This window comes from Numenius arquata, chromosome Z (genome assembly GCF_964106895.1).
Source record: "Numenius arquata chromosome Z, bNumArq3.hap1.1, whole genome shotgun sequence".
Lineage (NCBI taxonomy): Eukaryota > Metazoa > Chordata > Aves > Charadriiformes > Scolopacidae > Numenius > Numenius arquata.
This window is the reverse complement of record NC_133616.1, coordinates 54,057,509-54,179,404: the sequence shown is the minus strand read 5'-3', so window position 1 is coordinate 54,179,404 and position 121,896 is coordinate 54,057,509. Positions and strand designations below refer to the sequence as shown.

General features: G+C 40.4%; 1 protein-coding gene across 1 annotated transcript; it reads right to left on the bottom strand.

Moving 5' to 3' along the window:
* Nucleotides 1-1,973: 1,973 nt before the first annotated feature.
* Nucleotides 1,974-47,576, bottom strand: SLC44A1 (solute carrier family 44 member 1). Its single transcript, XM_074166402.1, has 16 exons — nt 47,529-47,576; nt 45,030-45,119; nt 42,427-42,569; nt 35,503-35,639; nt 23,670-23,763; nt 19,200-19,369; nt 17,216-17,305; nt 15,097-15,224; nt 14,024-14,210; nt 12,122-12,287; nt 9,162-9,318; nt 8,833-8,916; nt 7,399-7,536; nt 5,824-6,060; nt 4,225-4,305; nt 1,974-1,997 (listed from the first exon to the last, which is right to left on the bottom strand). Exons 1-16 carry the CDS (start codon nt 47,574-47,576, stop codon nt 1,974-1,976), a joined length of 1,974 nt encoding a protein of 657 aa, XP_074022503.1.
* Between the last annotated feature and the right edge of the window lie 74,320 nt (nt 47,577-121,896).

The window sequence follows — 121,896 nt, the reverse complement described above, 5'->3', positions numbered from 1 at the left end:
ATAGTCTGACCTCTAACTTGCACTAGGAGCCCTCGCCAGCACTCCAGTTTGAACCCCTAAGTTGAAGCTCTACTGCAGTTAGCACTTACACTGTAAGATGTGTAACTTAGAACTCCCACAGAGAGTCCTCCTGATGCCACTGACATGGTTCCCTTAAGTGAGAATCTAAGTGCTTGCAGGATTGGATAGTCCTGTCTCCCTGCCACCCCAGCAGCTATAATTGCTAAATGTATTTTATTTTCTTATGTTTCATGCGATTTGGGCTGTGTGATATGAGAAGAGTAGATCCTTTTAATTGGCTTCCGAAAGAAAACTAAACAAATTTAAGTTATCAAACAACTTCTAGAAGCAAAAGTGAAGTATTTCACTACTGCCAAAAAGTAAGAGCACTGGTTAGCTACATGATACTACTTTTTTTTTCTTTTTTAAAACTTTCAACAGCAATTTAAAAGCCCGATCCTCTGAAAGGAAGCACAGAGAACTGTTTACTTATTAAGCCTTGGTAACACGAGTTGTGCATGTCTCTACCTAGACATACCTCTCCACTCCATCGCAAAGCTTCTGTAGAAGGACTTCTCTCTTTCAAAACATTTTCTTGAATGGAGTGATCGAACAATTGAGGCATTATTTATTTGTACAGAGCTTATATTTAGTGCAATAAGTTTAAAAATTCTGCTCTGAAATATTTACTTTACATTAACAAAAATAGTTTTCTTAAAAAAATTGTAACAAAAGGAGTATATAGCATAGACAGATCATGAATTCTTAGCAAATACACTTTTAAGCATTTACCATTACAATATGCTGAAGGATTGAATATTAGTATTCATATCTAGTGAACTTCCAGACTGAAAAGAAATGTAAATATCTAACAATAAAAACACACGTTCTTTTGTTGTTATTTGATAACTTCAGATAACTATCCTGGCAGTTACACTTCCAAAGAAATGTTTCTCTGCCCTTTCCTGTTTTAGCCACCCACTACAGTACATACAAATATGGATGAAACAACAAGCAAGGAATGGTCCCTTTCACCTCCCAAAGCTCTCCAGCATTAAATGAAATGAAGCATACAGTACTTTTTTTGTACACCAGTACAGTTCATTTCTCTTCCCATCCTCAGCATCGTTACATCTAGTCATGAATTAATCATGAGTATGGCTAAGACTGAGCTTTAACAATCTGTTATTTCAATTGCTCAGATGGAGAGTCCACACCCTTCGAAGGAGCACTGCTGAAGTGTGAAGGAGGCTACCGAACTCCGGAGGCTACCGGAGGATAGCGGGCAACGGGTGAGAGGGGTAAGTGGGGTAAAACAGGAAGCTAATTGCATATAAAAATTATCTGTCCCCATTTTCTAGTCTCTAATAGGAGATGCAAGGGCTCCCACACACCTGAATACCTGAGGAGTTGGTTATTGTGATATCTGATACTGATAAACAAAACTGTGCCCCACCAGGGCTGTAAAGTAAAATGACTGCTTCATTCAAACTGAATAAATTCTCACTGAAACTGCCTTTTGAAAAATTAAATTTGAGACTTTTCTTGATTTGAAGGTTTTCCTGACATGTACCTGTCCTGAATTTAATGCAAATTTAAACAAACTAAACAAGTAAAACTCTCAGCAGATTAGCAGTGTCATGGGAAATCTGTGTCTAAACCCAGTCACCATGTCAAATTATCTTTACAATGATACCTCCTCCAGATTGTAAAGTATCAAGCAGATAAGAATCAACTTTTCCATGACCACAATGAATAATTAAAAAAAATGGAACAATGATAAAGCTGCTTGTAAAAGCCACCCGTATGAAAAGAGTACATGTTTCACAAAAATAATTGTTAAAAAAAGTATTAAATCCCTGTTCCTTTTCTCTGATTTTGGCTGTTTATTTATATATATATATATATGTATGTATATATGTATATATATACTGTTTTGGAATGTCAATGGGTTCCAATATGGCTGGCTAGTTTCAAGATGAACTTGCTCCAGAGGCCTAGAAAACAAAGTCATACAGCACAGTCTTAGACAAATGCCAAAAGACAAGGAGAAACTGAGTCAAAGGGGTCACTGGAAACCATAAAGAAAAAAGCGTGAAAAGGTGTTGGTGTTTGGGTTTTTTTGTGCCTTGATACAAGAACAGGTGGTGCTAAATGTTTCCTCATCTCTGCTATTAATACCTAAAATACAACTGCACTTAGGGAAATTTAACCTCCAGAACTAATTGTCATGTCTAAGAAATGTCTGCATTTCAAGGAGACTGAAACAAAACAGTAAAGACTCAATTTTTTAAAAAAGGAAGGAAAAAAAGAAGAAAAATTAATCTAATTTTCAAATACCCAATTTTGGGACTACAGGAGGTACTACTACAGAATAGACTTATGAATGATCTTATTCCAGATGTAACTGAGGCCTTTATGAATGCTTTGGGGAAAGGTACCAGCAATTTCACAGCGCTAACTGCTGTACCCTGTCCTTGTCAGGAAGTGAGATCCTAGCATTTCAGAACCTATTCCACAGGAGCTGAACGCCCCAAAACAAAAGACCACTTGAGAAAACAAGGCCCAGTCAGTTCCAAACAAGACCATCACATGAGCAGCAGAACTGGGAGTAATTCAGCAGGTGACACTCAGGCTGCGCATCAAGTGCTCCACACCTCCAGCAGCCCTAGGAGGACTTTCAGACAGTGCTAGGCTTGAGTGCCTAGAGTCAAAGTTCTGAAAAGAACTAGACCACCCTTGACTTGCAAGTACTTGGTTTGCCCTTTTACAAGGAGGAATGAATAAAGGTTTTAACATCCAAGCTGCAGGCAGTCAAGTACAAAAGTCTGAGTAGCCGTCTGTGCTAGCACTGATGAGAGCATAAGTGGAAAAACACTTAAGGTAAACCTGCTGTTTGAATTAGAGATTAACATAACACATTTTCTGACTGAGATTTTTTTTTAGTGCGTGTGACTAGAGGTTTTGCAAACCAAATTCTCAATCATTTTAAAGGCAGCTTTACATTTGCAGTGTTTAGACTACTCTGAAAATCCCAACATTAGTGTTTGTTTGAACAGCTAGAATTACTCCCAGAAGAAAACAGTAAATGAGCATAGAATTAGTTTTTTAGATGTATAAACACAGCAGCATTTAGGCGTAAGCAGACCTAGAAACACACAAAGCTACACATCCATCCATTCTACAGCAGGAACCCATTCCAGCTAGGTCAAAAAATGCTCATGCAACATGGCTTCACGTACATCGTTTGAAAAAAAAAATAATTCTACTGTTAACATACACTCATTTGGGTTCCATTACGTTAAAAAAATTGTCCCCATGGTAAGGAACTGCGTCAGGCCCAAGTACTCTTGAGAAAGTAATGGTGGAAAAATATCTATTTCACAAAGTCATATTGCACGATGACAAGTCATACCTTGCTGAGCCTGGGTCTCCATCATACGCTCTCAGTTCTCCACCTTCCAAACTCATCCTCCTATCTGTTATTTGTACCATGTATAGCTGTTCCTTATTCCAGGCTACTCAGACATGCAATGCCTTCCTAACAGGCACACCATAAGTAAAACAGGCTGCAGAAGCATAAATGATGCATTGTTCACTGTCTGTATATCTGACAGTGTGAGATGGAAAGAGCACACAAGAGACAAGCAACATAAGTAGTTGGCAATAAAAACAAACAACTGGGAAAAATGTCATTTGAGCAGGTTGAAAGGAATCACTGTATCCAATTCCTTGGCACCATATAAAATAATTTGGTGAGAGCTTTAAATGCCTGGTCCTACTTTGCAACAATGGATGTGCTCAGTAGTGTTCTTCAGGCTTTTATGGTGAACATAAGATGAACAAAAATTGTTCAGTTCAGGACTGAAGACAGTATTAAAGTCAGAATAGCCCAATGAATTCCAGAGTCATCTTATTTTGGGAGTACTCAGCAGTTGGGGCTGTCTGTGTACCACATAGCATGCATACTAATCCTAATGAAATGATCCTGCATTTGTTTCATGACAGTTCCTTTCATCTTACTTTTACAGGAGATGGTCTCAGCTGTGACAAAAACTCTGCCATCCAGGTGATAGGCAAGCTCACAAACAGAAAAAGCAGAACATCTTGAGTGATACAGAGAACAAAAACTTCTCCTGAAGAAGTGCAGTCAGTAAAGACAAAGAGGGAGAAGAAGTAAAAGTGAAACTCTTGGAGGACCGCCACCTCCTCATCTGCACCTACCATTGGTTTTAGCTCTCTGCCCTCAGCTCCACCTCCCCGGCCAGCTTCTTTCATAGATTTCCTACTATTCTCCACAAACTCCTGAAAAATAGTAATAAAGTGAAGAGTGCTTTCTTAGAGCAGACTCCAAACATTGAATTTCAATACAAAATGTTAAGATGTAACTCTCAACACAACTTGCTCCTCCCACTGCTCCGGGTCAGACTTGTCCACAAAGTACCAAAAGAGCCTGCCAAATAGCCATGAGGGTCTCCCTCATTTCATTCTGGAAGACAGACAGGTATTTGCCTGTGTGCTGGTACAACTTTCACATTTACCACACAGTGCTTTCCTTTACAGGGAAGGAAGGTAGGAGGATGGCTGTCAAAAAAACCCAGGGATCCTAATTATTACATCCTCTCCCGCGTACTATGTGTAACGTTGGAACTCCATCAAACAGAGGCACTTGGAGACAATTACTTGCAAGGTCTTGTTGATTTCCCTAACTTCCCTCAATTCAAACTCTTAAATTTTTCACTGGATAAGAATCACCTACTCCAAGACCGGCAAAGGTGCTAACTCAATTTTATGTGATTTTTTTTCTCTTGAAGGAAAGCCTTCTGTAGTAAATTCCAGTAAACTTTAGCTGCTAGTGTTTTCTGATATTGACTGTTCACTGAAGAAACCCAAATGCTTTTATGATTCATCTGTGCTGTCTTCTGAGACAGCATGCTGCATTTTACTCTTATTCTGCGCTAAAAAGCAACGGATCAGCTACTGTTTTATTTATTATATACTCTAGATTCTGTAGTGTTTTACTGAAAATTTAACTTTAAAATCTTGACATGTTTTTCCAACAAGTAATCAGAAAAAAAAATATGCTAAGAAGTCATGAGAGTCTTCCTCTAGCCTACACATGGGGGTATATTTTGCAGGGATATATTCTGTGGTTCCCACTTAAAAATACTACCAAGAAAATTACCTACTCAACAACAGAGTGGCTTAAGGAGCAGAATTTTTACATCTTAGTCTCTAGCTAGAGAGAACAGGGAGTAAGATGGGACAAACAAATAAGTTAATTATGCAAAGGGCCTTGATCTAGGCTCCAGGGCAGAACATAATTTCTGTTTTCTGTGCATGACAGGCTGAGAAGCAAGTTCTGGCTCCTGTCTATCTGAAAGAAGAGAGTAACCACACTGGAGTTTTCCTGTGTGTGAGGTAGAATACTCTGATATTTTTTTGTCTTCCATGTCCCAAGAGAGGTCCTTCTTAGAAAAGCACAAAAAACAAGTCTTTACCACCTGTTTTGCTTCTCTCCATTCTGCAGTGTATCATTTAGAATAAAGGATACTCAAAGGTATGATTCTGCAAGACAACTGGTCATCTCACAGCCAGCATATAGAAGCCAATACCAGTGATGTCAAGGGAGGGAAGAATCATGACTTATCTGACGCTCATCAGAACGCACTCTTTGTTGATCAAGCCATGAACAACATAGCAAGGTAACCCAGGTAAAAAAAAAATTACAGTATTAAACTCAGCTACTGAGTTCACTCCACTCTCAAATTACTCATCTTATGAAACCATATCCTTAGCCTTAGAGAGCAAGGGGAAACTTACCATGAGAACTTTATCCATGTAGAATTCCCGCCCAGGGCTCCCATCATTGTATTTTGTATCGATGGCAAAACATAAGAAAAGGACATCAACAACCATTTCATAAATGGAAAGGAAGCAGTGAGCAACCAGGAATGCAAAGAGGCAGACAATGACGAGCGGCAGCACCCAGATGGTGTAATCTCGTTGGTAATTCAGCAACATAATCCCGGCCAAACCTGTACTGCAGACTATCAGGACCTGAGGAAGAAAACAGAAGAGAACTCTCATGGCAGAAGCCTTTTGATTTTTTTTCTTGTTTGGTTTTGTTTTTTAACCTACGTGCTTCTTGCTCTGCCAGGGCTAGAACCGGGAGCTACAGATCCTAGTGGCAATGACATCTTAACCTCCTGGATTCCCCATATCCCTGCGTGTAAATGACATGGGAAGAGAGAAGGGGGAAGACAGGTCTTGAGGGGATGGTACGTTTTTCATTTTGCTGGCAGAAACAACTTCAAAGCTCGTCTTATCTTTGTCCCATCTCCATACAGGAAAGGTAGATCAGAATTCATGCAAGGCATTTCATGTAACAGTCTCCACAGAACTACGCTATATGTGAGGCCCTAACAGATATTTCACTGGGTACCAGTTTAGTCTTTGGGTATAACAAAAGGACTAAAACAATTGTTGTGGCCACTCAACATTTCTAACATTACCAAATCTATTATTATGAACTGCAGCTAAACATGAAATTGTAAAATAGGTCAGCTTTACTGTATTGTGAAAAAAACAGGTTGCACTGATAAAGGAGACAGGCTGGGATCCTAGCACTGTTTCAGCTGACAATATTTTTTTATATTGTGCACTGTTCATTTCAACATTTCTGTCACCTGTACATTTCTCTAATAATTTGAAACACATCTTTTCAGGGAGATGTTTCCTAATACCTTCAGACACCTCCATAAAACCATATTACATGGAGAGCACTTCATGGTCTCCCAGGCACCTATATCTTCATTACGTGTTTATTTCTTTTCACACCTTATTGACTTAATTACTGGATTACAAGTCCAGCCCACTGTACTCTGACTTAATAAAAGCAGAGAAATGTAGTAACAAAGACAGTTCAGTCCAAGCTGGCAGTTCTTCACAACAGGCTCCTACACTACCTTCCAGTCCAATATTGTTGGTAATCAATAACAAGCCAGTTTTCAACTTAAACCCGGAGAGCCCTTACTAAAAATAATTTAGAGGAAAAGCTTCCTTTCATTAAGGTTCTAGGTTTTAACCACAAAAGCAATCAAAAACTCAGAACTTCTAATATTTTTATGGAGTCAAGAGAAAAATCATGCAATAGGTGTCACCATCTTCAGCTATTCCCTTCTGATCTTTTTTACTTAATGTAAGCGGGTCATCTGCTTATCCTCTCTGTCCTGGACAATCCCCTTCCTGACATGACGGAGCTCGATGTAATAAAGTGCATTCTAAGAAACAGGAATTTGAAGGCATTTTATATCTGGGGTGCCAGCCATTGCTAAGGAAAGCTTATTACTACATAGGTCAGTAATAACTGCATACAGTTATTTACAGTATACATACCTTTCCTAGGAACAGCATAAAGTCCCCAACTGTGTTTATGGCAGCCACTCGCAAAGCATTTTCCACTAGAATAACAAAGGCATCCTTTGCTGAGGTGCAGAAGTTGGTGCTGTTGATAGCTGTGGCTGTATATGCGTTCTGGGAAAAGCAGATTGAAGATTTACTCATGGAATGATCAGATACTTCAGGTGGTGGGGTAGGGGGTGAGGAAGAAGAGGAAGAAGATGCAGCTTCTGAATAAATCACATAAGTTATATGATGTTAATGAACAAAGATTCCCCTTGAGAATTTTTGAATCAAGCAGTACATACCAGCTGACAAAAGACTATACGAGGTAGAGAATTACCATTCTTCTCCTCCCTTGCTCATCATTTATGCACTAATAAGTTTATTCCAAAAAATTAATTAAATAGAATTTGCAATTTGTGTGCAGGAGGAGGTGAGCAATGGCATAACTACAGCAATTAAGTAGTTAGAAAAAAATATTCAGGAAATATAATTGAGTTTGAGAGTCATACAAGTCCACCAAGATAATTCATAGATACACCATCAGACTGCATTCAAAGTTAGCCGAGACAATTTGCAAGGATATGCTGGGGGTTTTCTTAAACGCCTCCTTCTGCTTTTATTTCTGTATTCACCGAATCACAGAATTGTCAGAGTTGGAAGGGACCTCTATAGACCATCTAGTCCAACTCCCCTGCTAAAGCAGGGTTGCCTAGAGCACATTACTCAGGACTGCATCAAGGTGGGTCTTGAAAATCTCCAGAGTAAGGGACTCCACGACCTCCCTGGGCAGCCTGTTCCAGTGCTCTGTCACCCTCACTGTAAAGAAGTTCTTCCTCATATTTAAATGGAACTTCCTATGTTCCAGCTTGTATTTCCACAAGCAAAAAACTGAACAACAGTGAAAGGGATATTAGAGAGATATTTAGAGGTGTACTTAACAGAGGTGGAACCACAGGCCAATAAAATCTTTTACAAAGGTGTCTGACTAGCCAGTGTGTCACAATTCCTTCCACTTCATAGATGATGATGACAATTTGATGTTATGTACAGTTTTTCAATTGTGTGAACCTTAAAAATTACACCTGGAAAAGCTTCATTTTCTTTTCACAACAAACATATTTTGAAATTCAGATGTAGTTTGATAGAGTTCACATAAGGAGGAACACCTCCAATGACTAAACAAATTGCTCTAAAGTTGAGTTACCGTGTTCAGAAAGATGAATACCAGCTATTTTTCACCTTTACGAGGTAAACAAAGACTAATGTAGTGATCTGTAGGGTAATTTCAGTGATGGAGAAAAGACTGAAGTACCTTCATTGAAGTTCAGTTCCAAAGTACGATACCTTATGTGTCAGCCTCAGAATGCACTCTGGGAATCATATATTATCAGCCCTTACATAAAACTTGCATATTGAAAATCTTACCTGATTTAAGTAGGTCAGGCACTTTTCTAGACACCAAAGGCAGCAGATGCAGGCTTTCAGCATACAGCGAGCACAAGCATTTTCCTAGGAAAGCACAGAATGTAGGAAAACAGGTAAAGATTAAAATCAACAGACTTAAGAAAACAATATTCCTTTGTGTTTCAGTAACTGATACTTAGCCTCATAACTTAAGCAGTCCCTCTCAGTCCCATGGTCCTTTAAAGACCAAATATTCCAAAACAAGACTTCCAGCCCCCACACAAATTAAATTAGCTGTAAACACATCAGACATTGAGTTTCAGTAAGAAAATGGAATCTACTTCTCTTACTTTTCCTTTGAGTTGTGTATGAATATACATAAGAATCATTCGTGGTATCTTCACCAGTGTGATAATGAAAGACCCCTTTGCCACCGTTCCTAGGTGGTAACAAACAAGGCGATTAACAGATGCCAGAATAGGCGTAAATGGCAGATTCCTTTTCTCCCTGTTGAAAAGAGAAAAATAATAAAGTAGAATGATCAACATACATTTAGTAACATCTAGAAGTACTACAAATTCTCAATAAACTAACGTGCAAAAGGAATATCTATCCTTATACTAGCTTTCAGTCTATATTTTTCACTCCACACTGACAGTCTGTGCAAGTCATGGTTTTGGCTCTAATGCTGTAATAGGAATAGGATAAGGAATCAGTATGTCTTAAGGTAGCAGTCGGCTGCATTACTACTATCGTCAACTGGCAGTTTCTACAAAACTACATTTGATGGTGTGCTATTCAAAACCCTCCAGAAAAGTGTGAAACAAAGCTAACGCTTTTTCAGTCAGACTACTGATAAAACTTGCCTTCCCCATCTCTCCTGAAGGTCTTCGTGGAGACTTTGGAGAGAGTACTACTGCTTTTTTTCATTAAGTAAATTCTTTTCTCAGATGTTTTGCATTTCTGATTTAGCTATTATATCCTGAAGGAACCAAATATCAAGCCTTACAACAAGCTATTTCACTGCAATGTGGCTAGAATATTATTAATTTATGAGATAAATACTCAATTTCACAGTTCTGAAGCAATCCCCTTTTACAATTTTTATTTATATTTCCTACCAATGAAGTCATTTTTATTTCTCTCTCAAAGAATAGCTTTATTCAACATTTAAAGAATGGCTCTTCCTTATTAGAATTATGAATGTAATACTAAGCACATTAAAGGAACAAGCGCTAACATTCCAAACATAAAATATCTCCTCAGCTTGGGAGAAAGTAATTTTCATATGACTTTCATTCAAAAGGATAAAAAGTAGAGTCTTCATTCCACGAAACTAACATCTGTGTAACCTAATCCTGAGACGCGAACTATTAAAATAGGTTTACCCTGGATTTTCTTCCAATTAACTTTTACAGCTTAGGTGGGGGAAGCCAAATTCTATTCCATTTTGGGCACAATCACATAAAAGGTCTGAGCCTTACACCCAGGCAACCCAACCACTTCCTCCTTTTGTGGTAAATTTAATAGAGGGCAGAGTCTGTAATGCAGAACACCTTGAGATCTGTTATTGCCTGAGTTGAAAGGAATCTATCTGGCTAAGTTAAATGAACAGTGAACATTTCTCCATAGATAACTTCACGTCATTTGCTTTGGAAAGCTGCCAATATGCAACACAATGGGTAAGTCTAAATTCATGCCCTTTCCTTTCTTACTAAGTCACTTTTCAGATTAGAATTGTATCTTAAAACGCAGAAAAGGATAACAGTAGGGAGAAATGGGTACTTACTAACTTAAAATAAAATTCCTGTTATGGAATGATAGGGTACAGTTAAAGAAAAATCATTCACCCTCAAGCGACAGAAAATACATAAAACTTCCAGATTAAGCATACACATTGCTAAGTGATCTATTTCAATGTGAAGTTATCCTCTGTCCTCTGGAATTTTCTAGTTTGTTACTCAACCCAGTTTAATTATTCACAAGATTACATCCCTGTAACATCTTGTAATAACTTCACAGATGTATTTCACTGGTATATTGGAGGGCTTCATCATTAATAAAATAACAATTTTTGTCAGCACAGTAAATTAGTTCATTGCCTTTGATATTGTTTTAAAGACTAGGGCAGATAAGAAGTTCAATGTAATTCAGATAACACTCTCAATTAAAAAGACAAACCAATTAAACATTTGTGATCTGAATCATGCACTTGAAAAATTTCTGCATACATTATTTAAAAACCCATTTTTTTAAAAAACCAGACTCTTAAAAGCACACAGCAAGAACAGAGTGTGGCTGCTGGATATCATTTGTAATTTTTTTATATAATAGTCCTCACATGAAAGACTAAAAAAACATACCAAAACCCACTAGCTGAACTACATGTGTATTTAGGATAGTTCTTGGGAATAGCACCACTCCAATGTCTTGGTTTTCCTTTCTTAAGTAAATTACCGTTTCTAAGTACCTTGCCAATATCCTCTACTCATTCTGCTCTTTATCTAGAGGAGTTGGATTTATATTGTTTGGAAAAGACTCTGAGAATGTCTGAAATAAAATTACTCATCTAGCTCTTGAACAATGATGTGGTGGCTTTTTCTGGGAGAGGCAGGGTTTGAAAAAATTTATTATGAACTACTAGATCTACGAAGACGTGCAGAGAAGCTTCATTAAACTATACTTTTATAAAACAGGTATTAGTGTACTTGCTGCTTTTCCTTAGCAAAAATACTGCCATAGAGCTGCTCTACATACCAACAATGTAATACTTCAGATCACTGAAGTACCGTTTACCCTCATTCTCATGAAATACTAACAAAGCACCTGATACCATTTTTTAAAATTAAAAACCTGGGTCCTAAATGGCTAAAAACAGAACTTCAATTTTCACTTATTTAAGGTAAATTTTAAGCAACTGGAATTTCATAAAAGTTTCAAAATACTATACATTAAAACCCCAGAGCTAAGTTTGTGATTCTGAAATTAGTTTCTTATCTCTGTGAAGCAAAACTCTTGTGCCTGAAGGTTGGTAAAACCATTGCCTAATAATTAGTATTGGCTTCTTGAATAGCTAGCAGATACACTCAAGGCAAACCGGACCTCATGTCTAAAATATCAAGAATACTGTCTATAATCAGCAAACCACATTATTTTAGGACTTGACATGACTTAAAGAGTCAATACAATTCAACTGCTCTCCAGCTTTCAGGACAGAAGCAAGTATTCTCCCCAAAAGCTGTGTCCCTCATTAGTTCAGTTAATTCCATTTCTAGGCTGCTTCCAGCAGAGCTGTCTGAGTTGCCCATACCTTGTGAAATAGTAGGTCACAACAGCCCCTGCTACTGTCATCTGCTGACAAGCTAGGATAAACTCGCTGATCCAGATCAGTCCCACTACATGGTACCACCACATGTATTTCAAGGGGCCTACCATCCGAAATTCAACAAATCCTTCTTCGTTTGGGACAGGACTACCTAGAAATAAATGAAGATAAAAAAGGAAATACTGCTTAAATCAAGTCAGAAAGAGGGATGCGCACAGTCTACAGCAGAACCCCTGAGATTCCAAACATATGATTTCATACATTCAGAAATCCATTGACTCTGTCTCCGCTGAATAGCAGCATCACATGCTGAGGCTGACAGCACATGTCAGGAGCCCCCTAGGATAAGCTCTTTTTCAATGCGTTAACCCACGCCGAGATGAAACATCTTATACACCAGTAATCTGAACATCAGATGAGATTCAGAAAAATACTGAAAGTAACGTCACGTGTATAAAATGCTTACTTTAGAAACCACGGTTCAGACTTAGCGCTGATAGCACCTTCTCCACCTTCTTAGCTATGCTTTTATGCTTATATAAACAATTAGTATTTTCTTGTGAATAAACCAAACTAGTGAAATAATTTTGGTTTTAATGAACAAGCTCTTATGAAGAGTAGGCTTCTTCTCTTACACAGATAATGTAGACTTTTTAAAGTTCTCCTGGTTTGGACTGAAAAGATCTGGCCCTGTTTGTACACAGATTTTGTTTAACTGGTATCAGTGAAGATATCAAGTGAGCATAAAGCTAAAAGCATAAATTAGTCTTTGCAGAATCAAGGCCAATCAATGAGTTCTGTCAGAAAAAAAAAAAACATCAGCCTAAATTCTGCTATAAATTGAGTCTCTGTGCAGTGGTCTTTAACTCACAGAGTGAACCATGGGACTTACACTTAACTCACTTTCAGAGGCCAACATTTTCTGCACATAGTAGAGCATATAATGAAAAGTAAAAATTTCAACAGTAATGAGAACATGTGAATTCTATTACCCTTGCTAAAGGTTCAGGCTATGAAATAAAAAAATATTTCTCTTGTATGATCCTGAAATAGCTCTGTGATCTGAAACACTGCTACTTTTCAATCAGCAGAAAACAATAAATCTCAGAATTCTAAGATCTTAATAATGAATGATGGTCTCTATTGTCTACAACTTACTACAAAATAACACAGACATCTCCCATTTTAAAAAGCAGTTGCTAGGATTCTCTACTGAGGTAACTAAGATTTGAACCTATAAGATCAACTAATTCTAGAAGCTCTTGTCAGACCCTGAACACAAACAAAGCTCTCCTATGTGCTTCACAGCAAGCATAAACTGAGAATACACTGGCTGCTCCCAAAATATGGTGTACAAACAGCAGAAAAATCTCCCTAATAATCCTGGTAAATGCTGAAATAATACTAGACACCTAAGTTACGAACAACTGAACACTACTTTGAGTATATTTACATTTTGGGAGAGAGTAAATGGCCCTTTCATTACTATGTCTTCATCTGTGCAAGTACTGGCTACAATACAATACAACACCTTATGAGATAAGCTGTAAGATTAGCTGGTTTTGACCTGCTTATGTAAAATCAGTGGTAATTATTGGGAAAATTGTTATAGCAGTCATTAATGGAGTCTTGTGGCTTGCAACATGCCAACTTGCATCAAATCAAAAAGCTGGCCTAAGGCACAAAATAGTATACCGGTAACGCAGACTCAAATGCACAACAACTTCCTTCAAACAAGTATTTTGAAGTCACTGAAGTAGACAACAACAGAAGCATAGTATGTGGGGTTTTTTTCCAGAGGTTCCCACATGCACTTTAACCAACTCTGCCTGAAATCATATTAAAATGAAGTGGAATTTATTTAAAATAAGCCTAGTAGCTGCTTACCTGTAGTACCAAGGAAGAGCAGGACTGTGATCCAGTATGTCCAGAAGAGGATAAGCACAAAGAATGTCCAAAATGGCTGGAAGACTAGCAGCGGAAGGTGAATGAAGACCTTGCCGGCCACGTGGAACAAGGCAATGGTGAGAGCTACTCGTTTGCGCATAATCAACATTATCAAGAACAAGATAACCTAGAGGAAGGAGTTTCCAAATCACATTTTAGGGAACTGAAAAATAAGCAAGCTTTCTTTTTGCACAGCTAGGATATTCAACTCAGCAAATTAACACGTGCTCTATCTAGAAAATCACAAGATCAAAATGTAAAACCTCTATCAGCTTCAGTGACAAATTATTTTAAAAATTATGCTTTTGGGGAATTTCAACCTCATAATTACGTGTTTGGAATCATCACCAGCCTCAGGCTTATGAAATCAGACCAGATCCTATCCTCAATTATGTTTTACAAACCAATGAAATCAGCAGAATTTAACAAAGAATACAATTTAACGCCTACATATGGACATGGTGTGGTGAACTTGTGATATAAGTTAGTCAAACGTTGTCAATTTCTAGTAGTAAAGTCGGTAACTCTGAAACAAAGAGCAAGGCCTGATGAAGACAAATTGGTTCAGCAATAATTTTTAGTATTTTTTTTTCACAATGATCCTTCCGTAAATGGAAAAAAGTTTGGGACAACCGATTTTGGAAATAGGAATGGTCTGAGGACTTCCAAATAAACTGAAAATATGAAGTACCTCTGAAACGGGAACCTAAGAAAAATCTCGTAAGTGAAACTACATTGGGAGTCCAATATTGTACCAATTCACAAAGTCCCTGTGGACATTTTACAGTAGAGGAAAGTAGCTGCAAGGTCAGGAACTCTCTCCTAACTCAAAACAGATATTACAGAACAATGCCTACAAGCAAAAATAAAACCAAAAAAAATCACAACAACAGAGCTTGCGGTAGCAATAAACTCTTCAAAAATGTGCACAATATGGAACTTTCACCAGAAAAAAAATAGACACAACCAGGAAGACAGAAAAAGAAAATAATATAGTCATTAGCAAAACATACCGTGAAGACTGTAGCTGAAATAGCATAGATCAGAAGAGCCTGAAGATTGTCTTTGGCTATTTGAGTCTCAACAGCACTAGCAGACATTCGTTGCTTAGCATAAAGCCACCACAGGACTCCTGTACCACCTATGTTTTAGAGAGAAAAAAAAGAATAACTGAAAGAGGCTCCGTCTATGTGACACAGTTATAATACCTAGTACTAAAACTAAACAGTTTCCTCTTCTAAGCATAGTCTGGTATAGAAGGCTCAAAGGCACTGACAGCTAAACCAACAGAAGCTTTTGAGGATGGAGAAGTGCCCTCTTCTCAAGTGGATTTTCACAGTCTCACCCCACTATGACCATTCAAAGAGACTTGCAGCTCTCTGACTTTCTGGTCTAAGGTGAAGTGCATGAGAGGACTAGTTCATGAGGAGCCCTAACAAGGAAGATCACAGCTCCCATTAGACAGGCAATAGAGTAACAAAAAGAAGAATAAAGAGTTACATGGTAGGATGTATGAACATATGTGTATAATATGTTAGAGAGTAAGAATTTAGGAGGGGGAACAGAGACTGACCTTTGGATTAGGATGCAAAACAACAAGAGGAACAAAAGGAGGAGTCTGCAACTCCTGGGAAGACTAATTGAGATGAGAAGAAACAGCCCTGATGCTGAGAACAGCAACTCAGGTTAATGACATATAGCTACACCTTCATCAGACAATGTCTTTTGGGCACTGGAAAAAACATCAGTGACAGACTCAGGAGGCCAATATAGTGTGAAGTACCTTCTTCTAACTCCTGTTAAGAAACCCTAGCCTTATGCTCAGAATTTTGTTCTTATATTCTAGCTATGTTTCCAAGGTAGAACTTTTCTTAAACACAAGATTCCAGCCTCTCAGGGAGGGCTTTGAGTATCGCTTTTGAGTACCCTCCTCTGTTCTGTTATTATTTCTGAATCAGCTGCACAAGTCACAAGTCTTTGCTGAAGGTACTCCTTTCAGGTCTAAAATGGAGGATGCTCTTTTGGTGTACCCTGAATAGTGAACAAGCAGTATGTCTCACAAACGATATGCTTATTTCAGTCTGTGTAATGGATGCGATTTTTTTTACAATATTATAACAGATAGCAATAAGTCATTCAACTCTTTCACTCATCATAGTTGCTCAGTGTCTTAAGGGAATATAAATGAAAAAAAAAAATACATCCCTTTTTTGTGGTCAGAGATCCTCTGAACAGTAAGCAGAAAAAACAAGTGATCCTGAAAAGCCATAGATGGTCTGCTGATTTTTTTCCATCCCTTGCAGTCATGCATTGCAAGAATTAAATTGCTAGTACTTCCTAATTTAATTATTCTATTTTTGTTCCTTCCCTCTAGTGATCTGCCCATACATTTGGGCTTTGCTACTGAGTATCAGTAATAGAAAACTTAAGTTTTATAAATATAAAAGTTTATGTCATAAAGCAAGGCTATCTTCATGCAAGAGAAATCATTTTGCACAACACAATCTTTGGCCATTCCCAAGATGGCATGGCTGGCTGCATTTCATACGTGACCTAGGTCATGCAGGACTTTCTGAGTCATATAGGAATACAAGGATTTGATTAGAAATGCCAGAAAAGCACCTTTGCTTCCTCTGCTCAAGAACAGATCTTAGAGACACCTAGAGAGCTACTCAGAGGACTGAAGGGGCTGATGAACCTGCAGGGTTCTACGGATATATTCTACATCCTAAAGGTCCCCTGAGGCTGCATAAACAATAGCTGCCCTTTGATTCCTGCATGCTTGCTCACATGTTTTGAAGGCACATTAAGAAGTAGGAAATGTTAAGGGCTGTGCTACAAGTGGTGTGAGGAATACCCCATATTGCCTACGTGGGCTCTAGTGAGACAGGCTGACAGGAAGCTGGCTAGCCAAGCAGGGAGCGCATCAAATCTCTAAGGAGCAACATAATATCTGGACAAGGACTACAATTACAAAGGCAGCACTTTTGACATGTGTCTTGCAAGGGACTCTAAGGAAAGCTGAAGGGAAATGCATGGTCCAAGATCTGTGCAGGATGTAGCTGGCCTGAAGACATGGAGCACAAAGATTAGAACTGGACACTCAGAAACTGGGAGACAAACAAGACTTACCGAGTGATCCCAGAATGACAAGAATTGTCAAAATCCAGACAAGTACTCTTGAAATGTACCTGATTATAACCATCAAAATCATGGACAACACTGCAAAAAAGACAAATAAAATATGTAGAGCAATTATTTCAAGTTGAAATAGCCTTTCTAATTCTCCCACTGCACTAAGATAACTGCCTTCTAACAGAATTTTTAGACAGAGATTTATTTTCTGAGGCTTACAAACTCACTGTACAGATAGTTAAGGAAATTAGGGACCTCTACACCTTCTGCTTTGATACTGTTGATTAAAACAAAGAGAGCATAAATACATTTACATGGTACATTAAATACAAGACACAATGCGTACATACGGACAGAGATGCATTTAGACAATGACAAAACAGACAGCAAGACATGATAGTAGTTTGAGTCTGACAACAAAAGCACACCTCCTGAGGAGTAGAGCAGAATTTGCACTCAAATGCACTTGTCAAACAAGTGCAGATAATGTGCCACCTGTGTACTCCAAAATGTCATGCCAGTAAAAAGTTAAAAAAATTACTACTTTATTTTCAATATTCAAAATTAGTTCTTTAAGAAGCTTTGTTCATATAGTTCCACTGCCATTCAGGAACTGGATGTTAAAAAACCCTCTACTATCTCAGACAACTAAGATTTAGCTTGTTATAAGTGTGCGCACATATTTTTGCATATACTACTTTGTGGACAGCAGTTACATGAAAACCACTGGAACCTGGCTTTCGGAATCACACAGTCTCACCCATTGTTTAAAAAGAAATAAATTCTGTTTAACTCTGAATATATGAAAAATATTTTCCTAATTAACTGTATTTAAAACTCTGTACTAATTTCTGACTCTAACCCAAAAGTAGCACTGCTAATCAGCAACTAGCTTTCAGATTCAGAACAGTCTTTCTTCCATTACTATAAAATACTGCAGCTGTCTGTCATGATTGAGGAATAAACAGCTTTCCAGTTTTAGTTGAAAAGATACTCAATGGTCTTTTGTGTTTTTTGAGGGGGTTTTTTAGTGGTATCTAGCATCTTTTTTTTTTTTTTTTTTTTTAAAAAACCACAAGGGCAGGCTGAAAACAAAGGAGTTCTTTCTCTTGTACATCTTCACAGTGTTTTTTCTAAACCACACACTGCTTATATACATGGATAGTATCTGGAGCTTCCCATTTTAGGATTTCAGATTGTATGCTTGGAAGAAGTAAAATAAATTCGCTATGAAAATATTTTATGTGGGTGAGTAGCATTCCATCTTAATTCACAAGAATTCATTAAAAAAACACTTCAGTCTAGTGCTATGTGTCACTCTATAGGGACACATGGCATGTCATAACTATAGAAACAATTCAGCACCTCTATACTGCTGGGAATTTCCACCTTTCAGAGAAGGCTGATATTTTCAAAGGCCTGAAGGTTTTAACTTTGGAGCAAGGGGAAGAACGGGATAATATACAATACAACAAATGGGCACCCAACTTCCTTTTTTTCCCTCTGAAAGTTCTCATATCCCTGCACAAGTATGTTAAATGAAGCAAACTAAACCCCCTACATTTTAGAAGAGAGTGCTATCGCGCACTTCTCACCCAGTCCTTTTCATTTGGAAAGGGTTTGTTTGGACTTGGGTTAGCAGAAGGTGAACATTAGAAAAGGGAAAGGTGAATATTATAATAAAAATTTGGATAATGGGGACATTCTGTTAACTACACCAAAACTAATGTGGGCTAACCAATTGCCATACATCCTCTGTATCTCATTATCAGTGGAGGAGCAGAAAAGACCAGGAATGCGTATATATATTGCTTCTGAGTAAGTTATTCAGCTGTCAAATAACATTTTAAAAAAGCATTCTCAACCATTTTCTACGGGCTCATTGCTATCATACATTTTTTTGCTCACATTGTGGTTAGAGGGTGTTAACAATCTCCTAATGCAATACTAAGAAATAGCTAGTAATGAGAAAAACAATTACCTAGTGATAACAAGCAAAGTCCCATTATAATCTCTTTGCTGGTCATAACTCCACTAATCAGCCTGTGTAAGACACTACTGTCACTGACAAAGGTGATCAGGGCCTCTGCAAACTTGGCATAGCAGGAAATGTTCACAGGAGCACAGCGATGGAAGAATGGAATAGGTGCACTGGTGACACAAGAAAAAAAAAATCAGAAAAAAAAATTACTCCTACTTAATATAAATGCCACATCAACACACAAATGAAAGGTGAATAGATGCAACCACTCCACCCTCATAACATCATAACCAGAAACCATGTGTTGAATGCACAAGTGCTGCTGGAATGAGGATGACCATAATGGGAAGTGATGCAATTCTTACAAGTTAACTCTCTGAGGCTGGAGTGCAGAGTCCCGTAGGAAATTATTACCCTCCCCCCCTTAAATGGCAAGGCCCAGAAAATACACGTTCCTATTTCCACTTAAACATCCCTCATTCAAGTGTCAGGTGGTGAACCAGCAGCTGAAACAATGCCTTTCACTTGTGTTAGAATGGAATACTGGCCCATATTCACAGCAAAAGAAATCCCAGAATGACAACACTCATCTTGAAATCATACGTTATGCTAAAAGACATCAGCACTTACAACTGCTGCAAAGCAAAATCAATGTACTTGCTCTTCGGTTTTCCCCATACTAAGCTTATTATTGTATTGAAGATTACAATCACCGTGTTCACTTTCATTAACTTTACTAAAATTATGCACAACATTCTTTGCAAAGTATGCAAAAATGCCTCTATTGTTTCATTATTCCTGAACTCTTTTGGAAGCATCCTCCCTCAAAACACTGATGACATGCATTAAACTTTGCCGAATGCTCAGCAGAACCTGTTATCAAGTCCATTGCAGGAAGATATGAGAGCAAAAACTTCACTTTAAAGTGGGTAATTTTGTTTTCTAAATGTTTCCCATTAAGTACCTGCCTTTCTTGCTCATAAACTATGTCAGATCTCGAAGTGGCCTATTACGTCTTTTGATCAATCTTCCCAGTTACACCTCAGACACATGTTCCATGAATTACATGTTCCTTCCTGTAATTGATGCAATTAAAGAAATGTCTTCGGCATTAAGTCAGTCTCCTCTTCTAACCTCTTAAATTTGTTTCACCCTCTCCGATCTTCCTTACTTAAAAGATTTTAGTGGACTGCAGCAGCAATGCCCATAATCTTTTGCAGTTTCCCCATTTCAGCAATCACCTACAAACCAGCAATTTTCTGTTCTCAATAACTACTTGTTAAGCCCAAGCATTTCCAAAATTCTGTCATTTTAAACACATAGTGAGTAAACCAGCTGCCTCAGGCACATCTTTTCTATGCATTGTTTTTTTGAGAAAAAAGACGGGATTATGAAAACCATTAGTGTGCAACTATTCTGTACAGAATTCAGGAAAAATTATGATTACCTGCCATACCTAGGTAATTAATAGATGGTAGAGTTTTGTTTGAAGTGACTGACCATTGTAAATGACACGGTTTTACACTTACTGTGCTGTGAAGGTAAATGCATTTGGAGCTGCTCATACTGATGGTCTACTTTTAGGTAATGATGAAGACAGCAGTTAAGTACAGCAAAGAAATTGTGAATTAGTCACAGTTACTAAAAACCAAACTAAAAACGTAATGATGGCTGCCCTATTTAAAAGGCAGCCCATGTATCCTTTCGGCCTCTTACAACATAGCCTGTTTTGGAATATGCAGCATACTGCAGTTCATTATGTGCAACAATACTGGAAAAAACTGAAATCTGAGAGGTTTATTTAATTGTTAACTGCTCCAACTTTGCAGAAAGCCTAGAGCATTTAGAAGTTGTCAATATCAAAGTGCAAAATCTGAGCTGGGAATAGGCAAAAGACTGTCATTGCTGCATCCAAATGTGAAAAATAACCATTTTGAAAAGGGAAGCTAATGGGATTAAAATACTATTTCAAAATACATCTCAACAGAGGAAAAAAATGCTTTTTGCTTAGCAGAGTTTACATTACCACCTATCATCCCTTAAGATATAGCAATTTGACTACACATTTTAAGTTACCTATTTTTGTGTGCAGTAATTAATTTCTAACTTTGTTGTAATTAATTAAAAAAAATAAAAATTAGGTTAGTGGTTCTTACAAAATTTCTTGAGTAAATAGGACTCCTGAGAATCTACCTTTTGAGATCTGCTGCTATTTCAGTGGTTCTGACTGAATGAGAAGGCGAGGTAAGGTATTTTGTTTAATAAAAAAATACAATAATAGATCTCTTCTCAGTGACCTGTACTATTTTAGATAGCCTCTTGATTATAACTTGGTATATTATATACCAAAATGGAATTACACATTTCTGAGAATAACATGATACTTAACCATGAACAAGAGCAGATTATGTTAAAAATTGTATTTTTAAAGCAATATTCAAATGAAGTTGAGACCCATCTGACTAACATGTTCAAGTACTAGATTTCAGAGGAGGGCTTTCTCCCCTCACTTTTACACTTGGGCATACATAGCAACCTGTGTGTGTGCCTGGTTGGAGTGCCACTGCTACCTGCTCCTTACAACCTCTAGAGAGCAGCCCCTTGGCACAGCTCAGCACAACTGTTTGATAAACACTGCGAGGGAAAAAGCTGGATAGGTTTTCCTCTAGGGTCCTCTATTTCAAAACCAAACAGCAAAGTCATGCTCTACTGAGGCTGAGATGTGCTATGCACAGTTTCTGGAAGACACACATATTGCTGGCTGCATTGCTAGACTGCAGTGCTGTGTCAAAGCTGGGCATAGTGCCTTGAAGCTAGAGTATCAGAGTGCAGTAGGAGGTGGACCCTCGACTAAAGGGCATGAAGATGCCTGGCCCTCAAACAGAAAACATCAAGGGACAGTCTTCACAGCATATGCTGTCTCCATCCAATGGACCTAATGGGAGTCAGATGGTCGTTCATACCTCTGACAGATCTAATCCAAAACCAGAAGTGTTAGGTAAGCTCTCCCTGAATGCCTCAGCCTACAGGGTGCTGGGTTTTCATTTGTTTGTCTCCACAGGATTCCACTTACCCTCCAAATTACACTAATTTACTCAAATAATTTAACTATAAAAATCTGAAAAACAGAGTAGTTTACAGATACAATACTGGCCTTTTTTGCTTTAGGGCATTAAGTTCAGACTTTTCAATCTCAGAAAATATTCAATCATATTGAACATTTTATTCATATGAAATAAAAAAGGGAAAATACTCCACCTACAAAACAGCTTTTCAAAAATAACTTGAGGTAGTTTTTGTGAGGAATTTACATAGTGTCATTAGAGCTCTGACACATTGTTCTATCCTCCTGTTTTCTTATTAAGCTGTATTCATTCAGACTGAATGACATGGGAACACACAGTGAGAAAAGTCAATATAATTCTGGCAAAAATTAAGACTGACAAGCCTTTTCAGTATGCAAGCTGGCACTGAAGTTTTCATTTGTTTTTGTATTACAGCTGTAACAGCTGGTTAGCTGCATGCAATATTAATCTGCTGTGGGGAAAAGTTAAAAAAAAAAGTTAATATTCCAGCTGCTACTTATTGTCACTACAATATATTAAAAAAAAATTGACTGGAGAGGTTACCATGCAGACAAGAGAGTTCCAAAATCAAGGTTTTTAGAAAAGACATAATTATAGCATTTAATAAAACCATAACAGAAAATTATGCAGAGGGAAAGACTGAAGTTACAACCCAATACTGAAAATGTATCAAACTAAACTTTGAGAAAACACAACCTGATTCTTTTTGAGTGAGTGGAATTACTGACAGAAGGGTGTGCACACAGCAATGCTCATCTCCACAGTTCCAGCCAGCATACCTAAGCAGAGTTTCTGGAGCTACAAACTTTCCTCTCCTACTTCACAAAAAGCAGTCTAGTAAAATATTTTAAACAATAAAATTCAAATCGATCTGTTTATAAAGTACAGCCCTCTTTTTGGTATTTGACCATCCTCATGTTGGTCATTTGGGGACTGGAAGAGTGATAAAAGAAGCTATTTACTAAATCTGACTTTAGTAAGGTGTAAGAAGTGGACACTGCAGAGAACTGTGTGTGAATATACCCTTTTTCTTCCTGAAGATCCAAAGTGTACCATAATTGTCTCTGATCTGCATTGCTGACAGGCAGCTGGCTTTAAGGTGAAAGGCAGTAAAATAGCTGATACTCAGCCCAGCATTAGTTACATGAGAGAGGAGAACTTGAAGATACCAGTTCAATATTGTCAGTAACATATACGTGAATAGTTTGGGTATTTCTTTAAGAGTTGCTTTCAAAATGTCTTTTAAAAACATGTGGCAATAATGCACTAAAACATCCACCTGTAAGACAGAATAAATTAGTGCTACATATTTTCTAAAGAACTGTCATAAACAAAACAAGTCTCTGCTCCCTCCACCCCCAATCAAACAAGATGTCAATATTACCTCTCTGGAACAGGATATTTAGGACATAACTTGGCAGCCCTTGGGTCTGTAGTGTATTCAGATGGCTGTAGTTCATAGCTACATAGACTGGATCCTGTTGAGAGAAAAAAAAAAAAAACCACCAATGGAGAAAAAAACAACCACAAATATTCCTATTATTTACAAACAGTACTCAAGCTGAGATAAGTCCCAATTCTGCAGCTCCTCATGCTACTGCCACAAAGTTATGCTACAGTTCCTCCTGTAATGCAACAGTGGATCAAGCCCAACACAGGCTTCAGTGTAGCAGAATGGGACTCTTCATTCAGCTTTGGGTCTTCCAACATTTCTGTATCTAATTTGAAAAGGCTACTTCACAATGCAGTGTAAAAGAGAAGGACACAAAGCACTTTGAAGTCACCCTCCTCTGCTACTCCACCACGCTTTTTCTTTATTGTTTTTAGTGCATGAATATTGCATAAGACAATATTCTTTATAGAAAAAAACCAAAACATTCAAGGGTTTTTTTCTGGGATTGCTTTGGCATTTTCAAAACACAACACAAGCTCTGACCGCATTAGATGTCCAAAGCTTTTAACAAAGCTGAACGAACTCTATAAACAAATTGGTACAGCACAATAAAGATCAAGTTGCCTGCAACCAAATTCAAACATAATTTAAACTTTCCTCAGTATGTGACACTTGCCTAATGGAAGTACGTTACCCAGACAGATCTCTTCCCATTTGTCTCTAATCAAGATACTGAACATCTGAGCCAATGCTTCTAGGAATACAGCAACTGCCAAATCAGATTGGAGCAGTGGTCTCTCAGAAACTGGAAGAAGAGGTAAGAAAGCCTCCAACGGTATAAGCTGCCTACGCAAAAATGAGTTTCTTCCCAAGTTTGTGTGCTAACAAATTGCTGAGTCCCCAGTGCAAGGGCTCTGGATACATAGCCCTTAGTGTTCGTTTTCCCTATGTAATAAACTAAGGACGTCTTGATCACCCCTAAAATATTCAGTTCTTTCCATTATGAAAGTCTCCTCTCCAGAAATACTTTGTAGCAGAGAGTTCTACAAGCCTCATCTGGACAATACATACACACTTTCACCCAAATTAAACCCAGACTTCTGACAAACAGCCGTATCTTGGTCTGCATGACATGAAACAGAAGTATTATTTGTAGAAATTGTAGAATATTACTTGCAGAAATCTTGTTTACCATTGCCACATTGCTACCTCTATGAAGAGACATCATCTATTTACAGACTGAAAGAGAAGACAGAGAATAGCAGAGCAGGCTATCCCATGCAGTCTGTGGAACAATACTTAAATACCACTTCTACAAATCATTTTTTTGTGGGCAGGTCGAAAACACTAAGTACACCATTGAAGAAAGTTAGATTTCCTGCAATGAGAAGGTATCAGGTAAAATACCTGAACTCCATTTTCAATTATAATGTTTATGTCAATCCTTACGCCTCTACTTGCTTATGTGGTAAACATGGCATCAGGTAAACAGACATCAGACAAAACCACCTACCTTACCTCATATTTGTAAATGTAATATCTAAAAGTAATTATTATTCTTTTTAGACAAAAAGGCTCTATATTGCTGCAAAATTTTTAATCTCTTCTTGTAGACGTGAAAACTTCTAGATCAAGTGTGTTTACAAACAACTCCAGAATTTGATGGAGGGGCAGCAGTAGAGAGTGTCACACGTTTATCTTAAAAACAGAAGGAAAAAGAAGATTGCATTTACATTTATTTTGAGTATAGGCTAAAAGCTAAGTTATAAAGACAGCTAGAGTAAGAGGTCCTATAGGAAGAAGTGGGGGGGCTGTATATGAACAACTGTATACAGATTCATGACACAGAAGGTTCAGTGCCAGCTCGGTACTTTTGCCATTCAAGACTACCAGTGTCAAACTACAGTTTAAGTACCTTATGCAGAAGCCTCCACTAAGTCTAAGGGACACAGCTGATCTGTGAATGCCCACGCCTGCCTCCTTGTGACTTCCACCAGTTCACGCAGAAGGGAAAAAGGGCAGGATTTGCTACAGCCAGGGAAGGAGAATCTAGGTTCTTTGCACCAATGTGTATCTGAAGATCTTCTGTTTGTATCACAAATGTAAGCCAAGCAAAACTGAATGCCAGCTCCTGATCTGCAACACAGGTCACAAGCCATTCAAGTAGGACTTGTAGACCAGGGTGACCCAACAAACCCCTGGCTGTGGAGGAAACTGAAGGCACCTTGCGAGGTCCCTCTGAACCAGTGGACAACTCTAGCTGCCACTGTCATCTCTTCTAGGAACTGCTCTTTGGATCTCTTTCCTTCAGCTGTCCACCTCATGTAGCATGCTTCTTTAGACTCACAGGCAAGCAGAAAAATATTTTCATGGAGCTTGTCAGACAAGGGACATTAACCACCCTGCATTTAAACAAACTACTAGTCCAACGGCAGAAATAATGGCCATGAGATTTATTTGTTCTTTTTTTCCTATATAATTAGGCAGAATAATTTTTTACTATTCCCATAAGTATTTATTTATATTTTGAAAACCCTCCGACTTCTTTAATATCACATTGGGAGAGTTCCACATCAAACTTAAACTGATTTCTTAACAAAAAAGCTCCTGTGCCCTGGTGAAGGGCCTGGAGCATAAGTCGTATGAATAACGATTGAGGGAGCTGGGACTGTTTAGTTTGAGGAAGAGGAGACTGAGGGGTGACCTCATCACTCTCTATAACTACTTGAAAGGATATTGTAGAGAGGTTGGTGCTGCTCTCTTCTCACAAGCAAACAGCGATAGAACAAGAGGGAATGGCTTCAAGTTGCAACAGGGTAGGTTGAGACTAGACATTAGGAAGAAGTTCTTCACAGTAAGAGTGATCAGACACTGGAACAGGCTGCCCAGGGAGGTGGTTGAGTCACCATCTCTGAATGTTTAAGAGTCATTTAGATGTGGTGTTGGGGGATATGGTGTAGGGAAAAATCTTTGTAGAGTAGGGTAGATGGTTGGACTCAATGATCCCAAGGGTCTTTTCCAACCTGAATGATTCTATGATTCTATTCTATGATCAATAAATAAAAGTTTGAATTTTGTGTGAAAGCAGGAGGAATGGACTGTTTTGCCAAACCCTCCACTAGTTATTCTGGGTTAGTAGAGACTGTCTTAGCATTTCCAGTCTTACTATTGCTGTTTGAGTTTGCAAGGCCTGCAAAAGCTTAAAGAAGAACTTGTATCATCTACTTTGCTGAGATAATTAGTTTACCAAAGACACTACTATTATTCTTAAATTATTGTAACTCGTAAATGTTTCAAAAGAATTACGGGTAGAATTCAGAGAACAAACTAAAAAAAATCATTAAAGCAATACATCCTTTGCTTCCTACAGCAGCGCACATATTTCTTCTGGAGAAATCATTAGGTGAACAACATCAAACTGACCTATAGGGATTGGATTAGAGATCCCAACATGCTGTAACCTTAAAGAAAAATGCTTCTCAATAACGCAGACCAACAGTTGCTGTGCTACTGGTAAGCACACTGAGTTTACTCGTCCTACAGTGCTGTATTTGGTGCTTTCATCTACAAAGTTATATTCTGGAGACACAACACAGCTTCTGTTCCATGAATAGAGTTGCTCCAGCCATTAGAATACTTTGGGGGCATGACTGGAGCAAAGCATCTCAAAAGACAAACTTTCCTTTCAAGCTTAACCTAGCCGTAGAAGTGAAACCCTCCACTTCCTCTAAAGGCCTTCTTTCTCTTTTGGCTAGGCTTGGATTAGTAAGGAGCTGAACAGCCATTATCTCCGGCTTTCTGAGGAACAACTACAATTAGCACAAATTACGTAAAGATGCCGTAGAAAGCCAGGATGAAGGCTGGGGACAAAACTCTTATTTCAAAGATTCTTCCCCACTGAGAAGACAAATTAAAGGTCTTGTGCATTCAGAGGAAACAGCGCACAAAACAACAAGACATACCCCCCCAGTTCCCACAGCAGGACAGTAATAGGGAAGTTCCATACTAAACTGAGTTGGTCAGATAAAACTAGTTTTAGAGACCAGAACTCCAGTCCAGCTTTCCTTCCTGTATGTGCTGTGCTGCAAACAAACACACAAAACCTCTGCTAGTAGCATCACTATCTATACAAAAGTTTACAGCTTGAGAAATGGTAAGACTTCTGAAGCCATCTGCTAAGAGGACCAGCCCACAGAGGAAACCACTGACATTAATGCTGGCCGAATGACAGTGGTGGAAATCACACCAGGGGCTCTGGATCCCATTCTCAACAGTGTTAGCAGGAACTAAAACAAGGACTTCCAGATTTAAAAACACGGACGCATATTCATAGTCAAGGATTTAAGCAGAAAAATACAGAACTATATAGAGATACTTGGAATAGGATCAGCACCAGGAGCAGAACAGTCACCTTAGAAGCACATTCCGCTTAAGTTAGGCACAGCTCCACATACCCCTTTTCACAGGCACATGGCAAAGCACAGACCGAGAGACTAGGAACCACAGCTTTGGTAAGGTAATTTGCAGGATCTTCCATGTATGGTCTCACTGTTCCGAATCTCACTGACAGTATGCATGTATTGTGCACATACATGACATAACTAACTTCTAAAAGATCGCATGAAGCAGACATTATAGCTAAAATACTCAATATCTTATTCCATTTCAAGCATTCTCTCTCCTTCTCAAGCAACATCCTATTAATCTATCAGTAACACAAGTCCTCTAACACAAGAATCAGACTCCAGGTAATCACAGACACAGAAATGTGCAGAACTGTTAGCAGGAGTGAGACTGTTTAAATCACAACTATTGGCCTCTGTACTTTCAGCCCAATGCTAATTCCTCTTGGGTTCCAGATGTTTTATGAGCAAGTGTCACCAATAAAAACAAAGCTAACATTGTAAATATATGACTCACAGATGATTATGCTTGACCAACTCACACAATGCAAACTATGAGTTATTGACAGCCAGGTATCGACAGGGGTTGAGTTCACTGGTATCCAGGAAGGACAAAGCTCCTAGACTCTCACAGGGATGAAATTCTTAACACTTCTCTACTTTCCTCACTCCAGAGCCTGACTCAAATCTACCTGTCAAACTCTATCAGCTCCGAGCTGCTAATCTGAACCACGTTACCAGTCCAAAGCTTCATGCAATGAGACAACTTGGTATACTGCCAACCATTGCCTATTATCTTACCGTATGACAGACTAGCAGCATGGCATAGAAAAGTGGAAGCTTAAGACACTGGCTCATGTATCTGTAGGGAGTTTTGCTGCAAATTCCACAGCCAAAAACCACAGAAGAGGTAGGATGCCAAGTGCTACTTCCACAGAAGGTGGTACGTTCCTATCCATTGCTGGCTTCTGCCAGTAAGAGGATAATGTTGCATGACCTCAGAAAAAGCATGCCTACGGGGAATAATAACAAGACTCTCTCTTCACGAACTCCTGCCAAGTGGAAAAAGGCTCAGGCCATCATTAAAGGAAATAGAATGAAGAAAATACCAATGTTGACCAGACTTTTTTCATTCTTTGTCTGCTAGGTCTGACAATGGTAATTATACCCTGTCTACAACTATAGGAAATAATTCTACTCAGAACTTAAGCACTAAGAACACAAAGTTTTGGCTTACGTAAGTTTCCTATTTGTCTACAGGTTTTTAGGGTAAAAATACTCCATAAACAGACAAGTTCACATTTGATGCTTCTTTTAGGAATAAAGCAGCATTGATCTGTGCACAGATTAGCATTAGAGGTGGAAATGAATGAAAAAACAAGAACTCCACTTCTTGGCCATTGATTTGAATATGGTCTGAAGTAGCACTTAATGTGGAAGCATCAGAGGACTGCACAGACATACCTAAATATTGCAGCTAGCCCTTTTGCAAATGGTTCAGGAATACAGGCAGAAAGCCGAACAACGACAGAACTGAACTTTTAACATGGAAACCTACTTTCTCACACCTAGTGGAGTCTAGAAAAATAGTCATGCCTTGAGATGAGCAACATGGCACAGGACAGACCACTTTGCAGTCAGGACTTTTCAGATTAATATGACAGATTTGTTCTCAGTGAAGAAAGCAAGCTTCGTTCTCTAGATCTTTCCACTGGCACTTTCCAGAAGCAGAGAGAGTGTTTTAGAGGAAAGAAAGTAAGGGTTGTATATATCTAAACTCCAAGTTGTTCCAGAAAGACATATCATCACTCCTTTAAAAGAATGAGAATTAGAGGGCAGGAGAAATTACAGCCTGCTTTTACAAATAAATGTGGGACTCAAGTGAAAGTAAGCATCCTGCAGTGCATGCAAGAACGTTCTGAGGAAAAAACAACACAAAGCCTGCTACTTAGATCTTTAAATGTCTCTGGAATTTAAGATCATAAAGACAACTACTAAGATAACTAAGTGCAGTTACTGTTCTAACCAACTGCACATAAATATATATATATAAAAAATTATATCTTAGAGTCAGAACTCATTATAGATACATTTTCAGTTGGAATTAAAAAGCCCAGACTATCTTCTTCTCTATCCTCCCAATTCCTACCAACAGCACAGAAAGTTGAAAACAATTGTTCATTTACTCATTCCTCCATCCATATTTCTTCCAGTGCTAAATAAAATCAGCTATTCTGGAAAGAAATTAAAAATCTATCTAGTGCAGTAGTAGATGTTTCCCCTACTGCATGTTTAGCTCTCCATCACTTGCAGCTCAAGGATATCCTTAAGTACTAACCTATTAAATATTCACACACTATTATTCTAACAGTTTATCCTTTGATATCTAAAATACCCTCATGCCAATGAGTTTCATAAATTAACTGTAACTTGTATGGAAAAGTATCTGGCCCTTTGATGCCTAGTAATTTCTTTTCTGACCTCTAGTTTCATATTACTCAAGTTATGAGATCAAGGAATACAAATTCTTTAAACTTCTCTAAGCTATTCCTGCTTCTAAAGACCTTATTTGTCCTGACAGTTTTCTCTTTTGCAAGCAAAAGAATCCTTGGTCTTTCCTTCTGATCATGTTGTTTGCCTTCTCAGTATGTGTACACATAATATGAAAAAAAAGTTAAGAAAATGCTTTGCAAAGGAAGGACCAGAACACAGCCTTTATGATCCCAACACAGCATGAGCTGAGACAAAATACAATGCCTGTTTTTTCTCTTCACAACTAATAAACATTACACATTCGCACAGTGCTGTGCCTCCACCTAATCCTGTCGCTATCCTCAGCAGCTTCATTATCTCTTTCCCAACTAGCAATAACCATTTTAAAGTACAATGCTAAACGCGCATTGGTTTTTTTCCCCACCACTTCCTTCTGCAGGCATTCCTTTGCATTTGACATTTTATTCCACTGTAACTGATACCAGATTTTTTTTCATGTAATTCTAATTCAGTAGCTGCAGCAAGATTTCCCTGTTCCTCCCCCTTTCCAAATGGTTTATTAATATAATCAATAACACAATATTACTGGAGGACTCCATGTGCAGCCACTTTCTGTTGTGAAAATTATTTCATTCTGACTAGAGGGTTCGTTTCCAACACAAGACAACCTTGACAGGCAGTTCTGGTAACAAGGCAGAGTAGCAGTGGATGACTCCATATCTCAGAAAGAGTCATACTGTACTTTTATTCCAGCCGTTCAAAAAAATGACACTCACTAGATTAACATGTCAAGGTTCCCAAAGACCCAGTAGTGCAGAATCTCCTTAATCATAATATACCCACAACTAATAGGGTACACCAGAGTTCAGGAAAACCATGAGTAAAGCATTAAGCCTTAACCAGCACACTTCCACTAAAAACAAAGTCAAGGAGGAAGTGGGGTGGGGAGAACACACAACACTGGAGCAGAAGAAAACCATCAGAAGTTGGCAGCAACTAATGTGACAAGTATTTCTAAGGCAAGTACCAACAGTATTCTGCAAAGATGTACTTTGATTACTACATATGAAGATGTCATTTTCTTCAGACAAAATTAAAATCCTTTTTGTTTCCCCTATGGTTCCTTCCCATAGCTCAGAGAGATGACCTGCTTTGACTCAGACAGCTTGATTTCCTTTACTGATTTCTTTCAGGTCAGTCTCCATAGCAGACTTAATCTAGCTTTACCTCCAGCTCTAAGTCCACCCAGACCTCAACTAGCCTGGCCTAGCTACAGAATTCTGACAACCGAGATGCCTGCCAACACGTTGTAAAATATGGCTTTAATTTTTGGTTCCTAAATCTGCATGCAGTCATTTAGACAACAGATACAAATATTACTTTCCATAATGATCAGTCAGTACAGTTATCACTGAACTAAACATGAAAGAAATTGTGGCCATCCGTTTAGTGTTTCTTTTTAATAACGAAATTTCATTATTAATTTGGTCAGTCATTTATGAATTATATCTTCAAGGATATTGGAGTTGGATTGGAGTTGGACTAGATGATCTTTATGGTCCCTTCCAACTCTAAAAATTCAGTGAAATTCAGTGATATTTCAAAATGCCTTGGCAAGACCTTGAAGAGAGCATTGGAGTATTTCCTGGACATTATGTTTTGAAGCAGCAATCAGCTTTCTTAAAAAAAAAAACAACAAAAAAACCCCAGCTTTCAGTCACATTACTCAGAATACATCCTTTTTGTTGGCCAAGACCAACAAAAACATTGAATCCCAAGTACTCCCTGTCTGAGGTGTTCCACTGGATGAGAAAATCCTGGGGACACTAGCAGCAGCCAGTTCACAATGTATAACATACTCAGTTGTGTCCAATCCATAGCTCTACAAACTGAAGTATGGGCATGGCTGTGTGAGAACATGAGAAAATGTTCCCAGCCAACGCTGCATGTTTCTGTGTCACCTCCAGGAGTTGCTCCAGAGCATTCCTGTGCTTTACAACTTGCACCTTTATATAGAACGAAGATCTGAGCGGCCAGTTGCTCAGCTTTTTCCTTCCCTTTCTTCTCCTCTTGCAAAAGGTGCCAACCAGCTCCCAGTGTTCCGAATGTCAATCATTCCAAACAGATTAAAGGCACACACCTTCTTGTTTCCCAAAATCAGACGGGCTTTGCGAGGGGCAGACCTCTCCTTTTCTTAGATTGACAGGTACTGGAAATGCAGGACCTGACTGTGGGGGAGCATGTGGGGTGGGGCTGGGAGTGAAGTTACTGTCTTGAAATGGTGCAGCATTACTCACCAAATCAGCTTTTTTCCCAAATTACAGCAGAATAGCAAGTGCATCATTACTGATTCAGGAAGCCAAAAGGCTGCTTTGTTATGAAATGATCTTCAAGCCTCAAGCAAGCATTTTCCCTGCCCCAAATGCTTATTTATAATCTTGCTTACAGAAAAATACAAGCTGTACTGCACAATAAAAGCAAGCTCTGCCATAATTGCTCTGAACCATGCGGGTTGGCAGTTCTGTCATTTTGTGTACAGGCAATTAAGTACCTGTCCCACTTTGGGGAAGGTACCATAAATGCTATGCTAGTTGGAAGATTATACCTGGTATTGGTAAGACCATTAATCAATATAAGGATGTTGTACTTTGTTTTACTATGTCACATCTTTTCATAAAGATGTTTAGATAAAAAAAACTGTATTTGAACTTACCATACCACCTCTTGACAGGCTGAGGCACAATAGAGTATTTCTCTGGGATGGGAGGGTGCTTAAAAGAATTGAGGGTGCTTCATGAAAGAATTCCAAGATGCATGTACAAGTAAAGTGATTTCAGGAAATCAGTGGTTTCAGGCAGAAATGGCTAACTCTTCAAATGCGCATGCAGCTATCTACGCAGAGCCTACCTACAGCACAATTGCTATTATCAGGTTGCAGGAAGGGTTAAAGCTTTCACAAAGGCTCAGCAGAGCATAATTAAGAGTTGACTGCATTCTCTACCCATGTATTTAAAATATTAAGGTGGTTTTCTTCTTGAGCAAGCCTGGAGAATTCAGCATTGAAACTAAGCATGTATGTCTTGTCCTCCTTCTTCAGAACTTGACAGCTGAACTCAAAATTCTAACTAGGTATCATCACAAACAAATTGCAATTAAGCTCTGTGCAGTCATATTCAAAAGGCTCAGATTTCCTTATTATTCGTTTTACAGCTGGGTTTATGATCACTTGAAACAGACTGCCAAACATAATGCTAGTACTAATTAATTTAAAACAGTATCATAGTTACAAAGTGGCTCTCGGAAAAATTATTCTGTTTACTGAGTACTATAGTTTTGGTATTAATTCACTGTTCTTGCTTTATTGTAAGACTGAATTGTGCTTTAACTTTTACTATACATATGCAACATTTAAGGTGATCAATACTTAAGCTGTTCATTTGCTGCAAACCATCGCTTTTTGGAACCTGCACAGGTTATTGAACATTTAAACAGAAACATAACTCTGATGATTACAGTATTTTTCAGAACCGTGTGACTCCAGCCTTCGTCTACAAAAGGAAAGCTCAGTTTAGTACCTATTTTTGACAAGCCAAATATCATATAATGAAAATTGGGACTTGAACTAACTAATTGTTCTGCTTTAATACTAGGTCTCATACTTTTCACCAAGCTTCCTGTAAAGTGAAACAATTCACTCTGATATTCATTTAAAAAATTAGTTTTTTAAAAACCTAAAACAGTAAGGGAAATAAAGATAGAATGAAGAATCATGAGAACAAGGCATAGCATGTTTTAGGAAGAGTGAGTTTTCGTGTACTTTAAAGGATGGTTATGCTGAACGTATTTCAGGCACAGTTAATAAGAGACTTGACTTATAAACATAGAAACAATGTTGGTGGTACCATAAGGCATGGCTGCATTTCACTATTTCAAGAGGTACTTAAACTCCCCTACTGATGACCTTGACTTCACAACAAAAAATAACTGGCCTGCTCAGCTAAGAAAAACTCGGCATACTCGATTAAGGGGTGAAGAGTAAACAGTATTATGATACTGGCTGTCTTCACTGTGGGCTCGTACTTGCCAGCAGTGCACAGATCACCAGAGAAAGCTCCCGCTTCTCAGCCCACCCGCTGCATTTCCTCTGGTCCTGCCATTATTCACTTGGGAGAAGAGGCCAACACCCACCTCTCTACAACCTCCTTTCTCGTAGTTCTAGAGGGCAATGAGGTCCCCCCTCAGCCTCCTCTTCTCCAAACTAAACATGCCCAGTTCCCTCAGCCTCTCCTCATATGACTTGCTTTCTATATGGTTACCTCTTGAGCATTTTATTCCATACAGTGTTAAAATACAGATTGAGCATACAATATCAATATTATTACTACATAGAAAAAATACTGCTCTTGGGGGGATGGGGTACAATATTTCATTTGTTAATATAGTTTCCCGCACATTTCTTTAAAAAATAAAAGTGTAAGAGAACAAAAAACCCCAGGAATTGCACTGTAGCACTGAATATTTTCACATCCACAGCCATACTCCACGCTGCAAGCACAGATGAATAGCAGCATTGCTCTCACTAGCCCCAAACACGAGGACATTTCAATAGCGTTATTATTTAGCGGCAACATCAGAACAGTTCCATAGGAGTTGAGAACATACTCTACAGTTAGACATTCCCTCAAATTCTCGTTACACTTCGTACTCCTGTTTTAACAATGAGCTTTCCAAGCTGACCAGGACATGACAGAACAGAAGCATTTTAATATTGTGAGATTTAATAAAGTTTTAGCTTAATAAAAATGTCACATTATTTCTATTGATATTTCTTAACACATTTTATTTTTAGTTCAGCTAATGCACAAGTCTGTTTTTAATCCTACGAAAATATCTAGTACCTGAACAAAACAAACATGCTTTTTGCATACCATTAGTTTCTGCAAATTTCTGAATATCAGCCAGAGTTTTCAGTTCTTTCCTTGGGCAAGCTGATACACACAAAGCAAGGGACTTGATCCTCTGATGTACTAGATCGATGTTGCATGGATCCAAGAAGAACACATACCTATGAAAGAAAAGAGGTAAATTACTTCTATTTCAATTAAAAACTACACTGAACAAAATAAAGATGGGAGTTGGACTTGATGATCCTTATGGGTCCCTTCTGACTTGAGATACCCTATGACTTTCATTTCAAACTAAAGGATTCAGCAAAAATTAACCTTCAGTCTACCCAGAAACACAGGAAATCTGATATTATCATAATTGCGTGGGTCAAAAGAATTCAGGTATTCACATGCACAACAAATATATGGATATTTATATACTTCTGGATCACAAAGAAAGCATGTTTAACTCTACCAGATTCAAGTCCATTCAAATGGTACTGTTCATAAAAATAGCAGCACTTCAACCTTGCCTCTTCACAGATACAGGTCTAAACATTCACAGCCAAAGCTGCACTCTGACCTTAGACTTGACTTCAGGATTTCTCATTTTCTCCAAAAAGACCCAACAAATCCCATAAGGTTATACTTATGCTGCAAAAAAGACAGAGTCCGTGGCTATTTTAATCAATACACATAATACCAGTAATTAAGAACAGTGTTTTGGTTTAGACTGATTTTCCACACCACAGGTCCATATGACTGAGCAGATTACTATAGTATTTATTTTGAAATAAATATTGTTCAGACATTTCAAGTAGACCTATCTAATGTTAAAGCACAGTATTTTAAAGAGATTCTGTATGATGAGTCACTGGCATTTAAAAAGCCAGTTCATATATGTGTTATAGCTTCCGAGCCAACGTCATCTTCCGGCTATTCACATTTCATCACAAATGCTAACCATATAGCATTGGTATTCATAGCATTGGTCCATTCATGGTATAATAGAGAGGCAGAATATTTTTTTTATTCTGAAGTTAAAGAAGTCTTTCAAATTCCTACAGTTCTGGTGATATGCTATGCATTGAAATACTCCCTTCATGTTATCCAACATCATCACAGGAAAACAACACCAAACCACCATATAAAATGCCATTTCTATTTTTGCAGTTCTCATGATAGGATTTCTTTCTGTAATCAGTAAAAATTCCTTCTGCTCCCAGAAAGCATTTAGGTGCTGCCTGAATGCTTTCAGTCTACATGCCAATTGCTGACTAACTTTCCCCCATACAAAGATGGTTCTATTACCTAGTCTCAGTATACAAGAATTATTACTTCTTAGTAACATTTTGTGGGGGACCTGTGGGATGAGTGTGCGCATGCCCACTAGCAAGCACCACACTGAAACAGCTGCCAAGTAGAGGGACCCATGGGGCAGGAAAGGGGGCCCAGGATTGGGGCGGGGATGGTGGGTGGGCAGAGGGCTGTGCTGCTACATGGGGCATCCACAAATGTGGGGGTGACTGTGAAGCCGGAGTGTCACATGTGTGCCTGCACTAGTGACCTTCTGTCTCTGCCAGCCCACAAGGAGGAGGAGATGTGGCTGCCTGAGCTCGTGTGTGATGTGTGTCCTGAATGTGGGCGCTGTTGAAGGCCAGTCCGTGTAACCAGCCACGTCAGCATCCTGTTTGTGTCTGTCCATCCACGTCCCTCAGCCCGGCCAGAGACCCTGAGTCCTGAGGCGTATGGGGCTTGGCTCCAGTGGCCAGGCAAGAAGTTCCTCCAAACATCCCTTAACACATATAACTGAGGGAAGCCTATGGAAACCAAGTCAGGAACACCAGCATTAACAACCTAGAATCCAACCCACTCCCTATAGTCATTTAAACTCAAGGACCAAGCTGTCATTTAAGGGACAGAAGAAATCAGAATATTTTATAAAATAAATACGACAGTTTTAATTCAAGCCTGGAAATTTAGAGACACAATGCAACTATATTGCCATATGCAGTTTTAACAGAAGTGTACTGTGTTGGCATACCCCTAAACAGACACATGTAACTCAAATACAGCACTGCATAGAGACATGGTTTAGTGATGGGTTTTATCAGAGTTAGGTTGATGGTTGGACTAGATGATCTTAAAGGTCCCTTCCAACCTAGACGATTCTATGATTCTATGGTTCAAAGACAGTTCTGACAGCAATGAGGCAGCTGCAAAGCAAACTTCAAGCTATCAAATCTGTGGCTTCAATCTATGGTCTAGGAAGATAGAAGATTTTTTTTTTTTTTAATTTCTGGGAGCTAAAACAAGAATCAAAATGCTAGGCACCAGTATTACAGAGGAAAAGGTATTTTGGTTTTTGTTTCCAAAGCTACAATTTATTGAAAGTAAGTTATTTTACTGTAGAAAATTCCATACTGTGTTACCACAACAAGTTTTGTTTCTCACTAGAAGAACGTACTTACATGCTTTCTGCTGCAATTTCAGTTATTCAGAATCCACAATAGACTAATTTATTCTTAAGAAAGTAACTTAGATTGGCAATACAAAGACTGAAGTAAACAAAATAGTCATATTGTTAGAGATGCTTCAACACTGCAAATAAAAATTTGTTTGCTACTGGAAGTTCAGTGTATCAGATCCACAACCTAGGAAGCATCTTTAGTCATCTCTATGAAGTATCAGTCCTGCTGAGAAGGACTTGGGGGTACTGGTGGATGAAAAGCTGGACATGAGCCGGCAATGAGCGCTGGCAGCCCAGAAAGCCAACCATATCCTGGGCTGCATCAAGAGAAGCATGGCCAGCTAGTTGAGGGAGGTGATTCTGCAGGTTATTCTCTACTCTGCTCTGGTGAGACCCCACCTGGAGTTCTGTGTCCAGCTCTGGAGTCCTCAGCACAGGAAGGACATGGACCTGTTGGAATGGGTCCAGACGAGGGCCACAAAAATGATCAGAGGGCTGGAGCACCTCTCCTATGAGGACAGGCTGAGAGTGTTGGGGTTGTTCAGCCTGGAGAAGGGATGGTTGGGGAGACCTTACTATGGCCTTTCAATAGTTAAAGGGGGCTTGTAAGAAAGATGGGGACAGACTTTTTAGTAGGGCCTATTGCAACAGAACAAGGAGTAATGGTTTTAAACTAAAAGAGGGTAGATTCAGACTAGACATAAGGAAGAAATTCTTTACTGTGAGGGTGGTGAGATATTGGAACAGGTTGCCCAGAGAAGTTGTAGACGCCCCATCCCTGGAAGCCTGTCAAGGATGGGACTTTGGGCAACCTGATCTAGTTAAAGATGTCCCTGGCCATGGCAGGGGGTTTGGATTAGATCATCTTCAAGGGTCCCTTCTAACTCAAGTCCATCCTATGCTTCTGTGATTCTTTGATCTTAAAAATCCACTTTCTGAAAAATCAAAAAGAAACTTTGAAATAGGGGTGATGAAAAAGTTACGAGTAAAAATAACTGCATGTGATTTTTAATATGTCTACCTTTTGTAACTATAATAAAAATTGGAAATTTAAAGCTCATCTTTAATTTTAAGCTGATTCACATACATAGAGGAAAATAAGGAAAGAGTTTATTTAACTTTTCAAAAGCCACTGCATCTGAAAATAAGGTCAACAGGAAGTTATCTATCCTGAGGCATCTAATTCAAAATAAACTTCAGCTTTTCAAAATGCATCATAGGATTTTTCATGTATGTATAGGATAACCTTCCTTATGCTTTAATATTCAAGCTTATATTTCAATGTGTTTCTTTTTTCACTTCTGAAAGAAAAATACGGATTTCTAGGCAAGTAATTCAAAGTATAATTTCAAAATGACAGGAGGTTAAAAAAGAAAAAAGCATCAGCAATTTTGGCTTCTGACTGGTAGCTTACTAGACAAGTGTCCTCTTACCTATACATGCCCATGGGAAATGAAGCAGTCTCCTCTTCCTTTGCAAAACAGGGAAGACCAAGCATCACCATTGCATACACTACACCTTGATTCTAGAAGCACGGTGGCAAATCATTCCAACAAGTGCATCTTACCTTCAAGTATTTTATACACTCACACATTTGCCTGTGTCATTGACTTTCTGTCAGCCCTCAACACATCTCTTTATAGGCAAAAGGGTACTTTACAGAAAAACCATTTGCTGTGATCTGCAAGCATCTTATGACAATAATGGAGAAGTGAATTAAGTGATCACATGCATTCTAAACAAATTACGGGTAGGGCATGTACAGTTTCACTCAAATTCTTCACATGCCTGCTGCAAACTCTCCCTGGGTTTTTGCAAAACCTAAATCCCAAGAATTTTCCTGAGTCAAAGGCATTTATTAAGATGGAATGTCACCCTAACTCTCCCCTAGAGCAGCACATACATATCTTCTTATACTTGAGTACACAAATTCTGTCCAAGCACCAAAGTACTGGTGATGAAAAAAAAAAGACTGAACTAGCACTTCAGAGACTTATATTTGGCTGCCATAGCCATCACTTATTTGCAAATAAAAGGTCATTTTTTAACCCACTTATAACTGCCAAAACTTGAAACGGAAAGACCTTATTTGAAACAGATACATTTAATGAGAGTTCACTGCCAAGACTAGACTATAATCTCATGTCTGACTCCAGAGCACAGCCTATTAAAGCTGTACTGCTTTTTATTTGTAAAAATAAAAGATTCTGTCTTTGTTGATGAGACTAGGCTGTAAAATCCTCCTTCCCAACGTTAAATCTCACTGGTTTCAGCATAACTGATGCACACAGATCAAACCTTACCCCTGTGAGGACTGTGCTCCCCACCTTTACCACTCAGATTTTCATATCCACACAGACCACATCCATTTCACTTCCTCTTTGCAGTGCCCATGGGTTGCTGTTATTTACAAGGAACAAAGTGTTATTTTTACAGATGATTTAGCTTTTCTGCCTTGGACTGGGAAATGATGACAGAATTACCCTGCAAGCAGAATGAAACAAGAACTTCTTGTTTCCAGAACCACATATGTAGAGCTTAAAGTCCTTTCTTTCTCTACACAAACTGAAATGTACAGGCAGTAAGAAAAGTTTATTTTTACAGTCTGCCTGAGAACTACTCCTATAAAATAGCATTAAATACTCCTGTGAACTGCACCTCAGACACTGCAGAAACTCCATCTGCTAGAGACAGATGCAAAGCAGATAGTTTCTTCTGAAAAACTGCCAAACAAATTTAAAAAGCCATAGGGTGCAAGAGTGGGAAGGGTCACTCGCTTATGTAAGAACTGGCCTCTTCCAAAGCTAGGTACCCTGGACTGTACTTCACTGTGAACAGTTGTAGGATAATCTGTCTTGGCAGGTTTTCTCTCAGTCTCAACCAGAGACGATCATATCCCATATTAGTTCATCCATTCATTTGCTTAGCTCATGCCTCAAGGCAGAATACCTTTACTAAGAAAACAATCTTTTTGAACCATATTAGAACTTTGACAAGCAACAGGCTCTGTGTTAAAAAGCCTGTATTAAAAATAGCTTCTATTTTTATTTGCTGTCTTTCAATCTTGCCTTTACAAAGGGAAATCACTTAGTAGTGGTAGATGTTTCTCCTCATGATGGCCTGGTTTCTGTCACATGTAGGAGACTATTACACTATTAATCGTTACATTTCAATAAGGTGTCTGAGTTTCTCTGCCTTCACACAAACTTAGACACCATTTCTTTCTAAAGGTGAGCAAGTATAAAATAATATTTTTAAATATTGTATTTTCTCTCACAACACTAGAAAGACAATTTTGTATAGAACACACATGATTCTAGAAAGCACTAAAAAGATTTATATAAAATCTAGGAAAATTATGCTGCATAAATTTTAAGCCCTTCAACTCTCCTGGAAGCTGTAATTAGATCAAGAAATTATTCTTTTGACAGAAGACAAAGACAAGCTATTTTATTTAATAGTCAAATTTAAGTCAAATTTAAGTCAAATTTATTTTAAGTCAAATTCTTCTGATAATGCACCAGTTACCAAGCCACATTAAATCTTAAATCAGTTATTTAGAAATCTTTACCATAGCAACTCAAAGTAAGGAGATCTTAGGAAAGCATCCTTCCAAAATAATTCATGCAAATTACAGATTTTCTGTTAGTCTGAAAGTCAACTGTGAAGTAAAAGGCTATCATACTCTAAATTATAGACATCTTAGTTCTTTGAAGCAATCAACAGTGAAACAATCATCCTTTTTAAAATTAATATCACTGTTCTAAGGTTAGACTAAGTAGTTTACTTTCTAAAGTCATCCATGTTGTACAGATGCACTCTGAGCACTGACTGGTAGACAGTCCTCAGCAGATATTCACAGGTTTTCAATCCTTCAGTCCAGAATTCTTGTCATTCAGCTCCAGTACTACTACTGCAGTATGCTTTTTTTCTGCATGATAGGAAATACCTGAGCTGGTTCCGACCTGTAAGTATGTGTTTTCACATGACACTGCTTAAAAGTTTTGTGCATTTTCTCCACAAGCAACTTCTATATATCCCGCTTACAGTTTAAATTTCAAAGTCTCATTTTAATTTGTCAGATATGTCCCACCTCCCCCTAGACTCAGAAACTGAGAATACAACATAAAAGCAAACCATTTCCACATAGATATCAAAGGCCGGCTCCCAAATCTGAAAATACTTGTCATACCTAAAATTCTAACTAACGAGACTTCTTCGGTGGTCTCATACAATCTCCTGCATGAAGTGGATGCTAAGAAAGGGAAATTCTTCAATGACTTAGCTGTACCCATATTGCACATCTGTCAACATACACTCTCCAAGTACTGTTGCTGGTTGTTACAAAAGATTGTTGTTCTGTAGAAGACTGGAGAAGAACAAGTAGCAATGAGGCAGCCTATCCCTTTTCCCATTTTATTGCAAACCACTCTCAAAGGAAAAAATGTTTTGCGTTTCCTGGTTTACAGAATGAAGCATTTGAATCACATACTCACTTCTTGTGTGTGAGGTCCAGACCACTGTTGCTTATTCCCTCCACCTTGACATTTTTCTGTCCACAAATATTTCCGTAACTGTCATATCCTGACAGCAGTCTTGCAGCTGCTCCTGTAGCTATTGAAAAGCCACAGATAAAACCCTGGAGGAAAAAAAAAAATCCCACAGTTAAGTAATACTCTGTTTGACAGCTGGGAAAAGTCAGTTTAATTCATTTGTTTCTTAGAGTTTTTTTAAAAATTCTTTCAGACCAAAGAAGGTGAGACAAGAACCCTCCATAGAGAATCATTGTGCAATTATAAAATTAAATGTAAGACATAAAGAGGCTTCAGACATCTAACACTGCACATTACAAGGTGTGTTAAGAATCTTGTAGGTGTGTTTTTAGAGTCATACTGGCAGCAAGTCGTGGATGAAGCCAAAGGGAGGCCAAAGACACGCAAGTGAAGGGGAGCTACAAGCAGAGCTGGAGTCGTCAGGTGTTAGTATGCATCTTAGAAGATTCCAGAGAGTCCAGATTTTCTTGCTTTAAGATTTTATTTTCTTCCTTCAAATTACGCACTTTCAAAGACGAGATAGAATGAAGAGGCCTATCTGACATAAATTTCTTTCAAGGAAACCCTCTAAAGCAAGTGACCATGTCAAGATCGCTATGGTTCCAGGTGCTGGGTTCAAACACAGGAAGAAAACAGATATAGAGCAAGAGAATGCAAAATGACTCAGAGTAATGTGGAAAAATATCCAACATCAGGCAGGTCTTGCTGTGAACTTTGAGAGATACTTCACTATCAAAGGTACGATCAAGGCAGTGATGATATCAATAGGAGACTGGCCCAAAAGAGTCATTATCTCTCTAGCAGCACCACTGACGGGGAGAAGTGAACCATGGACTCGCTCTGCTACCACCAATGAACTGTTTTTTACACGAGACAAGTTAAGATTTGAGAAGGAGAAGCAGAGTAAACAGCTGAGACGAATGCATGGAGCAACAGATGGCAGGGAGAGGAGCAGATGAGATGATAACAGGTAATGAAGTCAGCACAGAACAGTTAAAATGCAGGTTGTTTCAAGGGGCCAAAGATCCAGGACCATGACCTCCTCTGACAAACAGGCTATCACTATAGAGAAGTTCCAGACAGCAAGCTGGTCATTATCTTTCTCTGCCCAATGCACTAATGCACTTATAGACTTAATACTCAAAGTGAAAAACAAGGACAAAGTGAGCAAAAGGCTATCACAAGCAATAATTAAAGCTGATTTCCAGCACTCGCCTTCCATTTCTCAGATCCCTTACTATTCTGTAAAGGACATACTAGCATGCATTTTACATACAATAGTACTCAGGTTCTTGGCTGGTTCAATATTTTTTTTTCCCTACACTCTGGGTAAGGGAAATCATGTAATTCCTCCCCCATCTAATCTCATCTACAACAGTGTAGGGATACCCTCCTGACCCATCATGGTACTTCAAGTGAAGTAGTAACTGAGTACTTGACCCAACGGGATAATTGCTCTGTATATTATGTTGCTTAGATAGAAAAATCTGGGACACTAACCCACAGCAGACTAATTTATAATTGAGGGAACAGGTAGGTATAGACTGAGTAAGCAGGGAACACGAACAAAGGCAGGAAAAAATAACCACAAAAAAAAAAAAACCCTGCTTGCTTCAGGAAGTACTACGATTTTTAAGTTTTTAAGATATTCACGTTACAGTGAGAATATAATTTGTACAATTTAAACAAAAAATTGTCGTATTTACATTTGAAGTGCAGCCAGTGACACTTTGGGGCAAGAAAAAGAAATTTTTCAATGGAATAATTCCAAAGACCAGAGACCAAGGGACAGTAGAAAAGAAAGCTGACAGCACAGAACTCCTGAAGTCCTGTGGGCTACTGCTTGCAACACAGAAGTACAAGACAGTGGCAGACATTCTCTGCTTAGGAAGAACATCATACATAGGTCCACAAAACAACACAAGATGAAAAGAAGCATACTTCTAGTTTTTCACTAATCTGCATGTCTTGGAGGTTTGTTTGTTTTTTAATATAAAGTGCACGGTGTCATGAGGTTATTTTGAGCAAGGGCACGGTTTCATCACATGGGACAAAGCTGGGATAACTCAGAAAGAAAGATTTTACTATTAGTAATATGGTTGTTATCAATAGGTTCTTTTACTAAGCATCCAAGAAGAAAAGTCAACTGTTTGATATTCAGAATCTTTATTTCTCAGCAAAATGTTGGCTGATTCACAGAACTGTTTACCAGACTCAAAACTATAATTTCTGGGACTTCCACAGTCACACAAGGAACACAAGTCTAGGAGTACCTCAACATAGTGAAAATCACTCACAAATGAAACCGGAGTTTCAGAGGAAGAGGATCTGGAGCAGGAATTGATACAAACAATAAATTATGGATCCCTACCAAAGGCCTTTGATGTGTACATACCACCCATTTCTGTTCCACAGATGACAGATCCCACGCCAGTATATCCAGGATACCCAGTGACTAAGTGAATAAAGAGCTGTAAAACTTTTTTCTAATGAATGGGAACTCTTCAACAATATACCATTCACAGAATCCTTTGAGGTTTACTCACCATTCCTATGCAGAAGAGGATGAATAAGAGCAGCCATGGTACATCTGTGCAGCTATGGTCCTCCAGAGGCTTCCACTCTCGCTTGGAGCTCTTGTGTTGAGAAAAGAGAGATGAGGTTAACAACACTTATTTAATTGTCTCTGCTTATAACAGAAAAAGGCAGAAAACTATTCTCCAGGGCATTAACATCCAGCAAGAATTCTCTTTAATCTCTGATATGGCTGAAGTAACGTGGCAAAAAAACTTCAAGAGTAAGGCTTATGAAAGGCACTTCAAAAGTAGCTCCACTGGAGGCTAGACCGACAGTTTATCTAGGAATTAACACGTATTTATCCACAAAATAGGATACTATTTTTCCTGTTAACAGGAAAGAGAAGATAATGGCACGGAATCAGCAGTATCTGCTATTGCCGTCTTTCACAGCTACCTTCCAGTAATCTGCTTTCCAAGAAGGATAAAAGGTTAAACTTTTCAAAAGCTCCTAAGTTTTAAAACGCTACTAGCAGGTTTAACAAATAGTGGAGGTAGAGAGGAAGTGATAAATTGCTGTTAAAGGAACAGTTCTCTACCTGCCAATAGGCAGCTGAGCTTAATATTTCAGCAAAGAAATCACTAGTCAGTGATTCAGCCCAGGTGCCACAAAGGAAAATCCTGTAGGATTGAAACACTCAATGATGGAGGCTCTATTGCAAAGTACAAAGAGGCAGTTGTAAGCAATTCAAATAGTTTGCTGCTCATGAGGTAAAATTGCTCAAGTGTGTAAACACTGCTAAGATAATTAAAGTCTGTTAAAAACACTCATTTTGCCATCTAGGCAAAATGCTTTTAAGAAAAGAATGTTTTTAAGACAAGAATGAACATCAGCTGTAGGCGCAAAACTAACCAAGCTACTGGAATTTGGTTATTTTAACAAAAATATTGATTATAGCTACTTTTAAAGATACACAGTTGCACAGACAAGCTTTTTCAATTAGTTCCTGAATACTAACTGTTCACATATGCCTACTAAGACCCAAAAACCACACACATTGTTTTCATACTTGAGGAAGAAAACGAGATTGATATACGGAATAATACAGAACAGCTCTCAGAGACAGAGCAGAAGGGGTAACCTATTCAAATTTCGAATTTCTTTTCTGTCTGAAGACTTTGAAGCATGTTCAAGACTTTGTTGACAAGGTAGCAAATGTCAGTACTGAATTAAAACAGAATGGTTGGGAAAATGTCAACAGCTTTTATCTCCAGCATGTATTTTTGCAGATTTTTATCAAAAAAGCTACAGCATGTAAGTCATGTGATACTAGTAAGGTATTCATGACATTGTGCTTGTGAATTAACAAAAAACAAAGGAACAAATAATAGAATTAGAAAACTACAAACTGGATATAATATAAATGAAATCCTATATGCACCATGCTTCAAAATGCACAGTTTTCTGTGTCTTTCCATTGGGGAATCCTGTGCTATTTTTGCAATCTTGTATTAAGGAAGTTCCACTTGAAGATGTTATATTTATATTGTTAATCAAACTGTCCAAATTCACTCTGAGTTCTGAACAGCCAAACTTCTTTTTATTTTACTCAATAATCAGTAGTGAGAGGTGATACAAGGTCACATTATGTAGTCTACTACACTAATTCAACAAAACTGTTTTCCAATTCCAGCAGTTCACGCTTAAAACTAACACACTACTCAAACTTAACATTTACAACAAGATTGTGAGACTTATATTGTTATAATTAGAATAATTGTAATTCATAAGATACGTAAAGCTTAACGCGTCCTATTCCTAAATTCACTCTACAAACTCTCGACTCTTTAGAGATTTACTTTCATTTACAAATAGCAGAGACAAATTTCAGCTGTAGCTGCACCTTAAGAGTAAGCAAGGGCAGCAGTAAAATACACCGTGTGGTATGGTTTATTTGTTTTGTTGGGATTTTTATCCTCTCTGTATCATCTGCAAATAAAATCTTTTAATAGGATTTTCAAAAGCCGCTGGACATCCTCTGGAATAGTTCTGGCAAAGATTCAAGTTGTCTAACTAGTCATAGTTACCGTAAGTAATCTAGTTTATTTACTAAGTGGACTGCAATTTATACTTCAAAAAGAAACTTGAGATACCATGGTGTAACGCACAGAGGAATTCATTCTGTGTCCATAGCCTCTACTCTGCTCCAAAACATAATAAAAAGTAAAGGAGGAAGGTATTTTAAACAAAAGGTACCCTTGGAGGCAATTCAAAAGGCACTAGATACTTACCAAACCTCAATTTAATCACTCAGCATACTAACATGGTATGAAATTATCATCTCTTCGATGATCTCAAGGGTCCCTTCCAACGATGAAGATTCTGTGATTCTGTGACTATACATCTTTAGAACAATGTCCTTCTCTAGAAGGCTCTCCGATCTTTCTTCTCTCCAGATCATGCTACAACCAAAGAGAGCTCCCAGTATGTATCTGCTCTTTTCTTTTCAGTTCCTTCCCTGTACTCACAATTCCCACTGTATCTTCTTCCATAGCTTCACAGCCCTTCATACTCATCTTTGATGCTGGTGTCCATATCTCTCTAGCAACTACACCCCACCCACTCCACACCCTTAGATGTTAACTGAAACCTTGATATTCATGCTTGGGCAACACAAATTGTTAATCAATGGTCAACATAAGGTGTAACAAACATTGTTTGTTCTGCAGTCTGGAAACTATGCTTTGTCTCCGTTGTAACTGAAATGCCATAAAATTTTAGCAGACATGCTTTGCCTGCAAATCTAAATCAGCACTTCTACTGATTTCAGCTTTTCCTCCAGACAGATGAAGTGCCTTCAATATTTGCTGAGGCAAGAAAGCTAGAGGAAAAATAAAAATTTTGGAAACTTTAAGTTTTCTCTTACAACAGAGCTGTTATAATTTATACTATGCTATCTATGGATATTCTTGCCATTAGCAAAGTATAGGATTGCCTGTGCACTTTTATGACAGCATAGAGAATCAGGAGCTCTATCAGTTGGTTATTACAACCAGAGTGGAAAGCAAGCAAAAGAGCCTGCATCTCCAAGATAAACTTGCAGGTTGGGAATCTGCCCATTACAGTTCCTCTGTGCTGATTTTAAGAGTTAAGAGTTATTTACGCAGGAATCCAAATGGGTGTGTTCAGAAGTTTACATCTTTTCCAAAACACTTTTGGAAAACACTTTTTTTCCATTTTTCAAAACACTTGGCAAACTCAACGTTCTAAAAAACAAATCAGAACTGCTGGGTGCAGCACAATGTTACAATTGGGTCTTAATTCCACACCTGGAAAGCTGGACGTCAAGTTAGGCTTTCTCTTGAAGAAGAGAAGTGTGAGGCATTCACTGCACATTCACAGTTGGTTTTTTTTTTTAAGTCGAATTCAGAGCTAGGTGGTCTCAAGAGAGATAAGTACTTGTATGCAAACGCAAAACAAAAAGGGGCTATTTTCTTGGTATTCATTGCATCTAGTCACTTCAAAACAAACACAGAACCCCAAGTCCAGATTTCTTTCTCCCTGCCACTTCCAAAGTACACCTTTCCAGCACCACATAGCAGGTCTGAATTTACATCTCTTCTGCATACTGTAATATACCTTTATAGATATCAGCATAGCACAGAATCAATGGCTACCACTTTCACTGTTAACTGTAATAGCTGTACTGGATGCTACCATACAAGCACTTTCCATCCCCAACCAGAGTGCATCAAACAAATAAGCACAGAAAAAAAAGCATAAAAATATGGCATGTCAGCAGAAGACTACAGATGCAAGGAATTCGAGATTTTTTTTAAAACACAGAATGTCTTATGCAATGTACAATTCGAGAGTGATGTGACTGAAGCAAGAATCCAAGTAAAGAACATCTGCAGTATTACATAGATATATCTATATGGATAATCAACCTGTGGGTAAGTAGCAAAGATGTGAGCAAGATCAGGATAAAGATGGAATTTGCCATCAACAGGGGATGTTGCAACACCATGAAAAAAGCAGCAGAAAGAAATCCTAAAGCCTTGCGGTGATCAGATCATGTATTTCAGGAGGAAGAAAATGAAGCTACTGCTGAGTCAGTCAGGGCTGAATTAAGGACAACCCAGTGAATAACCGGCCTGAGTAACATCCACTGGATGAAAAGGAGACACAGGGAGAGGTTAGACTTGAGGCTTCCCTTTGGCTAGTGAGTTTAAGCTAGCAACTGAAGAGTACAGAACTATGCTGATTTGCATATGAACACACAGGTTGTAACAGACATAGCTTCATTCAGGTACTTAAGGAGAAAAAATAAAACCAACACAGAACAACAAATACAGCCCTCACATTTTTCAGCCCAAAACAAGTCTCAGAAGAGACACAGGGTGAAGGATGTCCCATCAAAATCCCATAGGAAGATTTACTAGTCACAAGGAAGAGCAACCTTCCAAGCTACTAATCTAACTCCAGGTCTACCATACAGAGTGTTAAGAAAGCCAAGAGGAGTCAATGTTTAAAGGCAACGTCCACAGCCTTCAAAGCCAAACTGAGTTAAAAATTCATGAGATAACAGTTACATGAGCTCATGTTCTGGCTCCAGAGAAGGCCTCCAAACTCCTGAAGGTCCACCCCAGGACAAATTGTTCATTACCCCTACTTGTAAGTAACACTAGATGAAACCTTACATGCAGGTGAAACATAGTGCTCCAATATTCTTCTACTTTAGCATTGGGTTTAAATCAGTTCCGCTTCAACTCAAAAATAAGTGAAAATCAGTCAGAAAAGTTGAAATAGTTTTTATACAGAGATACACACAAGTAATTTTGACATCTCCTCTTAGAAAGCAAGCAATTATTTTGTTTCAGTTTCCTTTTTCTTTCAACCTGGTTCTACCATAAGATCCTGCTGCAGAACATCCAGTTTCCCATTTGCAGACATTAACAATAAGCTTTCTTAACTTCCATGCTTACAACTGTCTACTTTTTTCTGGGGTGCACTAAAAAGAGCATGGCCAGCAGGTCAAGGGAGCTCATCCTCCCCCTCTACTCTGCCCTGTTGAGGCCACATCTGGAGTACTGTGTCCAGTTCTGGACAGTTCAAGAAAGACAGGGAACTACTGGAGAGAGTCCAGTAGAGGGCTACAAAGATGATCAAGGGAATGGAGCACCTCTCTTATGAGGAAAGGCTGAGAGACCTGGGTCTGCTTAGCCTGGAGAAAAGAAGACCGAGAGGGGACTTCATCAATGCTTATAGATATCTAAAGGCCGGGTGTCAAGAGGATAGGGGTCAAACTCTTCTCAGTGGTGCCCACTGACTGGACAACCATACAAGCTGGAACACAGGAAATTCCATCTAAACTTGAGGAAAAACTTCTTTACTTTGAGGGTAACAGAACACTGGAACAGGCTGCCCAGAGAGGCTGTGAAGTCTCATTCTCCGGAGATACTCAAAACCAGCCTGGATGTATTCCTGTCCAGCCTGCTCTGGGTGAACCTGCTTTGGCAGGGGGGTTGGACTAGATGATCTCCAAAGATCACTGCAGTCCTGTGATTCTGTGCTATTGAATACAAGACATGGCATTTTGACTCACCAATCTAAACAATCAGGCCTAGATTTACAAAGATTTACAAATCCTAGCATCCTTGGGCACTTCAGCATTTGGCCCACACCCCCCTTAAGAGTTCATACCATGCTTTAAGGATGTGACTTTTCAGACCACTTCCAATTTCTGACATTTCTATTGCTTCAGCTGGTGGGTTACAGTACTGCCAGACACAGACCTAGTGTATGGAAACTTCACCACAGCTTTCAGCATTTACATTCATTAATTGCTTGACCTTTCCTTAAAGACTGGGTAAGTTCTTAAAATAAATCCATCAGAAACACACTGAATTTTTTTACCTCTTCTGACCCTCAGTCTCTCCTCTATATTATATCCACCTCCCAAGTTTCTAATATCTCAATCACCACAGCAACAGCACGCCCTTTACAAACATTTCCTCCCCATGAGCAGTTACAAAATTTAAGAAAATTTAAGTTGCATCTTCATTCCACAGAACTGTTGCTTTAGGATGTCAATTCCTATTCTTTTCAGTGGGACATATGTTTATTTTGCTTTTTAAGCACAAAACCCAGCTAAAAAAAATAATAAAATCAATAGTTCTAGAAGCCATGGAACTAGTTAAGATTGATTTTCTTTGGACTTTCTGCACAGTACAATCAGATCCTCTGATACTTAACAAAGGGAAAGTTCTGATCATAGTTCTTCATGCAGTGCAAACAATTCCTAATCTTTTTTTTTTTCCCTTCTCATTCAGGTTCTCTGATATGTAAGAATAAGTCAGCTTTTGTTACGGCCCCTTTCTCTGCGGCAACAGTTTGACCTCAATCTTTCATTAAGCTCACAGGAAAGCAATAGCTTTGAATCAACTATCATGCTGAATTAGCTATCGTTGCCAAGTTAGCTGAAGTCAGATCAATGATTTTTTTAAAGAGTTATTTGGGGGAGAACAAGTAGTTTCCTAAGGGAATGAAACGTGTGTAATCTGTGCAAAAGATTTATTTTAAAACGTAAGTTACCAGCAGTTTAAATTAGTCCAAAAGGATTACATAAATGAACTTTTCAAATAGCTTTAATTTATTTATTTTTGCTCTGCAGAGAGTCACTATAGAAATACTTGGAATATCCATTGTTATAATTTCTAATCAGTTTCAATAATGAAGGTATGGAGAAATTTAGTTCACAAGTATTTCAGTTTTTTTTCTTTTTAAATGAAAGGGTAGGTTTTTATTGTACTTTTAAAATTCCTCAGGGATATTATTACTGATGTGGCAGTTTAAGATCATTTGTTACAAAACCTCATCCTAAGAATCACATTCATCTAACTACAACTCCTTTAAAATCCCTGTTGTTTTATCACCTTGACGTAACACCTGGATTCAGAGTACATGTCACTGTAGCTCATCGTGGGGGAGTTAATAGAAATGACTGCTGTTCATATGCATAAATCAAGGAATTCGAAATGACTCTGTAGCTAGCTATCTACACAGGAGTCAAACAGCCACAGTGTACACATAGGATTAATAAACAGCGCTCAGAGGCAAAAAAAAGGATACTCCTCTTGACCGGGACCTTTAGTGGGAAGCTGCCATTGAGTCCTGCAGAATGTAGCTTTCCAAGGAGGACAGCTGGTTCTGATAAAGTACTAGAGATTCAACTGACTATGAATAGCACTTAGTTCATTCCAATAGCACAATGAGTACACAATACAGTCATTTTACACCTACAATGCAAGTTCAATGCTTCAGAACCGCTGGGTCCATTGCAACATTGCACACAACACAAAATGACATGTAAGGCATGGTCTGCTCCTGAGTTGTCCTTGGGAAACGGGCAATCCAGCTTAAAGAGGTTGCTACCAAAAAGTCACCCAGTCCAGAAGAAGCTCTTGAAGTTTAAAACTACAGCTTCACACACTGTTGATACCTCCTTACACTGCCAATATGACAGTTCTTGAACCATTTGTCAGAATTTCCTAATGACCATTTAAGGAGCTGATTCATTACTCATTTAATGTATCTTTACAATCTGAAGAACAGCCCCAATCACATGCTGGCCTTCACTATGAAGCATGCCACCTGTGAAAAAAGGGAAGCACATTTTACTAGTTTACCAATACATTTCCACTGCAAGAATGTAATTCTCCAGTTTACCAAAGAGCATGGCATTTTTCTGTCCGACACATGGCACACCTTTCTACACTATTCAGCTGTTTAAGAGAAGAAATAGCAGCAACTGTATATTCTCCTGAAGGAAAATTCTTCCATCTCTGAACAGGTCCTAATTCAAGAGCCTAGAGAGGAACGGGAGACAAGTCCTGGCCCTGAGCATTAATAGTTTAGGATGTTTCTAGGTCACTCTAACCTGGAGCCTCAAATCAAAAATGTTTTATTTTCCAATTTACTGCAAAACAGATGTTAGTCATGAATTTAGATTTTACTCAGAGCCACATGCCAGTACTTCACATATAAGCAGCCATGTCCTTACTTGTCCAAGAACATCACCAATTGTTCTCCGAGGCTTTGTATAGTGAAAAGATGCATCTGCTCTTTATTAGTATGAAACTCAGAGTTCCAGAAAACTTTCAGAGCAGGAGGTGTAATACTGCTTTAAAGTTATCCAAAGGGTAATGAATTTATGCTTTGCTTCTCTTCAGAGACTAAGCATACCACCAATTCAACGTGCACACAGTATTTATGAGTTTTCAACATAATGTAAACAAAATTGAGAGCATGTAAGACAGCACTTCCAACATTATTGATTGTGTAATATAAAGATGTTTACCCTGAAAACTCGCACTGAAAATCTTCAGTTATGAATTTGACATATGCTGTGTTGTATATCATCTTCCACTCATCTTTTCAGTCAACTCATATTAAACATTACTTCTAAAACTCCTTTATTACATGCTTCCATCTCAGCCTACAACTTAAATATTTATCTTGAAACATAACACAGCTGGCTAAATAAAAAGCTGACATGATCAGCACACCTGCTGAGATTTTAAAGTTTAGGAAGAAGGCCATCCGCAGACAAAAGCCCAGGTTTTAGCATCTAAAGTATTTAGTTCTTGTTTCTTTTCCTCATGATATGTTGCTCAGTACTTATTTGAAAGCAGCGATAAATAAGGACACTTTACAAATATGACAGTAATATTTTTCAGGGGTTTAAAATATCCCTTTAAATGCTTGCTTGGTACTTCAATGGTTCTTAGTCTTTTAATAAAAAGTAGTCATAAAAAACCCCACAAAACCAAAACCAAACAAAAAGCAAACAGTTCACTTCTGAAGATATTTTGCACCTACCAAGTTACATCATCACACTGAATTCTCTATTTGTACATCAACCTGTTTAACAGATTCTCAGATTTTATTCTTACTGTGAGACTGAAAGTCCTAAATTACAAAATATTTTCAAACTTTGGACTAGTAAAACGTTGTCCAACTACAATTTTTCTTCTAAATGTGTTAGCTTTATCACAACACGACATCAGCAGAAGAAGAAAAACCACAGCAAAACTCTGCAACTAATGGTCTCCACAGAAGATGAAGGACATTCCATAGAAAACACTGCCCGTTCTCTGCACTCTCTTCGTGTGTGACGAGCAATTTCCCCTACAAGAATTTTTTCACCCTTTTAGAGTATCTAAAGCCAGAATTCAAGACAAAACCATCACAGCTGTTCATGAGCTCATGACCTGCACAGTACTGCTGTGAAAAATGATGTTGCCACTTACTAGAGCCATTCATCGCAGTTTGCTACGTATTCTTTCCAATTGCATACTACATTCAAACAGGTATGTCAATTGAAAATCACAAAATCAGTGGTTTTGTTATTATATTTACAATCCTTGCAGAAGAGTTTCCTACCTTTCAAAGGCGAAGGCCTATTTGGTGGAGGATTCTGCGAGGTTAGAGACTTGTATTTGCATGTATCAACACAAACATGGTCCTTGTGGCACTACACTGAACACTGTGAACTAACTGCTGCATACATTGGCCTTGTGCATTCTTCCATATCACTGTATATAAAACCCAAATTCCCCAAATTTTCCAAAATGTTGGAAATGTAGAAGCCAACAGCCATATTCAGCTACATTTAAAGGATGTCATCAGCACAATAAAAGCTGCTCAGAACATTTCCACGCACACACACCCCACTTCCTCAAATGATGATCAGAAAACCTGAAAGCTTACTTTTTTTGGAGAGGGGGGAAAAAAAGCTTACATAGGTTCTTAAATACAAAATCTTGACTTCCAGGTCCAAAATTCTGGAATAACAAGAAAGAAAACCACTCAGGATTACAATAAGATGGCAGTGCTTAAGGACACTGAAAGCGTATTAGATTAATACGAACCAACACTAAGAAGGCGCTATCTGATTTACAGAAGAAAGGGTGGGAGGAGAGTGGAAAGGGAAATAATGCGTCAAGCCCTTAGCTTATTACATAAGCATACTTCCTTAGAACTAGGCAATTATTCTGCAGTTTTTCATAGCAAACTAGGGAGAGTCTGAAAAAGCATTCCCAGGACATGACTATCATGACCTTGAACAAAATACTTTAATGGGTTTCCTGTATTGTTTCTATGGATCTACATACAACATTCTCAAATAATGTACCTGGAGAGCAGCAAGACTGGTTTCAATTTAAAAAAAAAAACAAAAAACAAACCCACACCAAACAAAAAAACCACCCCACCCACAAACAACACAGGGCAGAGTTCATTTCTGCTGTAAACAGCTCCTTAACGACATCACATTTATTAAGAAAGGGTATCAGGCACGAGTCACCGTGTTCTGCTTGCCCTGAGTCCTCATCGTACTTTAGCACTACCAGTGGTTAAAACAGCAATAGCTAGAAACTAGCATGTGAAATGCAGTATGGAATCAAAACTTCCCTATACACTGCAATCATCTCTTATTCTTGCAGCGCATTGCACACTGGGTGCTGAAACCATATCAAAGCAGAGAAAATTAATCTAAGGACTGTAAAGCTGAACTTCAAAATCAAGTTGACTCTTCTTTCATCTTAAACATGTGTACAGATGTTCTTGAGGTTGTTGTCATACAACTGCACACTTTTATTCCATAATAGATATTTGCTTACCTAGAAGATTAAAAAAAGAAAAAAAAAAGAAAAAAAATAGAGGGGGCCTAGTGACAGGAGGCCAAACAATAAAATGAAATTTATTTACTTCATACATCTGTGAAACTTTACAGTGGCTGCAAGACCTAAAAGAACCCTATTATATATTCATCAACACGGACTTGGTCTCTAAAATTTATACACAAAAAATTGCTCAGAATAGTTTCATCAAATAGAAGTAAAAATTAGCAATCAGTTTAGTCAGCAGGCAGAAGTCATGTGGCAACGCTCTGCATGACTGTTTAGAAGCAAAGCATAAGACATACAATTTTCCAACAGCTCCTTCAAGTGAGAAAGATTCAAATGCAAAATGACAAAGACACAGTTTCTGTTAAGTTGGTTTGCAAGTTTTGATTTTCCCAAAATAAACCACTGGGGTAAGTTCAAAGGAACAAAAGTTATAGTCAGCCCAACGGAGAAAAAGGCATGCACAGTTAGTGCCCTTAGAGTAAATAGCATAAAGACAGTTGACATCCTCACTACATAACAAACACCATCATTTCTTCATAATGAAAAATAAAAGTGGTCAGTTGAATAATACTTACAATGACAAATCTAAAAGTCTGAAGGTTGACAGCATTCTAGATGCCAATTAGATTAGTAACATAAGATCTGGATTTAGCACTCACTATCAACAATGCAAGTTAATCAATCTTTTCCAAAACTGTTCTCACTTTACAGAAAATTTGTCTTCTAAGGATACAATGTCCCATACTTGTTCTTAACCCAAACTATAATTTCTTGAAGCACTAAAAGAAAAAATTTAAAAAAAAAAAAAAAATCAATATTCGAGTCACCTGACAAAGTAAAGGAAATAATGTGCTATTTAAAACTTTTAAGATGTGACACAACTGAAACAGTCTGAATTTGAGAAGAAGCTAGTCCTCACTGTGAAAAAAAATCAATGAATTTGAGGAAGCACAAGTAGCTCCATAGTAGCTGCAAGATCAAAAGGGACTGTTTGCACGGGTTGTGCAGTTGCTTGTGACCACATTTGTAAACGGACACCTGGGAGACTGCACAGGAACTGAATAGAGCACACAGACCAGAAATACAGAAAAGTAGTCAACAAGTTCATGAGAAGTCTGACTCATTAGCACTGTTCTTGGATCCTGCTTGTACGCTTCATCCTTCATACTGTGTCTACTTGCCAGAGGCTAGAACAGAAGCTTCACCTACTGTCAATGTGTTGAAAGAGAAATCTAGCTTCCAAGCTCCTGGAAGTAGAATTCACAACTCATTCTGTTTCTGCCCATCAACACTATTATTCAGTTGGTTGTCTTCTTCCATGATACTACCCATGCCCACAATGAAATGGGTTTGGTTTGATGCGCATTATATTCAGACATTTGACTGCAAGAACCTCTGACAAATGAAGATATGGCTGAAGTACAATTAATGATCTGTATTGTCCACACCAGCTCAGAAGATACACTTCACCAGAACTACTTTTTTTTTTCCAAGTTAGGAACTCCAGGATTTTGACAGCAGGTGCTTAAGGGAAAGTTAATGGATGATCTGTCTTCATCTTGTTTTATAATAGGAAGTTCTTTTAGTCTTGTAAAAACTAAGGCCACCACTAAAACCACCAAGAATAATATGTGCTTTGTTTATCCCAGTCATGCCTCCAATTTCCAGCAAGATTTCGATCTCCTCTCACACATATCTTTTATTAAGCCGGTAGCATACAAAGCTGTAAGGATAGAATAAACAAACAAACACAGTATTTTCCAGACCCAACACAAACACTAAGACCTCAATACTTTGTCTTGTTTCCTGTAACATCGTGCTAAAGCAAATGCCTTTTAACTACAGTCACTTCAATTGCAGAAGAGCAGGAAGGGAGAATGGATTCTCTATTGCAGCTAACGCAAGTGAAAGCAGTTTAAGGTCCACTTCTTCCACAGTTTGTTCCCTTTCATGAACTATGAACTTCTGTTCCCCCAGATATAACAATGCAAACTTTGTGCAGCTGTGCTATAAACCAGACCAGTGGAGCAACAAGCTACACTGTGAATTAAATTTGCTTGCTCAAAACAACCCACACCAAAACCACCAAAAACCTGTAAGGATTACTTCAATCAAACAGACCCTACAGCACAGCCTAACAGCTCCTATGTCCCTATAACTGTAACTATGAACTTCAACACTATCTCCTGCAGATCCAGTTTTACAATAGACTAATACTGTGAGACAGCAGAAAATAGCACTGATGAAGGAGAACGAAGAGAAAGGAAAGATAGTATTGCTGCTGGACTGCAAAATCCATTTTTCTTCTCTAATGAAACTCAAGATTTGAAAGTAATTGGATTATTCTATCAACTCGGAGCTTCAGCACCATTTACTCAAAAGACCAACATTTAAGAAGAGAAGATCACTTCCAAACCAGCAAAAGAAAACCATCTGTATCAAAAAATAGGTAAAAACTGCAAGTTGTGTTGCACAGTACATCCATGCTGGAAGAGATGCACCTCGACAGGCCCATCTTGAGAGGCTCATGATAAAAATATGGCAAGGGAGGACAGAGGGCTGAAATTGCATGAACCAGCAGCACTGCAAGAAAGGAGATAGGCAGGGTTGGTTTAGGATTTTTTCCCTCATTTCCTTTATGAGTTTTTCATATTGTCTATGTCACCACACTTTGCCCAAACAACTGCAGTTCAAAGAAGTGTTAGGAGGCTATGGTCACGATAACTAATCAAGAGGACATAGACTGCTCTAAGACAACTGTAAAGTCTAGCTGACACTGTACAAGGCTTGCCCAACAAGTTCAAGCTTCAAGATGGTGAGAGGTGAGACAGCAATCACACAAAAATACAGCAAGGTCCACCTAAGTAAGTAGAGAACAGCATGATCACCTAAAGAAACAAAGAGGATGATGCAGCTGCAACACTAAAAAGGAACAACAGGTAAACAAGAACTCTGGTTTTTACAGTAAAGAACAAGAGCAGATCACAGAAGATACTACAACAGGGAAAATGAAAGAACTTCATGCGAGCATGGAATAAGACCGAAATGAAGAGGAAAAAAATGAAAAAAAAAAAAAAAAAAAAAAGCTGGAAAGAAGTATTCCAGATTGAAGCACCTCAACAAGCAAAACAGCAGTGGAACAACAGGAAAGAATGAGCACACCTGGAAGAAAGCCTCATACAGCTGTTGTAAATTTGCATTAACATTACTTACAGGAGTTCAAGTTGAAAAATTTAGTAGAATAGGAGGTAAGTTAACAAAAGGGGGGGAAAAATGTGGACATATGAGCACAGACAGCAGTAGAGGAGAAGAAATAATAATCGGAGAGTAGAAGGCAGACAAGAATAACAAGAGGACAATATTACAGAAGCCCAGAGAGAATAAGACATCAAGTTGTAGAGGATTACAGACAGTATTGAAAGCAGCAGAGGTCAAGAAGGGTAAGAAAGAAGGGGAATCCTTGCAACTTGGCCAGAAGGAGCCTGTAGAGATCTTAATGAAGGCAATTTCAGCAGAGTACAGAAACTGGACTGGAAGGAATTTAGTACAAAGAAATAGGAGAGAATGTATGACAACAAACGTAAATTTTTCTCTTCCAGGAGTTTGGAAAAGAAGGTAAGCAGACTAGAGTTGACCGTCTTAAGGATGGAGAACAGTAACTCAGAATAAAATTAGGAAGGACTTAAGATGGCAGCAGAAAAAAAAAAAAACAAAACAAAACAGAAATTAGGAGTTGTAACAGAAAAATTGAATGAATGGGGCTTTAGGGTCAGGCTAAGCAGTTAAAGGCAGAAAAAACAGAAAGCAAACACAGGAATCCATCACTGCAAGTAGCAGTGAGGAAAGGTAATCATGCCAATTGTAATCAGTTTTTCTCTGGAAACCTTTAGATTCTGCAGAGGAAGAGATACAGGAAAAAGCCTAAGGCAGAGCACTAGAGCGCCTGCAAAGCAAAAGGAACTGGGGAATGCATTGGGGGAGGGGGTGGGGGAGTGGGAGGGGTGGGTGCAGGAAAGGGTAACTGAGTATGAAATAAAAAAGTTAGAAAGAAAATGTCAAAGAAATCTGCCTGGTTCAACAACCAGTCACAGGTAGGTCCATTATCATAAGAGAGATGAGAAGGTGGCAGTCATGAGAAAGGGACTTGGAGATGCAGTAATCAGATAAGATGGCTGGCAAATCAAAACAGAAGTAATCACTTCTCCCAGAAAAAGAAATGACGATTAGCAGATGAAGATCAAATAGGCTAGAGAGGTGAAGAGTAAACTTAATGAGAAATCAACTTGAAAAATGAAGTCACAAGGCATGAGGGTAAGGAATCATGATAAGAGGACAGACTGTATGTCAAATACTAAGATGAAGCTATACAGGGAGAAACAAGAAGTGAGGCAACATGAAGGAATGTCTGAGGGACTCCTACCTAATGAAAGCTTAAGAGGAAGTAACCGAGGTGGAAGTGTAAAGACAATGGTAGATGAGGAATACAACATTTATTGTTAATGATAAAAGAGAGGATAAGACAGACATTAGGCATTAACGTAATGCTGTATTGTTTGCAGCAAGGTTTCTGCAATCGATACACCAGACTAAACTGTTGCTGATAAAATATTCAGCAAGTACCCTTTGATTTGATTTCCTGAGGAGACACACGATTGCTCATGGCTAAGGAATTAAATAAACAACCATTTTTTATACTTCAGTTACATATATGGGATACAAAGCTCAATTATTGTACCACATCTTGGCACACATAAGGAAAGCAAATGAAAGGTTCAGTAGCGTACTATTAACATCATGCTCCCTGACAGTGGAATACAAAATCTCACTGAAAAACAAAATCAGTTGAAACCTATGAACAAGCCAGGTATTTAAATCATCTGTTCCTCTATTTCTTCTGCTTTTGGTCTCATGTTACCCACAAGTAAGACTGCATTTTCATTTAAGAAAAGAACATAACAGCAAACAGTAATTCAAATTCATAAGGAGCTAGAAAGGACCTATTAAACACTTAAGAAAAGCAATTTGCACAGGAATCATAGAAAATACCGTTGGAAAAGACTTCAAAACATCAACTTCATTCTCAGTGCTCCAAGTCCGTATCAGCTTTCCTTAAGCCACTCCTTATAGATGTTTATCTAACATGGTTTTTAGCAAACCTCAAACACAGGCTCCACAATCGCCCCTGGCAGTCTACTGCAGTGACCGAACAATTTAAAAATCTTTCCCTAACATTTGGCATGTATCTCACTCTCTGAAATTCAAACCATTTCTTCATGCACCATAAAGCTGACTGCCTTCCTCTTTGCAGCAAAATTTGCTGTACGGAAAGGATGTTCCCTACTGCAACTGGACAGCTCTCTGCAGTGTTTTGCATTGGAAGGACAGAGCCCTTATTAAAAAAAAAAAAAAAAAAAAGTCTGCCTGAAGGGATAAGCTAGAAAAACTCATCTCTGTGATGAGTCATCTGGGACAGCAGAGAGGGACTTTCCCACATAAGCAGTCTGCTGGAAGCTGGATTCAGCCACTGCAAGTGACACAGCCAAAGGAAACTAACATTTACAAGCAGGGAAGGCACAGCCATAGCATTAGTCATGATCGCTCGTCCTACAGCCTTCAGAAAGGAGCCAAGGGAAAACAGTACAGCTCTGGTCGTGTTGTTCAAAGGGAAAGTTAAAACGGGAAGCAGAGCCACAAACTGGAGCGCTGGGTGGAGCTCCCGATTGTGCCTTGCTTGGCAGCACCACTCTGGGGGAAAAAAAAAGGAGTCAGTAAGGGCAAAGCAGAGCAAGGGGGGAGGGGTAAGAAAGAAAAACGAGCTGGGAAATAAGAGATGTACATGAGTCCCTGTTCCACACAGGGAAAAGGATGCAGGGAGGCACCCGAATCCTTGGCTATAGAATAGGGAAAAGGGTTGGGATCAGGACTGTCTCTCTTTCCAGAGGCAATGGACATAGGGGAGGCCCTGGACAAGTTCCCTCCCACGAGATGGCTCCTCTCCCCGGGGTAGGGCAGTAGGGACCCCACAGGAAAAGCTGCAGGGAAGGGGAGAGAGTGCAGAGCTATAGAGGGGCGTGCATGGAAGCATGGCAGAGGGGAGGCCAAAGTGCAGAGCCATAGGACTAGGGATGCCAGGGCAGAGCTGGAGGCATGCAGCTGATGCCGTGTCAGGGAACTGGAGCAGGGTAAGGCAAAGACAGCAAAGGGATAGCGGGCTTGGAGGAAGGGGCAAGCTGACGCTGATCCACAAAGAACAGCATGCAAAGCAATGCAGAGGTAGAAGTGCATAGCATGGTGGGAGCAGGACTATGCGGGGTGAAAAAGGGGGTGCAGAGCCATAAGGAGGACAAGCAGAGCTACAGCAAGGAGCAAAACGATGCACAGTTATGTGCATCAGGGCTGGGGGAGGAGGGGGGAAGAGGGGAAGGTGGAGTGGGGTGTAAAGGGGTTCTCAGCCATGAGAGAACAGGACTATGGGAGGGAAGAGCAACGTATTGACAGCCATGGGAGCGCAAAGCTGTGGCAGGGCGAGGGGGGAGAACGGAAAGCAAGGTGTTCACAGCCACGGGAGACTCTGGTTACAGGAAATGCAAGTGGGTGCTCAGGCGTGGGAGAGCAGGGCTACAGGTGTAGTGAATGGATGCACAGCCACAGGGAACAGGAGCTATGGTGGTGGGAGGGAGGAAAGTGGTGCACAGCCATGGGGGAGCAGGGCTATAAGGGGTCAAAGGGGATGCACAGCCACCGGAGAGCACGGCTCTAGGGGCAATAAGCGGGTGCACAGCCATGGGGCAGCATGGGGGCGGCAAAGCTGGGGAGGGGGTCCCACAGCCGTGGGGGACAGTAGGTCTGCAGGCTGAGGTAACAGGGCCCGGCAGGAAAAGCAGAAGAGACAGAGGGGAGGGGAAGGGAGAGGAGGAGAGAGGAGGAAACGGGAGAGGAGGAGAGGGGAGGAAAGGGACAGCAGGGCCCGGCGACGGGCGCGGGCCGCTCACCTGCGCGGCGGAGCTACAGCAACCCATGGCGTCCGCGGGTCTCTGCTCCGATGCAGCCCGCTAGGCTCCAGGCAGCGACGGGCAGGCGCTGGGCATCCACCCGCCGCGAGGGCCCGCCCCGGGGCGGCAGCGGCGGCGAGGTGCGAGGCGGCGCGGAGGACCGCCGGGCCCGATCAGGCGAGCGCGGCTGCAGCACCAGCCCCGCCGTAGCGCCCCCTCATCCTCCCCCCGCGGCGGCGGCGGCCGCGGCTGAGGGGAAGGGGCGGGGCCTGCGGCGGGCGGGGCCGGCGGGGCGGGGCCAGGGCACTGCAGCGCGGGGGGTACCTGCCCGGCCGCGTGGCTCCGCCCCTGCTTCCGCCCCGCGCGCCGCTTCCGGTGGCGCAGTCGCTTTTGCCCGGTCGCCAAGGCGACGGTAGGGCTGGTGGTAGGCGGCGGGCCTGGCCTCGCCCGCCCAGGCCCGGCCTGGCCTTGCTTTGCCCTGCCCTGCCCTGCCCTGCCCTGCCCTGGATGTCACCTTTCTGGGGCTGAGCGTGGTCAGATGTTCCTCCCTCTCTTTCCTCTCGACCCCCGGGAAGATGGGGCGCTGCGCCATGTGGGGACAGTGTGTGGGACAGCTGCGTTGGGAAGGCAACGTGTACTGGGCAGGGTGGTTTCCAAGTGGCGGCTACTCCCTGAAAGGGAGCAGAGACCTGCTTGTGTAGCCCTGTAGAATGTGTACTTGCAGGCGCGAGAGGGGGTCTTAGTTGCCTGTGCTTGCTGGGGGAGATGCCTGAGAAATCCAATCTGGCAGACCTGCATATTATACGGCCTTCAGTGTGGTTTATCCCGTTCTCCAGGCTAGCTCATCGTTGGCACAATGTGGTGGGTACCCAGTCATGTGAAATGGTAGCCTTGAGTGATTGCAAAAGACATGAGTGTCACCCCTGGATTCACAGTTGATTGCCGTGTTTTCACAGCTGATTTTGGCAAGCTTTGTAGCCTCCCCAAAGGTGCAAATACAGGTGTCATTCTTTCAAGGTGTATGCCTCAGTAACTGCAAAAAGCTGGTTTCGTGACCTACATCAGGATGACATTTGCTGTGTAGTTAACTGATAGAAGTTCAGTTGCTGGACCATATTCCGAAGGCATGCAGGCAGCAGCAAATGCGTCAGAGCTTCTGAAACAGTGAAGTAATGACATGGCTGCATCTTGTAGTTGTTCATGGCAATAAAAGGTGACGTATTTGCTCAGAATCAAAGAGTGTTCTCTTTGGAAACTGGCATTCCTTCTTAAGATAAGTTTACCGGCCCAGCAGTTTTGTTTGAACTTGGCCTAAACGTATGAAGTGATACTCTAAGAATATTTTGTTTCTGAATCTTAACTCTAAAGCAGGTTTAATTCAATCAATGCAATAGAATATCCACTATTAGAAGTAACACTGCAATGGCCTAAGTTCAAAATGATGCTTTGACAGGCAGAATGAGGCAAAGGAAGTCTTGTGACCAGAGAAGGAGTCTCGTTAGGCTTCCAAAATAGAACAAAAACTGGCATGTGGGTGAATTGTGAATCATACTTTTTTTTTTCTTTTTTTTTTAGCTCCTCTCAGTTTAACAGCAAGTAACATCACTTCTCACAATTTTCATATTTTCTAACACGTGGTTAAAATACCTTTTTACCACTTACATATACATTGCTGCCCCATCCCTGGAGGGGTTCAAGGCCAGGTTGGAGGGGGCTTGGAGCAACCTGGTCTGGTGGGAGGTGTCCCTGCTCAGGGCAGGGGGGTTGGAACTAGATGATCTTTAAGGTCCCTTCCAACCCAAACCGTTCTATGATTCTGTGATTGCTGTTATTTCTCATTGTTCCACCTCATTCTATCCAAATATTTCTGTCCTTTTCAAAGGTGTGACCGTCATAAAACTGTTATGCAGGAACACTCTCCGGGAAGCATTTTTCTTTTGTGATTGACACAGGAATAGATAACAAGAAATCCTTAGTCAATTCTTTTGTAACTTTGGACTTGCCTCTTCAGTTTCTCTGTTCCTGTTTTGCCATTTATAAAATTGACTTTTATCCCAGTGTTTGTCTTTTTCATTTGCTTGGGTAACAAGAGCATGACGTCTGTGCCATAGATGTCATTTAGTCAGTCTGTTAGATAGACCAAATTCAATTTTTTGAAATAGTTCTTGCATTTCATTTAGGACCTCGAAGTGTTGTCATGGTAATTAAATACTGCCTCCTACTTTTTGCATGTAGACTAAACATGTTCAGAGCTGTTATCAGCAGATAGTAATGGATTAAAACACAGTCTCTGCCCCCCAAATTTGTGGACTCTTCAAAATAAAAAAAAGGCATTCTAGCCAGTATTCAAAAGCTTTGTGCAACTGTGTAGGGGGAATGGTAGCTTTACACTGATTTAAAAATGCCAGGCCTGCATTTGCTGGGGGAGCTCTTAATGGAAAAGCCTGTAAAGACATACCAGCCATAGCATAGGTAACAGGGGTTTAGCGTAGGTAACAGGGATTTAGTGTAAGTATGTGGCAACTGTTGAAAGAATTTGGAAAACTCTGTTAAAAATAATCATCAGAGTAATTGCCCTTATCTCTGCTCCTGGCCTGAGGAAATTAGTTGTGTTTTTGACAGGGTTGGGTTAATAGCAGCAGCGATAGATGTCTGACTTTCATTAGTTTAACTGTGCTTTCTTTGGCCAGTCACACAAAGGAGAAGAAAAGTTAAAAGATTCTTGCTTATTCATGATTGAACTTGCTTTTATATTTATTCAGATTAGTTTTGGAGGAAGAAACTGGAAGGCATTGAAATAGGAATTGTTGTATCTTAATTCAGTAATACAGAAATTGAACTTTCAGCATATGCCTAAGTGCATTTTTTGAATTGTGCTTTATGGATTTCTTTTCTGAAGCTGATTGTAATCTGCTGTAAGGTATGGTTACATCACAAGTTGCTAAAGTGCAAATCAGACTGCCCAGATTTAGTGTTAGTAAGAATCTACATTTTTTTCTAGAACAGATTTGAGTCTGCCCTTCTCCCCTCAGCCAAGAAGGATGAGCTTTATCTATATTTTCATTTCATTGCTAGACTCAGGATGGCAGGTTTTTGAAGTACTATTTCATACTGAGGAGGAGAGACAGCAACAGAGAGAAGGCCCTATAATGACAAAAACACCTTTAGTACCTTGGTTGAGTAGGTTGTATCCAGAGCTTCCACTCTAGGAGGTGTGGAGAGGACAAAATGAAGATAAGAAAACATTCCAGAAATCATGAGTTGTGTGATAATATTTACTTTTCTCACCATGTGTACAATCCTAACCTTAGGCACCCATATTTAAACACCTAAGGATTTTCCAAGGTACAAAACAATCTATAGCTTCTGTTCCAGATAAATGAAAGAAATATTTTTAAAATAGCAGCAGATAAAATTCAGACCATTTGGATATGTTCATAAGTATGAGTTTTGGGATGAAGTTTTCAAACAAGCTCAGTACTGGCCTGACTGGTCAATCAAGAGGCAGCCCAAACCTGGCCTTGCTCTTAACAAAAGGGAAAAGTTGCATCATGCAGACTAAAAATTCAGAATTGTGCTAGCAAGCCTTTGTGACAGTCTGTGGGTTCGCCTCCCTCTTCTTATAGTCAAACTCTGCTTATTATCATTCTGCTAACTTTTTACACCTACCAATAACTCTGCACCTATAAGTGCTCAGCATTTTAAAAAAGTCCTATCCTGTGTGCTTGGCCTCAATATTCCTGGTTGGTTTCTCTGGTTGGTTGGTTTTAAATCTGTTTAAATACAGAATCACACCTATTCCCTCTGTAGTACGCCTAGTGAACAAACAGTCAGCTTTCATCATACATGTGTATCAGTGCAGGATTGGGAATGATTCTGCTGATTTCAGGAGAATACTAACAAAAGTATAATGCAAGAAGGCATTCCAGCAAACACGTGGCAAATAGTTTGTTAGCCTGTCCCTAGGAGCAATGTGGAGATAAAGCCCACTGACCCACTCAGATCCCTGTGGCCTCACTATCTTGCATATCATATATTCCACCTGAAACTGATCATCTTCCTGAAAAGTTCAACCTATAGCATGGATGCTTTTGTCAAGTCACACAGCACACCAGTTACACAGCAGAGAATTGAACCTGTATCTTACAAACTCCAGCTTGTAAGATCCTGACAGTTATGAATTTTACTCAGTTGTGACAAAAGCATTCACATGATCCTTCTTTGTACTTAGAATGGCAGGATTCTTACAGACTTTTTAGTCTCTGACTAAGAAAAGCAGCACATTGCTCAGTAAGTCCGAGTCACAAGGTAAAGCTAAGATTTTCTTCTTGCTGCCTGTCTGACCACAGAGGAGCAGGTCAATTCAGTGAACTTACCGGGAAAGTCAGAAAACCTGCTGTGATTCTACTTTTTGCTGCAGCCCCATAAATTGGTCCCGCTAGGTCTGTTTCAATTTGGGAACTGGAGACTCCAAGAAAAGAGAGAGCAGTAGAGAGCTTTCTGAATGAATCAGGAGGGTGAAATCTTCCTTCCCCAGTTCTGAATCAAGATTTTATTCCATTGTACTCAGAGATGTAACATTTAGTGAGAGGACAGAGCTGTATGGTGTATGGTGGAGGTCCTGTCCATTGATGACTATCAGTAATATTCAAGACCCATTAGAAGAAGAATATTTCAGTGTGTTGGCAAAATGGCTTTCTGAGTATATGCTTCCTGCCTACAGTAGGCTACTGTATGCTTTATGCCACAATGAAAGTAAAATAGTTATCCTTTCTATATTAAAACATTTAGAACATTTAAAACATAAGACTTTCAAAAAGCATTCGACACTGTTCCCCATAGAATTCTAGTGGAAAAACTAGCTGCACATGGCCTGGGGGAGCATACTATCTGCTGGATCAAGCATTGGCTGTCTGGACGGTCCTCAATGGTGCTCAATGGAGTTAAATCCAGCTGGCGACCGGTCACAAGTGGTGTTCCCCAGGGCTCAGTGTTGGGACCATTTCTGTTTAACATCTTTATTGATGATCTTGATATTTATTGATCTTTATTTATTATTATCTTTTATTTATTGATCTTGATCTTTATTGATGATCTTGATCATGGGGTGCATCATCTGTAAGTTCGCAGATGACACCAAGTTAAGCGGGAGCGTTGATCTGCACGTGGACAGGGAGGCTCTACAGAGAGACCTAGATAGGTTGGATCGATGGGCGAACCTTAGTGGTATGAACTTCAACAAGACCAAGTGCCAGGTCCTGCACTTGGGCCACAACAACCCTATGCATTGGTACAGGCTTGGGGAAGTGTGGCTAGAAAGCTGCCTGGTGGAAAAGGACTTGGGGGTTCTAATTGACAAGTGGCTGAATATGAGCCAGCAGTGTGCCCAGGTGGCCAAGAAAGCCAATGGCATCCTGGCTTGTATTAGAAATAGTGTGACCAGCAGAAGTAGGGAGGTGATCGTCCCCCTGTACTCAGCACTGGTGAGTCCACACCTGGAGTATTGTGTCCAGTTTTGGGCACCTCAATCCAAGAGAGATATTGAGGTGCTGGAGCAGGTACAAAGGAGGGCAATGAAGCTGGTGAAGGGCCTGGAGCATAAGTCGTATGAAGAACAATTGAGGGAGCAGGGACTGTTTAGTTTGAGGAAGAGGAGACTGAGGGGAGGCCTCATCACTCTCTATAACTACTTGAAAGGACATTGTAGAGAGGTTGGTGCTGCTCTCTTCTCACAAGCAAACAACGATAGAACAAGAGGGAATGGATTCAAGTTGCAACAGGGTAGGTTGAGACTAGACATTAGGAAGAAGTTCTTCACAGTAAGAGTGATCAGACACTGGAACAGGCTGCCCAGGGAGGTGGTTGAGTCACCATCCCTGAATGTTTAAGAGTCGTTTAGATGTGGTGTTGGGGGATATGGTGTAGGGAAAAACTTTGTAGAGTAGGGAAGATGGTTGGGCTCGATGATCCCAAGGGTCTTTTCCAACCTGAATGATTCTATGATTCTATATGTTGCTTTGCACTGTCTGATACCTGTTGGACTTCATTCTGATGTTGAACACCTGTGCATGAAGAACTGTTTGAGTAGATCATTTCATACAAGTGAAACATCTGTCACACATTTACATTGTTATCAACCTGAGCTGGAATCATGCTAGCAATTTGCAGCTGTCATGTTCCATATCTAATATCCAGCCCCTTGAGAAATACACTCTTCAGAAAATGTTCTTTAAAATAGCTGGGACAATGCTATTGCATGTTGGGGGGTGGAGTAACCAAATGATGTCACAGTAGCAACATCAGTAGAAAAATGTAATTTTTCCAGCTTTGTAAGAAAGTTTTTTGTTGCCTAAAGGAGGCACAGAAAGCCAAGTGCAATCCTTCCTGTAGAGACAGTATCATCATAATACATGATTAGCCATTACGATCTTCTGTCATTTCACTCTAGGAGAATTACGGCTCGCACACAGAGGATATAAGACTACAGATGGAGCACTACCTGCTACAAATCTCTTGTAAGGCTGCTGCAGTAAATCTCTTGAAGAAAAGTCATTGCCTAAAAAAAACTATGCTAAAGGGACCTGCCATTTGTTTTCTTAGGGAAGAGGGGCTGTTGAGGGAGGCATTGTTCCATTCTATACTCCTTAATGTCATGCAAGGAAGCATTCATCAAGGAAGACTCAGCATTTTTTCAGACTAAGACAAGGAAGGAGACATGGCGATATTCAATGTGTTGTGTGGCTCTGGCTTTCTGTATAGTGTTTTGTATGAGGGAGAAGGAGTGGAGACATCACTCTGCAGAGGCTCACTTGGGCTGTGATGGATTTTACAGCTTAGTTATAGTAATACCAACTAGGGCTTGGTAGATTGGCACAGGTCTGGCCTATCAGTTGTGGGCAACACCTACAGTGGGCTCAGAATTGGTATTCAACTCAGCTGCAGGCTTAAGACCAAACAGTTCTTTATCATTGACACAATCCCTCATTCATATACTGAATGTAGGTGAATAGACACTGGTGGAACTCAAAATATTGATAGGTATCGTGTGCATGAAACTTTATGGCTGAGTTATACCAACAAGGTGGGTAGAGAGATGGGACTGTCACAGGGCTCAGCATAACTCAGCTCTATACTGAAGTTCACAGTGTATATACAGCCAATGCAGCTGGCAGTAAAAGCTAACAGGATAACAAAAGGGAATCTTCACACTCAAGTTTCACTGGACATTTTCCTTCTAGGGTGGGTTTTAAAGGTCCCAGCCTGTCATGTTTTCAACCAGGAAAGAGTTAATTTTCTTTCTAGTGACTGCTGTGACAGGCTTGTCAACAATGCATATTGTTTTGGTTATTGCTAAGCAATGTTTGTACTTTTTAAGGACCCTTTTCAGCTTCCCAAAGAAGAACAACAGACCCATAGAAGAACGACAGAATGGCCAATGGAATATTCCGTACTAGAGATGTCATGCTCAGTATATAAATGGGGGATGGCTGGGGGCGGGAATCTGCGATCACTGCTCACAAAGGTACCAGTTCACCAGGTGGTGAGAGTGACTTGTGTCATTATTATTATTGATATTAATGCTATTATTAATTATTATTATAATTAGTTTCCTCCTCTGTTATTTTTTCTATTACACTGTCGTTATCTCAATCCACAAGGTTTTTTTCTTTCCCCTCCTTTTCTCCCTTTTCTCTCTGCCCTTCTGGTGGGAAGGGGGAGAACTGCACGAGTGGCTGTATGGTCCTAGCTGCTGGCAGGGGTTAAACTATGGCACAGCCTAACTGCATGGTTGTTTGCATCACTTATGTTCACCTTTAAAATAAAGGTATTAAAAATTTGAAAAGCAATTTCTTTTCATACAATGCCCACCACTCCAATTACAAAAATAAGCGCACACACACACATATATACACGTCAACAGGAGAGGTACCAGATGACTGGAGGGTTGCCAATGTGATGCCCATCTACAAGAAGGGCCGGAAGGAGGATCTGGGAAACTATAGGCCTGTCAGTCTGACCTCGGTACCGGGAAAGATCATGGAGAGGATCATCTTGAGTGAGCTCTCACGGCAAATGCAGGGCAGCCGAGGGATCAGGGCCAGCCAGCCTGGGTTTATGAAAGGGAGGTCCTGCTTGACCAACTTGATCTCTTTCTATGACCGTGTGACCTGCCTTCTCGATGCGGGGAAGGCTGTCAGCATTGTCTACCTGGACTTTGGTAAGGCCTTTGACACCGTCCCCCACAGCGTTCTCCTGGAGAAGCTGGCGAATCATGACGTAGACAAGTGTACTCTTCACTGGGTAAAAAACTGGCTGTATGGCCATGCCCAGAGAGTTGTAATTAATGGGGTGAAATCCAGTTGGCGGCCAGTCACCAGTGGTGTCCCTCAGGGCTCAGTTTTGGGGCCAGTCTTGCTTAATATCTTTATTGATGATCTAGATAAGGGGATTGAGTGCAGCCTCAGTAAGTTTGCAGATGACACCAAGCTAGGTGGGAGTGTTGATCTGCTTGAGGGTCGGAAGGCTCTACAGAGAGACCTGGAGAGGTTGGATCAATGGGCCAAAGCCAATGGGATGAGGTTTAATAAGGCCAAGTGCCGGGTCCTGCATTTTGGTCACAACAACCCCAGGCAACGCTACAGGCTCGGGGAAGAGTGGCTGGAAAGCTGCCCAGCAGAAAAGGACCTGGGGGTGTTGGTGGACAGCCGGCTTAACATGAGCCAGCAGTGTGCCCAGGTGGCCCAGAAGGCCAACGGCATCCTGGCCTGTATCAGGAATAGCGTGGCCAGCAGGAGTAGGGAAATGATCGTGCCTCTGTACTCGGCGCTGGTGAGGCCTCACCTCGAGTACTGTGTTCAGTTCTGGGCCCCTCACTCCAGGAAGGACATTGAGCTGCTGGAGCATGTCCAGAGGAGAGCCACCAAGCTGGTGAGGGGTCTAGAGAACAAGTCATATGAGGAGAGGCTGAGGGAACTGGACATGTTTAGTTTGGAGGAGGCTGAGGGGAGACCTCATTGCCCTCTACAGCTACCAGAAATGAGGTTGTAGAGAGGTGGGTGTTGGCCTCTTCTCTCAAGGGAATAATGGCAGGACCAGAGGAAATGGTCTGAAGTTGCGGCAGGGGAGGTTTAGATTAGGTATTAGGAAGAATTACTTTACTGAGAGAGTGGTCAGGCACTGGAACAGCCTGCCCAGGGAGGTGGTGGAGTCGCCATCCCTGGAAGTATGGAAGAAACATGTAGACATGGCACTTCAGGGCATGCTCTACTGCCCAAGATTGTTAGTTTGTGTCTGTTTGTGGGTGGGTGTGGTGGGTGGTTTTTAATTTTTTTGGTTTTTTGTTTTGTTTTTTTTGTTGGTTGGACTTGATCTCAAAGGTCCCTTCCAACCAAGTAGATTCTGTGATTCTGTGATATATATATATATAACAGGCATGAAGATTTATTTGAAATTGAGGATCTCAAGTTGCGTGTTTCCTACACATGTAGACATGGTTAACTTTAAACTCATAATTAAGTGCTTTGCTTAGTGAAAACCTGTAAGTGATCATAAGAATGTTTGAAAATCTAGTGCTACGTTAATTTTTCTGGCTTGCAGAAGAGATGGAGATTTACAGAAATTCTGTGCATCCATCAGCTTCTGTTAATCTTGACTTTCTTTTTGAAAAAAAATCACATTCCTTATTTGAGAAAATAATTTAAACTTTGCAAGTGATAGAGCTTGTGTGACCTAGCTGGTCTAGTTGGAGAGTTTCCATCCTTACTGGTGCTGGGCAGTTGGATGATACTGTGAACAATATATGTGCTCCAGTATAGGTTGCCTCTGCTTAGCAGTATGAGATACCAGGCTGCCCATGTCCCTTGGCTTGTGATGGCTGACGCAGCCTCTTACTAACAGCTATGGGATCTAAGGCCAGAAAAAGCTTGAGAGGGGAGAAAAAAATCCTTGCACACCTGCAATACTTATTGTGGTATAAACACCAAAGAAAAAAACATTGATTGACATTATTCTTGAGAAGAACAAGGCCTGTTAACTTCTACAAGCATTTTTTCTTTATCTTTGATTACCAGTTCTTTGATTACCTAGAAGCTATGTCTCGCCTGCAGAATTTGCAGAGATACAGTTGTGTCTGATTGTTCATTCAAACTCAGAATTATTTTACAGGAACACAATCAGTCAGTGGTTTTTTTGGGTTTGTTTTGTTTTGTTCTGGCTACGTCTGTTTCATTTGGCAAAGTATTCCCCTAAATCCTGGAATAATATCCACCGAGTAAATTGTTTTATAACACGTAGGAAGCCAGGATTTGTGTGCGGGAATTTTCTCCTCTGCCTTTCCTATAACCATTAGCTTAACAGTACTCCAGAATCTTCTGGTTACCCTTTGCTTCTTCCTGACGCCATTCAAACTCCAGCCTCTAGTCACCTGCACCAGTTTTTCCTGCTATTAATGCTTCCGTTGACAATTGTTTTAAGTTCTCAAGTAGGAGGATACTTCCAAAATAAAAGCAGAAGCAGGTTTCCTGTAGATAATAGGCTGACATGCCAAACGTTGTTGTTTCACTTCTCTGTTGAGCAGGTGACACAGAAATAGCCCTTGCTGTGACACCACTGGATTTATGAGCATGTGATTAATGACACAGAACTGAAATATTGGGGTAAAGGGACCCCGGCAGCAGGCTGAGAACATGGGGGAAGGTGGGATGAGTGCTAGTACTTAATGGAAGTTTTTCTTTATTCCTCTTGTCGCTGTCTCTATTACCTTGCTGCTTAGATTCCAGAAACCTGCCCAAAGCAACTAGCTAGGTATTGACCACAGGAACTCTGACAGACCTTGATTACCATTAGTGCAGCTTTATTGGTTTTCATGGCATGCTGGAAAAATGCCAGGTCAGGATGCAGCAGATACTCTTGCATCTGTTTCTGGTAAGAGGAGTTGGAGGAGAGTGAAAAATGTGTCACTTTCAAGTTCCAGAGATCCGGTGAGACACTTTTCAAGCTGAAAGATGGAAAACATTCAAATGTGGAAAAAGTGGGTTTTCTTAACAGTGTTGTGTGCTTTAGAGAGGTGGAGTCTACCCACCAAGTCTGTCCAACCTGGATGCATGTAATAGCTCAGTATTGCCACAAAGCCTCTTGCAAGCTTTAGAAGTACATGGGGAAACCTCTCCCTTCTTGCTTCAGATCTTCATTATGTAGGGCCCAGAGCACATCCGTCTTCCAGGAATTTAGTTGGCTGAGTTAAGTTTAGCTGTCTGAGCCCACGATCATCTCCTTCACTAGTAAGAACTGTTGTAGAGAAGGCCAGAGGCAAGGGCCTGCCCCTCCTCTCCCTTGGGAGCTGCAGTTATGCTGAGGTTCTACGGTTGTGCCATATCACAGCTGTGTAAGCAGATGTGTCATGCCCAGTCCTCACCTTGACCCAGACCCGCTGGCTGGGCTGCCTGGCTTGACATCAGACTGCCTGCCTCCGGCCTTTCTGACCCCAGTCGCTGTCTCTGGCCCTGATCCTGACCCGGATTTGCCAGCTCTGCATCCTGGCTCCTTGTTGGTGAGCTCCCTGCTCACACTCACAGGAGCCATAAGGCAGCTCCCAGTTACAAGCTCACCTTTCTTGTGGAGCAGCTACCCCCATCACTGCTTCCTGATGCACTGTGCATTTGAGACAGGTTGAGGGTATGGCAAGTCTGTGTTTGCAAAATAGGAGCAGTGAATGAATGAAAACAGTGAAAAGCAGGAATATTTGTGAGTAGATGGAGAAAACACAGGTTCTCTGACTCTCAAACAACTTATGTTAGACATTGGACTTTAGACCATAAAACCTGCTTATCGGTGGTAAAACAGTGGCCATTCCACAAAAACAGATTTCAGGTGCTGTTTGTTCTGCAATATGAAAAAAAGGAATTGGCTCCACATTTTTCCTTATTAAAAAATAAAAAGCTACTTTTTTAGTTGATGGGCTAATTACTAAGTTAATGCAGATGCTGTTGGAACTATTGTGCTGCTGTTCACTCATTTTCCAAGTGAATGCCTCACTCCTTCAACAGTTGGTTATGTTTCGGTTAATGACCAAGGGTGGACTCTAGTATAGATCAGACATTGTACTTCAGACATCAAAATTCTTTTCTGACAGATTTAGGGCAAGATTTATGCATTACCACAAGAATTTTCAGTTTCAAAGAACTTGAAGTTTTCAGTGAGAAACTGCCTAGTCAAAATATTTCTTAAAACAATAAGAGAACTCAGTTGGAATAAAAGCGATGCTAAGGTAAAAGTCTCGTAGAGCTTCAGTTATGATTGAGAGACCTGCCCTACTTTTCAGCTTTTATTCCTTCATGTTTGCTAAACAGCTATACCTCAGGGGCTTTCCTAGAATAAATGTCATCCTACTGTGAAGCTTTTCTCTGATCAGAAGCACCAGTTCCACAATGTCTCCAAAGCATGCGTTCTGCTGCTTAGCATTTGTGGCTGGGTACAGGAAGAAGGGACTTCTTCCATTCCTGTAATGGGTGCATCTACCTTTTTCAGCGGTGGAGACTAACCTATGAAATAATTAGAATAGCGGACTGCATTTGGTCCTTCTTCAGAACAATTCTTCTGTAGTTGTTAATTGCCCACGGAGTATTTTCCTGTCACATTTCTACATCTCGGGCTTAGAGGAATAAATAACCTCTGCTTTGGATACTGAGCTTGCAGGAGAGGTCAGGGTTTTTTTATAGTGCAGATTCATTCTGTTGTGAGGAGGTTTTGTTCTGTGAGTCATCATGGAAGTCATTAAGCAGGTGTCAGTGTGTCTGATCCTCTGCTAAAGGAGAGGCAGATAAGCTACCCTCACTCTAAGTTGAGAGGATATCGGCTCCCACTGTTCTTGTACTTTCTTTTACCTGGGTCTGACTGAATACCTCTTGCAGCAGTTGTTCCTCCCTGTGAGTTTCTTGGTAGGCATGAAGTATCAGTCATTAGCACTTGTTTGTTAGGGCAACAGCTGTTTTGGGTTGTCACCTTTTCACTAATACTTTATGCAGAGCTGTGACATCTACAAAGGAGTATTTTGTCTTTTTGCTGTCAAAAATAAAAAGGAACTCTAGGAGGAAATGAATCTTTAGCTCCATGCTTGTGTCCATCTCTTCTTGCGTGCCTCACTGCTCTGGAGCAGGAAAGTTGTACCCAGTCCTGAGTTGTGGCCTACTGGCTGTTCTGACATGTGAAGAACTACAGATGTTTTAGGATGCACAGTGCATACCAAGCTGACTGTGTACGAGGCTTTTCACTGCATGCTTTCTGGATGCATCTGATTTGGTTCACTTCTATTTAAAATTAAGAACAGCCACCAGCAGCACTATGCACACACATGCAAGACCTAGTATTAGCTCTGAAAATGAGAACTTAACAGCACCTCAGGATGGAGAATCAAAATCATGAGTCATCTGCAGTATAGATCCAGGAATATCCATTCAGGCTAACTGTTGAATTTTTGATCCTTCCATTGGACATGTAGGACAGTATGATTCAAAAAACCAAAGCTGCGTATTCATACCAGGAAACAGGAGACATATAGTAGGACATCTTACCTATGTTGAACCTTTTAGATGGACCACTTCAGAGATCTCTACACCCTGCTCCACAGTGCCCCTAAGAAATAGCTGCTGTCTTCAGTAATGTGTGCACCATTCAGTTCCTTAAAAGAAGATAAAAATCAAAGCATTTTTTGGATCTCCTCTGGTATCCATGCTAACTTTCTACTTTCCCTCCACCATTATTTTCTGAATCCAATTTGTTATTAAAACAAACACTGCCTTAATGATTCTGCTTTCAAAGAATAGCTAGAATTTCCTATTCCCCATACAGAACAGGACAGGCTGAGAAACCAGATGGAGCTGGAGGATAAAATATGTATCCTGTGGAACAAAAATCTGGCATCCTTCTCTCTCCTACTAGAATCTTGCTATGTTTAGTTGTGCTAGTAACATGGTTTAATCACCAAGACTGTGGCGTTTCTATTTTGTGTGACAGTATGGAGAAGAAAAAGAAAGGAGAAAAAGTGGTTTTCTGTTGATTTACATGTATTTTTCAGCATCGCTGTGATAATCCCAGGTGCCCTGGATTCCAAGTGGTAAATACATGCTGTACAAAAGGTGAGAATGCCTTGCAAAGGTTTTCCAAATAGCTGCCTGATAGAGTCACTCATCAGAGAGACTGAATACTTTTTTGTTTACTTCTTTTATTTTTCCAGGTCACGGTTGAAAAACCTCTGCTTAAATGCTATAGCTTCAACCAGGAAACCAGCTAAAGCTACTGAAATGCAGTAGAAATGCCTTCCTGTATAGCTACCTTTGTTTTCCTAGGACAACACTGAATAGCCGTGTGAGATACGGGATTCTGAAGACACTGTACTGGACTCTCCACTCACCTTACTTTAGTTCCACAGATTCTGATGAAATTTTCTGAGGTACAGATGTATAAGAAGAATCCAGCTGACTGAAACCAAAGCCCCGTAGCTAGGTTTGCTTCCAGTAGCTTTTTTAATAGCAGTCTTACTAAAGATGTAAACTAGATGCACAACTACCTAGGGACAAAGGATTTTCAAGTCATTAGAGCAAGGAAGATGGAGATGGATTCTATGTGCAGTTCTGGCCCTGCCAAGTTTTTAATGATTATTTGCAGACTTTATTAATTAGTAATACAGGCCTGTAAGCAACTCAGATTTTTGCATCTTTAGCCTTTTGGCTGTATTTTTCTATCTGTGTGCGATCCCCTTTACAAAAGCTTGAAGAGTGTTTTGCTATAGGTAGGCACTGAGAAATACAGCAGGTAGTAATGAGTTTACACCTGTCTAGCTAGGAATGCTTCCAAGGCAGATGTGTAGAAGCTAGTTGTTTTAACTCACGTGATTTTGCTTTGAAAACACATTTCTAAACACCATGCTATTTGCCATTCCCTTTGTAACAGCAGGCACAGCAACCTTTCCACCCTAAATGCTTTATCTCCTCCTAGAACCTGTGCACATGGTACAGGACAATGAAAATAATGTCACAAGATACTGGGCAGGGAAGAACACATACATTTCCACTGGGTGCAGATGATGTCCTTTTCCAGCTGAGAGGGCTCCACCTGACACTTTGGAAATTGCATTGAATCACTTCATGGCCAACAGAGAAGAAAAGATGGAGAGTGCTGATTGCTGGCAGGTCTTCTGGAGAACAGAGCTGTGAAGCTTCACTCTAAGCGGGTGCTTTAAGAGTTCCCTGTGTGAATTCTGAAGGAAGGTCCTACTGAACCACCACCCACATGCTAGAGATTTGGGGCCCAAATCAGGCTCACTCTCCAGTAAGCCAAAGGACTGGGAAAGAGCATCAGTGTCTGCTGCCTTCCCCTCTGCTAGCATTGTGCATCTGTGCAAGCAGTAGCCAAACCTAATTGAAGACAGTGTCTAGAATCATCAGCAGTTCTAATGTGTGCTGATGAATAAGCCTTGGACCGGGCTTCTACATACTGGCTTGGTCATCCTTCTCATGCACTGCACTATTACCTTTTATGCTCTGAGCGTCCCATCTGACTGCCTGGGTGAACCATGGGTACTGATGGCATTGTGGCAGTGTCCATCCACCAGCTATGGCACAGTGGTAGCAGCTTGAGCCAGTCCTCCTGCGGGCCGTTCATAAACTGTAGGTTAATTTTTCTTGGTCACTAGGTGGCAGAATTTGCGTTATTAAACCATGCAGGATTTTTTCTCAAGGTTCATAAACTACTTCAGCTCTGTCCCTGTAAATGAATTGCTAAATCCTGATAGAGGGAGCTGTGTGAAAGAAACAAACAGGACTCCCTCTCAAGGATATGATCTGTCCTGCAGCTGATGGATCACTTCTATTATGCTGGGTTCAAGACATGGGCAAATACGACAGGTTCTCCTGTTAAAGCCATCTTCCGGGCTTTGATTTGCTGGCATGATGTCAACAGAGGGACTGATTCCAGGGGACTTTTCTATTTGTTGAACAATATTTGCACTTTTCCTCAAAAGGAATCTGTCTCTGAGACACGTCCTGTATTGCTTTTGGATAACGTTAGTGAAATCTAAGCTCACACTACATCACAAGGGATTGTAGGGGATATATTTTTTGAGCTAAGCTAAAGCACTTGGAAAATTCAGGTTTGGAGAGCTTTTTTACTTTAACCTCTTTCTGCCAAAATGTTTTAGGTTGGTTTGAATCTTTAGGCCACACAATATAGGGCAAACATTTAAATAGTACTTTTAATTCCAAGCACCTTTCTGATAAATGAAGAATGTCCAGGAAACATGTATAACAGGAAGGTGGTTTTACAGAGAGACTTTAAACTTACAAAATCTAGATACATTGCAGAAAAGGTAAACTTGGTACACGAAGCAGCTCCAGATAAAATCAGCTTCTACTTTGATTAATTATTTTTGATGTTGCTGTATCTTCTGTGCTTGGCTGTAGCAAGGGTTGGTCAAAAGGAGAAGCAAATGGGGAGAACAAGGTCTCCCCGTCTAGAACAAGACTGCTGTTTCCTTTCTTGGTGCCTCTGGAAATAAGATGGCTGAAGGACAGAGTAAAGAACTGTTCTGCAGGGCTATCATGCAGCATAAAGAAAAAACCACTCTTGCCACCTTCCTTAATCTGTAATTGGCATATTTTCCTGCCCTATACACTTTGGAGAGAGAGATTCTTCCATAATTCTCCCAATATAATGAGGGAGGAAGGAGTACAGCTTGCCCATTCGCTTAAGTTTCTGGCTGTCCACAAGGAAGCATAGTATTTCAATATATGGATCAATGAAGGAATGTCTGTCTGCCCTTTCATTTCATTCCAAATAAGCAGCCGTCAAGCTAGTAGCAGCATTTGAGAAAAGCTTGCTAGTATGAGAATTCCTTTCAAGTGTTCACAAAGGTTGAGAGAAATTTCAAGATTTTGAAGCAAAATGTTTGGACCTAGAGAGGAATTCAACTGCAATAAACAATTACAGTATTAACTAGCTCCAATTTTGCATTTCACAGGCTTCATAATCTTCTGAACCATGTTCCCAGATCTCAGTGTCTTCAGACTTGAAATCCGATTCCAACTCTGTGCCTTGACCCCACTGAGAATTATTCTGCATCCACAATTCAATGCTTTTAACCTTCATCAGCTGTATTCCCCCTGGCTAAGGGTATTGAAGGCTCTGAAGGAAATTGTTTTGCTGTGGTGATTCAAGTGATTTTATATTTTCTTCCTGCTTCCCTTGGGTCTTCGTACTCAAATGTGTTGTTACCATTCTTCTCTAGTGAGGTTTTTTCTCATTTTTCTTAGCAAAAAGAAAGGGGGGTTATTATATGTGAAACTGTCATCCTTGACATATATTAAGAAATGTTAAAGAGCGTTATTCTTCCTCAAATTCAAAACATGCATAGAAAAAGACAAAATCCAAACTCTAATCACATCAGACAGCAGTTCTGCTTGCCTTCCACAGCCAGGAACCCGGGGCTTGCATTGTGTCCCAATAGTCAGACTTCTACATGTTCTGATCAAAGAGCCAAAGGCAAAGCTTCTGGTTTTGTATTCCTGACCATCACTGCTGGTTATTGGTGGTAGGGAGCAAGGGAGTCATACAGAAGGAAAACCTGAGAGTAAGGAAAACCTCACAGCCTCATAGTAAGTTTGATTTTCTCTCCATCGAGACAGGCGAGAATCTTTGTGCTTCAAGTCATACTGTGATTGTGGCTGTAGTTACGAATCAGGAATAGCATTTGAAACCCTATACATTTGAAATGGAAGCAAGGTTTATTTTTGACTCTGACATATATGGAAGCTGCTGAAGAAAAGTTGTTTGGCTGAAATACTGGGGGATCCAGTTGTTCCATTTCTGCTGTCTGTGGGAATAAATGCCTTTTCTAAGTATTGTTGCTTAACATGAGAAAAAAATTAAGTCTCATTTCACTATTCAGATGTTATGATATTGTATTTTCAAGAGGAAAGAAGTCTCTTACAACACTGTGCTCAAGGTATTTGTACAGTTTGTAAAAATATTACTTACCCTTATTTGGAATTTGCAATGAGATGGCCATCTTGCCATTTGTACATTCAAAGACCTGATTTGCCACACAGCTGCTGTAACTGCATGTCTAATTTAGGGTAAAAGAGTAAGCTTAAAGCCCTGGGATTCTGCCTTTTTTTCAGTGTCCAGCCTTAGAAGTCAGACCTATTCTGTGTTCAAAGAAGAGAGCAGCTACTTCTTTGGGCGTACCACTGTTCTGCACTACAATGAAGACAGAAAGTATTTTTAACATACGGCATTTGGATGTCAGCAGAAATGTTGTTAACTGTTGTATTAAAAATAATTTTGCAATGACAAAGTTTTAATATCCCAATATTTTGCCTGTTCTTGCAAGGCAGGAGGTTTTCCAGTTTTAGGATATAGTGATACAAGACTTGGTTTGTTTGATTGCTGAGTTTTTGAAGACAAGGGGATGCTTCAGAACTTTTGATGACTTTTCAGAGATGATTATTGCCAAAATTCAGTCCCCACAGGTTTCTGGGTTTTTTTTTCTCTCCACAGGTGGTGACTTTATCCAATATATAATTAAGCACTTTTAGGAGAAAGGCTTCCCACTATACCTTCTTGCAGGCCTATCTGGCATTAGTAGGAGAACTCAATCTCAGATCCTGGTGGATGTAAGGATCTGGTCTAGCAAAACACTTTACCCAGGTAGTTGATTTCAACCATGTTCTCAAATGGCTGGCTGAATGATGATGAACTAAGTACATGTGTAACGTTAACTGTTTGCTTGATGCATTGCTGACCTGGTGCTATAAGGACCAGCTATGAGTCCTGAGCTCTCAGCTCAGGCTTCTGGGCCCATTGGCTGTTTTTGAGTTGGAACATCCTGTCAAACAGAGAATCTCAGAATGCATAAGTAGAGTTGATACCACTCGGGACAAATGGAATTAACATTGTAATATCACTGAAAGAGGCAACTCAAGACTGCCTTCCCTAAGAAGGGAGTTTGTCTCTGGGAAGGACACAGTCACAGATAGCCACTGAACTGTTTGTCAGGACTCCTGCTCCCTGCTAGTTGCCATTATTTTATTTGAAAATAACACCGTTTAACATGACAGGACTGGAAGATGCGCAGTTCAGTAAGAGCAGATTTACTGCATTGTGAGCACCCAGTTGCCAGGCGTATTAGTGTAGCTCTCGCAGACGAGACTGATGTCCAGTCAGCAAAATAACATTGCCTTTCCCCTCCTTCCTGTATTTTGCAATGCTTTTGCAAGTCAGCACATAGAAACCATTTGCATGTGTTTAGTTAAGTGGAGCAGTGCTGGATGGGCAAGGAGCTGGCAGGCAGTTAGTGATGAAGAGAATCTTCTACTCCTCTCCAAGCAGCCTCTTTATCTGCAGTGGTGGCATTGCTGAGTTACTGACCAAAGCATGTAAATAGATGACAGTGTGCTAAAGAAAGGAGACATGTCTACAAGCCATTATGGCAGAATAAAGCGGCACTACATACCCCTGTATGAATACACCAACATGTGCAAGTGCGTATTTTAAACCAGTGACTGGCCTGCTCTTTCACAAAGAGGCACCACAGCATTTATCTCCTCCCTGCCCTGTTCTATAAGAACATGACAAGAGACATACTTGGTCACACCCTAGATCTCTTTCTCCAATGTAAGACAAAACACGGTGTTTGGGGAGAAGTTTAAGAACAGAGAAAGGATGCAGTAACGTCTTTAAATACTCCTCCTGATTCTACTGAGAGGACTTGATGTGGCCACTGGGATATTTCTCCTACAGAGAACCATTTGGTGTTTCTTGAGTTATTTCTCCGTGCTGGGTAGAGCCAGCTTGCAGCTCCAGCTTGCAGCTCCTCTCATGCCAGCAGAGAGGAGAAAATGTAGAAGTTAAGTCAAGGAAAGCAGGGGGGCTGCTGCTGTTGTGACTCAAAAACCTCCCTGAATTGGAATATGGTCCCTGTGGGTACTGAGAAAGGACTTGCTGGAGTGAATACCTTTGTTTTGAATGCAAAAGTACTTCTGGCCCTAATGGGAGAAAAGGAAAACACCTAGAAACTTAAAATAGCAAGGCAGATGAAATAGAACCAACATTTTAAAAGTGTCATGATACTTGAGTAGAGTTCATTTTTGAATATTTGGAATTGCTCAATATTTGTGAAGGCTTCCCATTGCTTGGAAACCATAAAAAACACCTACATAGAACATAATGGCGGAGCAGTAACCTCTTTGCCTTTAACATTGCAACCCATTTCCATTTGTAAACTCTACCTTTTTGTCTTGAAGTATAACTTGGTGTGGAAGTTGTTACATTTGAAAGCAAATGTGAATATGTTCAAAAAGTCTGAAGAATATTCAAGCAGTAAAAGCTGGAGAGGTGTACAAGAAAGGTCATATTCAAAAGGCAGACCAGTCTTTCAGGGATAAGTTTGCTGAATTCTACCATTTATACAGCCATACTCTTGAATTATTTTAAGATACCAGATTATATGCCATCCATAAAAAACGTGCCAAATTGTTGGGCAACACACTGTGACAACGGGTTGTCAGTACACAACAGACTCTCCTTGTCTTTGCCCTTAAAGTGGGGAGAGAGTCACTCTGGAAGTGAGCTAGCTCCACTGATGGCAGCAGATAGGCGTGCAGAGAGCTTTCAGGCTATTTCTAGGCCAAATTCTTGTGTTTCACAGCATATGTAGCATTTACCTCTTCAAGAAATGCCCAGAGGTATTGAGGGCAGACTGTGTGAAGAAGGAGAGCACAAAAGACTCCTTGTCTTAAGAGTCCCTCCTTCTGCGGGGGCTGCTGTGGGCAGGGTGTGCTCTTCTGAGAGTGTCAGAGCAGGAATGTGAGCTTGTGGTGCTACTGTAGGCAATGACCACAGATCACTGAGAGAGAGGCTTGGGGAAACTCCTGTCCTCCCTTCTTTCACTTGCCAGCCCGTTGTGCACATCTTCCTGTATTCAGCTAATAGAGCTCCTGTGTCAGCAACAGCATTTGTGACAGCTCCCAGCTCTGAAGTAATTTTGGAAAGATTCCAAAAGATGGGAAGGGTTCCCCATCTTGTTGGTTACCCACTGGCTGCAAGCCTAAGACCCTTGCAACTTCTCAGAGTGCTACTTACAATCCATCAGCATGTGACTGGTCTTCCTCTGTACCGAGGAACTTAGCTAGAACAACACTGCATTAAGTTTCTGATTTGGGGAGTTTGTGGATCAGGATATAGGGATCATTTGTGTAGAATGATCAAACTGAAATTGCCTAACCTGAGCCAATTATAACAGATTCCATTGTGTTTTCACTCAGTTTATTAGACACAATTATTTCTGGCAGGTGGTGTCAGAGATTATTTCATCAGTGAAAGCTGAGGACTGGGTATATGATTCTTTTTTAAGGTGATACTCTGGCTTTTCATGGAGTGCTATTTGGACTGAAGATGATCTGTGAAGATGATCTGTTACTGGATTTTCTGTCTTGCGATATATCTGATTCTAACCACACAACAATCCACAAAGAAGACAATACTGCTGTGAAGAAGATTGTGACTTCAGAAATGTGCTGCTCCTCTCTGCATTCCCAGCCATTTCTCTTCCTTGATTTTGACTGTTAACTCTCCAGTAAAGGAAATATGTTTACGTAATGCTTGGCACTGAGGGGCTCAAACAAGGTCTCCAGATGCAGCTGCAGCAGAACATTACGTATTTCAGCAGCTCTGACTTTGAGATTTTTTGCATAGTTTAATCTCTTGTTTCCACTGTTTAAAGTTGACAGCTAAGGTTAAACTCAGTGGGTCAGGTTTGACTTTGTTATTATTAAACTGATTTCAAAAAGTCGTCAATCGATTTGACTCACTGAAGAGGTCACTCTATGGAGTTAGGAGAAAACTTCACATTTAACTTTATCCTACCAATGACATATGTGGTATTTCAGTTCATGGTAAATGTTTTCTCTTTCTCTAACAACTTTCCTTGAGAGCTTTGAACAATATTTTTTGCTGTTCACTTAAGATAAAAAAGCATTTTTTCCCAGTGTTATTATTATTGTTTATTATTAAATAATCTGGTTTTATTTCCCTTGGTTTTGTAGCCACTTTTTCTTCCATCCAAATACACCCAAACTCATTTGTACAATGAGGACAAAGATTTTTATCAGTTCACCTCCCTGTCACTGAAATACTACTTCCATAATATTCACCTGAGATTAAATCTGTGTCATTCCAGAATGATATGCTCAGTACCAAATAATATCTTTAGCTGTATAATTGTATCTCTAATCAAATAAAGGACTTCCCTAACAGATGGCTCAATATACAATCTTCATTTTTTGCTGGTAAACTAAGAAGCCAAAAAAAATACTAAGAAGCAGAAGCTATTTTGCAGTAGTCAATGGAGAGTTCCAGTGAGAGCAAAATAGCAATATCTCACTTAGATTGTTGTCATGGCTGTTCTGTGACCCAATCTTTACTTTTTTGGAAGATGGTATTTTTATAGCTAGGTTATTTTAGCTAGCTGTCAGCATATTGTAACAACGCAAAACTGTCTGTTGCCCGTAACAGTTGACTGATGAGGATTCAGTGGGCTCACTGTATACAATGAATACCTTGAAGTATTATGAGAAAGCCCTTTAAATTGTGGATGACGTCCACACTCATTAACATGTTTTCAATATGTTTACTGCCTTTTTGCAAAGTGTTTTGCAGTTACTGGATGAACAAGATCCCCAAAGTGCCAATAGCACTTTTTTATTAGCATGAGCATGAAAACAAATGAAGTAGAATCTTGAGTTCCAGATGACAGTGTCACACAAGACCTTGATAGACCAGTATGTGAGCTACATCCCTGTTGGCAGGCCTTTGTAATCTGAACAGCACAAGTAACTACTCCTCCTGCTTTGAAGCAGTATGAAACTTCAAAGAACATCAAAGCTACAGGGAGACCCAATGCCAAGCATCGTAATATTTATTTTCCCCCATCTTGAATGAGTTCATGCATCAGTACCATGACAATAATGCTAGACACGTCCCCTGCCATGCTTAGGATTCATGATTCAAAGTTCTTGATGAAGAGAAGACTGTAACAAAGATCTGAATGTGACAGCCTACTTTTAACTTTATTGTTTCTGAGTGGTTTGGCTTATTGTTCTTTCCCTAGTCCACTTTGCTGACATTTAGACCGAGTGTTCACTTTATTGAAACAGAAGCATATCCTGCTCATTGCGCAGTGTCAGAAACAATGAGACAAGAAGGCCAGTAAAACATTTATAACCTTGTACTGAAAAGTCTGACATGCAGTTGGCAGTGGAGAGCTGAAGGAGGAAACGAGTAGGAAGATGTAAAGAGCTAGTCATAACACTGCAAAGAACAAAGTGCAAACCATTCCCAGGGAGGTAGCAGAGAGACATTGGCCTTGGCTTGGGTTGCAATGCTAAAACTAAAATCAGGCTTGCTTTTGAGTGTATAATTCTGGCTTTTCATCTGCAAATAGACAGGTAGAAAATTAATTACTTATGCCCCATGAAGTCAAGGGATGGAGTATGAGCAACAGCTAAATTTGGCTGGCCAACATCAGATGAGCAGACTGTGGAAAACAGGAGTTGCTTCAGAGCTGTTGATCAGCTCTGTGGATTCAGACAGCAGGAAGAGAAGAAAAGAGAAAAAAAAAAAAAAAGATTATTTTTTTTTTTTGGCTGGAGTCATGCATGACTTTATTCTTCTTGGTCATAAACCTCTGCATAGACTAATGTGGCATAACACAGCTGAAGGCTTCTTGAGTCCTGCCCAGTGCCTTCATGAGAGTGAAGAAATAAGGCGTATGACTCTTTTGTAGAGTTTGCATTATAGACAATGGGCATCTGGGAACAGAATGCAGCACTAATATTTGTACAAGAGATGGATTAGAGCATCCACCTAGGCATTTCATTTATTGAAAGCATCCACCTTCAGTTGCTTTCCCAGCCTTTTACAAAGTGATGTATGCCTGTCTTTGACCAATTACTTGATGGGGATACTTACTGGTTGGATAGTTAGTAGGAGAGCAGCATTTCTTTCAGATGGCCAAAGGGGACATGTCCATGTGTGGGATGATTGTTTCCACATTTCCTTTTTTTACCTGTTTTTACTATTCTACCATAGTCTTTGGCTGTACTAAGTATTGTCATTATGAAATCAGGAATATATACAAGGTGTATCCTTAATAGTAGTGAATCTCATTGTACCTGATGAAGCTCAAACATCTGGATTTGTATGTAACAGCACAACACTGTAGTCTCTTCTACAACCTGAAAATGCCAGTTATTACATCTTATCATTTATGCCCCGTCTTGGTTGTAGGCATAAAACTCTACTCCAGAACTAACTTTGACAAGCAGTTGTAAACCTCTGCTAGTGCCAAATATTCCCAGTTGCCCACTGAGTCAACATGCTTTTGCAGCACATCGCTTCTCTGTTGCATTCTTCAGAGGTGCAGTCTGGCCTTTGAAGTTGGCTGCTCTGAATCCCACTTTCTCTGCACTGCTTGACGGTAGCAGTGTTCAGAAATTAAGTTTTGGCTTTCCTGCTGTAGATTCAAGTGGAAAACAGGCAAAGCAGAAGGCCGTTTTCAGAAGGGTAGCCCTGTCCAAATGAGCCAAGCAACACGCATTTTATTAGTGGCACTTGCCAGTTCTTCATTCAAACACATGCCTGCCGCTGAATGCCTCACAATTTGTTTGGCAGTCCCAGCTCGGGCCGCGTGAGCGCTCAGCTGAGTTGTGCATCCTCCCTCCCACGTGCATGTCTACGGGATTCTGCCAGGCCTACTTGTCAGCAGTCAGTCCCATGCTACTGTGTGCATAGTATGTGCCAGTGGTTTTCTCTCATCCCACCACATTAGACATGAATGTGAACTTTTTTTCTTCATGTCCAACACTTTGAGATGTCATTAAATACTCAGCTGGAGCAAATAACTGAGTACCTGAACTACTGTGAAGTTTTGGAAGAAAGAGTCTTTGAGGAGGAGCCTCACAGAATAGGAATTAGTAAGAATGGGGCAAATCCAGACAGGCTACATGGCAAAAGAGTAAGCAGCTTTGGGCTTCAGTCTCTGTGGTTTGATTCATAGCTGTAATTTTGATTTTGCTGTCTTTGCCTGTTTAGCATTCCAGTCATTCTTCCAGGAAAGTTTAGAATAAAGTGACACCAATAAGAATGCTATGTGTGATAAGTGCAGAATGAGTGACGAGATCTTTTTTGACCATTAGAGAAGGAGATTACTTACTGATCTATCTCACTGTGTCCGAGTTGTGTGACCTTCTGCTCTGACACTGTGAGCATGGCTTGAGAGTAGAGGGACTTATAGCAGCTTCCCAGAAGCAGACAAGGAAATGAGACACAGGATCAGCCAAGGCATGAAAGTGCTGTGAGTGATTTTAACACTTCAAAATGCCTATGTTCCAAGAAAATTGTCAATTTCCAGAATCCATGCTTGCCTCCCAAGGAGTGGCATGGACCCATATGTTGAAATATGAGAAACGCTAACATTCTGAAGTAATAAAAAGAGGCAGATGCCTTCTAGACTACTAGATTGAAGATTTTGTCAGCCATTTCTCAAGGAACTTGGCTGTGTGAAAGCCATTGGGAAGTGCCATTTTTTGCTTTTGCAGGTGGGGTCCTCTAGCCTCCAGAATAAAGTTCAGAGGCAGAATGGTGTTCTGTCTCTGTATGCACTGCAGAACCATTCCTGCTGACTTCAGTCACCTGCAGTGTTGCTTCAGCTTTGAATCAAGGGTTTTTGGTTTGCTACAGCTGAGGTCAGAAGCTGACAGTGGTCTGGGGAAAATTAAAATTCTTTGAGAGTAAGCCTAGGGACACGTGTGAAGATGTGCGGAACATGGATGGTGCTAAGAATAAACGGTCCAGACCCCAGATTCACCTGAATGGAATAAGAGAGGACATCCTCTTGTAAAGTGTAGGCAAATTCTCAGTCTGCAGCTCATAACCCTGCTTCATGCTGAGGTTTCAGAAATCAAAGAGAGTAAATTCCACGTTTACTCTGTGGGTGCTTTTTTGAAGGATAAGAAGAAGTTATTCATTTCTGATAAGGTATGTTGCTTTACCCATTTAAGTGGAATGACAATTGAATACACTGAAGTCACTATTATAGGAAACGGGGTTCCTGTGAAGATGTGTAATAGTCTCTGAGCTGCTTGCTATTTACAACAAGAATTGGTGGCATGGCTCTTTGCTATCCCTAGGGTATCCCTTCAAATTCCCATTCATGCAGTTTTATCCCAGTTCATCTAGAGCTCCGGGGAACTCTTTAAGACCTAATTCAGACACCAGTTTTTTTAAGAGAGGATCATTTTTTCCTGCCTCCACTTGAATTTTTGGTCTTTATAGGATCTCAGTAGGCCTCATACATTAATAGGAGGAACTTCAGCAAAGTGTACACATTCAGCTTTGTCTGTAACTGTCTCACAGCAACAATGAGGTTATTTTTGAATGAGAATCCTAAAGATTTAGCACTTATGTCACTGGCTTTTTCTTTCCACAGAAGAGCTTATCTTACATATATCCATTTTCTATGTCATTGTCAGTTTCTGTCTTAAAATTCACGTTGCTGGATGCTTCCACGAACGCTATGCATGTGTATCCGTGGCAAATCTTTCACCTATAGAAATTGTCTAGATTCCTTTAATCCCTATTCAGCAAGGCATTTATGTCTGTGCTTCACTTTAGGCACATAAGTAATCTTTTTTACTTCAGCTGGATTATCCATGTACTTGAAACCAGATTTCAAGTTTGCTTAAGCTCTAGTTTTCTGAATAGGAACCTCAGAATATAAAGCAGTGCAACACAGTCGGCTAAATACATCCCAGATGAGTTAGAAGGGAGGTATGAGACTCTAGAGCCATAAGACCTAGATTTAGGACTAGTCTGTACTCATCTTCAAGCCCTATTTTTTTCATTATTTCCACAGCTTGCGTCTTTTTTTTTAATCTCTTTTTAGACGCTACTATGGTATCTGAGTGTTTCACAATTTTGTAAAGTGTGATCATAAGAAGATTTCTTTCTCCTCACACCTGAGGCCATGAGGGTCCCCAGCAGCCCTTTGTTTCTGTGCACGTGTACATGTGTCTGTGCATGTGTTTAGAGGAGTCGTGTACTGTGTGGACATCTTGATCTCTCAGAGAATGTCCCAAGTAGCTGGATCAGCCCCCTGGAGATACTGAGAGTTCTGCAGCTACTCTGCCTGTTCCCAGTGCTGACCGTGACACTGTCCTACATATGGCAGAAGCCTTCCTCAGTCAGAGAGGGGTCATCTCCCTCATAATATGAAGATCAAAACTCTCATCTTATTTTGACCTGAAGCCAGGGAAAAGAGCAAAGCCCACAGCTGCTCTGTTCTTAGCCATCTGTGTCGCAGGAGCAGATGGCCTGCTGCATAGTAAACCAGCTGTGCCTGTTTTAAGGGGCAGCTGTTCTGTACTTAGGCATAACAGTTGATGCTATTTAGCAGTCAAAAGTGCTGGGTGAATATAGCTCGGGCTGGCTCTGACTGGGTGGGTGTTGCTTTTTACTCGTTATGAGGAAATGGCCGTTTCAGTAAGGAAACAAGAAAAACAGTAAATCTGTCAGCTTTTCAACAAAATGTGAAAGCACCTCATAGGAGCACCTTGCAATAGTTACGAAGGGGTAGGATTCAGCTGTTTCAGTGCCAGATTTACTGTGTGACTTTGGCAAATCATTTGCTTCTTGATATTTGATAGATGATAAACTGATAAATTGAGCACAGTCTCAGGCCACTGCCTCAACTGGAAAAGTTGAGGAGTATCACCAGGAGTATCACCAGGTACGAAGTGACAGCTAAGGGAGATTTATTAAATTTTTGATGAAATACATAAGTTCCTCATGCGCTGTGTACAGGAGTAGAATAACCAAGCTTAGGGGACACTTTGTGAAGGGCAACTGGGACCCATCATGGCATTGAGTGGCTGAACAAGGCAATGTCTCACTTGCTAAATTAAGTACAATGAAAAATTAGAATAAAACTTTCTTTATATCAAAGATAATATTTTATCTACCTCCTTTAGTCTTCTTCCCTTCACTATTAAATTCTCTGGATGCTGGCAGAACAAAGTATGGGACTGTGATATTCTCAGTATTTACTGACATCAAATGGAAAAGATTTGGCAAAGATGCAGTGTAAACTTCTGTTTATTCTTAAATTGTCCCTATGAAGTTTAGGGGAAAATGTGATCTGTGTTCCTAATGTGACTGCATGCAAATACCAAAAATCTGGCAGAAATAAACAGAAAGAAGGTAGGTTGACACTATTCTTTATAAGAAAAGGATATAGCTTACTGAAGTATACAAAAATAAGATATTTCAATAGCAATAAGATTCATAGCACTAAAATGAAGAAGGTTATGAAGTGGATTGTAATTTAGACAAGTATAAAGACTGTCCATAGCAGACTGAGATAGAGCCACAATGAAAGCAACATTGCAGTACCTACTAGCTAGTGGCTAGGGGCATTTACTGGTGGCTGGTGGTGAAACTGAAGTATATACTCAGCTATTATCCAAGTGGTGCTTGGATAATACAGCCCGTATAGCCCCCTAGGAAGTAGATGGTGAACGGTGAATTATTCATAGTGCTTCCTTATGCAGGCTGCCTTAGTATTGCCCAACATGAGCCATCTGCTCTTTCTAGTGAGCTGAACTTTGAGAGATCCAAGCGGTAGATTTATTTGTACAGGATGCAGCACTGATGGGAGGAGGCTTTTGTTGGCATATTCACTTAACGAACACTTTCATAATCTGCCACCGTAACTTCATATACTGTATGTCATGAAGAGGATCAGGGGAGTTTGAAGAGTTAGATCCTCAGTGTGGGAAGTGCCCTCATTCTTCCTGAAATATCTACTCTGGTATTCTAAACTGCTTGTTTGGTGGCTAGTGGTTTTTTTTAATAGTTGTCTTAAGAGGACTTAGTGCTTTTAGCAGCTACTGTTGGTGAGAATTTGCTGAGTTACTCGCTTCTGAAAGAAAGACAGCTGCTAGAATATGTAGATAGCTCGTGGTTAATCTTTGATGATGTGATGGCTGCTGTGAGGGATAAGTGAGGAATTTCCTCTAGGTCTCTACAGCCTGCACTACACAGCCAGTCTCCACACTACACAGTTGTGAAAGACTCACATCCTCACCTGGTCCATGGGTTATACTAGGGAAATTTGCTACTTTAGCTTAGCTGAGTAGCAGCTAAGTTGATTTACACATCTATCCTCAGCAGAACTACTAGCCTGGTAAATCAACAGTCCCAACCTCATCTGTTTTAATTTCCACTGTGTAGGTTTGGCTCCATGCAAAGACCTGTTAACAGCAGACCATAGGATGCTGCACTATAAACACACCCCCTAGCATGCCCCAGGTCTTTTGTTTGTGCCTAATGTTTTCTGAAATTAAAAACTTCACTGGGAGTTCAGGTGAAGCCATCTTATGACTGTGTGCTTTGGAGATCTGCTTTCTCACACCGATGTGATCCATCTTTGTGTAGTCCAGAAAAAGCAGTAGAAACTACTTGAGATGAGCCATGACACAAAATGATATTACTGGCAATTCATAATTATTCCCAGTGTTTGTAATGCAGTCATTCCTGCAGCTCTAGATAAGTGTTCTGTTGTGATTAGCACTGTAGACACTAATAAAAAAAAAAATTATTGCCATCTCAGAGATCCTGCAGTGGACAGGCAAGATTATTACTTCCCATTGCAAAGGCATAGAGAAATTTGGTGACTTCACAAGATAACAGAGAAAACTGTCAGACTATGGGATTCAAACCTTTCAATGTGTGGGAATACCCAAATCCTAGTCAGACCCTGAATTCAAAAGAGTACCGCTCCCAGCCTCTGAGGCTCAGCTTCTGTGACCTGACATTGTTGTGCGTCTCTCGGAGCCATAGACATTAAAATTCATCACCTCCAGAAAACAGAAAATTAAAGTGAAAAAAAAGAGGTTGCTTAATTTGTGTGTGTATTCATTACAGTCACTGTAGAAGCAGATATTGCAAGATAAGGTGGAAATATGTAGGTCATTCAAAATGTGTTCTTCCCTGGGATGGAGGAGGTTGGTTTTCTTTTTTCCTGCAGTTAGAAGATAGGGTAAAGACTGACACTGAGAGAGAATGGAAGCGACAGGTGATGAAAGAGAAAGAGAATGAAAGTGACTATTGTAACAAAGCCTTTGAATTAACAGCAGATGAAAAGAAACCTGAACTAATTCAAAGCTAAAATATATGGGTGATGTTTGGCTGTGGTAAAGCAAAAGATACAGTGCTAAGCAATTAAATCTGAGCATCAATTCTGCAGGCTGGACTACTCATTCATTTTGAAAAACAGTGTGATAAAGAAAGATGCACAGAAAGTATCCCATATCAAGGCCACTGCATAAGAAGTTTGACTTGTGTAATATTGCAAGCTTCGTCTGTGACAAAATCAATTCACTTCTTTTCACAAGTCCAGTCCACACCACTGACATTGCTTTTTGGAGAACTAGGCCCGGATTTGCCCTCAGCAATCAAAGGCTAACAAGTATTAATACTAGCTAAGAAGTGAGCCAGAAACAGTCAAAGCAACGTAACTTCCTACATCAGTCTTAACAACGTAATTGCAACCTATCCAGATATAATAAAAACATTGAACTTTTATTAAATCAGACTTGCCAACAGAGGGTCAAAACCCAAAACCTGAGCATGTTTCTAATTTTCTACCACTGTGCTGTTTCAGTTTTCAGCAGACTAATAGCTGCTCCAGTGGAGACGTTGCAGTGGTGTACTGCCTTCTAAGTACCAGGTCCACCAGGCCTTCTGCTTATACTTTGTACTGTCCTTCATACCTGGGTGAACAGGGCATACAATGCTTCCATTCCAGTTTCAGAACATATCAAATGTATTTGTCACCTCTTTGAGCATTTGATAATAATTAGGAAAAGTAGAAGGCACAGCAGAACAAAAATTTCTCAGCAGAATTTTTAATGGCAATTTTTTCTCAGTTCAGCAAAGTTGGAAACATTTAACCAATGTTAGTGGGAGCAAGATATGAATTTTTTGGGGGGTATGGATGATTTAAGAACCTTTCATTTAACTTTTTGACATTTCAAATATTGTTTAACATGTCATGCTACAGTGTGTAACATATCAGGTGATAGAGATTAAAAAAAGCACTTCAACGTAGTCAGATTTGGGTCATTCCAGAAAGGACTTTTTTTAAGATCTTTTTTAGAGCAAATTTTTATATAGTCTATCAATACTGCTGCTATTTGAGAAGATAAGAATTCTGAAATATCAGAATTTCCTGTGCATGGCACTGCATTTCTGCATTTTGACTGCTTTTTATGGTGTAGAATTTGGTATGCTGAGTCTTAGGCAAGGATATCACAACCACTACTAGACTAGTGCTAGAAAAAGCCCACAACCTGTTCCATAAGCAGTTTGACTTGTGGGATATTGCAAGCTTCCCTCCCCTTCCCAGCCCCCAATTCTGTTATTTTCCCTCCTCTCTCTGTTTTCTGCCTAATGCTTTCTTATGCTGGCATGAATGTCTTAAATAGATCAGAGATCTGCATTGAGTAAGTTAAGAGAAAAAAAGGTATGGAAGTCATATATACACACACATATTTCAAGAGATCATTAACTGAATTATAAACACCATGTGAAGGACAGTCTGCCTTATTTTGCCTCATTTTCTAAATGAACTTAGATTTCTGGAGAGCACAAAACTCGATTGAGGCCATTTAAGCTACAGCAACCATCTTGTGTAAAGCGGAAGGAAAACTAATATGAAGTAAGAGCTAAATAACTATCAATATAGCATTTTGTGGCTGAAGTAATAATAGCTTTGCCAATACTCCTTGCTCTGTAGGACACTATGTAGGTCTTACAGGGCAAAGAGAGTGGTTAAGCTATCATTTTTCATTTTTCATTTCCCCTTTCCATGTCTTGGTGTTATGTAGTGTTTTGTAAGAACTGTTAAGTTACTACTGTTACTAGTTGCCCTGGCATCTTAGGGGCCACATGTGGCCAAAGTATCACTGTGGTTAGAGTCATACAGATAGAGGACAAAGTGATAGTTACTGCCCTGAAGACCTTTATGGGTGTCTGCCAAAACTGACATTATGTCTCCTTTATATGAATTGCACCAGTCCTTTGAAGTTATTGATGCTGCGCAGATTTACACCACTTGAGGATTTGCCTCCTATTTTTGTAGATACAGCAGGATGTTGTAGCCTCCAAAAACGTCTGCAGGCAGCCGGTTTTCTTGCTAAGCTGCAGCTCCTCTGTTTGTAGCTCAAGTAGTCATCTGTAAGCTTGCGAGACAGCTCCTTCGCTGGGAGCTGCAGCTTCTCAACATGCTGCTCTTCACACACTGAGATGAAGCAGCGAGACGGTTATTTTCACTCTTTCCTCGTGTCACCCTGCAGGTATGTCAGCATTGCGCTGGTACAGCTTTCCAGCTGCTACTCCTTGGGTTGCTGCTGCTTCTTTCTCTCTCTCTCAGGCAAGTGGTGGTGTTTGGCTATTGAAAGGTGAAGTGGGGTGCCTGGATGTGTGCGGGTGGGAGGTTGGGAACTGTTAGTGCCCGGGATGTGCTAGTTCTGTTTCCTGCCTGCCAGGATAGACTCTCTTCAGGCAGGTGCACGTTCATTTCAAGCTTTAATACCTGAACACTGCCACCGTTATGCCCTTAAGATGGTGAAGTCATCCACGTGCAATGGTGAGCCCTGTGATGACACCGAGCCTCCCCCACTGGCCTTGGCATGTTGTAGGTCCTGTCCATACTGTACTTGTGGGCTGAACTTTAGGTTGCCTTCAAGCTCAGACTTAATGATTGTCCTTAGCTTGATTCCCAGTGGCTGTTTAGCCCTTATGCTGGCTTTGCTCAATGATATGTGAGTTTAACCCTGTGCCCTCACCTCTTCCCCTCATCCCTTTGCATGTCATGTCTGTAACTTGCTACTGTGATCTGGGGGTCAAGCAAAGAAAATCTTCCATGTGCTACCCCAGCTCCCAGCTCTTCAGTCATGGGTCCTCTTTTGTGTTCATAGAGAGCCAAGCCCCCTGGAAGGGGTGGTGTATAGCAAGCTCTGCTCAAGGAGCCCAACACAGAAAGTTGCACGGTGAGAGCTGGGTGGGGAGAAATGCACAGACAGCTCGTGTGGCTTGGGCAGGGGAAAGGAAATCTGTGGTGTAGTTCTGTGTGAAAGGGGTGATTCAAAAGGCTGATGACCCTTTTTTCTTGGTGCCATTTTGAAACAAACCGTCCTTTCAGAGTGGAGGAAGAATACCATCTCTAAATTAGGCCTTGGAGCTTTTAACTTTTGCCTAATTGTGAAGGAAAATTCAAAAGCAGCTTTAGGTCAGTAGGTATTGTGACAAGTTTTGTTAGTCCCCCAAAACTCAATTTAAAAAAGTAAAATATTTTGAGAATACCACAAGCCTTGAATTAAGAACCATGCAGAAGATGCCTCCACGAAGAAGGTTTTAATTATGTTTTTATTTACTTTTAGAGAAGGTATTTTTTTGCAGATGGCAGATCTCATGTCATTACATCAGTAGGTGGACTACCATGCTGGAGGATGATGTCCTTTTCAGTTTGACTTTGTTAGTTTAGCAAGTTACTTAGCAAAAGCAGTTTAAAGAGAAGATATTTGGTGATGCAAGAAATGATTGCCTAATAGGACGAGGACTGTACTGTGGCAACCTGCAAGCTCCATTCGCCTATTTGCCTTGTAGAGAGTGGGGTAGGGGTCCCTGAAATAGGTCAGATGGGGAATAGCTTGTATAAACACAAAACCAGTGAAGAGAAGTAAAGTAGAATTTAGTAAAGAACAACCAACACTGCTCTATTATACTCTGTCAGTAACATCTGAAGCTAAGAACTCTCTACTTTGGTTACCAGATGTCAGGAAAATAATATGAAAGGCCTGAATTATTAGTAAGTCTTGATAAACCAGTTGGCAACAGGAGGAGTAAAATGGTCATCTTTTGGCACCTGAAACATTGTTATTTTTCAAATAGTAAATTGTCTGGAACCCTTGCTAGACCTGAAAGCTGGTCAAGGGCACACTCACATCACAGCTGAGAGGTGGACAAGCTGAACAGAGGTGTGTCAAGGCCACATGGCTGCAGATTCTGAGTTACCAGGCTTACATGAGTACATCCGCTGGAACAAAGTTCCCTTCTACGTAGATACTGCTATGCCATATCAGGGCCCTTCAGGAGCAATTTATATCTGTTTTAAATCTACATAAGCCTTAATACTTTCTTTTAAGTCAGAGTTTGTACAGATAGAAGGCTGAACTGTGCTGCTCTGTGTTCTGTCCTATAGCTATAAAGATAAACTGCTTCCATCTGACTTGAATCCACAAAGTAGACTCTGTGTTTATTCCATGACAATTCCCACACCAGGAGTGGAAGGGGAAAATTGGGCTGTTTGTTTTCACCATTGTTAGAGAGATGGGACATGCCCTTTTCTTACTTTGTGTTTAACTGTGTCTACATTTTCATAAAAATAACTATTCCAATTTAGCTTTCTGTTTGGTGAAATGGAAATTCTATGTTCATGTAGGCGGAGGGAAGGAGGATGAACCATATTAACAGCAGGGGCATTAAGGAGGACAACAGTTTAAATGGTGTCACTTCTGTAAGGTGACACAGGAGTCTTCGCTACCTCTCTTGGGCAACTTCTCATGTTAATTTTCAGTGACGAAAATACATATGGGGTCCATACACACAAGAGGTAACAGGAGGTTACCTCATTTTTCAGAGCCTAATGCCTGATGGTTATAGCTTTTACTTTGAAATATTTGCAACTCCGTGCTGGTTTGTTGATGTATGGTCTTTTGGGAGATTTTGTTAAGCCCTCGCTATTGTGTTTCATGAATGTAAGCACCAAGAATTAGGTATATTAAAAATGCATTTCTATCTGTTCCTGCCTTTGTAGTCCATACAGTCAGTGGTGACTCTGGTTTACGACAACTTAGAAAAAAACAGTGTGGTTAAAGCATGTTGTCTATATATCTGTCATGACTTCATGTAGCTTTAGCATGAACTTTGCTTTTCCCTTTTTATTCTTGATATAAACAGGTATGTTTTTTGCATCTCTCAGCAGATAAGTTTCACATATATCTCAAGGCCTTATAACTGTTTTACATTTTTTTAGTGTTGGAGAGACAGAGTTTATAAGACATGGCACAGGTTTGTCACTTATAGCAACATTCTAATATTTGTCTTTAAGCATTTTCTCTAAGCATTTTTATTTTCTTTCAATACTGGCTTCCTCAAAAAAACCTGAACATTTCACATCCCAAATCTAATCACAGTGGAATAGGAATACTTGAGATAAAGCCAGTGCTGTAATCATGGAATTAGTTTATGATTTACTTTTATTGATCGTAGAGTAATTTTGCATGTGTCTGATTAGTTTTTGAATAATGTAAAAGCAGTTGATAATGCTTTATCAAATGGTTTATAATGCTCCTAAATTGCTTTAAGATTTACAGTATTAAAAATGGTTAAAGTTCAAGCCTAAAGTGAGCTAGAATTAAAACGAATTGGTTTTGATCTAAAGATCTTTTTTAAAAAAAAATGATAGAGCTGAGGTTTTCTGAACCTGGACTCTGCTTGGAAGAGAATTATTTTAGGAAGTTTGAGCAGAAACAGTTTGGTGTAATGGATAGACTTTCTAGCTTTTATGTTTATAAAGAAATGAGTATTTTTTCATGAGTAGACTAAAGTGTCTCAACAGGAGACACTGGAAACCTGAAATCTGGAATGGAGATAATCCATTAGGCTCAATGGAAGAAATCCAGTTTGGTTTAGCCGGATCATACAGATTTGAATGACATGTGCTGACAATTGCTTGACTATGTGTGTGTTAACTGGGACATCACTACAAAATCTCATTTGGTCTCCAGCAGGTGGATTGGATATTGAACTGATGAATGAGGAAGGGCTACACCAGGATCACAAGGGTAACAGTAAATGTAGTTCATCTTTGTCATTTGCTATGCAGAGAATTTGAGAATAGGTATTATAGGATTGAAGATTGTGTTGCAATTGCATGGCACTGGCATGAGGCAGCAGAGCTAAGAGTTGGTGTGCAGCCTTGGGACGCTGGACGTTTAAGCTCCGCCTGTTGGCATCCTACTGTTCCACTAGTAAATCTAAGCAATTCCATATCAGCATTGTTGTGTTGATTTTGATCATGCTATGCTGATTTACATCAGTGAAAGATCTACCTAACAGCCTCATTAAAAATCAATATGATGTGAATCATGTTGTGTCATGCTTCTATTTAACCCTTGTGCCTTATCTGCCCTGGCACGGGATATTGAATTGTAGAATCATAGAACATCTCAAGTTGGAAGAGATCCATAAGGATCTCTCTTGGATTGAGCCCAACTCCCTGATCCTCACAGGACTACCTAAAACTCAACCATATAACTAAGAGCATCGTCCAGACACTCTTTGAACTCCGACAGGCTTGTTGCTGTGACCACTTCCCTGGGCAGCTTGTGCCAGTGGCCGACCTCACTCTCAGTGAAGAACCTTTTCCTAATGTCATCTGAACTTCCCCTGACACAGCTTCATTCCATTTCCTGTTTGCACCTAGTTTGAGGGACCAATCTAAATTCCTTTTAATTTGTGACAGTCTTTACTTAGTTCGACTTAGAAATGAATCAAGCTCTGCCATGATTAAGCAAGACACTCAGTCAAGTATGTGTCTTAACTTGGAAGCATGTGAGTGATCCTGTTGAAGTGAGAGTTCAGAATGTATGTAAGTACCTGCCTAGACAGGGGATGTAATTAAAGATCTAGAGCGATATCATGGAATGACTTTTGACTCAGTGACTGATACCAGCATTGCATCAGACTGCAAATTCAGCATGACTTAGAATGTAAATATGGACTGCTATATCCCTGGGATAGCTCTTATTTTAAACCTGAACATGATCCTTCCGCTCTTTCCTTCCATTCTGCAGACAAGGAAGAGCTGTTTAATGTCTCATTCAATCTCACTAAACAGTGGCAGAAGTAGATTGCCTGGACTCCTTCTAGCATCTACAAACTTTTTGTCAGAACTGTTTCTCCTTGTAATGACTTTTCCACCTTTGGCTTGTGCCAAAGAAGGAAAAATGAATAATGATTATTTGTTCAAACAGCAGGAATGTGGCAAAATGAGTTTGAGCTATGCTATGAGGACGATGGATTTGCCACTTGATCTAAGTGAATTCTGAATGTAAATAAAACTTAATATTCAGAGTTCACCCTATTTTAGAGCAGCAGAGACACATCATTAAAAAAATTTCTGACATGTCAGTGAGCAATGAATTACCATGCAGTGCAGCACTGTAAAGACATAACAAGCAACTCCCTGCTGGTGTATAATGTGCCAGCACATGGAAGATGATACATAGAATGAGACAAGGAATAGCTCCTTAGGGAATAAGATACTTCAGGCCTAATCCTGAGGTAGTGTAAGAGGCATATATCTCCACTGAATGAACTGGAGCTAAACTGATTTACAGCAGTCTGGGTGCCAGCTCTTTCTCGTTAGTGAACAGGGGTGATGTTCTATTATAACATTTTCCTCTCCAGCTTAATAAAATTACTTCAGCTGCTATGTTAAAGTTTCTCCATTGCTAGCCATCTGCTGCTGAGTCTCATCTTTCCACTTAGGCTGGTGCTCTACCCTTTTGCTCCCCAGTCTTCTGTGCTGAAACTTGACAGGCCATTCTCTCCTTTAATTGGGAATGTATCTTGACAGTGCTTTCCAGCTGGTGGTCCTCAACAACTTGTCAGGGGACTACAGAAAATCATTACCCGTTCACAAAGCTTAAATTTGGAATACAGGGATCTGTACTTCCACTGGAAAAACAGAGAGTCTGCAAATCAATAAAGACTTAATGTCAGAGTCATAGCTCTTGACTTTTGCAACTTGAATAAGATGACATCAATGTATGGCTGGAGGGCAGGAAACAAGCATAATTTGAAACTGGAGAGGTCTGGATTGGTATAAGGAGAAACTGTACCACCATTAGGATAGCCAGGCCATAGAGCAGGTTGCTCAGAGAGGTTGTGCCATCTCCATCCTTGGAGGTTTTCAGAACGTGATTGGACGAAGTACTGAGCACCGTGTTCTCATTGCTGACCCAGCTTTGAGCAGGACTGGAGACCTCCCATGACCCCTTCCAACCTAGATTATCCTATGTTCCCATACCTTCTTGCATAGATTGCAGATCGGAATTTTCTGGGCTATTCAGAACTGTCTGTCATGAGTTCTGAGACCTTAATGGGTCTTTGGTCAAGATCCAGGAACGAAACTATACCAGTAGGTCAGAAAATGAAGGGAAGATTTTATGACTTGTGATTCCATGGTCATTATAACTACTTTTCAGGCCATGCATGATGCCAATGAAAAAGATATAGTTAAGGAATTTCCTTTTAGGCCTTTAACATTTTTGTGATATTTCTGCATGCAAAAGCACAGTTAAATATGCAGCTGTATAGTTATATATACATATATACATACATATTAGTTTTTTGTTTTTTTTTACAAGGGTCACATTAGTACAAGCTGAAAAGCTGCTTCGTATATTGGCTGCCCTAACCTCAACAGTAGATCTAGCTGAACCATTCCTTGCTGTAATTGTATTGATGGTATATTTTCTAACTGCTAGAGGCACTGGAGTTGAATCTGAGTTACTGTATCAATCAGTGCTTGCTGCCTCTTATTGTGCCCAGATTGCATATTTGACCAAAGAAGATATAGAAGGTATTTCATGTAGATTGTAATTGACTAATGGCAATTAACACAAGTAGAAATCACTGATTTAACATGGTCCAACATCCTCTGGAAGTTACGGTAACTAGCTGCAAGTAAGTGCTAAATTAATAGGTACAATTTTTGGTAGATATTCTTTCTTGAACATTGCCTGTGCTTGCATGTACAGTTATTGCTTAGCTGCTGTTTTTACTACCAATGCATGTTTTCAAAATCATAATTAAATGCAGAACATACGCTATTGTTGTGTATGATGTGGCCTCCCTGGGAAGGCGTTTATCAATGGGTGTTTTTGTCCCAGTCCTGGGGTTATTCTAGTGCAATGGAAGACACCCAGATCAACAACTGTTTGCAAAATTGTGGCTCTGAGCAGTGCCAGCCCACAAGGGAATTTTTGAACCTGCCTGTTTAGTCCATGAGAAGTGAGTAGCGGCAGGCAGAAGGGTTACTAGAGTTCATCAAAGGCCTGCAGAAGGTATGGATTACTCAATTCTCAGAGGGCATTTGCTGCCAAATGAACAGGAGAACATTGTAGGATAAATAGCTGTTATCTGCATTTACAATATGCCTTCCAAGTGAGATGGAAGGTGTTCTGCCTTACAGGATTATCTGGCTGTTCGTCCTGTCACGTGAAACAGCCATCCTCTGGTTGTTATAAAACATGGGCTGTCAACACAGGGGCCACAGGATCGTTTCGTAAGGTCACAGGCACCATTTCTATGGCTCTATAGAAGAACGCAGAGGTTTTACTCAAAACCTTTATTTATTTAGATTCACACATTATTTAGGTTCACTGATACAAAGGTTCTTTGGAAAGAAATTAAAGGCTTCTGATTCTAACCAAATCCAGTTTGCAGGGCTGTACAGAATTTCTGTTGCTCTTGTTTTCATTTATGGTAAGAAAAATCACAGAGATTGAGATGCTGACATGGTTTCTCAGCTTTTCTTGACCCTATCCTAATACAAACAATGTATAATGGGTGTTCCTGGTGATAAACAACACTAAATCCAACATGATGCAAAGTAACAGTTTACCAAAGTTGATGTCAAATATTTGTCTTTTGGCTCAGATGTTCAGTTAGTGTACACTTGGATAGCTTCTTCAGTCCTTCATGGTTTCATTACTAATTTTTGTGGGGGTGGATGTGGGAGAGAAGATAATGATGAAACTATGGCATCCACAAGAGCATCAACGTGACTCACCCACCAGTCTTTATTGGTAGTTATTATACATGTTTGTTGCTTTAGAACATACCTTCCTTCACCTTTACTTTCATTCTCCATGTCACCCTGTCCCATACCTACTTTGCTAATTTTTTATAAGTCTTTCTTTGGGAAGAGCTCAAGAGAAAATAAGAATTTAGAAGTTATCTGAATTTAAATTCTCAGTTGGATGGAAAATACATATCTCACAGACAAGTTTTTGGAATAACTTGTCGCAGCATGACTTTCTTCAGTGAACTTTTCTTACTGACTTAGCCTGAGGCAGGAATGGAACAAAACTTCTTTGCCCGTTTTCTGTAATTTATCACCTCAGTAACCAAAGCTCAGCAGATTTCACTGCTTTCTGTTTTACCTGGCGACCACACGTCCTTTCACAGGCCACACCATGCAACCCAGCAAACTCTGTTGCTTTCCAGCAAGAGAAGAATACTTCCTTATCCTTCCACTTGCCCGTCCTAATGCCTTCCACATGTAACCCCCTGCTACAACACTGGTACAGCTCTTGTTTGCTACGTGGTACTGTTAGAGGTAAAGAAAGCCCTCTGCCTAGTTACTACCTATTACTCCAGTATAATGTTTGTATTGCTCTGTTGACCTTTGAAGGCAGATTAACTCAAGAATGACTCGGGCCAGTTTGCCCAGCCATTGTCATACATTCTGATTTGCTTTCTGGGTTGACCCTACTTTGAGTAGAAGGTTGGACTCAAAAGCTCCCGAGGTCCCTTCCAACCTGAATTATTCTGTTATTCTATGATTAAGTGACACTGACTGAAAGAAGTCATCACACTTCAACGGATAATCTTCCTCTTGTGCTCATTGTATAGTGGAAAATAATCACTAACATAAGTAAAAGAAGAGAGAGATGGCAAGCAAGGACCTCAGTTTGCATTGTACTGAGTAATAGTGCTGTGTTGCGGGGTTTTGAATGTGCAGTATTCTGTGTTTTCAATGATATTATGTCTACTGTGGAAAAAAAATTCTTGGGGAAGTATTTAGTGTTTCCTGACAGTTCCAATCCTGGTACCACTTGAGATTAGCAGGTTGACAGGCTCTTATTGCCTTTGAAGCTTTGCATTTGCCTAGGGAGAATACATCCTTTTTCCCCACCCTTTGCTCATGGTGTAATCACGGGGAGCTGAAGTGTATTTTATCTCATGACACAGCTAGTTGTTATTTTTAGCCACTAAATCATTTATTTGGAGTTATATTCCCCCTTAATTATAGGCATTAATGACACGGTTAGCATTTTTTAAAAGACAGAGTAAGATCTGGAGACTAATTAAGGGTGCTGGTGAGGCTTTTACATGAAATCACTGATGTCCTCTACAAGTGCCTATAATGCCTTCACTCAGATTGGTTACATTAGAAAGGAAATTTTGGACCAATTTTACACGAATGATTAACTATAAAATGAAGAAAAAAATTCTTCAAAGCTATACTGCTTTTGATAATACTTATTTATGATTGAAGTAATACAACAACCACATCAAATTCATATCAGCAGGTTAACACCAGCACTGGCTTGGAATAATAATTCTCTCCACTGTTAAGCTATTCTATGAACACAGCGTATCAATCTCTATAAATCCCAGGAAAAAATTCAAGGAATAGCCCAGTGACTCTAAAATCCTGACTACAGTGTTTTACCAAAGGCAGTCAGTTTGGAGGGTCAAATAAGGAAAACAAAATAAATTTTGTGTCTGAACTGTAGCATTAGAGTGGGTGCAAAGCCTCCTTGTAAGCTGTCTGGTCTCGTACACAGGGTAACATTTCCTTACTAGTTCTCTCTGTAGATCAGGCCATCACTGATGCTCTGGCAAAATGAAGTTTGGCAGCTCTTGGCTGACAGTTTATAGCTGAATGTTTTTTACCTTTTTAGGTTTCTCAAACAGAGAATAGAGAAGATGCTTTATTGAGTACCTGTATGAGGCTGTTTAGGACTGTAGAGCTCCTTCTGCAGAGCTTCTTCTCCTTACTTTTTTATTATTTTATAGTTTTTTTATACTGCTTAGATGTGCATAGGACAAGTTATATTTTTATACTTATTATACCTCCACTGGGAAATTAAAAACCTGAAGAGGTTGTGGAGGCAATCATGCTCAATATCCTCCATGGCAGCACTTTGGCCCAGTTATGCTGAGGCATTTTCAGGCTGCGTCATCTTCACCATGCAGAATAAAGCCTCAACTCCATGCTCTGTCTGAATCTAAAAAGTTGTCATGGTTTTGGTCGAATTTACTGAAACCAGACAGACAGATGGCCCTTCCCCTCCCCTCTCCCCCCCGCAAAAGAGAGAGAGAGGAGAGAAAGAGATAAGGAGATTCAGATGTTTAGAATGAACTAAACTACTTTAATGAAGAATTAATATTAAAATAAAAATCAAGAAGAAAATAATGAAATAGATACAATATATACAAAACCGTATCAAGCTCCCAGGATGACAGTCATGTCACCGGCAGGCACTGGGGAAGTCCCAGACTGGACTCAGTGACGAATGGGAACTGGATTCCAGCTCTGGAGCCAGGAACACAAGGATCGGGATCAAAGGCAGACGAACAGACAGAGTCCTCTCTGGACGTCGGCCATCGCAGGAAGGGGGCTGACCCTTTGATACCTCAACCTTTATACTGAGCATGGGGCAGATGGGATGGAATACCCCAGTTGGTCAGGTTTGGGTCACCTGTCCTGTCCACTCCTCCCCACTGATGTGACCCCTCTACTTTTTTTCCGTTTCCGACCCTCTAAGGGGGCAAATAACGAAATTGGCTGACCTTGGTTGTTATGGCAATAAGTATAAGCAAGGGCCTCCCTGCATACCATTCCTTGGCATGGAGCACAAACATTGGGCTTATCATTCTGAGAACGAGCAGTTTTCTCCACAATATGCTGTTAATTTCAGAGAGCTAGAGGAGGCCTAGCCAGGAGGTAAAGTTACAGAACAGAAAATTGGTTCAGCCCTACATCAAGCCGGGACAAAAGTACAAAAGTCAGCTTTCTGAGAAAGCTCTCTCCCTCCCCTCCAGCTTCCTCGTGACTGCATCCTGCCTGACATGTTACTGGCTTGTGGAAAGCTCATCCACAAACTGGCAAAAGTAAGCAACTAGAAGGATCCAGCTGCTTGGTGCTCAACTTTCGAAATGCAAAAGCAGTGTAAAAATGTTATGGGCAGGTGGCACAATTCTCTTAATGAATTTTAAGGAGCTAGCTCTGCACTTGAGGGAGTCAGTAGTACTGCTCAATACTACTTGTTGTTGCAAGGTCCCTTTTGGCTTTCTTCAGGTCTAACAAGAGGCAAGCAAATCTGTTTGCTGATGCTGCAGATTCCTGTTTCTGAGGTAGTAAGTCTGAGGGTCTAGAAATGCCAGCCACTTAAGCCCTTACCCTTGATCTTCACTGCCTCTGCTTTGCATACCTGTTCCATAACCCTCAGTGATGCTCTAGCCCTTGAGTGCAGCAGTCTGGCCCATCACAAGCTATTTTCAACTCGGCAGAGTCAGCATCTGCACATCAAATAAATCCACACCCTCCTCTCCTTCGTCACTGTGGATATGTAAGTACTAAATAAGTCTGCTTTTTGAGAGAGCAGTGTGAACATCTTATGGGCAGATGGCACTATTCTCCTTGCCAACTAGACTATTCTATAAACTTTATATTTAGGGACTTTGACCACAAGTCAATCAGCTCATGTTTAGAGTTTTATCCCAGTAGAAATAAGCAGATGGATAGTCCGTGCTTTAGTCTTAGTTGGATTTTTTTAGGAAACTTAAAATATGGAAAGTTTATTTAAGGCCTGCATTATCCTGCACTTTTTTTTTCTCTCATACCATGCTGCAGAGCTGTAGGATGGCAAAAACGTCAGAGAAATAGATGGATTAAAATGTTCAACATGTGTTGACTCGCAAACCCCAACTACTTTTTCTCATTACTTGTCTCATAACAATCAGAAAAACGGGTTTTAACATTTATCCACAGCACTCTAGACAGGGATTGAGGTCAGGGGGAAACGCCTCAAAAGGATAATATCTTCCAAAAAGAATATGAGATGGTGGTACAGTCGCTTTACTGACATTGGGTCACATCTATGGACCATTGTAAAGGTGGAGGCAAGTAGGGTTCCTCTTTTCTGGCTGCCTCAGATAATCTGCATGGAGACAGGTGATGTGATGATGGGGAAAGGCCCATCAAAGGATTCTCTTGCAAAACAGACAGAAAAATTCTGCCATGGTAGTCTAGGGGGTTTGGGTTTCTTTTCAAACACAGAAACTTTGAAAAATATTTGCTGAATTTGTTTTTATCTGTATTTATGTATTTTAAATATTGTGTTGGCAAGAGATGTATTTTAAAAATCTTAACCTACTAAACGTTGGCTCATCAGAATGAGAATTCAGAGATGCTGTTTCTGTATTTCTCTCCAGTTTGGCATTTAAATAGGGAAAAGCAGATCAAGACCAGAACAGACACCTCCTGAGTACCTTTGCTAAATGTAAAATGAAATTCAGATCATAATAATACGCAGAGTGAAAGATATTATCAGGTTTTGCATTTGTGAGGTATTAAAGTGCTAATAGATCAGAAAATCCCCATCAAAGACTGCATGTTGACTACCTGGATGGAGAAACTGCTCTCCAGATCAGGACAGATCTAGCTCTTTTCAAAAACTTCTGGAAGTAATTGACAGCCAGTACAGTTCTGGCACTGACCTAAAGGTCAGTGATACCCTGAGAAATTCTGTTAGATGGGAATGGGAATGAGTAGGAATAGCAAAGCTGGACATTAGTGTCTCTTAACTATCTTCTGAAACGTTCATTGGAGACTCTGGAGTTATGTTGTTTGGATAACATTTTATCTTAGCCCTTTCACTTCCAAGACTCCATGCAAGGGACACAACACAGCCCTTGTTATGTTCATCTAAATCTCAAACACTTAAAAAATGCTCAGGAAACAAAAGATTGAGAAGTGCTGAAATCCAGGACGTTCCAATGACTTTTGATCCTAGGATGTTTAGGTCTGACTAGAAAGGTGGAAAAGGATAGGTTAACTGCTTGTGCCTGTATACGTTGAATTGAGGTGGTTTTCTGAACTGCTGAATGTGATGCTGCACCCTTTGGATTCTATTTCTTGAACTGTAGGAACTAGTTTCAGAAGTAGCAGAATTCATAAATCCTGGTGTGTGTCTTAGAGTTGCTTGATTTTTTTAACAGTTGTATCAAAGCTGCTTTGTCAACATAGTCCTTATTAGACACCAGTAAACTGGCTGCAGAGTGAGTTTTTCTGGTCAGTTAAGTATGGCTCTGACTAGAGCTTTCCAGTGGCTGGGGAACGGGTAGCATCTCTGTCCCATGTGCATCCTTTCCTGCTAATCAGTGCTTAATGCAGCCTTTTCCTCAGTGAGCATGCTGACAGAGTTACTCTACCACCCATTTCACTTATTTTCTTAAAATGTGAAGGAATGCTGTATCTTTGTGATTGCGGTCTTTGTCAAATTTGACTGTAACTGGACTATGGGTTCAGAAGTTGCTAATAAAAACATACATATCTGTAGCACATGACTGCTGAAACTCGTTTTCCCATAAGACGCGGCCAGGATACATAAACTAACGGATGGGCAAGCAGGGTTATCTACTCTGAAGTGGCATGCTTTGCACTTGGGCACACTTCCAGCTTCAGCCCAGGACTTCAATGCCTTTCCAGGGCTCCATATCAATGCGTTGATTTGCCCTGGTCAACTCAACAGTATGTTCTGGACTTGAGTGCTGTTAAAACTCACTCGTCCTTTCGCCACCGCTTTGCTTACCTGCCTGTCCACAGTCTCTTTGGTCACAGCTTTGCTGCTGCTTCTGAAAGGAAAATTCTTGGGAGTCCTTGGTGTCTGTGGGTATACAAAGATATCTCCAAGCAGAATAGGCACACCACCCAGTCTGCAGGCAGCCTCCTCACTGAAGTTGTCATTGTGCCTATGCAGCAGATATGCTGTCAAAGATATCGGGCAAGAATGTAAGGAAAGGGAAGGGCATCTTGAACATATTTGGTCCTAATAGATTTCAGGTAGGTTTTAAGTGGAAGTTACCTCTTTAGCCCATATGTGAATGAATATGTACACCCTCAAAATGTGATTACATCCTTCATTCATTTCCTAGTTCAGGTGGAATAGGTGATGCAGCTGGGAGAAGGCATATGTTGAGAGAAGATCTAATGGCCTCTTTTACAGGTAAATGCCAGGAACTTCTCATCCATGTTTATACAACTCACCATTCTTGTCTCCTGCTCCTCGTAAACATGGATAATAATAGGTATAGCACATAACTCATTTGGATTCCTATGGAGAGCAATTAAAACTTTGAAGATGTAAATGTTTAACATTGTTTATAGTCCAGCTGGAAACAGGAGATGCCAGAAATTACATAAGCTCTCTAGGTATGAATAAGCTCCATGTAAGCATCTGCTTCTCTTCTTGGTTAATTGTTTGGCAGTACCTTGCATAATAAGGCTCTCATTCTGAATGGGAATCAATGGGGGCTGCCTGGTTATAAATAACATTAAAAGATAATCTGAACTGTTGGCATTTGTAGTGTATCCATAGGCATGGCTGTAGTTCACTCTCTCCTTGGCACTGTCCTTATAGTATGGAAATAGGGAGAAGGATTCTTTCTCTGGACGTTATATTTGTATCCTCTAAGGAAAAATAAATATAATCCAGACAAAGTACACATTTTCTGTCAAGGGAGAACACAAAAAGGCAGCAGCAAAATGAGCATTTTGCTGTAGTCCTCACAAGGAGGGAAAAGATAGGCTGATGTTTGTCTGCTGATGGAGCATTGTCATAGGTAGAGGCATTATAAAGAAATGTGATACAAAAACTGCAGGAATTCATGAGTGTTTGCCAGGACTGGATGACATTTACCTGGGAGTTCCTAAGGAACCAAGGAATAAAATAGGTATGCTGGTGGCAAAAATTATGCACTTTATCGTTCAGAACAGCTGCTTGGCTGTAGGGTCACTCACGTTATACTACTCTTTTGAGAAAACCCGTTAGAAGGAAATATTCTGAAGCAAATCATTAGAGATGGAATTACATAGCACTGCGATGTGAACAGTATAATAGGGGTTGAAATAGTCTTGCCTTTATAAATCATGCTTCTGAAGTAAATTTCTCAGGAAGACTAGTGGAGTTGATTCTTGGCAGCTAGGTTCCCAACGAATATAAAACAGCAGAGTCCCCTGATTTCAGTGGTGTAAGGCCAAGCTCCATAGGCTAAGGCGGGATGAAATAAACCTTTCATGATAAAGAACTGAAGTTTTAGAAATAGCTTTTTTGAAGTGCCTTGTTAGAAGCTATTAAGAAAGCCTGAAATCCACAGGCTGAGAAAGCTTTGAGAAGGATTAAAATTTGGTTACTAGTTAGAAAATAAAAGTCCCTTTCTCATTAAAGCAGCAAAACCTGCTGAGAACACGGAATTATTTTAGATAACCAAGACTAGCAGAGAGTAGGAGAGTTCTCGAAAGGCTAGGTAACAATATAGTATAATACTACTTCCCCTTCCCATCTTTCCCCTTCCTACTGCTGACTGCCCACTCCTGCAGTTTCCCCTTGTGCCAGCACAGGCAGCCACATTAGCCTTTGTGAACTGATGTGGCTCATTACAAAGAGAGAAAGCTAGTCCAGCAGCAAACCCCAAATATAAATGGAGTGGACAAGCTCTGACTAAAGCTAGAAGGAAAGTGACCACAAGCAGCAGTAAAGGGAATCTGTATATTACGTCTGGCTGCAAGGAGAAAGGATGGTTCTCAGAAGAAATCTCAGGACATCTTATGTTGGTGCAAGTCATATGGAGTCATATGGAGTGTTTTCTTCAAGTGTCATATTTGCAGATATAAATTATTCCATGAGCTACCTGGCTGAGATCTGCCAACTTTTAATGCATATGTTAAGCTGTGGATGAACACCAGGGGTGGAATCCTGTCTTCACTCCCAGTGGGCCTCCTCCCCTCTCCGTTGCTTTGAAAGAGCCAGTATTTCCCTGTTGGTTTGTATGTTCAAACTGCTTCAGACCTGCAGTTTTTTAGGTGCTTATGGCTTCTAGTATTAGCAATAATCAGAATACAACCACAGCTATCAACCCCAGCCAGGCAGTATCCCTATGTCACCACGGTAAGCAGGAACCATCACAGGTACACAGCTCTGACCACACAACTGCCAGGACTCATGCACAGCTGGAGTAAGTCACACTTTTATTTTAAACAAAGCTTTTATAACATACATCTCCTGCAAGTTTGCATGGAGCCCTTGACACTGATTTTTAAATACAAATTATTGAATGGCAGATGGATGTTTACATTCAGAGTAATGCTGGCCCAGACCTGCTTGTTAATCAGCAGGCCGGCAAGAAACAAGTATTGCTGCTGGTGGCTTTATTTGTGGGATGGGAATTTTGCAAGCACTGACACAGCAATAGACAGTCCTAAGTCATTCTCCACAGACAACATTGATAAAACCAGCAAGTGGCACAGGATGAAAGCTCCAACCTTTCCTAGGCACTGAAAGATTAGCCCGGTAGACAACAAGGAAGTAGAACATCTTCCTCTGTATTGCCAGCTTTTATTGTGGCTCATGCCCTGAGTCATCCTGCTTAGAACAAAATAATTGACAGACAAAAGAGAGGCCTTCTTGCTGGTGTTGTTCCACCCTTTCAGGATCCCAAGGCCTTTCATTATAATAAGTATATTGTTTAAAATCTCAGTTCTCTTACTTTAATTAAGTACTTTCTGACAATAGGAGGCAAAGTCATTTGGGTATATTTCACTGCACACAGAATTTTTTGTATTTTACTGGAAAATTAAGAGTTGACAATGTTACTAAAGCCAATCAAAAGAAAATGGACTTAATGATGGACTAGAAATTGAGTTAAAAAAACCCCAGTGTTAGCTTGGCTTTTTGATTTCTCTTCCTTAGCTTTACTCTTCTGTGCTCCTCATGCATAGAGAACAATGAGCAAGTCCTCCAGTGTCCAAGACCCAAAGCTGAAAAAATTAACAAAAGTAGTCTGATTTCCAGATACTAAGTATGTACATTTCCCAAGAAGGCTAGTGACAGCCACATGTGATCAGCAGCTCTGGAAACCTGCCCTACAATCAGAGTTTTAAAAAATGACTTTATATTTACACGATATTTATGTCCTTGAACACACAGACTAGATATGTTCATGCAACTTTAAATGTCCTTGACCGCAGTATTTGGGTCAGTAGCATCTAAACTTAATGGTGCATCTAGCTGAAGTCCTTCCCCTTCCTTCTCCTCCCCTCCAATAAAACATTGTCCAAAGTGCTGAGGTAAGGACATGAGCAATTTTTGTGAAAATGTTTGCTGTTTGAAATATCTTACACTTAAAAATTATGATTATAACAAAAAAAGAATCAGGAACCTAAAGCCTTTTAAAGGTTTTAAAAGTTTGATCAGTCATCTCATGTAATAGCTTATGTACAAGAAAGAGAGAGAAGGCATGGCAGCTAGATTTGCTCACCCTTTGTTTCCAGCATTATGTAAATTCAGTGTGAATGGTATCAGCCACATCCTGGATTAAACAAGAGTCTTGTGTACAGGAGATTGGACTAATCTTTTCTTCCAACATTTGCATAGCCCAAGGACAGGTGAGTATCCCTGCAATTGTAGGTAGTGTTTCCCATCAAAAGACAGATTGTTGAAGGTATGAAAGTGAATTACTGAGCTTTCAAGTATTCGTTCCTTGCTTTAATTGTTTTAGCCTTTTGGTTTTTTAGAGATTTTAGCACTCGCAGAGTATCACCGATAGAGGCTTCATTGTAAAATACATAGATTCAACACTAGGGATGACTAAGGCAGCACCCACTTCAAAGTGTAGTCATAATTTAGTCTTCCAAGTTTAGCTGAGGAGACGACAGGCATCTTCGGTTGGGACAGGGCAGGTGGAGAGGAAGTGTTCACAGCAAAAGGCTGTAGGTGCAGATCAGTAGCTGCCAACACCCCTTATGACAATACTCTTTCAATAATCTTCATGTGTTACTCATAACGTAAGTCACAAAGGTAGATCAATGTGTTGGTGAGTTGTTTTGAAAACAAGACCAACCAGCTAAAGCCCAGGTTTGGAACATTTTCAGCAAAATCAGCGATGACTTTATTTGTAAACATGTCTCTAGCACCAGGTCCATATTTGCATGGCGTTACCATAGTGTTAGCCATTCCCCATATGAATATTTGCCAGTGCCGTGTGTGTTCTCATGTCACGCTCAATGGTCATGCTGCATCACCACTGAGTACTGATGTCAATTTGTTTAAATTTCATTACATGAATTAATGAAAGTCCATCATGGGCTAATAAACACAAAGGTGAGGACACAGTTTCTCCCTAAACCTCAAACCACGGAAAGATGACAGTATTATCAGCGACAGTATTTCTATGTAACTGTCCTATGTCCTATATGTTTTCTTGCAAGTGCTTGTCTTTGGCTACTGTCTGAGACAAGATATGGGATCAATGGACATTTGATCTGATATATCTCATATTTGTAGCTGTACCTGGAAGTTAATATATGACAGAGTCAGATAGTTGTTGAAATCTCACATATCTTGTAGTGGTGCAGTCTTCATTATGGTTTCTTTAGACAACATCTTTGAATGCATTGTGCTCTTTTGGCACTTTTCTTGTTCTTCTGCCCTTTACAGAAAAGTTGCAGAGATGGAAGATCTAGACCACTTCCACTTTGTAGCTCAGTAACTATTCTAGGCAAAAGGAAATAATGCTCTGTTTATTAGGTTATTTTAATATCTAGCATTTTTTACTGATTGTCCTTTGAAAGAAACAGAAGATCAGGTTTCTCTTTTAGCATCTATCTTGTGGTGTTACACTGAAATTCACTGAATTTTTTTTAGAGTTGGAAGGGACCATAGAGATCATCTAGTCCAACTCCCCTGCTGAAGCAGGATTGCCCAGAGCATGTCAGAGCATGTTACTCAGGACTGCATCCAGGTGGGTCTTAAAAATCTCCAAAGAAGGGGACTCCACAACCTCCCTGGGCAGCCTGTTCCAGGGCTCTGTCACCCTCACGGTAAAGAAGTTTCTTCTCATATTTGAGTGGAACCTCCTATGTTCCAGCTTGAGCCCGTTGCCCCTCGTCCTCTCACTGGCAACGACTGAAAAGAGTCTGGCTCCCTCCTCCTTCAACCCACCCTTTAGATACTTATAAGCATTGATAAGGTCTCCCCTCAGCCTTCTCTTCTCCAGGCTAAAGAGTCCCAGCTCTCTCAGCCTTTCTTCAAAAGGGAGATGCTCCAGTCCTTGAATCATCTTCGTTGCCCTTCACTGGACTCTTTCCAGTAGTTCCCTGTCCCTCTTGAATTGGGGAGCCCGGAACTGGATGCAGTGTGTTGGGGGGTTTTTGTGGCCAAGTAACACTCTGAACTGGAGCTCTGACATAGTACTGGCAAAAGTAATTACAGTCACCAAGTAGAAAATGGGAAACTTCTAAATCTCGGTTGAGTTCAAGGATATGTTTTTGCTAGAAAAACAACGGGAAATGTTGTAACTTGTACTTTGCATTTCAGCATTACTTTGATAACTTATCAACATGTCTTTTGATTTGGAGATTGTTTCCTCAGCTTTTGGTGTGATCGTCAAATAAAAAGTTCACTATTTGTTCTCCCTGACTTAGGAGAGACACATTCAATTCCTCTGCCAGTACTTTTCAGCGTGACCTTGAACACCTCCTTCTGTATTCAAGCCTCTTTTTATGAAATGAAGACAATGTTTACAGTCTACTTTATAAAATGCTTTGAGATATATGGATGAAGAACCCTGTAGCAGATCTAGATTATATGTTGTCATCAAAGGGAAAATAGGATTCATGTGACTGGCAATCAGAGTTTTCACTCTTTTTTCTGTAGATATTTCCAACTGTTCTTATGGAGAAGGCCTTACAGCCTATGAATCAAATGAAACCGAAAATCTCAGAAACCAAAAATGCTGGTAGAGTGCATACCAATAGCTACAGTGTTGCTGGGTGTATCTCTGCTGGTATTGTTAACCACTACTTCATTAATAATCCTTTAAAAAAGTAAAAATAAATCACAGAGAGATTGCAATTATGGGGTTTTTTTGGTGCTTTGATGCAAATTGCTTTGACCTAGAGAGAATAATGGGTTCTTCTTTTGCAGGGAACCACATCTCATCCTCCCACTTTGCAAAAAAGTTATCAGAAACATGATAAAGAACCTTTATACTGCCCTGGCTTTTAGTTCAAACCAGAACTGACACACTCTTTCACTTTCATGTAAATACGCTTTTTTAAACACTCTTTATAATCAATAAACTCCACTCCGAGGCCAGCTTATTCTCCTTAACGCTACTGTTGCCGTCCACAAATCCTCAAAGAAGACCTGGTTCCTCCTGTAGGAACTGAAGTAGATTGGTAGGAGTTATTACTGTGGTGTATGCTGTCAGTAATTCAAACCTGGGCAGGTTTCACACTCCGCCATGATGCCAGTGAGGATCTTCTGGGATTTTTTCCTGTTTTTTAATTATTAAAAAAAAAAAAACTTAAAGAGACCCTACCATCCCCAAGTTTCAGGTCATTGGAGACCGAGAGGGTATGCCAGGGAAATAACACTATATGCTTGCCCTCTATTTATATTCTTCCTTAGATGTCTGCTACTGCCCTCTGGACACTGAGGGAAACAAAGCTCTGATCTGACCAGTGCAACCATCTTTATGTTATTCTGTTAACACACAGACTTGGAGACCTTAAAATTTCTGATCTGAAAATTATGGCACAATGGCAAATCACCAGGTACATTTTACTTACTTGTCATTGGAATAAACCATCTTCTGACCAGACCAGGTCATGCCATACTGAGGTAAAGATAACAGGACTATGAGAATATATACATAAACCTTGACACTAGCAGTTGTGGTCTGCATCTCAGAATTTGCCACCTCGATAAGCATGGAAATTCCACACCTAGAGGAAAGTTACTAATAAGAAATGCCCTTGAGTCTGACTGTTTTCACTTTGCTGGAGCAGACAGACCCCAGTGTGAAACTACAGACCAAGTTCCCTTCCCCTGCATAGCATTGTGGTGAGAGCTGATATTGTCTTATCCAGGATACAGTTCAAGTGCTCCAAGACTTTCACTTCCTCCTCAAGCAGATGCTACAGCACAATACATGGCTTAGACTTCCACTGACATTATTACAAAAGCATTTGAGATCACTGCTTAAGTTCAGTACTAAGATAAGCTTGATGAAGTGTCAAGTCAGCTGATAGTGGGAAGAGTTCTTGGCTGTATACCCTGGCTAACTGCATCCAACTCCTGGCCTTCAGCTCAAGTGATGTACAGTTGTCTGCAGTTGCTGGCGTCTCTAGACCAAGGTGGTTATATATACACTGCATAAGGACTTGGGGTAGTGATGCCTTGTAGCCGTAAGGCAGATACTGTTTCCTGTGGTAATCAGTGTTTTTCCAGGCTGGCAACATAATGTTTTTAGTCTGGAACTGAAGTGGTATGTTGCTGCATGCCTTAGGCTGTAGCATGAGGGCATGTAGAGGTGTTTTGAGATTATATATGGCAGACCCGAGGCTGTCTTACCCAGGCTGCCTTTTGACCAGAGCGAGCAATCTCCAAAATTATACTTAGGTGTTAGGTACTTAGTTTGCTATCTCAGGGGTTAAAAAGAACCCAAAAAACCCAAACCAAAAACACACAGGCACACAGCCAAACAAAAAACCCCACCAAAACAAAACAAACCCTCAGAGGATTACATAAACTAACATTTATTTAATGGAGATGTCAGGAAACCAGGACAAGAACTAGGCAGCTGAGTAACTCAGTGTAGATGTGTACCCTCAGAGAGTTATTCCAGGTATTTTTATGGAAAAAGGAAACAAGGGGACAGTTATTGGATAAACAGACTTTCCCAGAGCATGATTTATAGATAGAAAAACGTTGCAATCACTCACATTAATGTAAGGGTGAAAGCAAGGTAGCCCAGCCTCCTGGCAACATGAGACACATACTAGTCTTCATGTGGCTGAGAACCAGAAGCAACATAGCACACACCATGGATGATCAAAGAGGCAGGGTTTTCCAGGGTTGTTCACAGGCAGGAGATAATACTGATTGATCATCAGCAGCTGATTACGCTATTATAAATGGAGTTAGGATGGGTTAGTTTATGGATCTCAAGGCAACCCAAGGCACACCAAGAAGCTTCTTGGCTCATTTCATATCTGTGTGGGGGCCTGGATTAAACAGCAGTCTGCACCTGTACAAAATATTACGATCTGTGGCACAACAACTTCATCTAGAATGTGCAATTTATTCAAGCAGTAAGGTTGGTCACCCCTTGCTTAAAGCCTTTGTGGGTTGAGGAGACCCAGGTTTTCTCCTTCTTATCAATTAATCAACATAAAATTAACTCAACATGTAAAATGACACGTATAGAAATGATTAAACTTACAGGTTTTACCAAAATCACAGAATCACAGAATCTTCATGGTTGGAAGGGACCCTTGAGATCATTGAGTCCAACCACAAAAAAAAAAAAAAAAAAACAACAAACAAACAAACCCAAACAAACAGACACAAACAAACAATCTCGGGCACTAGAGCATGCCCTGAAGTGCCATGTCTACACGTTTCTTCTTAAATACCTCCAGGGATGGCAACTCCACCACCTCCCTGGGCAGGCTGTTCCAGTGCCTGACCACTCTCTCAGTGAAGTAGTTCTTCCTAATATCTAATCTAAACCTCCCCTGCCGCAACTTCAGACCATTTCCTCTGGTCCTGCCATTATTCCCTTGAGAGAAGAGGTCAACACCCACCTCTCTACAACCTCCTTTCTGGTAGTTCTAGAGGGCAATGAGGTCCCCCCTCAGCCTCCTCTTCTCCAAACTAAACATGTCCAGTTCCCTCAGCCTCTCCTCATATGACTTGTTCTCTAGACCCCTCACCAGCTTGGTGGTGCTCCTCTGGACACACTCCAGCAGCTCAATGTCCTTCCTGGAGTGAGGGGCCCAGAACTGAACACAGTACTCAAGGTGAGGCCTCACCAGCGCCGAGTACAGAGGCACGATCATTTCCCTACTCCTGCTGGCCACGCTGTTCCTGATACAGGCCAGGATGCCGTTGGCCTTCTTGGCCACCTGGGCACACTGCTGGCTCATGTTAAGCCAGCTGTCCACCAGTACTCCCAGATCCTTTTCTGCTGGGCAGCTTTCCAGCCACTCTTCCCCGAGCCTGTAGCGTTGCCTGGGGTTGTTGTGACCAAAATGCAGGACCCGGCACTTGGCCTTATTAAACCTCATCCCATTGGCCTTGGCCCATTGATCCAACCTCTCCAGGTCCCTCTGTAGAGCCTTCCGACCCTCAAGCAGATCAACACTCCCACCTAGCTTGGTGTCATCTGCAAACTTACTGAGGCTGCACTCAATCCCCTTACCTAGATCATCAATAAAGATATTAAGCAAGACTGGCCCCAAAACTGAGCCCTGAGGGACACCACTGGTGACCGGCCGCCAACTGGATTTCACCCCATTAATTACAACTCTCTGGGCATGGCCATACAGCCAGTTTTTTACCCAGTGAAGAGTACACTTGTCTACGTCATGATTCGCCAGCTTCTCCAGGAGAACGCTGTGGGGGACGGTGTCAAAGGCCTTACCAAAGTCCAGGTAGACAATGTCGACAGCCTTCCCCGCATTGAGAAGGCAGGTCACATGGTCATAGAAAGAGATCAAGTTGGTTAAGCAGGACCTCCCTTTCATAAACCCAGGCTGGCTGGCCCTGATCCCTTGGCTGCCCTACATTTGCCGTGAGAGCTCACTCAAGATGATCCTCTCCATGATCTTTCCCGATACCGAGGTCAGACTGACAGGCCTATAGTTTCCCAGATCCTCCTTCCAGCCCTTCTTGTAGATGGGCGTCCCATTGGCCACCCTCCAGTCATCTGGTACCTCTCCTGTTGACCAGGATTGTTGATAGATAATGGAGAGAGGCTTGGTGAGCTCTCCCGCCAGGTCCCTGAATACCCTTGGGTGAATCCCATCTGGCCCCATAGACTTATGCGTGTCCAGGTGCATAAGCAAATCATTAACTACTTCCTCCTGTATTATGAGGGGGTTGTTCTGCTCTCCATCCTTATCTTCCAGCCCAGGAGGCTGAACACCCTGGGGGTAGCTGGTCTCGCTATTGAAGACAGAGGCTAAGAAGGCATTAAGTATCTCAGCCTTCTCCTCGTCCTTGGTCACAATGTTTCCCCCCCATCCAGCAAGGGATGGAGATTCTCCCTGACTCTCTTTTTGTTGATGTATTTATAAAAACTTTTTTTGTTGTCCCTTATATTAATGGCCAGGTTGAGTTCCAGCTGGGCTTTTGCCTTCCTAATTTTTTCTCTGTATAACCTAACAAGATCTCTGTACTCCTCCTGAGTTGCCTGTCCCTTCATCCAAAGGTGGTAAACCCTCCTTTTTTCCCTAAATCCCATAAAAAGCTCTTTGTTCAACCAGGCCGGCCATTTTCCCTGCCCTTTAATTTTGCGCCTCATGGGGATAGCCTGCTCCTGGGCCTTTAGGATTTCCTTCTTGAAGAGCGTCCAGCCTTCCTGGACCCCTTTGCCCCGCAGGATTATCTCCCAATGGACTCTCCCAACCAGGGTTCTGACCAGGCTAAAGTCTGCCCTCTGGAAGTCCAAGGTGGAGGTTTTGCTAACCCCCTTCCTTACCTCACTAAGAATTGAAAACTTGACCATTTCATGATTGCTAAGACCAGGACGGCCTCCGACCTCCACATCTCCCACTAGTCCTTCTTTGTTTGTGAAAATTAGGTCTGGTGAGGCGCCTCCCCTGGTTGGCTCTCCTACCAGTTGTGTCAGGAAGTTATCTTCCATACACTCGAGGAATCTCCTAGACTGCCTGCTCTCTGCTGTGTTATATTTCCAGCAGATATCCGGTAGGTTGAAGTCCCCAACCAGAACAAGGGCTGGCGATGGCAAGACTTCAGCCAGCCGCTTATAGAACACTTCATCAACCTGCTCATCCTGGTTGGGTGGTCTATAGCAGACTCCCAGCACAAAATCCCCCTTGTTAGCCTTCCCCTTCATCCTTACCCATAAACACTCTACTTCGTCATCACTGGAATCTAGCTCTATACAGTCAAAACACTACCTAATGTACAGAGCCACACCCCCGCCTCTCCCTCCTTGCCTATGACCCTCTCAAGACACTTATCCCTGTGAAGAGTTTGAGGCAGGCTAAAAACTTGCATTTCCTTGTAAGAGAGTAAGAAGACCAAAATATAGTATGTATGTTTTGTGAGCAGGAAGTTTCTATTTTATTTTTTAGCTTAGTAACCTCTGTTACCTCATGGATCACTTGCAGAACCGTTTATCTTTGACAGGTAGACACAAACTGAATATTGAGTTGATCTTACTGATCTCAGTAAAATGAACAAATCAGGTGATTAAAGATAATTGTGTGTTTCTGTTATTATGTGACTCCCTCTTAATAGAGCTGGTCAAATAACATAGTCACAAACTCTGTGGTAAAAAAAAGAAATCAAACTGAAAAATTCCTGTCAGAATATATCAGCTCCTGTACTGTATTTAGTTATTACAAATCCCCAGTTATTTGTGGATAAATTATTTAGTCTCTCCAGCTAATATTACTTTTATAAAGCTTTGAGTTTAGTATTTGCTATAGGTGTGTTCATTACCAGGCTTTAATTTAGCGATATTAAAGCAGTTTGAATATGCGGTACTTCTAAATTGAAAAAGCGGAATAGTTGATAAGCAGAATTATATGCAAAAAATGAGGCGGTGTTTGTATTGATCTATGTCAAACAGAAGACAGCTGTTAGACTTCGGCATACATTCATACTATATGTTTGCTTTTTAGAGACAGACCAAAATCTCCTTAAATAGTAAGTTAAAGATTGAAACTCATTATGGGAATATTAATGACTAAGAGCCAAAAAACAAAGCTTAGAAGGAAATATTGTTCCTAACTAAGCTTTGTCTTTATTTATAACATGTTTTCCTCATATGCATCCATTTTGTAAATCAAAAGAACCACCTTCAATTCAGAACTTCACATAATATTTAATGCATAGTGATTCATGTAGGAATATTAATACTAAATCACCTATATGGAAGACGCTGAATTTTTTGACGGCTGTGATTTTTTTTTTTGTTTGCTCTTTTTCCTAAGGAAGCTGTAAAAATTTCATGAACTCACATTGTTGCTTCAGACATTCTCCAGAGCAGTGTGCCAAAGCGCCCACATGTTGAGTGTTTACAGATTTAAAGTTTGGTGTTGAGTGTGTGCCAATCCCTCTTCAGCTGGGAGCATGGAATCCTGCACCAAAATTGCTGTGGACCCTTCCTGGTATTTATGGTGTCAGTATGGATTACTAGCCATTTTATTTAAAAATATTCAATCACTCGGTAGTAATCCCTCATTATCACGCTGAAGTTTTCTACGTCTGGACAACCAACATGAAATCTCTTGCAAGTCCCTGATTTTCAGGGGCTGGAGCAGTTGCCACATCTCTCTGCAGAATTCTGCATGGCTTCAGAGCTTTGGGTGTTACTCTAACACGTCTGACACACAGTATTTCTGCAAATTACCTGTGTCCATGGCTTGGGACTCACTGCAAGTGTCCTGTTTGCTCTGGGGATAGGATGGGAATGACTCTTACAGAAAGGTCTTCAAACTCTTTCTTTGATGGGGGCTGCACCTTCTTTGAAATATAATCAGTGCTGGCAGATAATTTTGCCATGTTAAAGACTTGCTTTTATTTTCCATAGGTGACTGAGAATGCTTCTCCTAATACATTCCAACTGGATCGAGAGGTCTCGTGAGTAAGCCTCAGCTCATAGGTTTTTTTCAGTTTTGCCTATTATTGTATAGTAAAGCCATAGTTTCAGTATTGGTAGCCGTAACAAATAGTTGCCCTGTGCAAAGCAAGATATAACCTTAACATAGTGATGTAGTGCAGAGGAGTAACAGGCCTGGTGTGATAGCACAGGCCTTCAGCAGGGAGGATGCAGGATGCAGCGTGGTGGGGTACGGGCACAGAACGACAAGAGCTGGGACATGGGCTGGTTCTGAACGTCCCAGCTCACCAGTGACCAGT

Bases quoted from the DNA above. Each gene is read 5' to 3' on its own strand.
- SLC44A1 (XM_074166402.1), bottom strand. From the start codon at position 47,576: ATGAGTATGAAGGGCTGTGAAGCTATGGAAGAAGATACAGTGGGAATT. The intron at 6,061-7,398 runs GTATGTATACTG...TTTCTTCCTCAG, and splicing joins TTATGCTGTTCCTAGGAAAG to GTCCTGATAGTCTGCAGTAC. The intron at 4,306-5,823 runs GTAAGTTTCCCC...ACTATTTTTCAG, and splicing joins ACATGGATAAAGTTCTCATG to GAGTTTGTGGAGAATAGTAG.